Consider the following 120,969-nt stretch of genomic DNA (forward strand, 5'->3'; position numbering starts at 1 on the left):
CTTGTTCCAACCGTCTACTACTCTCTTTGCAAAGCTAAACTTTCTAAACTTTTATCGGCATCCTTGATTGCTTAGCTTGAATCTATGACCGCTTGTTCTTGAAGCTGTAGGTTTCAAGATTTTCTCTTTTTTTTCAAGTATGTTGAGTCCTATTACTATTTTGTACGTAGTGGCCATGTCACCTCTTTTCCTTCTATCTACCAGGTTTGGCACATTTAAAGTTTCTAGCCTCTCCTAGCTCCTATTTTTCAGTTCCGGAAGCCATTTTGTAGCACGCCGTTGTACCTTTTCCAGTCTATTTATGTGCTTCTTGAGATGTGGGCACCATACAACTGCTGCATATTCCAGCTTTGGTCTCACAAAAGTCATGAATAGTTTATTTAGTATTTCACCATCCATGTATATTTGTTACACAGTGTACTCACCTAGTTGTGCTTGTGGGGCTTGAGCTCTAGCTCTTTGGTCCCGTGTGTATTCACCTAGTTGTGTGGGTGAGAGTGAGCACCTGCATCCAGGTATTCCTAAGTTGTTGTTATAGATTCAGCTACTGGGAACAAGTTCTAGGTAGCACGGGCTATGGTGAGCCCGTAGTGGACTTACCTGGCACAGGAGCGGGGCTGGAACTGTGTATAAGCTAAACAAAGAATATAAACTTATAGCACCTGACACCATTCAACCGAACAACTGCACTTTATCTCAACAACAAATCACTCGCTCCCATCCAACAAACTCGTAAAACAAACCAATCAAGGCGCACTATTGTACCCGATTATTATGATAAGAATAAATAGAGAAGACAATTAGACAAAGGGGATTAAATACGGGAATATATCGCTAACTCGGGCCCCCGAGTGGGGACCCGTGTTAGTGGTTGTAAGTGGTGGGTGGGGGAGTGGCTAGGCTTCCGTCCTCTTAACTTGCTTCTCTCTTTCTCTCTCTCCCTCCCTCTCTCTGTCTCTCTCTCTCTCTGTCTGTCTCTCTCTCTCTCTCTCTCTCTCTGTCTGTCTGTCTCTCTCTCTCTCTCTCTCTCTCTCTCTCTCTCTCTCTCTCTCTCTCTCTCTCTCTCTCTCTCTCTCTCTCTCTCTCTCTCTCTGTGTGTCTCTCTCTCTGAGTGGACAGCGCTTCGGATTCGTAGTCGTGAGATTCCAGGTTCGATTCCCGGTGAAGGCGGACACAAATGGACAGTTTCTTTCACCCTGATGCACCTGTTACCTAGCAGTAAATAAGTACTTGGGAGTTAGACAGCTACTACGGGCTGCTTCCTGGGGGGGGGGGGGGGGGTAACAAAAAGGAGGTCTGGTCGAGGACCGGGCCGCCGGGACGCTAAGCCCTGAAATCATCTCAAGATAACCTCAAGACAGATAAGCCTCAGTAAGATTAACGCGTTACAATTATTTACGATATAATTTTGTTATAATTACCTGAGGAACTATAGACCACACAATAATAATTATAAAATATCCCACGGATATATTAAACGCGAATAAAATCAGCGCCCAGAATTATACAACAAAGAACAGCCCTTACAAAAAATCTGGTATCAGGAGGAGCAATGAAAGGAAGAGCCTCTGTGTTTTTGTAGTGCTCATTTGACCCTTCCCACGCCCCGGAAGTTTCTAATTTGATCACGTAAGGCGCCCAAGCTACCTCCTCTTCAATCTCCTAAAACATCTAATATACAAAACATGTAGATAAAATTTGGTAAAACCAAAATGGCAATGTATAAATATATAAACATGCCTGAAAAAATGTATACTGTATATTTAATTTATATATTGAATTTATATATTGAATTTATATATTAAGCACATGGCGTCCTCTCCAAACCGCACCCCGCGCCAGGAAGTTGCTAATTTGACCCTATAAGGACCAGTACTTTCAAATAAGATAAAATCGTAGTCATTTCTTCGGTTGGGATTCAGGTGGGAAAAGAGAGCAAAATACATTTACAACCGTTATAAAAGTAGATGTGAACACTACCAATAATAACAATGGCACTGTGGCTTGTAAATTAGGAAGTCTGCCGCCTACACTTCTCTTTGAATGCACAAATAAATCCCATAGCGTGATGTTTCCACGTATGCATGAAGGCTATGCGTGTGTGAAACATTGGATTAGGCTTCAATGTAAGCCTCAGAAACCACTAGCGGATTCAGCTGAATCCCAGGTTATATTACTTTTTTGACTATGTCGTGATACAGTGGTCTAAGGCGTTTCCTTGAGACTACCCCGCGCATAGATTCGAACCCTTATCATAGCTCTCCTGATTTTCTCGTTAATACAACACGTTAATGTGGTTTCTTTGTGCACTAATTATTGCCATTATTAAGTCAATGGCGGGAAAAGTAGGGCAAGAAACCAACCAAGTGCCTCTTAATTGGTGAAATTAATAAGCCAATGGTAATAATGAACCCATTTCCGAGGACATATCAACACCGTATTTAATAAAATAATGTCAACGTTTGGAAATGTTTTCCGACCAATAGGAGAGGCGGATACATGGCGACTTGGAGAAATTGGTGTCGTGCTCCTCCAGATTGGCTCAATTCAGCTCCTCTCGCCAACCAATGAGGAGCGCGCCACACCCGCCTTGTGTGTGATAGATTGTACCATTGTGCCAAGTTTTGTCCCATCGTGGCTCAAGTTTGTGTCGTTTTTTCTATGTTCCAGCGGAAGTACAGCCGCTAATTTCACCCGAGACGCCCGTAATCTCCTCCAGGCCAACTTTATACAAGAAATTTTTTTTATACTTTTGTGTCATATCCAAGAGTTAAGATCCTCTCCGGCCAAAAAAATAATACTAATATACCCTAAAAAATAATTGTATATATCGAGACTTATATAAACTAGAATTATGCTGAATTTCTTATATATGATATTTACCATTTCGTTTTCTGAGGGAGAGGAAGCCTAGCTGAGCATGAATATACTCAAGGCATATATCATATTTTTCCCCAAGGTGGAACTACTGACCCTTCCCAGGATGATATCTTCTTGAGGTTATCTTGAGATGATTTCAGGGCTTAGTGTCCCCGCGGCCCGGTCCTCGACCAGGCCTCCTTTTTGTTACCCCCACCCCAGGAAGCAGCTCGTAGCAGCTGTCTAACTCCTAGGTACCTATTTACTGCTAGGTAACAGGGGCATCAGGGTGAAAGAAACTTTTTTGCCCATTTGTCTTAGCCTCCACCGGGGATCGAACCCGGAACCTCAGGACTACGAATCCGAAGCGCTGTCCACTCAGTTGTCAGGCGCCCGTGTGCTATCCCACAACGGTTGCCTAGCTCCCGTTGTACCTATTTACTGTTAGGTACAATGTTAGGTGAAGACAGGCATTAGGTGAAAAGAAACGTGCCCAACCATTTCTGTCCCGCTCGAGAATCAAACCTGGGATTCTCGGCTGAGAGTCGAGAAGGAAGCTAAGTGTACCTCGCAACCCATTAAATAATGACATTAGGGAGCATAATGACCACTTAGGGAACATAATAATACTTCAGAAAAGATAATGAACAACCAAAGAGCATAATGACCACTAAAGGAGACAAAAAACCACTCATAACACATATATAATGACCGGTTAACATTGATCACGCTACATCAGAGAGCATATTAACCTGCCGGCAATGGGGGCCACTCAGACAGCACATTAATACCTAGACCATGGGGCCGCTCAGAGAGCATATTAACTCCCCCCCTAAAAAAATAGGGCCACTTAGAGAGCATGAACTTGTGATACCAATTATGGCTCTAGGACGATGTACAAACTAATCACATAAGCCAATAATAACACAAACCCATTGCACCTACTTGTCAATAAATAAATAAATTAGTACAAATATATACTAACCAAGAAACTCACCCCATGGCAACCAAGCCCCCGCAATCATTCCGAAAACTTTCATCCTTAAAAATGACGGGGATAATTAGACCATAAACACTGAAATTACACATTCTCGCTCATAGTATAATAACTTAATAAATATATAGAGCCACGCAGAAACTTAACTTGTTCACAGCGGCACTCAGAGTGCATAATAACTGTAATCCCGTAGCGGTACTCAGAGAGCATAATAAGTTTAATGTCACTGTAGCACTCAGAGAGGTTGATAACCTTAAGGCTCGCAGTGACACTCAGAGAGCATAATAATTTCAAGATAGCTCTCAGAGAGCATAATAACATTAAGATAGCACTCAGAGAGCATAATAACATCTAGATAGCACTCAGAGAGCATAATAACGTTAATATACCACTCAGAGAGCATAATAACTTCAAGATAGCACTCAGACAGCATAATAACTTCAAGATAGCACTCAGAGAGCATAATAACGCCAAGACAACACTCAGGGAGCATAATAACTACAGATCGAGAGGGGTAATTTTAAACTTGTTTAGAGAGAGAGAGAGAGAGAGAGAGAGAGAGAGAGAGAGAGAGAGAGAGAGAGAGAGAGAGAGAGAGAGAGAGAGAGAGAGAGAGAGAGAGAGAGAGAGAGAGAGAGAGAGAGAGAACTGCCATAACTGCAGCAATGAAGGTCATTAATCATCCACTTGAACTCCAACAAGATGAATCATGGCAGACTGCCTCTTGACACCAACTGACACATGTGACACGCCCCACAACACTAACTGATGCGTGGCAACACTCCTCCTGACACATATGACACACCCATGACTCGAGCTGACACTTGTCACACTTATGACACCAGCTGACTCGCAACATCAGGTGATGAATGACACACCATCTGACACATGACACTGACGCTGACACGTGGCATACTAACACTGACACATTTATGACACAGCGGCACATGACACATTCCAGCACTGACACATTTATGACACAGCGACACATGACACATTCCAGCACTGACGCACACATGCCACCATCTGACACATGACACACGTGTCAAGGAGCCACGAACAGCAACACCATCAACAATAACCCAATGAATCAATATATGAATTAACGATAATTCATAGCTGTAATATATTCAAGTATAGCGACGTGCTGAGCAGTTATGAGCAATGCTGCTGTGCTGAACAGCGGTGAACAGCACTGAGCAGCGGTGAACAGCACTGAGCAGCGGTGAACAGCACTGAACAGCGGTGAGCAGCACTAAACAGCGGTTACAACGACCACTGGGCGCCCACTCCTCCTCAACCACCGGGATTGTCACGCACGAATCACCGCCAGGCGTCACAGGCAAGTTAATATGTTTTAAGTCATATGTTTTAAGTTTTACCTGAATAAACATTTGAATTTGAATTAAGTCCGTTTTCCGGTTGGGTCTTGGGGCGGGGAGCCGGCGTGCGGCGCCGACGGTCTTGGCGGGCTGTGTCATGGGGCACTGGACGAGTCTAATTGGGCATGACACTCACACATGACACAGTCATGCCACCACACACACATGACACAGGCATGCCACCACACACACATGACACAGGCATGTCACCATATACACATGACACAGGCATGTCACCACACACACATGACACAGGCATGCCACCACATACACATGACACAGGCATGTCACCACATGACACAACACACAAGACACGCACAAGATGGTCCAGTATAATTGCCCCAAGACTTGGTTGTGGTGGCGGCCGTGTTTAGTGTGTGTCAGTCGTGTGCCGAGGCAACAGTGTCGTAGGCGCTTGTGGGAGCTTGTGGGAGGGAGGCAGCCTGCTTCCAACATCCAACTGATGTGGGGAGCCGGTGGCCGATCGGACAGCACGCTGGACACGTGATCCTGTGGTCCCGGGTTCGATCCCGGGCGCCGGAGAGAAACGATGGGCAGTTTCTTTCACCCTGTGCCCCTGTTACCTAGCAGTGAATAGGTACCTGGGAGTTAGTCAGCTGTCACGGGCTGCTTCCTGTGTGGTGTGGAAAAAAAGTAGTAGTAGAAACAGTTGATTGACAGTTGAGAGGCGGGCCGAAAGAGCAGAGCTCAACCCCCGCAAGCACAACTAGGTGAATGCATTTATTTGCACTTGCTGGGCTTAAACTCTATTGGCCACTTAAGGGATAAGCTACGATTCTTTGGAGAGAACACAGCTGATTTGTTTTTTTGTTTTTTAGGGGGTTAACTGATTCTTTGTGACTATTTTCCTTGCCATTTCTATAACAGAATGGAAACTTATACATTTGTACTACATACGAAATATTAAATATTTGTTTAGACAATCAATTAAATTACAGAAAACTCTATCTGAGTAAAAAAAAAAGGCAGAAAATGAAGATTCGAGAGAAACTTTAATGGGTAACTAAATTGTTTTTCATTACGCTTCAACGTATGACTCGAGTTAAATATTGAGTGAGACTTGTTGATAAAATATGACAAGTTCAAGCTCTGGTGGACTGGAGGAGGTGAGGCGGCGCCGTCGCAGCCAGACCTGGGCCCTCAGGGGCGTGCTCAGCTGGGTGAAGCCACAGGAAGAGAGCATTTATCACGTGAGTATATTTTTGTGTTGATATACACACATACACATACAGGGGGCCCCCACTCGCTGGCAAAACACTCACACAAACACACGCATATATATATATATATATACAGTCAGACGTAAACATATATCGAGAAAAGAAATGTTAGAGTATATATATGTAGTGGAATATATAATGGGAGACCACAAGGTGCAATCCTCGGTTCCCTGATGTTTCGGATTCGCGGAGATGGCGTAGAGACCGGCTGGAGAAGGTCAGCTCCTGCACTCCAAGGTCCACAGATGATGCAAAATTTGGCAAGAAAAGTAAAAACAAAATGCCTCTAGAACAGGAAACGAAGAAGTTGGTGGAGTGAGCAGACACACACACACCTTCACTTCTTGCAGGATTGACGTTCGATTCCCCGTGGCACCATCTTCCTCCCCCACCCTTCTAAGTGCTGTCAGACATACTGGCTGCGCTTTCTCATCATTTAATTTTCTGTTCCTTTCTTGACAATTTTAGTTAGTTTCTTTTATAGTTTCTTTTTGGCAGATCTGAGTTCTTCGGTGGAGCTGCAGTCAACTCCCTTTTGTATATCATGTAACCAAATCTATGTTTATTTATGTTGGATTGATACTACAGCCAGAGGATGAATTTAATAGATCAGCTTGTAATTATATTTTAGATATAAACCATAATTCTGTTGACCACGGATGTAAATGTCTTAGCTCAAAGATGACTATAGGATCCGGTACCTAAACCCATACAATGGGTCGCTCTATACTCATCCTACAACCACTCTCAGGATGAGTATATCCTGATATGATATATGGATGGGTATATGGCATATACCCCATTCATGGTAAGCCATGGAGTTTGTTGTTTATTTAAATTAGTACAATTGGCTTAGTTTCCACTCAAACTTGAGGAACCGATTCCCGGGCGGGACAGAAATAGTTGGGCACGTTTCACTTCACCTAATGCCTCTGTTCACCTAGCAGTAAATACGTACCTCTGGGAGTTAGACAACTGTTGTGGAGCATCCTGTGGAGGGTCAGTAGTTCCACCTTGTGGGACCTCAGTACGAGCCTAAAGTACATCATTCACACGCTTCCTGTCCACAACAATTAATTATAATTATATATACATTACATTTATAAGACAAACACTCTCAAAAACGTAGCCTGTGCGAATATATAATTACAGGACACATATATCAATATATATATAATTTATATCATACACTCTAGGACCTTTCATATAACTCTGTGACCCCTCCATAGGATGCATATTAATGCCACAGTAATCCTTCCACCACTGTCCACAGGAAGGATATTTACCTGAAGACCATTATCTCTAAAGTGGCCTCAACAGGGTATGGTAAGCTGGATTTTAAACTGAGGTAATATCGACGGGTAGGCGGTTCCATGGATTTTTTTTTCACCCTATGGGTGAAAAAGCATCTCCACTTTTCTGTCCTATATTGTGGCATGTTGAGCTTGAAGCAATTGACCCTCGTAAGAGTAAATGTGACCTTTTGAAAATTGGTCTGGATTAATATCCTCAAACTTGTTCATTATTTTGAAGAACTCGATGAGATCAGTCCTGTCATATGTGGTTTGTAGTGTTTAGTCCTGTGGCTCTCAACTCTTCCTGTAATGAAAGGTTTTGGGATGATTTTTGTCGCCCGGTGTTGAACTTTCTCCGGAGTAGATATGTCTTTCTGAAGGTCAGGTCTCCATGCTTGGATACAGAGGTCGAAATGGAGGCCCATTGGAGATTTGTATAGTTGTATGATCACTTTATTTTCCTTGACGTCCTCCATCAATGTGCAAAGGCTGGGTAGAGGGCCCATAGTAACCCCTTCCATCACTGCCCACAGCATGGGTAGAGGGCCCATAGTAACCCCTTCCATCACCGCCCACAGGATTGGTAGAGGGCCCATAGTAACCCCTTCCATCACTGCCCACAGGATGGGTAGAGGGCCCATAGTAACCCCTTCCATCACTGCCCACAGGATGGGTAGAGGGCCCATAGTAACCCCTTCCATCACTGCCCACAGGATGGGTAGAGGGTCCATAGCAACCCCCTTCTATCACTGCCCACAGGATGGGTAGAGGGCCCATAGCAACCCCTTCCATCACTGTATGGGTGGGTATGGAGTCCATAACAAACTATTAATCTAATTTCCCGAAACGTTATGCATATTAGTGGCTTTAGGTATTGTATGTACTAGCTCTATCCTTAAATCCAACATTATGTTTGTAACTCATCTTCAATGTATGTACCTTTACCTGAATTAAAAATCTAAATCTAAATCTAAAATCTATCTAAACTAACCACGCCCATTATAGTCCAATTCATTTCTTGTTTATCTTATAACTATTTTGTAGTGCTTGCGATACACAATTATACATTATTGAGTAGGCCCACATAACAGTTACTTAAGTAATTAGTTGTACTAATTGTAAAGATAGGTTTTAGGGATGAGTCATAATACTACGGGTGAAGAATTACTCTCGTAGCCCCCTCTAGGATACTATTTACCCCGATGTCCGAATGTCATGAAGAGACATCAAGTTGTCATATTCTTTATATATTATTCCATTCTCGTGATGACTACTGTAACACTGTTTTACAATAGCCACCATAGAAATATTATATAGTTCATTTAATTGTATCCATATGAAAGACTAAATGTAGCATCGGACAATTAAAATCTTAATTACTTTTCTTGAGTGAAGGCATACGAACAGTCAACAAAGATGGCGGACGTAGGAACGCCCCAACGACCTGCCAGAACAGGCAAACAGCCCCCTAAGGAGTCGGTAGGGCTCAAACACATATTATTTTTCACTTAATTATACGAAAAAAGAAGCGATGCTCACATCCCTTTGGAAGAACCCGGCTGGAAATATTGATAAAGCGTTGTACTGGCCTCTCGGTGGCCGGGCCTCGCTGCTCTTGACAGTGACGTTTGTGTTAATCCCCTTTGTCAGGGACAGGAAGCATTATCGAGCTCCCCTCCTAGGTCAACTACTAACTTTTCCCAGAATGCCACCCATAACAGCTGCCTAACTCGGCTACCTATGTACTTCTAGGTGAACAGAGGCATCAGGTCAAAAGAAACGTTCCCAGTTGTTTCTCCTGCCCGGAATCTTCGATTAAGAGTCGAGGACGTAGACCCATATTTAGCTGAATTTACCTGAGGGCTTCGACAAGGACAGGAGGCCGGCGGTTTGTCAAAGGTCCCCCCATTTGCCCTGATGATCTTTTCTAGCTGTATTATAAAACCCAGTAGAGTTTTAGCATTTACGGCTTCGGCGGGTAGGCGGTTCAACGGGTTTACAACCCTATGGGTTGTAAACCAATATACTACATATCCCTATATTGGCCCCTTAGTACTCTGATAATACTAGTTACTTCCATACGAGGATATCATTTCCAAATTATATGTTGACTTGTGCCACACAGTCTCCGTGGCACAGTGGTAAAACACTCTCCCCGGGTTTCGCAAGTGATTTGACCTGGGTTCGTATCCTAGCTGGAAAGGATTGACTAGATGCAATTCCTTTACTGTACGCCTCTCTTCACCCAGCAGTGAATGGGGACCTGGTTATTAAACGATTTAGCGGGTCGTATTCCAGGGAAAATTAAGATTAAGGACTTGCCCGAAACTATGCGTGCTAAACGAACATTTTAGACCTCATTTTACATTGATATTTAAAATATTTTTGGTTTTCAAGTTTTGTCAAATTTGATGGAATGCATACGGCCTGTTGCTGTAGCCACCCCTAACCCTACAACAACAACAAGTTTTGTAAACAGATTTCAAATTGTCATTTCAGTTCTTTGTTTTAATATTTTTGACCTTATGACTAGACAAAATTATTTAAGGATATTGAATAAATATTGGATTATTTTACTACCAAAGCCAGAGAAAACACCAATTACTAAAAGATAGACATGTAGACTTATAGCTTATTTCTTCTTTGATACTCAAGGCATCAGAAGGCTGTCTTGACGTGCGGTAACTGGTCAATTAAGTCAGTTTTCTATTGACAACGATCACTAAAGATGAGAATTATGGTTTGTAATATATTCCTTCTGGTTGTTGTTTGCTATTTGAGTAATTATAGAATCAGTGTAATTTGGGTTATGCATGCCTCTTACATGTACATGCATACTGGGTATATATACAATATACATGTGTTGTGAACTATTTATAAAGCACACTATATTGGAAAATGTTCATCTCTTTTTGTGAAGTAACTTTAAAAGAATCTTTATAATTGACAGACAAAAAAATTTTCACTGCCCAGCTGTACAATATCTTTTGATAACATTCTAATTTACATGGTTTTCAGGTTGTGCTGTGGCTCATGGGCCAGTGTTCAAATAACTAAGTGCCTCAGTGGCACGTTTCCAGCATATCCACAATCCTTAAGCTGAGTTAGGGATCATTAATCAAACAATTCTCAAGTTATACGTCTATAAATTGAATTTTTTTTTTTTTCAATATAGCCTGCAAGAAGGTAGAGATCAAATGCACCATACCTGTTTCTGACAAAGGAATACAAAAGTACCAGTTTACAATCTTTCATTATGTGTCTACTAGCTCTGTTACTCTCGTATATTTCCTCACTCCATACTTCGATTTCACCTCTTGACTTACTTCATCAGCAGGTACTACCTTACTTAAGTCAGCTCTATACTTGGAGTCATTCTCTTCATGTTCTTTTCTCTCTATCATGGCTATACAGTATATTCAGTACTGAATTTTCTTTTCTTCACATGCAGTTACTTCACATAATTATACATAAAGTAATTCTTTTCTCCATATATCCTGTTGATTTCTGTTTTTAAAATTGGTTAATGTATAGGTAAAAATTGCTCACCCAAATTACATTACAATACAGGATACAGTATATATTAAGGAAAAGAAAATATACTGTATAAATATTGAAAATCAATAAAACTTTTAATGCTAAACACTGTCTTAAGTATATTCAGTATATATATCTTAAGTATTTCAGTATATTTTACAAAGTATCCATTTCAAAATGAGTTTGCTATTAATCCAGTTAATTTCTGTATTTCCAGAGTGGGCTGTTAATGTCAGTGATTCGTACTTTGTCTGCCAGTGAGAGCAACGAGCAGAGAGACCGAGAAAAGGCACGATTAGAGAGAGAGTACCGTAAGAGCGACCTGCGCCTTGACCAGCTCATTACCAACCATGATCAGTCACTTAAAGATGTCATGCAGGTATGCTTAACACTTCATCATTACGGTATGTCATATTTTGCTTATTCACACTATTATTTCATGGTCTTAGTTTTATTCCATATTCCTAATATTATTGCATATTTCAGTACAGTACTTATTTTGTTTTATTCATTCATGCAATAATTTTGTGGTAATTGGCAAACAGTTATTGTAATTGCTGACTGCTCCTTCTAAATAGCTTAGTTGAACATAATAAATACCAAAGCTAATGTTTTGCATGCTAGCCACATTGCTCAAAATTAATGAAGATTTGTTAACTGTTAATAATGTAAATACTGTGGTCAGAAAGGTAGTGTTAAAAGATATTTTAATGTTATTCTGAATAAGTAATGGTAATGTCTTATAACAGACATAATAACATAGTATAAAAAAAACAATTATGTATATGTGTATTTTATGAAAAGATTTCAACTAAACCAAGTCTTCTGCACTCTCCAGAGTGCATTATCAAAGTCTGAGTATATAGTTAGGAGGAGATGTAAGCCTCATCCTAACCATATTCTCAGACGTTAATAATGAACTTAAGAGAGTGCTAAAGACTTGGTTTAATTCAAATCTTTACATAAAATATACATAAGTGAGGAGGTTTTATTCAACGTTCTGAATAGCGTTATGTTCTGTTTTTCTCTTAGATCTTTGGAGAAGTGTCTGGTCGTCTTGCAGAATCACGCAAGCGTATCCGCACCATCAAGGACAACTTAGCAGCATGCAAACGTCTTCTACACTGCAAACGTGATGAGTTGAAGGAGCGTTGGCTAGAGGGCGTGGAGCATAAGCATGTCATGCTTCTCTTGGAACAGATGTATGTGCAGTATATACAAATATTATCTTATTTGTTGGCTGGCAGTTGAAGTCATTTAATATTATGGTGCATTATGGACAATTCTGCAGAATTGGCTAATAGTTTCATTTGACATGATACAGAAAAAACTCTCAGAGATAATTTGTACTGTATATGGTATCTCCTATGTCCAGTAGAAAATAAAATGTAAATACTGTATACTGTACTGTAGTTACTATGTCTTCAGAAAGATTAATAAACAAATACTTATTTTCTTAGTTATATTTTTATGTGTTTTCCTTGCTATTTTCAAGTGATGAAGTGAGAGATGTTGGTGACCGAGTCGGGGGCTATATCAACAAGAAGCACTACCTGCATGCTACGCAGCTACTGGTCACCTCTCTCAATCGTCTTGGCACAGACCTTAAGATGGTTGAAGCTCTGAAGGATGTCAATTTGGACCTACATGCCAGAAGAGAGGTAGATATTTATTATACTGTACATGGTCCAGATGCTGGTCAGAGACTGGCATTTGAAATACTGTATGGAGAGAATTTACCCAGGTATATATGAATAACTCAACTCATAATGGGGAATTGGATCCTTATTGTAGGTAGATAATTCATACAGTTTATGAATGTTCTTTATTTGATGGCATATAAAATGCACCTAATTTACAAAAATATTTTTAAACAAAATAATTGCATGTATCATCATGCATGTATTGAATGATTTTTAAGGTTTTGTACTGAGGGAAACATGATTTTGAGCATGTAAATACAATATGTAGTACATTATATTGTGTTGGTGTTGGAACAAAAATGTGTGTCCAATTCACCAGCATATGTACAGTAATAAGTTTCTTGTGAATAGAATAATGCTGATAAAAATAGCTTTCTTTCTTAAATTTCATTAAGTATAATACAGTATATTTACTGGTGTTTTGTCTTCTGTGCTCAAGAAACTTCATGAAGGTCTTATAGATGAGCTTCACAAACACCTGTACCAGCGGTGGACGAAGGAAGTGCTAGCGTTGAGACGGCAGGGTTCAGGCCGAGACTCGACCAACACCCTCACACGGGCGGGGTCAGACCGAGCAAGTCTTGGAACAGGGAAGTCAGATAAGGCTCGCAAAAATCTCCTTGAAATGATGACTACACCAAACAAAAACAAGTTAGTAACTTGTCCCTTTTCTGCCTTATTGAGAAGAAAATGGAATACAGTACCTGTATGATTAAAAAGTAAAGAGATGAATATAAAACATAAATTATGTGGAGAAAATAAAATTCTTAATAATTTTATATTCTTTGTAAAAACCTTGTGTTCTCTCTGTCTACATCTTGACAGCCTCTTATCTTGTATACTATAGTATAACATTTTGTTTTGGCCCAAATGAAGCATTGTGGTAGTAGGATACTAAATTAAGGTGAATATTGTTCAGGTGTACAGTTATTTTTACTGCACGAGTGCAATAAAATTGTAAGTCTCATGAGAGAGCTTGGTCATCCTCAGGGGGGCGGTGGATGGAGAGGGGCTACAAGAAGACGTCACCGGTACAGACCCTGAGGCCAACTCGCAGCATTTCATGGCAATACTCGTGGAATGTCTTGCACTGCTTGGAAAGTTGCCAGATGCTGTTGAGGTGAGAGGCTTCTGAATTAAATTAAATTAAATTTTTTAAGATTTCTCATATGCTTAAAGTCCATGCATTCTTTAAACCTTTATTCAACTGGTGTTAACCCTCAAACCGCTAGGGGCCCAAATGGAATTCACACCCACAGGCGCAACAAAAAAAAAAAATCCAAAAAATTCTTTCGTCTTATAGAAGTGTTCATTTTTGTTCCCTGATCACGGAAAAAATAACAAAAAAATCGTAGGTGGCATATTTTAGCCGAAATAGGGTAGGAAAGTGTGGCAAAAAAGGGGCGTTGGCAGAGCCTTCGCCAGACGAGGTCTGCTCCGCCCGAGCTGTCAGACGGCAGTTGCCACAAATATATTATTACCTAATTATTTCAATGTCTCTGATTGATTTTTTCTTAATTTTTTTGCAGTAATATTATTCCATACAGTGAATTGTGGTATATTTATATTATAAAATGTGTGAACCATCGCTGTACTCAAAATTATGGTGTGCATATTAGTGATTCAATTATTATGTTCATAAAACAATAAACAAATAGTTTTGCTGTTGTTACACTATATACACAGGTTATATATAAGTATTTGCATGTTTTGTACACCATAACGAACTACTAAGTTGGTCTTGTGAGTCAAATAGCAACGAGGAGTGATCGCCAAACACCAGCGAGCCACTCACTGCCACTCCCTCCCTCAACACCACCTCACTCACCCTCATTCACCTCCCACAATACTCTTTCTGTATTTATTCACTATACACAGACGTTATATATACGTATTTACATGTTTTGTTCACCATAACTGTACATCTAAGCTTGTATGGTGAGTAAATGCCATAAGACGTAGCTACTCACACAGTCAGCTGATCGGCGGCCGCCCTCAAGGCCAGACGCACTAATATTTGTCCTCCAACAATATTGTTTGTGGTGTTATTATGCTATATACACACATTATATATAAGTATCTACCTGTTTTATTCACCATACCTGAACAAATAAGCTGGTATGGTGCCCAAAGACCATAGTGGCCATCAGTAAACACCATGCCAAGTCGTGCAGACGACGCTCCTCCCTCACCAAAATGGCGGCTCCCAACCTACTCCTCTCGCTGTTATCACACTATACACACGTTATATATAAGTATCTACATTTGTGTTCACCATAGCGAACCACTAAGCTGGTATGGTGAGTGCAGTCAATAAATGATGGCCACACACAGGCAGAAGATGACGCCACAACCCTCCCTCCACAGCCTTACTCCTCCCTCCATGGAGCACAGCGCTAAATATCACCACAATCCTGCTATTATCAGTATCCTGGTCAGTTTTATCACAGTCAGGGGGCTTCAGTAATACTATCACTGCTAAATAATAGCAGTATCATTTATATTATGGTATTTGTAGGTGATGCTGTGGTCACAAGCTGAACAGCGGTGCTGTGAGCTCATGCTGCGTGCGCCAGCCTTGGTGGCTTGCTCAATACTGACGCTATAACACCCAAGAATGTTGGCCTGGATTTTTTTTCTAGGTGGCATCTGGCAACTATTGGTCGTGGCTGTACTATAGCTGCCCCTATCCCAGGCGGGGCGTTTAAATTATAGCGCTAGACACGAAATCATATATAAATGATGTGCGAGGTTTCGGTTTTGTCACTGATATCATTTATATATGATATGCGCGGTTTGAGGGTTAAGGTTCCCAAGCCTTTTGGACTACGTTATGTTTACATTTAAAACTGTGTATGAAGTCTGCTTGCACCTCTTCACCATTTAGGTAGTACATTCTATTTGTTCTCTTCCCAATAATGACACTTTACAAAAATTTATAATGTCAATGTAGCTCATTTGAGTACAGTACTGGTTTTATCCTGTGAACCCTTGTTCATGTAACCCTATTCCACATAATGACCTTGTCTATTGTATCTATTCCTCTGAGAATATTATATGTAATAATCATATCTCCTCTGATTCTTTAATCTTCCAGTGACTTAAGAAATATTTCTTTTAGTTTTCCTTGTAACTCATAACTCCTCATAAGTTGAGGAAAACTCATTTTCCTTAACCTGAGGGTCCTGATAGTACAGTCGGGTTCGTTCTCGACTCACAGTCGAGTATTCCATGCATGCATGCTTTTACTTATACCTATATGTCTGTGTTGTGCTTATTATTGCGCGCGCGTGTGTGTGTGTGTGCGTGTGTGTGTAATTACCTAAGTGTAATTATAAAGTGTAGTTACAGGATGAGAGCTACGCTCGTGGTGTCCCGTCTTCCCAACACTTTGTCATATAACGCTTTGAAACTACTGACGGTCTTGGCCTCCACCACCTTCTCACCTAACTTGTTCCAACCGTCTACCACTCTGTTTGCAAAAGTGAATTTTCTTATATTTCTTCGGCATCTGTGTTTAGCTAGTTTATATCTATGACCTCTTGTTCTTGAAGTTCCAGGTCTCAGGAAAGCTTCCCTATCGATTTTATCAATTCCTGTTACTATTTTGTATGTAGTGATCATATCACCTCTTTTTCTTCTGTCTTCTAGTTTTGGCATATTTAATGCCTCTAACCTCTCCTTGTAGCTCTTGCCCTTCAGTTCTGGGAGCCACTTAGTAGCATGTCTTTGCACCTTTTCCAGTTTGTTGATGTGCTTCTTAACACTTTGGCGTACCCCGCGCGCCACCCCTCAACTGTGCGATATGGGTCCCAGGGTGTCACGGGAGCGCGCGTAAATTCTGAAAATTGTATACTCTCTTCAACTTTGTCACCTTAATTCTCGTTCTACGAGATTAAATTTTGTATCATTGTGTTGGCAATAGAATTCTCTACAACACTAAATGCATATAAACTCCAAAAGCCCGGCTAATTACCCGCAGCAAACAGAGAAAGTGCGAACGAGTTACCCAGGAGCGCGCAAACGCGATAAAATGTTTTCACTACAGGGTATTTTCACTCTGGTCACCTCGATTTTCGTCCTAGGTCTTTCATTTTGGTCTCAATGGGTTCGCAATAGAATTCTCTAGAGGAACATTAGCATATAAAATAAAAAAACCTGGTCACGCTCCAACCGCCGACGAGTTGAAGACGGGCCACGCGTTAGCCGCAAGTGAGCACTCAGACGCCTTCCAGCTACACTCCCAATTCCCGCCCTTTTCAAGCCTTTCTTTCGCAATTTTCTTCCTGGAAGGGCCTTGTTCATGATCACTATCCATCGTGGAGTAAGCGTAGATAGTTTCTAAAGCTGCAGTAAGAAATATAGCCACGGAAAATAGCCGAAATGTTCACATGTTTGAGATGCAAGGGGAGGCGACATTGGTCACAACAGTGGAGCGAAAACAATGGGCCCACGGCGTGTGCCAAGCTGCCTGAGGGCCACTAGGCTCAACAAAGAAAATGGGAAGACATCGGCGCGCATTTTAAAACCAGTCCCAAAAAAAAGGATAAAAACCTGATTTTTGGCGATTATTTAAAGTGGATGACGCAATGCTGCGTCATCCACGGCATTACCGACAGTAAACGGATGACGCAATGCTGCGTCATGCCTGGGCGAAAGTGTTAAGATATGGGCACCACACAACCGCTGCATATTCTAGCTTTGGCCTAACAAAAGTCATGAAGTATTTCTTTAGTATATCGCCATCCATGTATTTAAAAGTAATTCTGAAGTTAGAAAGCGAGGCATAGGCTCCTCGCACAACGTTCTTTATGTGGTCCTCAGGTGATAGTTTTCTATCTAGAACCACCCCTAGATCTCTTTCTTTATCAGAATTCTTTAAAAATTTCTCACATAATATATAGGTTGCGTGGGGTCTATGTTCTCCTAGTCCACATTCCATAACATGGCATTTATTAACATTAAATTCCATTTGCCAAGTGGTGCTCCATATACTTATTTTGTCCAGGTCATCTTGAAGGGCATGACAATCATCTAAGTTTCTTATCCTTCCTATTATCTTAGCATCATCAGCAAACATGTTCATATAATTCTGTATACCAACTGATAGATCATTTATGTAGACAATAAACATCACGGGTGCAAGAACTGAACCCTATGGTACTCCACTTGTGACATTTCTCCAGTCAGATACATTGCCTCTGATTACTGCCCTCATTTTTCTATCAGTCAAAAAAATTTTCATCCATGTTAGAACCTTACCTGTCATCCTTCCAATATTTTCCAGTTTCCAGAACAACCTCTTATGTGGAACTCTGTCGAAAGCTTTTTTTAGGTCCAGATAGATGCAGTCAACCCAACCATCTCTTTCCTGTAAAATCTCTATGGCTCGATCATAGAAACTCCTAAGTGTGTGTGTATGCCTTTGGGCATGTTTACTTTGCAATGGTTATGATGCATTTTAGTTCACCTTTTATATGTTTAGGCTATATGTAGATATATCCTAATATTACATATTGTATGCTAATGTGTACCTGTATTTTTAGTACCAGGCTGTTGTATATTTATCCAACACCACTCTTCTGACATACTGTACTTTCAAACCTTACAGTCCACGTTTCCACTTTTGCCTCAATTTGGTCCACCCAAATGTACAAAATGCTATTTTACTGAGGCACAGTATAAAGTAAGTGAATTAACTACGTGTAATATTCCAAGCAAAATTTAAAAAATATATAAATAATAATAATGGTATAATGTTACAGACAATTAAGCGCCGGATGCAGAAAGAACTTGGCATCATCATTCAGAGGACGACACAACAGATTGTCGAGTATCACCCTTCAGCGCCCCCCGACGACCCACCAGTGTCAGGGCCAGCTTACTTAAAAGCTGACTCGAGAGAGGCTAAACTATTACAGGAACTCCTGCAGGTTCGACCCAATGCTAAACAAGCAGATATTAGCACCTGCATAAATCTTGTGATCCAATCATGGTTTCTGACATAGTCGATATACTGTATGTCTATATTATCTAGTACTGTACTATTTGAGTTTACTTGAAAAATTTATTTGCACAGGTGGTATTTGATCAGTTCCGGCTAGTAGTTGCAGCTCATCAGTCTGTTCTTGTTAGTATGCGCGCCTCGTCTGATAAACATGGGATTGAAGTGCTTCTCTACACCATGCCTGATGTTTGGTCCAAAGTGCAAGCTTCTGTATGTATTCTAGAGTACACATTTGTTGTAACATTAGAAGCTAGTGAAGATTGCATTTATATATAAGAAATATGACATAGACCATTGATGTGTGGCAGTTACAAGTGCACAAAATTATAGCTATAAAATCACAATACTGTATGTATTGTAACACCAAATTTTGAAGTGCACAAGTGTTTATTCTAAGCTTAAGCACAGATAAGATAAAACATTAGTAAATCGTGATGATTAATTGCACCAGATATCATAGCCAACAGGCAGAGCTTGAGAGCTAGATCTGAACTCTAGTATATATAGGTAAGCAGAAAACACCCATTCATACCATCCACTCTTATTATAGAGCCTCCCCATACCACATCTTTACACACACACACCTCTCACCACACCCTTCGTACCAGACTCCTCTCACCACACCCTTCGTACCAGACTCCTCTCACCACACCCTTCGTACCGGACTCCTCTCACCACACCCTTCGTACCAGACTCCTCTCACCACACCCTTCGTACCAGACTCCTCTCACCACACCCTTCGTACCAGACTCCTCTCACCACACCCTTCGTACCAGACTCCTCTCACCACACCCTTCGTACCGGACTCCTCTCACCACACCCTTCGTACCAGACTCCTCTCACCACACCCTTCGTACCGGACTCCTCTCACCACACCCTTCGTACCAGACTCCTCTCACCACACCCTTCGTACCGGATTCCTCTCACCACACCCTTCGTACTCGACTCCTCTCACAACACCTTCCTTTCACATTCCTCTCACTGCACTCATCCCACCAGCTTGCTGATCCTTACATTGTACAGTACTTAACACACACACTGTCTTTCTATGTGCATCATCTTTTTACTTTGTAATGGGATTGTGAGTAATATTTGGTACCATCTGAATATCCCACGGTATTACAGTCAAAATTCTGGGTTTGAATCTCTGGTGGGACAGAATTACTTGGATTCGTTTTATGTCACCTAATGGACCTGTTCAGCTAACAGTAAATAGGTACCCAGGAGTTAGTCAGCTTGTTGTGGGATTGTGTCTTGGGAAGGGTCAGTAGTTTAACCTTGGGGTGAGTGGGGGTTACTTAGATATAAGTTTAAAGTACAGTATATATACACTGGTTGCCCGTCTTCTCGACACAATGAATTATTACTATTATTATTAAGTAGTCTTTCTGGCTTGGTATCTTCTTTTGGTAATTAGAATATTTACTTACCTATGTAAATCAGTCATTCACAAGCATGACCTGCTGAAGCTCATTCTTCCTACATTACTATGCAGTTCCACATTTTAAGGACACTGAATATCATAATATTTTTTGTACTGGGGACATGACTGGCATAGCATGTTGGGAATAGCCTCCTTATAAAAGGTGGTCATGTAAAAATACCGAGTTCTTTATAGAATACATAAAATATTTTCTGTGTGGATGACATATTTTATTGTAAAGATCTGATGATGTAAAGTGTATAGATACGATTCTTCCCGTTTAACAGCTTCAAGTGATGTTGAGTGAATACTTGGACTTGAGTCAACTAGGGACCAACCAGCAGCAAGCTCCGGCGGCAACATTCACAGAGACTGCCACAGATATTTCCTCGTTCTTCACCAAGAAACGCATTCCTAGGTTTGTTGTTTTCTATATTATTTTTTAATACTACCAACCCACAGAGCAGGTGGGTAGCCGGGTGGTCAGGAGACAGTGGGTGGGCAGGTGGGAGTAGCAGGATGGGTGGTTAGAGTGGGTGGGTGAGTAGCAGTGGGCGGGCAGGCAGGCGGTTGCGTGAGTGGGCGAGCTTTTGACTAGGACTAACACGGGAACCGGAACACATTTTCTTATGGAAAAACTCTTTTCGGTTTACGAATTTTCGGTTTACAAACCGTCTCTGGGAATGGAATAAATTTGAAAATGGAGGTACAGTACCACTATATCCGAATAAGTGAGCTCATTCATTATGGTGCAGTGAGAAGGCAGTGGTGCAAAAATATCAGCAGTTTCAAAGTGATTTATTACAATTATAGGAGAAATGGAATACCAGGAGCATAGCTCTCATCCTGTAACTACACCTAGATAATTACACTTATGTAATTACACAGATATCATGCTCCTTAATTCATGCATCATGCCTCTTAATTCATGCATCATGCCTCTTAATTCATGCATCATGCCCCTTAATTCATGCATCATGCTGCTTAATTCTGTGTGAAAATATTTTATACTTTTAAGAGTGTTTCCAGTATGGTATTTTCCTGTTGTAACCTTTGATTTTAGACTACACTTGTATTGTCTTGTAATATCCGATATTGAAATTGATGTTAGATATTACGAAAATGACTTACTGTACCTTTAATGTGTAGTATTATATTGTCACATGGTTACAATGCTGTCCTTCTTACTAGAGACTGCACATATTATATTTTGCCTCTGAACTTGATTTTTAAATATACTGCATTAATCTTTATATCATCTTAAAAATATTTGTCACTTTGTAGCAAAGATGTTTTTCACATAATAAATAAGTTTAGTCACTTTTAAACTTTAATAATAAATGTCTAAGTCAATAGCAGCTATCTTTAGCACTTTAATAACCATATTTTTTTTTTTTTAGGTCCAAAAATTACTCACTTTTCAAATTTGAGGCCTCGTATCATGCCATGACAATGAACTCTTACCTTATGGAGCAGGCAGCCGGGCAAGGCGGACTAGACGAGTTTGATTTTGGTTTATCTATCCCAGGTGCGTGCAGGTCACTTTGTGTAACTTTACTAGCTGTAGAAGGAAAAGAAGATGAGATAGCAAAAGGAAGATGGAAAGATAATAGAAGGGAGTATAGTATTTGAGTGAGATAGTGGTGGTTTGCTATGCACAGTACAGTATTCCTTAACTTGCATCTCTATGAAAGGGGCTGTGGTGGTTTGTAATTTAATGCAATTAAAGACTTAGGGTTTGGGGGCTGAAGGTAGTTTGGGGAGGGTAACCATAAACCCCACTGGCTTGTCGTAAATATCAGAGTGCTTTACAGATAACTGCATAGGAATGACAACTGCTGCATATTAACCTGGTTTGCGATATAATGCTCGTGAATGACTTTACTGTACTTGTAATGAACTGTTGAAGATCATACTTTTGGAAAAGGGTTGATAATATTTCTGTCTCTCTCATTTCCACATAAAAAATATTAACACTTTAATTACTGTACTCCCAAAAGAACACCAATTTTAATTTCCTAAATTTGATAAGATTATAGATGAAATTGTATTTAGAGATATAATGTAGTTCAAGAATGAATATTGTGTTGTCAAAGTGGTTTTTTGTTTTAATTGATTCCAAAAAAATGTACCTTAAAGCTGTTCTTTTCTTCTTTCCTAATATTGTATCCATCCTTTACAGATGCTAACACTGGTAGTAATGCTAAGAGCAGTAGTAAAAACATGAACGAGAAGCCACTAGTGTGTCCAGCGTCACCTCACAACATAACTGCGATCTTCAACCCTCTTCAATCTTTCGTCAGAGAAATTGAAGATGCCCTTGGATGTTCACCAGGGTACGAAAGGCAGCTGTGGTGGTTATCATTCATCTTCAGTTAAATTAGAAGTTGCTTTAGAATTGGATCTTGTTCATCCATCTGATCATCTTCATAAACTTCTGTTGTTGAAATGATTGATCAAATAATCCAACCAACACACTTGAAAAGAAATGACAGTGCCGACAATTTTATCTGTTCTGGACCGTCATCAGGTTGTGACATTTCTTTTCATGCATATGGGTTAGCTCATTTGTTTTCAGAGCTTCCGATTCATACACAAAGTTATTTCGTTGTTTGCCAAACGGGTTGTGTCTGATAAATGCACACCTTGTCTGTCTTATATTGATCCAGTTAGAAATGGTTCAAGATAATTCCATAGCATTCTCTGTCTCTGCATGTCATGTTTTTATTTGTCAAATATTTATTGTGATTTTATTTGTTTTATACTTTTCATGCATTCTCTTCACACTGATGTTCTAACTTCAGATTTTATTTGGACTACTCTCTCAGGTATGCATGCCTACCAAGGATTACCCTTTCACCTCATGTAGATCTACTGCACTTAATTCTTCATTTCCTCTTCTGTAGTTCCACTGAACTACATACTTCATTTCCTCTCCTATATATCTACTGTATTTGTAACTATTATTTTACATGGCATCTTAATGTTTTCAGTTGTATTTTGTGTTTAATTGTGCAAAAAACTGGCACATAAACTTGCATCGCTAATACTGTACTAGAATTGGTGACTTAGTACAGGATATGTGACATATTTCACATTATTCATTATTTGAGGTAACATACAATATTTAGCTACTTTTATTTTATTTATTGTGTTTTATGCTACAGTATTTTGTTATGGCCTCTTTTTTTCTATATCACTCATTAGTATAACTTAAGAGTTTAGTGACTATTAATATAAATGTTTGTACTAATCTGAATATACTAGAGTGGACCTCTTATGTGTTTGCAGGACACATTGTACATTGTATGTGTTCATCACCGACTACATTAAGGATGCGTTCCTGGCACAGTTGCATGTGGAGACTGCGGGACGGTTGGAGCAAGCCACTAAAGCATTGGATCAGTGGCGTACATGCAAGGACCCCAGCTTGCTCAAGACCATGAAAGTCAATAGGCCTTTGTTACAGGTATGTTTTCCTACTACAATATTTCTAAATGCACACACACATCAATTTATTTGTCGTGACCCTTCCTTCTAGGTATTGCTTGGATGGTGCATTTTTATCATAATACATAATACAACTGCCACATCCCTACTATTTGGAGTAGGGATGTGGCAGTTGTTTCAAGCAATACTCATTAGTGCAAAAAGTCTCATTTTCCTGCGATGCCAAGGGAAGGAAATTGGGCAGGAGGCACTAGTGCCCAAGTGCCCTCAATCTCATGAAAATGGCGAATGGGGAAGTGATGATTATTTAAAATGATATTGGTAAATAAATTGGAGTTGTATTATATAAACAGTTTACTTTGTATAGTAGTTCATATGACATGTTAATTAAGAGTACTTTGTTTACATCTAGGTGCACAAGCAAATACCGACTGGTAAAATTTTTGGATTTATGGTTTCTTCGGGATAGTGTTACTATTTTGTCCTGCCACCAGTAATGGTGTTTATATTCTCTCTACCAGAGCAGCATCAGCGTGTGGCAGAGTATCGAGGAACTAAGGTGGCTGCTTGGGGCGCTGCCACTCTATGCTGACCATTTTGTCTCTATGATGTGCAACACACTCATGAACTACCGCGAGACGTGCCAGGCGGCATACCGAGGCATCACCCAACCAGACTCCGAGGACAAGAGGATCATTTCTGCTACGTGGGCCAAGGATGAGGATATTAGTAGATTCTTAAGGTATGTGGGGTATTAGTTACAGTGTATTGAAGATACTGATATTCTTGCTAAAAAAAAATAGTCTTAAAAAAATGGCTAGGTATATGGATTAGCTGTTTTGACAAAAAGTACAGAAGTTTTTCTTTAACAGTAGGTTTCTTAGTGATGTATTTTTCTGTAAGTACCTGATTTGACTTTTACCTAAGGACCACCATCTCTGGTGGCCTGAGGATTTTTTTTACTGATGTTATATAAAGTAAATCTATACAACATGTGTTCTCACACTTATTCATCCCACATTTTACATATATAATTTTAACTTTTATCATAATTTAGCTACAAATGAAGAAGAATCACTGAAAAAGAAAAAGACAAGTTAGATAAACAATATGTGATTCAAACTATAAATGTCATTGTTGGGAGTCTTGGATAATTGGATAACTTAAGATGTGGCTAATTTGTACACGCTCTCTCTCTGACAGAGATTTGCCCAACTGGAGAGCCCTTCAGGCAGGAGTGTCTACTGAGTGTGCTGTTGAGGGAGAAGAAAACCCAGAGGAGGTGCGTACTGTCCCTAGGAAAGCAATTCTGCATGTAAATGGAAGAATGATTGAAGGTGAAAGTCTCGTTTATTCAGAGAATAGGTCACAGTAACTTGCTGAAAATAAATAACCAGATGCCGTACGGGAAACGAAATGAAAGTGACGATATTTTTGTCTGTCCTGGATCCTTATTAAGTTTTAATGACTTGAAAAGGGTCCACTGCAGACCAAAACGTTCTTACTTTCAATTCGTTTCATGTGTGGGTCGAGCTATTTATTTCTCATTGAAAAATCAACCTTAAGAAAATAAATACAGAACTTATGAAACATTCAAGCATTGTGGGAGTACTTATCTGCAAAGTTTTACTCCACATTATAATGTAAAGGAATTTATGTTGAATTTGTTTATATAATTTGGTGTACGAACTTGGCTTTGTGCATGTACATGGGTTGATGCATGACTATGTGGCTTGAGTTGGTAAATGTCCAAATATTTGCATATGTACATGGCTTGGTGTGCTTTTGGTGGTAAAGATAAAATGTGAGGAAATTCTGGCTAAGGAATCTTGTGGTGGAGTAATTGGTGTTACCTGGTAGCAAGCGAGAAGACAAAACGGGCCAGTCAGTAGATAATGTGAAAGCTGCCTGATGATCTCGCTTATGCTAAACAGCACTTGGAAGAACCAGAAGTATGCAGTACAGTATTGAGCCTTCTAGGGATTATTCTGACCTGCATCAAGTTTTCTTGAATTTTTTCCTAACACCCGGTAATTTACTTAAGTTTACCCGAGGGACATCATCTCTAGTGGCCTCAGCAGGGGGACAGGCACCTGCTGCACCAGTGCCCGAGTGACTGTCTGAGTGTCAGACTGTGAAAGAGCTTTTCATATACCAAGTACCGAGAGCCTGATTTTGTGTGTTTCTGGGATGGGGGGGTTTATGGTATGAAGATTTTCCATCCTGTAGCATTGTGCTTATGTAATATTAATATTTGGATTCTGTTACAATAGTTGTGTTATATGCCAAAATTTATGGGCAATAAGGGATATTTAATATTGCAAAAATAGACTTTCTAAACACTGTACATCACCCTTGACTTAATGAATCATATCTCAATTTTCTATTTGATTACAAATCAGCAATACCATTTAATAGACACTTGATGTTATTTTAGCTCTTTTTTTTTCACTAGAAATTGGGATGCATTGTTTGGTCTCATTGGTTGACTGCTGACTTATTGCAACTACTGTATATCTTGCACAATGAACTCGCAAGAACGTGATGAATCTATAAACAAATATTGACGATTGGATCAAACCCACATCTCTCAACTCCTCAGGCATATACATGCAGTTAGTAGTGTATATATATCCTCATGCTCTATCAAGTTACATCAATTGTCAAATGATTTTCCTGATTTCAACAGGTTGGTGAACGTAATCGGAAGGAAGCGGAAATCCTTACTGGTAACCTTGGAGATCAGCTGATACCACAGCACGAGATTTTGGCTGATCCATCACAGCTACGGACTTTGGCTCATTTGCAAGAGAGTCTAGTAAGTTTATTAAGTTTGTTGAAAGTACTGTCTATGCTTGATAATTTGAGTCATATGATGGCCCACCCATATTCAAGTTAGACCACTTTTTTACTGAGAATGTCCAAAAATGAACAAATTAGAATTTATTTTGGTTTCTAGTTTGCCAGAAATTACAGTAACCTGTATCTCTAAGATTCTTAAAGTTAAAAATTAAGGGTTAATGGTAGGGTTGTATACATCACATATTTATAAATATATTTGCTTCAGGTAAGAATTTGAGCTCAGTTGTATACGAAGATGGTGTGTGCTTGATAAAGCATCACACACTTGATTTTCCTTTTACACGATAGAGTACTTAAAAATATCCAGTGAAGTAAAATCAAACTACAGTATCTTCATCCTTCACTCAGTAAAGTATTTTATGGCTGTGATTGTTCAGTGTAGGGTATCATACATCCTCGGTTTAATCAAACATTTTGTATGTAAGTGATTATTCTTTTTTTCTGAAATGATTCTGAAGGTACACGACAAGTATTTTATGTCGATGATCGTTTCTTGCTGGGAAGGATTTAGAAGCTGCATCATCATGTATTTTATGTCGGTGATTGATCACTTCAGGAATGGTTCGGAAGCTGCATCGTTAAATTTGCAACGTCCCTCCCCAAAAAATCCACGTCTTCTGGCATTATGGTGTCGGGTGAAGTGCCTCCAGTCTCAGATGCCTCTGTGCAGACGCTTACATCTCTCGCAAAAGATTTTGAAGAGCTTGCACATACATGTTTGTTGGTGCTACATTTAGAGGTTGGTGTAATACAGTGTATGTGCACTTGTAGGCTGTGAATGTAGTACAGTACTGTATATATACATAGAGATAAGTGTAGTATACTGCATAGTGAGTGTGCAGTTTGAAAAGTTCCCTCTGGTGCCATTGTAGTACAGTATGTTTTTACCTGACTGCATAATCATGTCCAATAGACACAGTGGATTTTACATAAGTGATCAACCAAATGATCCACTCAGAATGAAACTGTTCATATAGCTCAGATCCTGATTTATTTAATGAATTAGATATTAATAGAATTTAAATGGCACAGACAAATCTTCCACAAGTACAATGTCACATGCAAATTCTATGCTAAGAGAACATTAAGATATGGGCATAATGGAAACTGCAACTCCTACAGGTCTAATGTTTCAGTACCAATATTTATGTTTCAGGTTCGTCTTCACTGCTTTTTCTACCTGCTCCCTGTGGCCAGGGGAGGAGGGTTTGCTTCCGGTCTGGACTCCCAGGAGCCTGACACTGATGTCCTCAAACTAATCAAGGATCTTGCCACCATTGATGAAGCACTCAGTAACACGTTACATCCACGGAAATGCAAGGTACAATACAGTACTTGTATGAGTAAATACATGTACAATATTTGAATTTAGTTATAAGCTGTGTATGTGCACATAAGGTATTTCAGTTCTGTATTTTCAGTGTTTAGTTGAGGTGGTGGGTATAGCACCAACTAGCAGCTCTCTTTTCTTGGTCTTCGAAGAATGAACTAAGATGCAAGCAGGTTATTGATAATTATAGTACAGTTTGGTTTATTCTCAGTTCACAATCGAGAATTCCGAGTTTGAATCCCGGGTGGGGCAGAAATTGTTGGGTGCATTTCCTATCACCTAATGTCCCCAATCACCTAGCAGTAAATACATACCCAGGAACTAGTCGGCTTGTAGTGGGGTTGCATCCTAGGTGGGTTCAGTAATTCAACCCTGGGAGGGGGGGTTGTAACACAGGGGGGGGTTATGGCTCTCCGTCCTTTACCCCTTACTGTACATCTACCCGAATTCTGATTTATTTCTCTTCAATCCAAGGGACCCCAGAGCTACTAATCTAAGCCGAATCCCACGCCACGTGGTCTTAAGCCGTTTGACCGGCTAAGATTCTACAGCCTTTACGACGTGGAACTAGACCCCTAGCAAACTCTAGAATATCCTTACGCCGCCACCACCTGACCATTAACACTGGTAGCAATAACTGAGGTCTGGACCGATTATGTTCTCAATAAACCTTGGGGCTTGATCCCCAGTTATTTGGAATAGGAGGGAAGAATCTACGTTATGTGTGGGTAATTCTCACAAACACAAGGGATAGCTGAACTCTTAATGGTTGTTGGGCTGGCGGCCCAACCAAAACTCGGACTCGTGGAAACCAGGTGTCAAGGACAATGAACAATATAAAAACATAAAAATGGAAATAATAAAAATGCAAATTACTAACTAAATAATTTATTCAAAATCTAAAACAAAATCTAAATCAAAGCACTCCTTATCATTAACACTCCCTGACTTAAGGCATGAGATGAACTAATTTCCTATACCAAACTATAGCAACTATACCTCTTTACGTGACCAGCTGATGCAATGCTGATCTTGGGGAGAGGTGGAGATGGGGTACCTCTCCCAGTTGATGACCGGTCCACACTGATCCTACCTCGCTCTGCTCAACACAGAAGCCGGTGGAGGGTATTCGTACACTAGGCTTACCAAGTTTACTAGCAGGGTTTAAGTTAAACAACTAATCTCTGTTGTACGGAACGACCCAGATGGTTGAACTCTTATAAACTGAAGGTAATTGCACAGGCATCTTAGGGAAGAGCTATTTCCGATTACAAAATGGCTATTTGACTTTTGAGAATTACTAAATGTGGAAAAATCTGATGACCCGTGACCGCCAGGTTGTCAAGGTCACTCCGCGCCAAGGGCTAGTCCCGGCTCGTGACGTCACTGATGGTGACTTACTAAAGTATTATGTCAATTTAGGATACTCTTGATACTTTAAACAGGAATACTATTGAATACAATTTGAAAATTTGAATGAAGACTAATTTCTCTAAATTACTGAATTCTGTAAAATAATTCATTATACGTTGCTTTAAGACAAAGGTGGTGGCCATTTTGTATCTCAACCGCTAATCCTCAGGAGATATGACCTTGTGCTTGGGTCAGGTCAAACTACAACTTTACTCTAACTTTTGTACAAAGGCATATCCCACTGCCTCCATACAATTACTTATTTTAAAACAGCTTTAGTTGTTACAGGGGGTTGAAAGAGTATTGAGGCCATCTTTTGTGAGCGATCCCACATCTTTGGATTCCTTAGGCGCACACACTACAGACAGAACCATGTCTGGGGAGTCCAGGGATGTGGGGTTCAGTCCCATTGTACGGCCTCTATATGTTCCCAAAAATTCAGCACATTCATATGGATGTTTCAGGTTTTATCTCTTAATTATTTTCGAGTTGTTGGTCAAGATCTATCTGGTGATAGATCTTGACCATCTAAGTGAGTACCTAGTTGTGTTTGCTGGGATTGAGCTTCGACTCTTTGGTCCTGCCTCCCAACAGTTAATCAACTGGTGTACAGGTTCCAGAGCCTGTTAGTCTCTGTCATATCATCATATGTACATTTGAAACTGTCTATGGAGTCTGTCTCCGCCACATCACTGCTAACTACCCTGACACTGAAAAAATTCCTTATAAAGTCTCTGTTGCTCATTTCAGTTCAAAGTTTCCACCTGTGTCCCCTTGTTTGTGTTCTGCCCATGCTAAATAATTTGTCTTTGTCCACCTTGTCAAATTCTTCTGAGAATTTTTTAGGGAATGATCATGTCTTCCCTAACTCTTCTGTCATCCAGGGACATGGGGTTTAATTCCCATAGCCTTTCCTCGTAACTCATACCTCTCAACTGTGGGACTAGTCAGGTGGCATACCTCTGCAACTTCTCTATGCCATCAGAATCTTCTCTGAAGTTGTGGTTGGGATAAGTTACTATGAAAGTAAGTGCTTTATTGTTTGCAGAAGCATCTTATTGATTTAATGGACTCCCAATTTTGCTTTCACAAATTCCTCTTTTTGTAAATCACATATCTTAGATATGCAAAATTATCAGCAAATTCCTATCGTTGACCACTTTCACTGATTTCTTTCAATTAAATTTACTTTTCGTTTTCTCTTCTAATTTGATTCAACATATTTTACAAGGTATGAAACACCGTATCTCTAGGTCACTGCACATATCTTTTCAGTATATCTTTGAAGGCTTGGGACCTTTGATAGCCAACATATTAATGACATCTGTAGTGCACATTCGCCGCATCAATGAAAATGGAATCAAGAAAATGTGTAGGAACATCTTTAGCATTCAGCAGCAGCTTACCAACATCACCATGACAAGAGAGCTGGCGCTGGACCAAGCGCGGCAGTATTATGAGATGATGTATCATTCTCCAGACGTGAGTACTATGTACATGTGGTCATGCATAATTAGATGAATTGGTAATTCACAGTAACCTATTATTATTATTATTTGTTTTTGCTACCTATTTGTAAGTTTGAACATACATAGTTGGAGTGTTCAAAACCAGAATGAATTCAAAATCCAAATGTCAATAATATATCTTCTTCAAAATCCAAATGTTGATAATATTTCTTCTCTACCGAGGAGTTCAAGGTTGAATTCCATCCTATGCCTTCACTATTTTCTTAATATATCTCCTATATACTGTACTGTAATGCCATAATGAAGAATACAAAAAACACAAATAATAAATATACAGTATACAGTAATACTAAAACTTCTTTTTAATCTGCAGGAAATTCTCAATGCAATAATGAACCGAGGGAAGCAGTTCTCAGAGCTGGAGTACATCAATGCATTGCAACTTTTACACAGGTCATCTCCCGGCCACTCTCAGGAACTATTACTCACGAGCCTTCAACGACTCTCGGAGATATTAGGCGATATCGGCGTCACGGTCTAAAACTTTTGTGGATCTAGACATTCCAAAGACCTTTTCATACAAACATAAAATTACCATAGTTATATAGTCTAATGTATATCTAATTGTGTATATAAATGCTGTATTTATAAATTGTATTGTTCAGAGAATGATTATAATATAGATATATTGATTTTATATTTCTTGTTAACAAGTTAGAGTAGGACAAATTAGGGTCATTGTTGTAGAAACATGGATACCATGATATGAACATGCTGTGATACCAATAAAATGTAGCTATTTAATTCAGTGTTTTTATAAGTAATCTTCTTTAACTGGTATGTAATTAAAGTTTCCAAAGTATTGAGGCATTTGATCTGGTGGTCATATATAAGTTATGTTTTCCTCATTAACAGGTTTGGTTTGAATGTAAAAGAGCATCGAAGCTCTGTGTTTACTAGTTGTGTTTTTACGGGGGTTGAGCTTTGCTCTTTCGGCCCGCCTCTCAACTGTCAATCAACTGTTTACTAACTACTTTTTTTTTTTTTTCTCCACACCACACACACACACACCCCAGGAAGCAGCCCGTGACAGCTGACTAACTCCCAGGTACCTATTTACTGCTAGGTAACAGGGGCATTCAGGGTGAAAGAAACTTTGCCCATTTGTTTCTGCCTCGTGCGGGAATCGAACCCGCGCCACAGAATTACGAATGCTGCGCGCTATCCACCAGGCTACGAGGCCCCCCCCCCCATGTGGTGTTTACATGATTGATATACGGTGCATCTGAGCTGTACGGTGTCTCCATGAATGTTCTTTGTACATATAGTATATGTGGATGGAGTTACGAGAGATCAAGATGATATTAGAGAAGGCTATCACCTGTAGTTTACCTATAGCTAGTTTCAAGAGTTGTAATACACCTGCAGCCAGGCTTTTCTGGTAATACCTTTATCAGTAAGGCTGTAGCTGACACTGTAGCATACCTGGAGAGAGGTTCTGGGAGTTCTTCTACTCCCCGAGCCTGCCCTGAGGCCAGGCTCAACTTGTGACAACTTGATCCAACAGGCTGTTGCTTGGAATGACCCGTAGGCTGGTCCACAGGCTTGCGTATCCATGATAACCCAGCTGCTCCATTATGAATGAAGCATGTTAAGAGTGTACAATACAGTGATGTAACAAGTAAATGGAACAGAGCAGAGAAAGCAATGCAGATAATATAGTTCAGAGAATTACCAGTGATGCATAAAGTTGCATTAGAATGAAAACTTAGAATAAGAGCAGGAGAAATAAATAATCGACATAGCTTGTGTGGCTTTTGGTGGACTTAGAAGAAGAAATAATGCTGGTATGAAAAGGGGTAGATTATAAAAGCACGTGGCTTGTTAGATGAGCAAAACCATCCAGTGATGTAATTAGTTTCCTATTGTCAAGGACAGGAAACCTGTTGGTTCTATTGATGTCCCTGTAGGCCAACTACTTTCCCAAGATGTAACTCGCAAGTCGCCTAACTACCAGGTATCTATTTACTGCTAGGTGAACAGATCTGTTAGGTGAAAGGAAACATGCCTAGATGTGTATGTTTTGCCTCAAAATTGAATTTGAAAATTTTCAGTCATGACCCGACTGCATTAAAGAAGTATAATTAGTTGAACCTGAAGAAAGGAAGGGCAAGAAAATAGGTGCACAAATGAACGAGAATGGGACATGCATGTACACAATGCTTGAGAAGTAGCAAGAGAAAACTATTATAATAACCAGAAGAGTTCGCTGTGTCCAAGTCAGTGCAATATTTAGAAACAGAATCTAGAATGTGCTACAGCACCATAGCTGAATCATACAAATGCTGACTCCACTTACTGGAGATGGAAAGTGGGACAATATTTCTAGGGCAAGCCAGATGTGATGCAGTGCCAGACTACCAAAAACCCATAGCATGTACAGCATTGTTATATGGCTGTATTGTTAAAAGCAAAAGTAAATTGACTGAAGATCTTGCAGACATGAGAAACATCCAAGTAGCTTACCAAAATAAACAGCTAGACGAAGAAAAAACAAATGAATACATTTCAATAATTATGTGATGAGTAAAGTCAGGGAATGGCAGCAAATGATGAAAGGTTTTCCTAATGTTGCCATCATTTTCAGAGTTTACTCAAGAATGTCATGTTAAGCAGTCCCTGCAGACGCAGAAGCAGTTCCCGTGGTGTAGTTGGTAAGACACTTGCCTGGCGTTTCACAAGTGCTTTGTCCTGGGTTCTTATCCAGGCTAGGGAGGATTTATTGGGCGTCAATCCTTAACTGTAGCCTCTGTTTAGCTAGCAGTAAAATGGGTACCTAGTTGTTAAACGATTTGGCGGGGTTGTATTCTGGGGAACATAGGATTAAGGACTTGCCCGAAACACTATGCATGCTAGTGGCTGTACAAGAATTTAAGAACTCGTATATATATATAAAAAAAAAATAAACAAATAAAATGTTCTATGGAGGAGAAAGGAGAGGAAATTTTTTTTTTTCAAAACTTTCTTATAAAAATATTTTGTTTGTTTACTTACACGAAGGTACAATGGGTTTGTGAGATTACTTAATGTTATTTTTACATTCTTGCAAACCACTAACAGCATAGTGTTTTGGGCAGATAATTTAAATAAATAAACATTTTAAGTAAAATGCCTTTCAGTATTTCATAGTTTTCTTAATAATGTCATTCAAACTATGAGAGAGATTATGCCTTAAAGGGCTCTCTGTGTCTTAGTCCCAGGACACAGAGAGGCTCTGTTTTGAGAAGGCTCTGCCCTAGGAGAGAGGTGGCTCTGTCTCGGGACCACTGCAGTTTCTAATCTGCGAACGACCTACCCGAGAGAGAGAGCTTGTACATGTCAATGCTTGCAGATGACAAAGCTGATGATGAATGTAAAAAGGATGGCTGCATGAAGTTACAGGAGGATCTAAACAAACTCATGAGTAGTCAAACAAATGGTTGCTGGAATTCAATGCCAACAAAGTGTAAGGTAATGAAAATGGGGAGTGGGAGAGGAGACCAAGAAGCATCTACACCATAATGGGAAGGCAACTACAGGAATCTGAAAAAGAGAGAGATTTGAGAGTGAATATAGTTCCAACACTAACACCAGAGGCACAAGCAAACACAAAGACATCAGCAGCAAATGAGACACTGTTAAATATAAGAAAGAACATCATCTAGAAACCTAAATCAGGACTCCTTCAAGGCACTTTACATATTTGTCAGACCAATACTGGAATATGTAGTATAGGCATTGCATCTGCATCTTGTGAAGCATAAAGTAAAAATTGAAAAGTACAAAGATTTGCAATAAGATTGATGCCAGAGCTAAGAGGATCAAGCTATGTGAATAGGCTAAAGGAACAATGTTATAACCTCTAGAGGATAGAAGGAACAGAAGGGGGAGGGATAGGATCACAACATGCAATATATTGAGAGGATTAATAGATAAGGTACAAGAGCTCTTATATACAAGAGTTCTTAGATTCTTGTACAGCCAATAGCACGCATAGCCATCGGTATGCCACCAGGCTCGTCCCGGAACTGAGAGGAATGAGCTACGAGGAAAGGCTAAAGGAGCTGAACCTCACATCCCTGAAAGACAGAAGAGTAAGGGGAGACATGATAACCACCTACAAAATTCTCAGGGGAATTGACAGGGTGGACAAAGACAAACTCTTCAGCACGGGTGGAACACGAACAAGGGGACACAGGTGGAAACTTAGTACCCAGATGAGCCACAGAGACGTTAGAAAGAATTTGTTCAGTGTCAGAGTAGTTAACAGATGGAATGCACTAGGCAGTGATGTGGTGGAGGCTGACTCCATACACAGTTTCAAGTGTAGATATGATAGAGCCCAGTAGGCTCAGGAACCTGTACACCAGTTGATTGACAGTTGAGAGGCGGGACCAAAGAGCCAAAGCTCAACCCCCGCAAACACAACTAGGTGAGTACAACATTTCGGGCAAGTCAAGCCGCCCTGTGCTCTAGCTGCCCCTAACCAGGCGACAACAACAACAACCTGCAGGCGCCGGTTGGGCACTTTCTTTTTAGATGGTTTGTGCCCTTTGGAGGCTATTTTTAAGCTTAATTATCTTTACACCTTTACAAAATGAGTGACTCGAGCAGTTCCGAGAGTGAGGATAATTCTCGGTACAGAGAAGCTTGTGACCCGAGCTTCATGGTCCCGCGAGGCGGGGAGCCGCCTGCGGGAGGGACCAGCGGCCTCCTGCAGGAGGACGGGCCGCACCTCAGTCATGGCGGGGAGACAAGGGCATCATTCCTTCTTGCTGGCAAGATACAACAGTTGCTGTCTAGGAGAGGTAATTACCCATTGTGTCTGGGGACAGGCAGCCAGTGTATATGTGTTAGGCTTATATGGAGGTCCCCCTAAGGTGGAACTATAAATCAATCAGAATGTTTGTAACTCTGCATCTATGTATGTATGATCGTCAAATTATCACAAGCTACCACAAGCTACACAAGCTTCACAAAACTTCCTGGCAATACGTTAGTAATGAATAAATATGATATTTTAGGTTAAATTGACCTAACCTAACCCAACCTAACCGACGCTTGGATCGTCGACTTGATTTGGCGTCACCAGCTCTTTATTTTCGTCTAATTTCTCTATAAAAAGATATTTTTTAGATTAAAATTATGTTTTTTCGTGTTGTACATTCAGCACCAACATTATAATGAGTAAATATATCATATTTATTCATTACTAACGTATTGCTAGGAAGCTTAGTGAAGCTTGTGTAGCTTGTGGTAGCTTGCGGTAATTAGACGGACTGTATGTATGTACTTTTCCTAAATAAAATATTATTATTATTATTATTACTGACCCCCCCCCCCTCCCTCCTCCCCTAGATGCAGCCCCACAACAAGCTGACTAACTCCTAGGAACATTGTTACTGTACTTCTAGGTGAACAGAAGAAACATTCGGTGATAGGAAACATGGACAACCAATCCCGTCCCGTTTGGAATTCAAACCCGGAAATCCCAATTGTGAATTGAGAATGAACCTGACTGTACTACTGAGTACCCTTCAAAATAGCTGGTTACAAGCTACTTCGTACATAAGACAGTTTGCCGGCATATCTTAATACCTTTCAAAACTAACCCAATCCATCCTAGCTCTGCCCACCCCAGTGTAACCTACATTAATGGCATGGACAGTTATAAGAATTAGAAAGTGAGTTTTGTTGAAGCGTCTGTGTATGATTTAACCCATGAACCATGATAACCTGCGTCATGTCACCAGAGTAATCGTCAAGATGGTGTTCTCAGAGGTCTGGTCTGCCTCAGATGGATACAAGTCTCATCATACACAAGATGGTTCACTAACAGATTTTAAACCCAACAGAACTTTACCCAAGTTAACCCATTCTAACCTAAACCAGCCAAACCTAAGCTAATACATCCTAACCTAACAATATGTGCTGTTTTAACAAACGGAAAATGAGCTTAACCAACTCATCTTGTGAATGATTGGATCATACTCCCCTCAGATGCAGTGTAGTGCTTTGTTAGCAGTCGGTGCCAAAATCTCTTAAATAAATCCTCCTGCTAACCTAAGAATTGGGGATTAAAATAAATCCTTCTACTAACCTAAGAATTGGGGATTCATTGGATGCAGGCTTATACAATGTTCAAAATCCCATCACAAAGTGGACAGTGTGTGATACAACAGCATTGTTGAATGTGCAAAATCATGTACAGTACAGTATATAAATTACAGTGCTATTTAACATTAGGCTTGATTATGTTTCTTATTTATTTTGGTAATACAGATTTGTTAAATTTTTTGCCATAGTGTTAGCTAACTTTAAAACATCGACAGTTAAAATGTTATTCATGTTGAATGGCTTGCAACACATTATTCCTAAAATATAATTCTAATTTTATTTTCCCATAATTAGTTTTTATATATTTTTGTAGCTACAGTATACAGTATAGTATTTTATTGTATAAAATTATAAATCTTAGCGGTAAGCAGTTGCGTGCTGCATATATAACAAAATACTTTAATATACAGTACAGTACTGTATTTTATTTATTTATTTATTTATACAAGAGTTCTTACATTCTTGTACATCCACTAGCACGCATAACATTTCGGGCAAGTCCTTAAATTAATAAAAAAAATTCCCCCGGACTACAACCCGCTAAATTATTTAACAACCAGGTATCCATTCACTGCTGGGTTAACAGAGGCTATAGTTAACGATTGGTGCCCAGTCAATCCTCCTCGGCCAGGATATGAACCCAGGCCAAAGCGCTTGCAAAGCACCTTGGCCTTGGATGATGTTTATAGATGTTTAATTAGTTTGAGGGTTTTAGGGAAAATTAATGTTTGTATTCCATTTTTAACAGGGCATTATCCGATTGGTTTGAAGGTAAATGACAGGTCATCGCCTCCAGGCATGGAAGTACATCACAGGAAGGCCAGCATACCTTGCACTTTGATGCCGCCTTCATCACTCTCTTCCTACTTAGCCAAGCGGCTCACTGCATTATTAGATACGTAAGTCCTAGAAAATTTACTTACAGTAGGCATTTTGAATGTTAGATATGCAGTAATTTAGATGTCAGAATAGTTTTAACATTGGGAGTATATATAAAACTTTTTGAGAATACAGATGCATATCATGCATCTAAGCCTTCAGGCCATGGCCATATAAGAATAATAATTTATTGTGTCAGGAGGACAGGTAGACAATGTAGATATACATGTTAGACTTATACCAAGGTCCCGTGCCAAGGTGGAACCACTGACCCTCCCCAGGATACAACCCCACAAGAAGCTGACTCACTCATCAGTACCTATTTACTACTCGGTTAACGGGGGCATTAAATGATAGATATTTTTTATAAATGAATTTATTTATATTTTCATTTATAAAAAGTAATGAATTACATAATATTAATATAAGTCCAGGATTATGTAAATTAGATAGCTTTATAATTGGTAACATTTGTGATTGGTATAACATTTTGTAAACGATGTGCTACACACAAAATGTGTAGCACATTCGAAGAATTAGGGAATACCCAAATAATCATCCCACCTTTATGTCACTTCCATTATTTGATATTTTGTTTATGGATCTTTATCTACTCTGTGTAGTGGAGTGATAATCCCCAACCTGTGTCTTCTCTGTCTGTATTCCTTGATAATGTGTTGAAATATTAAAATGTTCAAAAGTTTTATTTCATTTTCCTAGTATAAGTGTTTACTTTATAAAAAAATTGCTTTTACAAATATACATGCTTTCAATAATTAAAATTATTTTTTGTGCAAAGTTTTGGGAACATTCTTGCAAATGTTCACAAAATTCTTACAAGTCACAAAAATATGACTTGCATTTTCTTTCTTGGATCATAATTGAAGTTCACATAATTCCAGCAAAGGCTTTGGTGACTTGCATCAGCTGTAATTTCCATGGAGTTGTTTGACAGCTAAAGATTTAGCAGTCAGGTTCCATGGTAGGTTAGGTTAGGTGTGCAATTTGAACAGATTGCATTCTGTAATGAAAAATTTATGTTCGAGACAATTTATAAGTCACTGATTCTTTGTCTTTGGAATGATTTCTGATTTTAACTGATTTATGAGTCTTTGGAATGCAAATGTTGAATCAAAAGATGGTCTAAATTTTACCCTGTGAAGAAGCTGACCACATTAAATGTGAGTTGTCTATTGTAGCTTATATGCCTCATGATCATATTTCAATACATTTGTGCACTTGCTCAATCCAGCAAAAACAATTTGTAATAGAAAATATAGCTTCTGATACTGGTAGATGTGACAAAGTAAAGAGGCAGAGTCAAAATTTAGATTTTTAATTGGGTCAAAAATCAACACGAACTTGAGTGAAAGATTCGTTTGTGAACCAATTATATGTTAACATTATAGTCCAGTTTCAGGATATGGTGAATAAAACTTTTTTCCATAAATAGTTTTCTGTTGAAAATATCAAGGAAAAAATAATTTATATACTGTAAAAACATTTTGTGAAATATGTAGAAATGATCAACATTGTTCTCTTACAGTAATTTGAAATTTGCTATAACTCATGACGAGGGTTGTGACGTTCCTGCTAAAGAATCTAAAGACGGTTGTGGAAATCGGCAATCGATCCAACTCTTAAAAAACCTCGTTATTGGGATCTCCACCGTAAAAGACGATGTTCCAAAGAAGAGAAAGAAAGTCAAGAATAAAATGTGCTACTTTGACAGCTCAGATGAGGTAATTTACAGTAATGAAAACAAAGTCCAGATGTGCTAAACTTTGACATTTTAGGATAAAATACTTGCACGAGGACCACCATCTCTAGCAGTTGTCATAGGTCCCCCATTATTCATGAGGGATTTTTGCAGGTGAATTTGGAACTAGAGTACCTTCTAGGCATTTATAGCATTTGCGGATGGGCAGTTCCATGGGCTTCTTATCCTGTGGGCGATTAAGCATTTCTTATTTTAAATCCTAGTGTGGTGTATTGAGCTTGAAGCTGTTGCCCCCATTTAGTTACATTACACCTTTAAAATCTTAGTGATCTGGATTAATATATTCCAATTTGTTCAGTATTTTAGTCTTGATGAGATCAGCACTCTTGTGTCTAATTTAGTGTGTTAGTCCTGCAGTTCTCAACTGTTCCTGGTATGGAAATAGACTTATCTGGGATGATTGGCATTCCTTTGCATAATACTGTACTTCTCTTTTTAAACAGATAGATTTTTGAAGGTGAGGTCTCCATAGGGAATTTTGTATTAAAATTTAATCCATTTGCAACTTCTCTAGATTTCTTAAATTATTCACCATAGAAATATCTAGAATTATAAATAAAACCAATCAGTAATGACATAGGGTATGAGCACTTAACTTGTAGGTAGACTTGCAGTATAGAAGGACAATAAAGGATTAAATCCATTATTGTGAGAATTTGAAGGATTTGACACTAGCTTGCAGGTAAGGAGCTGCTACCCCCTTATTCTCACAAGAATTATCCACATTACTAAATTGAATGAATGACTGCAACATTAGGCCACTAGTAAGTGTAGCAGTTTATTGTATGGCTGTGCACATTGAATATTAGATTGCTATAGAAAACAAAACATTTGTGCCACGATGCTTACCTACAGCAGTGGTTTTGCCATGCATTGTAACCATGACCCTTGATTATAGTTTGTAAATTAATCCTAACCAAATTGAGCCCAGTTGGCAAACAGATTAGAAACAAACTTAGCTGGATAATTGTTAGAAAGTCACGGAGGTGCATGTCTTGAGTGGCGTTAGTCAAAATTATAACATGACAATGATCGTTTATAATCCAAGGTAGATTGGTCACTTGACTGTACTGTACTTGTACAAGGTGCCTGACAGCTGAGTGGACAGTGAGGTGGAGGCGACAGTGAGGAAATCATCTCAGGATTCGTAGTCCTGAGGTTCTGGGTTCAATCCCCGGTGGAGGTGGAAACACATGGGCAGTTTCTTTCACCCTGATGCTCCTGTTCACCTAGCAGTAAATAGGTACAGTACCTGGGAGTTAGATAGCTGCTACGGGCTTCTTCCTGGAGGTAAGCCCCAAAATCATCTCAAGATAATCCACCAGTTGCCTAATACTGGTGGTTTCTTGGGGGAGGGGGGGGCCAAGTTTTGGCTCTTTGGTCCTGCCTCATGATTAGAGTACAAGTTCCTCAGCCTATTGGACTCATCATCTCCTCTACTTATGAAAATGAATAGTAAGAGCCTCCACCTCACTTCTTAGTGCATTCCATTTGTTCCCTACCAACACTAACATAATTCTTTGTAATGTCTGCAGCTCATTTGGGTACATGGTTTCCACCTGTGCTAATAGTTATCAGGGTTAGCTTATTCTAATGCTCTTGCTCATTTCAACAAAATATTTACAGGAAGAAATAGCATCCAGATGCTCATCTTTGGCAGTATCTCCAGAGTGGATTCTTAACAAGCAGGATGTCTACCCATGGCTTCATCCAAAAAATATTAGGTAATAAACCAAAAGGAAGATGCAAAATATTTAGTCATTAATGACTTAACACTTTTTTATTTTTTTTTAAATAGGTTTAATTTATATTTGCGAGTTTCCACCTAACAAAAATCACTGTATAGTACAGAAAAATGAAGTGTTAATGCTAAACTAAGTTGTCATTGATGGTATGAATACAGTTCTGAATATAAATTGTATTTAACTCCCAGTATTATTTCAGGTATTTAGAAAATTATAAGGTTATGAAGAAGAGAGACCATGGAGCCATCTTGGCAACTTCTTGTGAAAAGCCGACTACTATGTTCAAAACATCCCCCAACTGTGCAGGCCAGAAAATAAATGGGGAACTGAATTGTGCATTGAAGACAGAGGAGGTGGCCGAGGTCGAATGCAAATGTGTGAATAAAGCAAATAGTTGCAGCCACTGTGTAACAATGCCAGAAAAATATGAGAGCAAGAAAAAAGTTAAGAGAAAACATGACTCGAGATCAAAAACGGGCGATGCAACTTGTGAAATTCCACATAAAACACAGAAACTGTGTCTAGAGAGACCCAACAGTGTAAAGAAATTAAGAAAACAGTCAAGAAAGAGAGGCAAAAAGAAGAAGATTGAACCTGGAGACAGCAGTGTAACTACAGATTAGGGTCAGTAGTGTATTAAAACTTATCCTTAATAAAATTGTATATTTAACTTACCAGTTTTTTAATATAGCTTTAATAAATGTAAGTACTGTGATACATACCTTATTTTTCCAGCACATAAGATGCATATTTTTGATTCATCATAAATGGAATATATACTGTTTGTGTGTATAAAAAAATGTTTTCCCCCTACAAATCACGTGAACATAAAATATTAAAATTATCATACATGTATTGAAAGTTTCTTCAAGACATCTTTGTAAAATGTCTCTTATGCCAGCGAACACGGTAAATCGACCATCAATATAACTTACGACAATGTTTTCGTTACTGTAAGTGCCAAACATACTGCCATCACATTCTACTAAAAGCCATAAAAATAAGTACTTGCTTGAAGGAAAGGTTAAGTAAAACACTGTTCAAAATTGCTAAATATTTGCTCCATATTAAGTGGTTACAGGCAAATAACTAGATCATTAAACAAGCCATAGGCCCCTTGTGGATATAAAAATGCATAACAGTTGATCATACAAAATCGCATCCCTAAACATTTTTGACCTCAACAGAAATAAAAACAAAAAAAAAAGACATCAAATTTTTATAATAATCATGCAACAAAGGTAAGATATAATAAATACATATGCAATGGTTTCTACCTTTTCACTCACTAAAATTGTATAAAAGGCATTTTCTGTAGGAATAGTGATTGTAAAAATATTACTAGGTAAACTAGTGTAAATTTACATATGCAATAAAACATACTTTCAATTACAAATCATGAAAGTCAAATACAGTACACAATTTTTAGATAAAGCAAACACATTCTACTCTTCACTTAGGCATAAAATATAACACTTTCAATCACTTGTGGAAACATGCATATTCAGAAAACTTAAAAAAACAAAACACATGGTTAACAATACAAATAAACAAGCTACAGATACTAATGAGATACCCAGTACAACATCAGAAACCTTGCATGAAAATGTGACTTAGAATTACTGTATATCTAGACGATATGGTTTAGTTCCCCGACTTAATCAACATAAATTTCAAGACAAGGAGTACCAATTATTTAACTTACTGGTACTGTTCAAATATCAAAACTTGAACTTTTAATTGGCTGGTATTCACAGAGTTCTTATGTGCCTACTTGAGAGTGGTACCGTTTACCTCGTGGCTCCTTAATCTGCAATGTATTAAGCTGCGTACAAGCTCCGAGGTCATTCTCAACCCAAGGGATGGCCATGAGTTTTGGAGCTCATAAACCGTTTGATAAATACCGTACCACAAAGAAGTCATAACCATGATATGACGTACAAATCCCATAGGCTGACACGTAAGTACTCTATAAACCACAGCCAAGGGTACCCATACAGTACCAGAAATACCTTACCACAGTATCCAACCATGCTGTGTGCTTGAGACTTCTAGCAAAAACTCAACAATATAAATACTTTCTTCATTAAATGAATACACTAAAAGGCATGACAATGCCACCAGTCCAAGTAACAGATTGGTTGTAAAACATGAATTAAAAGTTATTACACAAACACACAACAGAAAAACTTAACTTCAACTATTATGACCCTACACAATCAGGTTTGCCCAATACATGCAAAAACATTACTTCTTCCTGGAGAATATTTATTAGCAAGGTATTTATAAGCAATGCAACATTTCACACACCTCCTGTGTATCTCATACTGCTCATGCAGATAGTAATTCTGAGCCATCAAAACTACAGAAAAATTAAAATATATAAATAATTTTCACAAAATTTAAGATGTAATTATCAAAGTAAAGCACTAAGCCAGTACGATTATATAGCACTTTAATGACCAATTGACTCAAAGAAATTAAATACCATTTAAGATGCCAATACAAGGGCGGAAAGAGATTATTAGGTCATCTATATACTAAGTCTCGAGTCACTGAACAATATATTATGTGACAACTTTTTAAAATTTAAGACTTTGATACTCAAATAATTTAAATAAGTACTGTATAACTAAACTGGTTAGCATAATTAATACTGATAAGCACTAAATGAAGGAAATAAACAATATGAACGATGTAGACTAAACCACACACCAGAAGATCAGGAGACGACAACGTTTCGAACCGTCCCGGACCATCAAGTCAATTGTGGCGGGAGCCAGGTGGTGGTGGTTGTTTTAGATTCAGCTACTCGAAGCAAAAGTTCCAAGTAGCATGGGCTACTGTAGTGGTGAGCCTGTAGTGGACTTACCTGGCACAGGAACGGGGCTGTAACTGGGAGCCAGGGGCATTAAGCAAGGCAAGAGAATTAGGCTCAGCTACCTGGCCAGAAGACAGCTGTACCGTATGAAGAACATGTATGTCCCAGACCCAGAAGATCCCTTCGTAGCAGAAAACACCACCAGCGACTACGAGATCCACGAACCACCACACAGAACCAGAAGAATCACTCTCCAACAAAAAGTGATCAGACATATCCATGATGAGGCCTTCCCAAGCCCTCAGATACTAAGCGGTCTGCCAGACGATCCAGATGAGTGGCCCATCCCGGACCCAATCTACACCAAATGAAGAATAAAGAAAGAAAGAAAAAAAAATAATAAAATAAAAAAATAAAAATAAAAAAAATAATAAAAAAAAAAATAAATAAATAAATAAATAAAAAAAAAAAAAAAATAATAATAAAAAAAAAAAAAAAAAAAAAAAAAAAAAAAAAAAAATATATAAATAAATAAAACACCTACAAAAAAATATAAAACCAAAAAACCATTTGTCGTGGCGGCAGAAGTGTAACTACCCTGATGTTTCTAAGATTAGCCTCCTTCAGCCAACTCCATCGGCTCTAGTGCTTTAGGACACCAACAAGGTCACAAACACTAGCCCCCCCAGCCAATGTACTGACAACCCAACATAACACATACGCAAACAAACAACACATACAAAAATGTCAACCCATGGTGGACAGGCCACCGAACTTTCAAACCTCCTCTCTCTCTACACCCGCATCCTCTTCCTGAATTTCATCTCCCCATCCCTCTACCTCCCCCATCCTTTCCATTCCCTATGGACATCAAACCAAAACCAAGGCAAGAGAGGTGAGGAGGAATTTCCTCCTCCGCACCTCTCTCAATTGCCTTACTTAATGGTCGTGTTTCCCTCGCTCCCATTTACAGGCTGTTCATGCCCATGCCACCTCTTGGGTGGCTTAATCTTAATCTTCATCAATCTCGCTCCCATCACAATTGACTTGATAATGGTCCAGGGCAGACCGAAACGTCGTCATCTCATCTCATGGTGTGCTTTAGTTTTCATATCTTCAGCCCCATTATTGTGATTCATTGTCTGCAATATGAATGATATAAAGGTGAATTTTCAATAATGAATAATAGCTGAGCTTTTTATGTGAAAAGATGACAATGGAGAAAAAAGAATTAAAAATGTAAACATCTCCCAAGTTTTATTGCCATCACAATTTAAAAGACAAAAACATTCCTTCGGTATCTGATTCTAGAAGCACAAAATCTGCCAACATCACATTTACTAAGACTTTCATTTAACCAACACATGACAACGTTCTATGCCAAACAGCATCTTTTGATTCCTAAAACCTGCAAACAGGAGCACTTAAAGCAATTCAAAACTGGCATATAACATTACTAAAATAAACAATCTTTTATTGCCTGACCAGAAGAGACAAAACTATATGATAAAGGAAGGCAAGGACTAGGCCACGCCACAACTATTCTAAACAACACTTAGATCAAATTATATACTTGTGTGACTTCATGGTGATCGGATTTTTGGGGGAAGAAGGCAAAATAACACATCACAAATATTGGGGGTTATTTAGGCAAATATTCAATGGTTTGTTTACAAAGTGACTCAGATACAGAACAAATTGATGCAAACACTGAAGCTTTAACAGAGAAAACTGGCAAACCTTTCAGCCGAAAGATGAAAACTACAATTATCTTATTATGAAGATAAAGACCTAACACAACTGCATATTAAGATAGTTTGTATGTAGGTATATATACTGTGTATGCATATATGCATATATATATATATATATATATATATATATATATATATATATATATAATATATATATATATATATATATATATATATATATATATATATAAATAAAATGTACCCAATAGTGAGAATGCACTACTCGGCCTACTATACAAGGCCCAATTTGCCTAATAGGCAGAGTGATTTTTGTTATTTTCAAAACAAAATTCCCATTGGGTTTATTTGAAATACTTTTATTATATTATATTAGGAACATGAATTACTGACCTAATTATGTTAGTTTAGCTTTGGTTAAGATAGGTTGGGTTAGGGTAGGTTAGGTTGGGTCAGATTTCTACGTTTTAACTCAAATTACAAAAAATTAACTCATACATAATGTAATGGATAGTTTTATCATTTCTTAAGAACAAATTAGAAAAATATCTAAATTCAGGAAAACTTGGCTTATTAGGCAAATTGGGCCCCTGCATAGAAGGCTTAGTAATGCATTCTGGTTACTAGGTACAACATATATTATTTTTAGACACACACACACTATATATAAGCACAGTACTATTTACCATGGGGAAATTAGATTCAAGTAATATTAAAAAATCTGCCTGGCCATGTGATGTGAGACCAGGGATATACAATATGTGACCAAATACAGTATACAAAATTAGTCGACCTTTCACAGATCAACAAGACATAAATCCTTCACACAAAAAGAGAGAGAGTACAAGATGTCTCTAACAAGAGCCTCTCGGAGGGGATTTGATTTTTATCTACATACTGCATTGGAATTCAATTTACTGTACCTTTCTCTAATTACGAGAGGGATTTAGACATTTATGATGTGGAACATTCTCGAAGAGGAAAAGCAGCAAGAATGAAAGAAACTGCTCTCAATTTTGGGAAGGAACCAAATCTGCACTCGCCATTATCTGTTTTAATGCCTACATAAACTTGCCTTGCCAGCAGTGACGGGTTTCCTAATTGTACCCACCGAGGACATTAATTATCATGTCTGATGCCCTTTAGTTCGGTTCACAGCACTCAAGTAGTTGTCCTTACACGAACACCAAGAAACAGAAATTGTATAGCAACAATAAGGACTGGTGTAGTTAGATTGTTAGTGCCTTGAACGAGTTGCAAACAAGGCATCATGCAATAGGCACCAAAAAATAATGTTGATTTAGAACGTGATAACGACACGTGGGTCACATACACCCCGGCCACCAGGAAGTGTGTGTGTGTGCATCAAAAGGCTATGTTTTCTCAAGGCAAAGCTCTTGCATTATACAGCTGCGTGAGTAAGGAATTAGCAAAAAAGCACTAAGCCCGCATAGCTCTGTAGCAATATCCATGTCACAGAGCAGTATCGCTATTTAAAAATATTCATGTCAAAGAGATACCTAGAGTGGCTAGATATCACTCATGATGCCAATACCAGAGCAGAAATAGCTGCTCAAGAAAGCCAAGCTTGCTTAATGGGAGTTGAAGGCTTTGGGTTTTGTCACGACGGTGTGCAATGTGATACCATAGAGATCCAGCTAGCTTATAAAGACTTGACTGAATCTTAAAGGAGTGGTGTGTGTAGGCCTCTCTTGGCTGGTCAGTCAGTGAATTCAGGCAGGAATAGTTTGTTAAAAGGCTTTAATCATTTTGAGGAGTGTAAAAATAGACAAGAATTCCCATGAGGCTAACATTACTACAACAAAACATGCCTCACATCTATCTAAATAACAATGGGGGGAAAAAAGAACTATCTTGCACTATCTAGACTAACCACTTATAGAATTACATTTGATACTTACAGGAAGTTTCACCATCCCCCCCCCCCTCACTGCAATGCACCAGAGCACTGATGGCGTAGACATGCACACGACGACTGCTAGCCTCGTGCTATTATCACAATATTAACTTAGTCTCAAACTGCACACTCTCCTGCAATTAGTTGGTGAACTTATGGCATCCAACAGCCTGGTTGACCAGACCACCAATCAGGAGGCCTGGTCAGAGACTGGGCCATGGGGATGTTGATCCTCGCAACCATCACAAGGTAGCCAAAGTAGTTGCCAAGATTGGGTCGGCAGAACGACAACATTATCCTATTTATCTGTACATTAACACCATTACAGAAAACTATACCTCATACACTTCATATGATGGACAAATTATATATAAGCAGATTAGAAAAAATGTGCTTGATGATATGCAATGCATTTTCTACTTATGCAATTCTTTATGCAGTATTTTAGTGTATGTGTATAATAATATATATATATATATATATATACACTAATATATATATATATATATATATTAGTGTATTTATATATGTATATAAATATATATGCGCTTATACATACCAGCAACTGACACTGCTACGAACTACACCACACAGTTCACTTCTCAATCCAGTACAAGGGGCCAATCCAAGAACTGATCATCTAATGATTATCCCACCTGCATCTAAAAAGACTGATACCCTGATTATGATAGGCTATATATATTGTCTTTTAACACACCTGTCAACCAGATTCCAGGAAACAATTCAACGAAGCTCCGCTGGTCACCAATAACAGAATCAGTTTAATTAAAGGCTTCAGTCATGCATGGTGGTGGTGTTTTATGTGATTAGACTAAACAAATCTATTTGTGTGTGTGTGTGTACTCGTGTAGTTGCTGTGCTTGTGGGGGTTGAGCTGTGGCACTCTGATTTGTGTGTGTGTATGTATATTTGTATGTATGTACAGTAAGTTCCAGTTAGAGGGTTAATAGTTATTTCATTAATTATATTTCTTCTAATTTATTTTACAAAGTCATTATGATAAACAAATGGTTTTGATACTTCCATTAGCACAGAAATATTTATCATCTTACATACTGTAATCTTAACATTGTAGTTTTGAAAGACTGAAACAGGCATTGCTGATTTATCGTAATTAGCCAAAGCATGAGTAGAGGATTGGTTGGGTGAAAAGCAAGGCTAACTGGGAGGTGGAACCACACATTTTTTCCTATTTGGCTGTACATCAACACTACTCTATTACAGAATGATATACCTTACACATTTTACATGATGAACAAATCCATTGTCCACAGAAGTTATTCTACATCACAGGTTCTTCAAACTGATTCTATCACCTGCTATTGCCTTCTTTTTTATCATCATATTTTGCCTGTAAAAATCACAATCATGCTTTAATCAATTAAATTTGACTAACATTTACAATAAATTCACCTTAATGATAATCGTTTTTGCCGTAAACGCATACAGTACATGCGCTATAACCGGCACAGACACAAGTGTACAGATCAACAAATAACATTTAATACAAGTGATGGAAGATGTCCTGTATACTTCAACTGTCCACACAAAAAAAGAAAAAGACAAAAAAAATGTACTTAGCTCTAATTCGTATATCTTGACAGCTTGAAATATATTTTTTAGTAGGCCTACTCACATTTGGACAATTTTAAAATAGGCTCCTGTACCTTACATTAAAATCTTGCCAAAGTTAAAAAGGCTTCATAAGTGATGGGAACTATTTTACAAATTAAAAAAAAAAAATCATCTTCAAAACACAATAGACGGAGGTAAGCAGTGTGATGATTGACGCACGAGATATTGCCATTATACTCTGTGTTGTTGGTAAACATTATCCAAGACACTTTGGATTGTTTATTTTCCAGCATATGTTTGGAATGATTAATTTGATTTGTAAACCTAATTACAATGACAAGGGTGCAAAAGCATGGCCACAGATTTCAACAATACTCACATGGAACAGTATTATGCATACCGATGTTAATAATGTCTACGTGGTACAATATCATGTGCACATGTTAACACCTTCCATGTGGAACACTATTCTGTGTACATGTTAACAATATTCATATGGAACAATATTATGTACACAGATGTTAATAATGTCTACAGTTACAGTATCATGTGCACAGATATGGGCAGTGTACACTCTCTGAAGAAACAGGAGTAGCAGCCTCCATTCCATGAACAAAACAGGTGTTAATGATACCATCGTTCCATGAAATGACTGGCTACTTGGAACACAATACCTGCACTTTTAAAATTAAACCAGCACTGTACATTGTCTGCACTGCATCAAAAGATTGCCTGCAAACAAGATGCACTCCATTTCAGATACACATTTGTCTTTCCAGTTAGCAAACACAAAAAAACAGTGTAAACCCTACTTTATCATCCCTATGACCTGGCAATTTAAATTTTTTTTTACACAAATTCCAAATTAATTCAACCCCCCCCCCCCCACTACGTTTTGCACATTAACAACTGTCTTAAGTATAAGATATACTCAGAATATCAGTCAATACTTATGACAAATGAAAATACCCAAGGTGATCCCCCCCTCCTTCCTCTTCCACCTCTAAACACCATGAGGGGGTCTAGCTTTTAGTGTCATCATTAACCATTTGTGATGTAGGCCTTGAGGACCCAAACAGCTGCTCGTGCTAAATGTACAAAGACAGAGGTGCTATGGCCAACATACATTTTCACTGGCTTTCAGTTTTTACGACAATATTGGTGTGTTGGCAGTACTCTCCACATGACTGACGGATATAACAAACCGATGAAACTTATAAATTATTAATCTACCTTAAGGCTTGGGTACAGAACTCTTTTTATTACACATCTGCAAACAAAACTTTATATTGCTTAAATTTAAATTAATAAATAAAACTTTCCAATGTACGTTTTTTCTTATTTGTAATTCATTAAGTGTCAGAGCTGTTTCTGTGAGTTATTCAAGGCAAACTAAGCCCCGCATTATACAATATATACCTTATGCATGTACAGGTAATAAAAAAACCTGTATCATTATAAATAGGAAACACAGTACAACAAAGCTTAAGAATTTAGATCACAAATGTACCTTCCTCAATAACTAATGTAAAAGCAATTTCTTACCATGTATAACATAAGGATAGCCAACCCTTGTGGTATTTTATGATTTAAGAACTATTCCTTTGCTAATTCCAACCACTTGGGCTGGACGGTAGAGCGACGGTCTCGCTTCATGCAGGTCGGCATTCAATCCCCGACCGTCCAAGTGGTTGAGCACCATTCCTCCCCCCCCCCCGGTCCCATCCCAAATCCTGATCCTGACCCTTTCCAAGTGCTATATAGTCGTAATGGCTTAGCACTTTCCCCCTGATAATTCCCTCCCTCCTAATTTTCTTGATCTCAAAAACATATTTCTGGACGGCAGTGCATTAAACCCAAGAACTGAATTTCTTTCCCCTATGGTGAGATAGATAATACATACTAACTGAGCACAAAGATCTAATGTTGGATGCAAGATTGCTGGTTAAATGCATCAGTATTTAATTCGACACTTCCATTCTACTAAAACTGATTTGGACCTACCTTAATAATAACATCCCTATGACCTGGCAATTTAAAGTTTTCTACTCAAATTCCAAATTGGGCACCCCCGGCATTATGAAAACTTAAAACACACAAGTTCCAATGGCTTCTGATCAAATGTACTTACAAAGTGTAGCAATAATGTTAGGAATTATTAAAAGCATCTGATAGCATTCAGCATATAAAATTCGACGACCCTCGACTCTGCTGCCATATTTGTATCGCTAGAAATCCAATCATCGGCTCTGACATCACAATCAATAGTGTTAGGGAAACACCTAGGACTGTAAAAACATACCCCCAGCACATATACTCAAACTAGAATAAGCTTTTTTTTCTGTCAAATCTGGCAATTCGCCACTCGTGCGTCCCGGCCCTCACATAGTTGGGGAGACACTGGGACTGCAAGAAGACACTCATCACACATGCTCAAGTTGGAAAGAGCTCTTCTTCTCAGCCTATCTGGCAATTTGCCAATGTGTACACCAGCCCTCACCTGCCCACAACACCTATTACAAGACGGGCTTTATCTCAGCAAGGCCTTGATCTCATCTTTCTCGGCAGCATCCAAGTAACTCGTGCCATCTGGTGCAGTTCCATTTTTGTCAGCTCCCTGGGAGATGGAAGCAACATTTTACATATTAACAAATGATTACAAATGCCTATCTGATTATGGAAAAAATTTCTAGCATCATTTATTTCATGTCAATGACAACACATAAGTCAGCCTTAATGAATATATTGCCTGCTTAACTATGTTTATTGAAGCCACTCAATGTGCAAAAAATATTATAACGCACTTTGTGCAAAACCTACTTTTATAAAATACGACAAGTACTGTATTGTAATTGCAAAAGACTAAAATTGGTCACACAAAACTTACAAATGATGTACAAATCCACAAGGGCCATGATGAGGGTTCGAACCTACACACGGGATGTTCCCAGATGCGCCTTAGTCAACTGTACCACGACATGGTCTATTAGTGGCACGACCATGTTGTGGCACAGTTGACTAATGCGCATCTCGGAACATCCTGTGTGTAGGTTCGAACCCTCATCATGGCCCTTGTGGATTTGTTCATTTGATATACTGTATCACGTTATTGTGATTTCTGTGTGTACAAATGATGTAATTACCCAAGTGTACTGTAGTTACAAGATGAGAGCTATGTTCATGGTGTTTCGTTTTCCCAATACTGTTATATGACACTTTGAAACTACTGATGTTTTTGGCCTCCACCACCTTATTCAGTTAAGCTCGTTCCACCTGTTTATCACCGTTTGCAAAAGTGACCTTTTTAATTTTTTGGCATCTATGTTTTTTTTTGTTTGAATCTGTGACCTCTTGATCTTGAAGGGGCAGGTTTCAAGAATTCTTATTTGTCAGTTTTGTAGCTTCCTGTTACTATTTTGTATGTAGTGATCATGTCACCTCTTTTTCTATCTGAGGTGAGGCTCTTCTTGAGCCTCACCTCACAGTTCTTGTTTTTTAGTTCCAGAAGCCACTTAGTTGCATGTCTTTGCACCTTTCCCAGTTTACTGATGTACTTCTAGAGACATGGGTACCATACAACGGCTGCATACTCCAAGTGAGGTGGTGGTGGAAGCCAAAGTCATAAATATTTTAAAGCCTCATATGATAAAGAGTACTGGGAAGACAGTACACCAAGAGCATAGCTCTTATCCTGTAACTACACTTAGGTAATTACAAATAGGGTTAACATCAGCAGAAAATTGGAAGCTGGCAAATAATAATAATAATGATGATGATGATGATGATGATGAGAAAATCCACTAGGACTATAGGTGGGAGCGAACCTACGACCCCGGCATTGGCCAGTAGGTTCGCATCCACCTATAGTCCTAGTGGATTTTCTCATTGATATATATCACGGTAATGATATTTCTGTTAATAATAATAATAATAGTAATACACAGTAATCACACTAACGTGACTGCATCAATGAGAAAATCCGTAGGCGCCATGATAAGGGTTCGAACCCATGCAGTGGATGTTCCCATGTACACTAGCAACTAGACCACAACATCGTACAAGGACTGCAACCTGGAGTTCAACTGAACACACACAAGGGTTTCCCAAGGCTTCTACTGAAGCAGGACCGGAGAGCCGGTCGGCCGAGCGGACAGCACGCTGGACTTGTGATCCTGTGGTCCTGGGTTCGATCCCAGGTGCCGGCGAGAAACAATGGGCAGAGTTTCTTTCACCCTATGCCCCTGTTACCTAGCAGTAAAATAGGTACCTGGGAGTTAGTCAGCTGTCACGGGCTGCTTCCTGGGGGTGGAGGCCTGGTCGAGGACCGGGCCGCGGGGACACTAAAAAGCCCCGAAATCATCTCAAGATAACCTCAAGATAACCAAGGACCAGAAAGAGGAGCATCAGAGGTAGAACATTCCAACATGACAGAGCTAGAGTGCATGGGGGAGGGGGAAGATTGTTTGAAAATCTTAGTCTGGCTTCAGTAGAAGCCTCAGGAAACCTGTGTGTAATTCAGTAGAACTCCAGGTTGCAATCCTTATACCATGTCGTGGTCTAGTTGCTAGAGCGTGTGTGTGGGGGAACACCCACAGCATAGGTTCGAACCCTCATCACGGCTCCTACGGATTTTCTCATAATAAAGTTTTATATTTTATTTATAAGATATACAAAGGACCAATTACAGTGGTTACTTAGTACAGTATTTGTATATGTTACAAAGCCACTAATTACACACACAGCATTTTGGGGCATACAAGAATGGTACTACTGTACTGTACATTTTAAAACTTAAAAGAATAATTCTTTCAAGGCAATTTATACAGCCTCTGTCAGGCATAAAACTGAATCTAGACTGAAAAGTGTGTGTTAATTGATGTTTGAATTTTTTATAACACTTAACCCTGGTAAGAGCACAATTAAATAATATTTTACAGCATCATCCTTTTCATATACAAAATATTTACAGAAATATACTTGGTTCTTCCTTCCTCATATTTTCTTTTCCGTGTCATGTGGTCATGCAGCATATCACAAGTACAGTATTTGAACCCAGTGATTAATTAACACCCTATGGTTAATATCACAACAGGTAATTGTCAAGTTACCATGCTGTTCAAGGTTCATGGCTCAATTTGAACTGATATTATTATGCAGAGAATAAGACATGAAAACATGGCTGAAACAAATACCCCAACCCACGCACGTGAAAATACATAAGCGACTGCATTTCAGTTCATCTTGGACCTTCATCACGTGACATTCTCTCACTTATTTCTTTTCACACGCGTGGGTTGGACATTATTATATTACTGTATTATAATTGAAATGGTTACAAAAACCAGGTACCATATGTAATACATGTTGTCCCCATACATTCTAATGATGACATTTACTTTCACACCCTCATCATAAACATATTTTTTAGGAAAAATCTTCATGAAAACTAGATGTAGATGTGAATTAGTTTGACTAAATGTACTGAAAAGGGAGGACGCTACTGTAAAGCGAGCGAAATGTTGCGGGGCCGTTGATCCTCGGAACCTCCACAAGGTTAGGTAGCGAGTTGTGTGCTACCCCTTTAAGAAAAATTACATGCCTTACCACAAGACCATATTTGACACATAAATGTTTGTACCAGTCAAATTAACCTAAGGCAATGAGATGATCCGATGAACCCTACACAGAAAATTGACCTAAAGATATCGAGAGAAAAAATGATAAAATCCTACAAGGTTGCCAAACATCACTAAATATAAAACATATCCCTGGAATATGATGCAGTACTGCATGCAGAATTGTGAATTACCCGAACAATCTCTCTCAAAGAGAATGTTAATCAAACATTGCTAATGGGAGCAAACAGCGTCCACTGATCTAGAAAATCCAAACTTCGAGAACAAAGTGAATACATGGGAAGGTATGAGCAGCCCAGAGGCTTCGATTCGCCTTCTTTCACACAACTTCAATTAAAGAAAAACCTTTTCTTAATGCATTGTGAAGCACGGTGCACCATTTCAACACATTTTAGAGCAAGAAGAAAAAATGATAAAAGGGATAGACACAGACTTACATACAGATAGACACTGTAAATAAATAAATAGTGACTGAAAGTGAAAGTTAATACGTTTACCTGATTATGTACCATACAATATATATGGTATATATTGTATGGTATATACAAGCCCAAGTTCTAAGACTTACTGAATAACAAAGATGATTAAATTAATGCAATGCATCACGTTGCATCATGCACTGGAAAGCCATTTAAGACTTGAAAATAATGGTTTGCAATAAAACTTCCAAGAATTTGGGTTAAAAATAGCCATTAGCAGTGATGTGAAAATTAAGAACTATGAAGATCAAGTCACTGAAAAGTGAAAAGAACTTTAAAATCTGAATGTAGAAAATGATACCCAAGCCCTTAACAATAAAACCCTTATTCTTAATAAAGTAGGACCCACCCCCCTTTAAGTGCCCAAGTCTTTAAAAACTAAATAAAAAAGATGAGGAAGATCATGAACTTGCTCTTGATAAAGCACGAAAGCATTGATGGTTATTCTGAATGTTGACTGACATTTCAGCCCACTGGATTAACACACATGTTGTACTTCCTTTGAGACCAAGCAGAAGGAAGTGATAATTATTAATTATTATTATAATAATTATTATTGTATTTAATAATTATCACTCTTCCTTCTCCTTGGTCTTGAAGGAAGCCAGCCTTGGGTGAAAGGGGGTTGCGACGATCTTTGTCTGGAACCCGTAGGTGCGGGACTGGGACGTCCACTTTCTGGGGCTCGTGCGGCCCAGGCTCTGCTTCAGGAGGCTGGGGTCGTTCTTGCCCTTGCTAGGGTAGTTCTTCTCCGGCCCAGACCACGGCGGTCTCTGGGTTTGGAGTCCCTGTGCCTTCTTTCACTAACTTCAAGGTCACCTCCTGAGCTCACAGTTCCTGCGACAGCACTGGATCCAATCGAATTGGCGTTTGCCTTTCCATTGGAGACTTTCGGCACCATGGAGAGGGAGGGAGGGGACCTGCTGCATGGGTAACAGCTTCTCCTACGTATCAACCAACCCTGGCTTTGGGCTCTGGAGATGTCACTCCAGACCGACAGCCAGAGCACAACTCCATAGCCTCCTGAGACTGATGGATGCCTACTACTGTACTTGGCAACATGCTAGAACAACACGTTCTTTCTAGGTTGAGCAATTCCACTCAATAACCAAAGCTGATGCTATACACCATATAAAGAAAAAACACCTCAGTGGATAACTGTCTAGTATGTGATATTGTCCTTTTCCAGTGAACAAGGTGAGGCACATGAGCTCAGTGAAATAGTCAAGTGAGATCTTCAAAACAGTCAAATGAGCTCTGTTAAGAGATTGGTAAATCAGTTAAGTGAGCTCAGTGAACCAGTCAAGTGAGCTTGATGAAAGTCAAGTGAGCTCAGTGAAACAGCAAAGAGAGCTTTGTTAAAGTCAAGTGAGCTGGGTGAAATGGTTGGGCATGCTCGATGAAACAGTGCAGGAAACCTAAGTACAGTATTGTACTGTAATTACAAGTCAACCCATTCATGGGACTGGATTCACACCTGTGGCCCGAGTGAGACAGGAAGGTAAATCTCCATTATATGGGTGACTGGTGTGAACCAGTTGGGTATAATGTTATCAAGAAATACTGTTACCCCTTCAGTGGACATTGAATGCAGCCTCTTCATCAGAAACTAAACTTCGCTGGGACAGTACGATAACACTATTGTCGGAAACCACTGGTGAAAAATCAATTTACTCACTGCCTCAAGGAGCACTTTAACGCATTGCGTGTGGCCTTCCCAGATGGCTGCTAATAGGGCTGTGATTCCATGCTTGTCTGTCGACTAAAATAAAAAAATATGTTAGCATGTATGTATGTATATGTGTATATATTATATAAGGTATAGGGTATATACAGTACTGTATACATAAACAAAAATACCCAAATACTACACACAAGTACTGTAATAATTTAACTAATATTGCATGATTTTAATGCAGTACAACAAAAATACTACTGTAACACTTTTCAAACCCAAATTCCTCTAAAAATGTATCACTTCATCTTGCCAAGTTCTACATACAGCCTGTGAAGTGTTTTATGGTTCCATTGAAAATGTACCTGCACGTTGTTACACCTTTGTTGCCTGCACTCAGGTATGTTACATTAAGGCATTTAATTTAACATTTTAAAACTCGATTAACTTTTCTAAGTCATTCTGTATAATTAGGGTATTATGTTTACATGCAGGGAGAGAGGGAGGGGGGAGAGCTAGCAAAACCAAACTATTTACCTCTCTGTACTGTACTTCACCCTTCATCAAGCCCTCACAATTATCAAATTGTTCCATGGGATTAACGTAACATTACAGTGCATGCCCCACACAACAGGGTTCACATAATGCACCGCTCTCCTCACACCAAGGTCATCCTACAGAGTACTCCACACACACCCGAGAATTTTTTTGCCGTGATGAAAGTGCCTAACAACATTCTCCAATCTAGTATTACCAGTATCACATTACCTTGAAAAACCACAATCTGCTACAAATGTATTTCAATCTATCATTCTCATCAACAATCAATTGATATTAACATACTTGTATCATGGCTCACCTCTACATTTGCTCCTTTCTCAAGTAGATATTTAATGATGTCTAACTGGCCATAGTCAGAGGCTAGACACAGTGGTGGGCGACCCTCTATTGCAAGATTGACATCGGTTCCTTTCTGCAGTGAGAAAAGTTAACCCCATTCAGAATTACCAATAATTTTGATATACAGTTCTGTAAACTGAAAAAGTTGCTTTCTGATAGAGAGATTATGTGTAATAGATATTATATATAGATATTTTATTAAATACAGTATGTGATTATTTATATATATATATATATATATATATATATATATATATATATATATATATATATATATATATATATATATATATATATATATATATATATATATATATATATATATATATACATACATACATACATTACATACATTACATACATACATACATACATACATACACACACACACACACACACACACACACACACACACACACACACACACACACACACACACACACACACTTATAACACTTTAGACACTCACACCCACCAGGGGACTCGAACACTGGCCATCAAGATGGCAGGTATGCACTTGTATCCACTACACCATACTTCCAGAGCCCTAAAAGAGGTGGGAATTCTGGGGTATTTAACCAACCAGATATCCCATTCTCTCCAGGCAATGAGACAGTGAGGGATCTCTCGTGTTTTTCATCAAGCCCTGTTAAGTGGAAGAACTCGGTGCTCATGCTTAATGCACAGACTAGTCGGTGCACATATATACTTATATATTATACAGGGGTATTTATATTGTATGTTATGTACTGTGAAAAGAAAAGGCACATTGATAAAATACATTTTAAACCAACACAAAAAGCAAGTTAGGTAAAAAAAATAAAAAAATAAAAAACTTGAAGGTGTAAAGACTCAAATGATACTCAAACCCATGTAAAGCTCAGCCAAGACCAACATAACCTAAGCTCGCTTTCTGCTGGACAGAAAGAGTTGGAGAGAAGCAGAGAATATATACAGTAGTGCGAAAAAACTTGCATTAGCACAATAATCGGTAAAGGCAATACACTGCAAATTATTCTGGTTTAAGTGTACCTGTATCTCTAAACCACTATACTGTACAGTACTTATTAGCCTACTACGTACTATGGATAATCATGCTGAAAGTAGCTAATGCGTTACTGTACTGTATTTCACTCGGTAATTAATATATATGGGGGAAAATAAATTCCTGCAGTTATTTTCATAATACTGTTTATACAGTAGTTAGCATGCATGATGAATGCTCATCAAAATATTTTCAATACAAGGAAAGGCAATTTAAAGGCAACCTTTGTTAGTCAGAAACGAAATGAATACAGTATTGCTTTTTGCCTAACTGGTCATGAAAAATTTAATCTTGGATACATGCAGGTTTATGATTATAATATAATTACAATTATACAATTATATCCCCACAATTATACAACACAGGAGCCTATACCCTAGCAAAATGTAGTGGAAAGATGAAACAAGCACATTCAATAGAAAGGAAAGGAATCCCCCTATATTGATTTTATCAAGATGTGACTCATATCAGAGGCTGGCAAATTGAGGCAATAGTGCCAGTATAATTTCCCAATATCTTAATAAACCATGACCTTGCCACACATCCATCTTGGGGCAGCCAATTTTGTGATTATTTATCAATACACAACTGACTTTTCCTGCTCCCAAAAAAGTCCTACACAAGGGAATGGAGAAATGTGGGCTTTGAGGTAGCCTCATCAACAGAAACCTCCCTCCCTCCCTAGCCTGTTCCATTCCCCTTAAAATTCCCATGAGAGTTTTACCCTCCACACCCTCCAGTTTCTCCCCCACCAGATGCGTTTCTTTCATGTACTACAGTCTATTTTATCAGGGTTCTGTCAACTAGCTTCCAAATGTATTTGGACGATACAATACAATAAAATACAATACAATACAGTACACCTCTTTCAATGATATGCCATTTATAATGACAAGACAAATTTGGGAATGGCTACTAAAGGAAAATGGAACTAGAGATTCCATAGTTAAAACATATTGGTAAAAATAGGAGTGAAATACGAAGAAAGGGAGGGAGGGAATTATCAGGGGAAAGTGCCAAGCCATTGCTACTATATAGCACTGGGAAAGGGTCAGGATAAGGAGTTGGGATCGGACGGAGGGAAAAAAAGGATTGGTGCTCAACCACTTCAACGGTCGGGGATTAAACGCCGACCTGCATGAAGCGAGACCGTCGCTCTACCGTCTAGCCTGTGGTTGGCAAAAAGTTTACTAGTGAAGCATCCTATTGCTTCCAGATGCTACTAAAAACTTAAATTGGATATTTTTTATGTCTAGTAAAAATAAAAATGTAAAACTGATATTTGCTAAAAACCACAAAAATATTTTTGTTCCAATTACACTGGAACCTTAACAATTCAGACTTCAATACAATAGATACTCTACAAATTCAGAAAGATATTGCTGCCAGAAGAATATCTGAATACTCAGAACAGGTACCTTAACTTTCACAAACAGTACTGTATATTGTGATACGTGGACTGACTGCAGTGTTATCCAGTGGGCAAAACACGCCCGAGTACATGCATGGTGAAATACTAAAGATATTGTTCTTGACATTTGCGAGACCAAAGTTAGAATATGCAGCGGTTGTATGGTGCCCATATTTTTTAGAAGCATATCAACAAACTGGAAAAGGTGCAGACGTGCTACCAAATTGCTTCCGGAACTGAAAGACGAGAGCTATGAGAAGAGGTTAGTCATTAAATATGTCAATGCTAGTAGATAAAAGAAAAAGAGGTGATATGAACACTGCATACAAAATAATAATAGAAATCAACAAAATTGATAGGGAAGAAATCTTGAGACCTGGAACTTCAAGAACAAAAGGTCAGAAATTTAAGCTTACTAAACAAAGCTGCCGAAGAAATGTAAGAAAATTCATTTTCAAAAAGTGGTAGACGATTGGAACAAGTTAAGTGAGAAGGTGCTGGAGGCCAAAACTGCCAATAGCTTAAAAGCGTTATGTGACAGTGCTGGGAAGACGGGACACTACAAGCGTACCTCTCATCATGCAACCACACTTTTTAATTGCTACAATAAGTGCCTGACCTACAGTACAATTATTATCTGTTGAATGCTTCGTGCAAGACATAATGAGGATGGTGCACATAATTACCCAAACTTGAGTATGGCAAAAGAATTTTACCAGAAGAAAAATAAGACATACAAATGTCAAGCCATTTGGTTAAATCTTGCATTTCTTGGAAAAGTGGCAGAAACTCAGAAACAAGACCTCTCATGTAGTTAGGAGTCAAGTTTTGAAGATAAATACTTCAAGCAGTGATAGTGGGATGTTAGGTCGGACTGCCAGTCAACATATGTACAGCATTTATGGTATTACAGTATACAATGTTTGAAAGTCAAGTATTATCTTGATAACTCTCAAAAATATATCAATTTAGTTTAACTTCTACTTACACCAGTAGGGTATAGAAATGTATTTTCACCAGATACACCTTCACACATATATATAACATGCAGAAAATCTAGAAGAATGAGAGCCTAATTGCCAATTTATTTGCATTTGTATCATGTGCAATAAACAGCTACATATGATAACCAAGAGCTTATCTGTATTTCCTACGGGTGCAACTTCCACAAGTGTGGCATGGTGTGCCTATTTCACATTACTAACACTGTAATGCATATATATATACTGCTTAATGCTCTGTATTAATGTCTATTTCAATGATGCTGTATTCATTTAATTAATTCAAGTGGTCATAACTTGCTTTTTATGATTTATCTTTAATCTATTTCATAATTCATACACTGGCATTCTTTGCACAATAAAATCACAATAGTATGATATTATCTATGGGGAAATCTTTTGAAGCAATGAAGTGGAATTGAACTTGTATCCTGCACCACCCCAGTGGGTAATGCGTGCAACTGGGGTTATCTTGAGGTTATCTTGAGATGATTTCGGGGCTTTAGTGTCCCCGCGGCCCGGTTCTCGACCAGGCCTCCACCCCCAGGAAGCAGCCCGTGACAGCTGACTAACACCCAGGTACCTATTTTACTGCTAGGTAACAGGGGCATAGGGTGAAAGAAACTCTGCCCATTGTTTCTCGCCGGCATCTGGGATCGAACCCAGGACCACAGGATCACAAGTCCAGTGTGCTGTCCGCTCGGCCGACCGGCTCGATTCGGAACGCGAATCGAATTCCACAACCTTGCTCCAAAAGATTTCTTCATTGACCTTATTCTTCTACACAATATTAGCACATCATCAGAGCCATACCGAGCCTAAGTAGAATCATGGGGACATTATTAACTCGCTTACTTGTTTTGCTTGGTCCACTCGTAGATGGTAATGTGCTCTTTGACTTTCATACATTAGTCAATACAAAGGCTTCATCATTCAACAGATATTCCATGTTATTTTATGAAACCACCATAAATGCAAATACAGTACAAATTTAAATCATGCATTTATGGTTGTCATAAATCATTAAACCTCATAATTTCAAAAGAAATTGTTAATGAAATTAAACCTTTACTTCACTGATGAAATTTAGAGGAAGAATTCTGTTAATGAAGATTTAACAATACATTGTAACTTTCCACACACTAATAGACTAATGGAAAATAGTAACTAATGTGTTATTAAAATAAAAATAATTGCGAGGAATAAATACCTTATACTGTCCACATAAGCCCATCTGTCCATTATACTGGACAGATTATTATTATTAGCCCCATCTGTCCATTATACTGTCCATTATAAGCCCATCTCATTAATATGGTAAACGTAGTTTGTCAAGGCACTGTAAAGAACCATTAAGAGGACAGTGGACAAAATGTATGAAAATATCATAGAGATGCAGGGTACAAAATACAATAGACCTCATGATTGCGGAGAGCATATTGAGATCGTTTTCACCAAGTTGAATGAATGAGATATAGTAGATTGGTGAGGAGAACATATCAGAGAGAATTTGAGGCAAGGAGAGGTAAACCAGGAAGATGGTGGGTGGACATGGTGAACTAGGACATGGCAAATGACTATGTGAAGAGCCAGCGAGTTGGTGTGATTAACACACATTAAATAACAAATCCACAGGAGTCGTGATGAGGGTTCGAACCTCGTGGGTGCAGTAGTACCCCACTCTGCAATTCTTTGACCATGTCGTGGCGCAGTCGACCGGAGCGTGCCTGGGAACTCCCAGCGCATAAGTTCGAACTCTCATTGTGGCTCCTGTGGTGCCATAATGAGCTATAGCACAGTTCATTGCTATATCACTTTAATGTGATTTCTCTGTATACACATAATATGCCAAGGTAATAAGAATGGGTAGAAATAATTTGTGTGAAGGAAGCAGATGTATTTGGATATGTAATATAATAATGTATGGCAAACCTACATAGATAGGATAGCCACAGCCATTGACCGCAGTATGGAAAATACCAGAGTTTGATTACTTCCTGCGAGGAAACTGTTAAACTCACCACACCTAAAGTAGAGGGTTATTCTTGGGTATGAGCATGGTACTTCTTTATGCTAGCCTAAGCCAAGGCCGTGTCTTTCGCTAAACATGATGATCAGTTAGGCAGTAGCATACGTCTTGCCTCTGGAATCAACATAACGATGTCCACCGATGGTGGATTCAGTCTCAATTTTTACAAACAAGGAGAGAATGAATTTATAGCAGAAAGCAATCAAGACATGGAAAATTAATTTGGGAGTTATATAAACTGCAGAATATTGCATACTCAGTAAGTTATTTATGCTACTAGTAGTTGTGTGTGTAAATCGCAAATAAATTAACATGTGGTATACAATATATATAAAGGGTGGTGATGTCACTCTGCAGAAGTGTTGAGGCAAAATTGTCTGTAACAAGTTCTCTCCCGAAGAACAGTTTAAACAGATGAACTTAATTGGTTCATGACAAGGCGGATCAGGAAGGATGACAAACAGGAATGACAGGGTGGATCTCATTGAAACTTAAAATACTGTACTGAACAATTTGGAGGATACCGAACCAGAAAATTTCTTCTACAGGTCAGATGCAACACAAACAAGGAGCAACGGTTTCACGCTCAACAAGCAACAATGTAGGACTGAGAACAGGAAATCCTTTTTCACCCATGGAACTGCCTACCTGCTGAAGCTGTTAATGCTAAAAAACTGTTTGGTTTTAAAGTACAGCTGGAAAAGATCATCACGGCAAATGGGTGGGGACCTTCGACAAGCTGCCAGTTTCCCGTCCTCGTCGAGGCCACTAGTGTTAGTAGCTCTAAGGTTAACTCAGGAAAAGCACCACTGTGTGGTTTGTGAGGGGTAACCACAGGTAATGATCACAATAAACACATGAACCTGGTACAGAGCCACACCATAATACCCTAACACCAGTGCTAGCTAGAATCTCATCAGTGCACACACAAGTGTTTACTAATGGCCTGCCAGCTTTGATAAGTCTTAATAATTTTTAACTTGATCAACCAGGCTGTGATCAACTAATCAATATTTCAGTCTGCAAGCAGTAGCATTAACAGCCTGGTTGATCAGACCACCAATCAGAAGGCCTGGTCAAAGACTGGCCAGTTGGGACATTGATTCATGAAACCATCACAGTGTAGACACAGGAAGGTTGGTTGACACTAAAGAGAGCTCTCTGTTGACATTAAATGTGCTGGCTTTGGCGGTCAATCTTCGATCAGGGGATTATAATAACTGCCTTGACAAGTCTTAATAATTTTAACACTAAGAAAATCTTCTAACTGATATGAATCAGGGCTGGTTTAAGAGATTAGTCATTGAATAAGGAACTGATTGTGCAATTAAATGTTTACATATGCTCTCCCAACGATAGATTTCAGTAAAAATTTTCATCCAATACGCTATACTGTATATGACAACTCAGAAGAAGCCATGGGCACCTTGTCTTAAGAAATGCAGGATTACTGTTGTGGATGACTGCTAGTGTGCGTGTGTGTGTGCGTGTGTGTGCGTGCGTGTGCGTGTGCGTGCGTGCGTGTGCGTGTGTGTGTGTGTTTTTGACTCTGAATCAAGAATTTCGGATTTGAATCCTGGGCGATACAGAAATGATTCGGCACACCTCCTAGCCTCGGACCGTGACGCTAGACTAGCCTCGGACCGTGACGCTAGTCTAGCCTCGGACCGTGACGCTAGTCTAGCCTCGGACCGTGACGCTAGTCTAGCCTCGGACCGTGACGCTAGTCTAGCCTCGGACCGTGACGCTAGTCTAGCCTCGGACCGTGACGCTAGTCTAGCCTCGGACCGTGACGCTAGTCTAGCCTCGGACCGTGACGCTAGTCTAGCCTCGGACCGTGACGCTAGTCTAGCCTCGGACCGTGACACTAGTCTAGCCTCGGACCGTGACGCTAGTCTAGCCTCGGACCGTGACGCTAGTCTAGCCTCGGACCGTGACCATCATTTTCAAAACTAGAGATTTGATCCATAAATGATCATACTATAGAGGACATATTCTGCACCAGGTTGCCATTTTGGACAACGATACTCGGATTTATTCCATACGACTCCTTCCATACATCACGGGTTGAGTGACAGATGTGAACATGTACACGTGGCCACTCCAGCGTCCAACGACACACGCGAGTGCCCAGTCATCGACCGTGACAGTCTACAGACACCACCCAAAATACACCAAACACGCGGCCAAAACCATCACCGAGTCACGAAACCCAACGATTGGGCCGTGGCCGATTAACCAAACAATACCAACAAAAATATTAATAATAAATCAAGTTTTCATCACAATTAAAACTATAAAAAAAGCTATTAAAATGTCAAGAGTCCGGTCATCGGACAACATTAGACCAACGGCCTGACGGACACCTCTTACACCTCATATGACCCTCAGTCGCGGCCACTCACACCACAATGGTGCTAAAAATGTGCATTTAGTAGTTTCTGAAAGGAACCACAATAGCCTTTTTTCTTAAAAGTCTTTGAGGAACCTGAAGTAGTAAAGACTAACAATACCGAATTACCTTAAAAAAATATAAATATATAGTGATAACACGAGAGAAAACAAGAGCAGGAACCACCCACATAAACTCGCCCATCTCCACAAAAAAAAACAATTAGTGACATATCAGATCAGAGGACCAAAAACATAAACACATAGACCAACCAAACAAAAACAAAAAACAAACACAGACTAGGTCTGCCCTCAGTGTTATTGTCCTGTAGTCTCCAGCGGCGGCACCTAAAAAATTACCTCCTCACCTTCTCCACAGCCTCCATCACCTGGTCGAGGTCGCCGTTCTTCAGCCCCCACACGAACTCGCTCATCACGGCTGCTCAAAAGGGGCCCCTCCCCCGAAAAAATGGTCCCAAATTAAAAAAATAAAACCCGGGACGTGGTCCAGCTCTGAGTCAGTCAGAGACCCCCAACACCTGATTGTCTCGCCCTCAGCCCCGCCCAACTAACTCTCCTAAAACACTCCTCAAACGCCCCAATTTCACCACAAATCTACTTATCCCCACTTTTATTTTTAATATTAGGGATCAGTAAATTGGGTTTGCGTCTAGTGGGGATATTTTTGAGGTGTAGTGTGCCTGGGGAATGGGGTTGGGAATTAGGTGAGGGATATTGCTGGAAAACGAGGGAATGACACTGGCATTTGAACCATTCCCTCCAATTGGTCCTTCATTAACTGCTGTCATCATCCTTATTTACACATATTTTGCTTGTAATTACATGGCAGGGGCGCAGGACAGCAGATAATCGGACTAAAATCAATCCTAAATCCAAACAAATACATAATATGGTATGTCATTAATTATTAGACAACGCCCTTAATTACCGCATTCAATTAATTGCTTTTAATAGAGGTAAACCAAAATATTTTGGATATATAGCTAATTCCCAACTCAAACATGATTTTGAGAAATAAGTTAGACCAACGAAATTCCCAAAATGTTCACCAAACAAACATATTGAGTCAAACTCAGAATTTTCCTGTGAATAATTCTTGTTGGTGATAAGAATTTCCGGTTGGCATTATTTCAAGATTCAACGGAACTGCAGAGAAAGTTTTATTATATTAAATTTAAACTATAATTTATAAAATCAAATCAAATCAAATCAAATCAAATGTTTATTTAGGTAAGGTACATACATACAAGAGATTTTACAAAGAGTGATAGATTTATAGATAGAGCTAGTACATACAATGCCTAAAGTCACTATTACGCAAAGCGTTTCGGGCATGAAAAACTTAAATGACTAAAGCTTAATACTAATTGAGCATAAAGAATAAAATGAGTTGAGAACAAATAAAAAAAAGAGATGAAAAATGGGGGGAACATGGCTGAAAAAGCAGAATACAATTATGTCGACAAACAGCGCTCTTTAAAAAAACAGACATGGGTTGACAACAGAGGGGTAAGGTAGGTTACAGGGAATTTATTAGGTATAGCTTCGTTTTTAACTTAAACTGGTTGAGAGAGGTACAGTCTTTAACATGGTTGGGAAGGTCATTCCACATTCTGGGTCCCTTGATTTGTAGAGCATTTCTAGTTTGATTAAGTCGTACTCTAGGAATATCAAAACTGTATTTATTTCTGGTGTAGTGCTCATGGGTTCTGTTACAACCTTCAATGAAGCTTTTGAGGTCAGGATTGGCATTACAGTTCAGCGTTTTATATATGTATAATACACATGAGAGAATGTGCAGTGACTTAATATCTAACATATTCAGAGATTTGAGTAAGGGTACATTAACTATGATATATATATAACATTAACTGGAAGTGTGGGCAATTAGCAAGATATATTTTTCTATCACTTAAACCAATCTACTACTCCTATTACTTAAACCAATATTTTTATATATATATACAAGAGTTCCTACATTTTTGTATATTATTACTTTACTAAATTATTCTCCTGAATTGACCTATATTGGCTTCGGCGGGGATAACAAGCCTACTGCTGTTGCCTATACTAGTTATAATAAATAAATAAATAAATATATGTTTATTCAGGTAAGGTACATATATACAAGAGATTTTTACAAAAGTTGCTAGGTTTATAGATAGAGCTAGTACATACAATGCCTAAAGCCACTATTACGCAAAGCGTTTCGGGCAGGAAAACATTAAAGACTAAAACTTAATACTAATCGAGTTTAAAGTATAAAATGTGTTGAGAACAAATAAAAATAAAAATAAGAAAGGGGGGAACATGGCTGAAAGAGCAGCACAAATATAATTAGGTCGACAAACAGCGGTGTTTAAACAAAAAAAATAGACATGGGTTGACAATACAGGGGTAAGGTAGGTTACAGGGAATTTATTAGGTAGTGCTTCGTTTTTATCTTAAATTGGTTGAGAGGTACAGTCTTTAACATGATTGGGAAGGTCATTCCACATTTTTCTATCACTTAAACCAATAAACCTGGAATTAGTAGTTTATACTTCTGTGGCTGAGCACCGATTCTTCCCTCCGTCCTCATATCCCAGCTCCTTGTCCTCATATCCAAGATCCTGGTTCTCATATCCCAGCTCCTTGTCCTCATATCCAAGATCCTGGTTCTCATATCCCAGCTCCTTGTCCTCATACCCCAGCTCCTTGTCCTCATATCCCAGCTCCTTGTTCTCATATCTCAGCTCCTTGTCCTCATATCCCAGCTCCTTGTTCTCATATCCCAGCTCCTTGTGTTATCCTAGCTCCTTGTCCTCATAGCCCAGCTCCTTGTTCTCATATCCCAGCTCCTTGTCCTCATATCCCAGCTCATTGTCCTCATATCCCAGCTCCTTGCAGTCCTCATATCCCAGCTCCTTGTCCTCATATCCCAGCTCATTGTCCTCATATCCCAGCTCCTTGCAGTCTTCATATCCCAGCTCCTTGTTTTCATATCCTATCCATGCCCCTATACTACAGCTCCTTGTCCTCATATATCTCAGCTCCTCATTAATTTAAAATGACGGTGCTGGAACCAAGCGTATTGTCGTTTGCCGTTACATTGGACAACTTCAGCATCGTGGAGAGGGGGTGGGGGGGACCTGCTGCAACGGTAACAGCTTCTTTTCCTTATCAACCTAGCCTTGGCTTTGCGCCCTGGAGAGAACACTCCAGCCTCGACAACCCGAGCGCAACTCCATAGTCTTGGGTGCCTACTATTACTACTACTACTACTATAACTACTACTACTACATCTCTAGTGCGTCCCCACTTGGATTACTGTATCTAGACATGGAGATCTCACCTTCAGAAGGACATAGCGGGTCTGGAGAAAGTGCAACACCGGGCTACAAAAATCATTCCAGAACCAAGTCAACTGTCGTACCAGGAACGGTTGAGGGCCACAGGGCTACCAACATTACAAACCAGCAGGCCATCCTGTTGTTTAGTTAGTACTTGTACTAACGGTGAGGACTATAGTATGTATATGACGTAATGGGCAATTAAAAAGTAGACATTGTATCTGTTGAATTTGGATAAAACGGAAAAAGTTTTGTATTTAAAATATATTTTATATATTTATGTTACAAAGACTGCACCGACGAGATCATGTTAGTGACTTACTGACAGGCTCCAGTATGTTTCTGTGAATAATTCAATTTCTCCGACCCTACCCATCAACATTGGTGTTCCCCAGGGCAGCATACTTGGCCCTCTCCTCTTTCTCTTCCCAGTTCTTTGGGATTATATCAATGCAATTATTACAGCATACAGGGTTACAAGTTACAGCAACCATTACAGTGTTACCATAGTTGTACAATAACAGCAGTACTTGTTGTGGCAAATGTTACAATGGTGACATTTCGGAATTGTTAGAAGACAAACTGAACTGTAATTGTTAGAAGGCAACCTAAACTGTTATTGTTAGAAGACAGCCTAAACTGTTATTGTTAGAAGACAACCTAAACTGTTACTGTTAGAAGACAGCCTAAACTGTTACTGTTAGAAGACAGCCTAAACTGTTATTGTTAGAAGACAGCCTAAACTGTTACTGTTAGAAGACAGCCTAAACTGTTACTGTTAGAAGACAGCCTAAACTGTTATTGTTAGAAGACAACCTAAACTGTTACTGTTAGAAGACAACCTAAACTGTTACTGTTAGAAGACAGCCTAAACTGTTATTGTTAGAAGACAGCCTAAACTGTTACTGTTAGAAGACAGCCTAAACTGTTATTGCTAGAAGACAACCTAAACTGTTATTGCTAGAAGACAACCTAAACTGTTATTGTTAGAAGACAACCTAAACTGTTATTGCTAGAAGACAACCTAAACTGTTATTGTTAGAAGACAACCTAAACTGTTATTGCTAGAAGACAACCTAAACTGTTACTGTTAGAAGACAGCCTAAACTGTTATTGCTAGAAGACAACCTAAACTGTTATTGCTAGAAGACAACCTAAACTGTTATTGTTAGAAGACAACCTAAACTGTTATTGCTAGAAGACAACCTAAACTGTTATTGTTAGAAGACAACCTAAACTGTTATTGCTAGAAGACAACCTAAACTGTTATTGTTAGAAGACAACCTAAACTGTTATTGCTAGAAGACAACCTAAACTGTTATTGTTAGAAGACAACCTAAACTGTTATTGCTAGAAGACAACCTAAACTGTTATTGTTAGAAGACAACCTAAACTGTTATTGCTAGAAGACAACCTAAACTGTTATTGTTAGAAGACAACCTAAACTGTTATTGTTAGAAGACAACCTAAACTGTTATTGCTAGAAGACAACCTAAACTGTTATTGTTAGAAGACAACCTAAACTGTTATTGTTAGAAGACAACCTAAACTGTTATTGCTAGAAGACAACCTAAACTGTTATTGCTAGAAGACAACCTAAACTGTTATTGCTAGAAGACAACCTAAATAATGTTATTTAACTTCCCTAGGCCTAATACACGCTCTCCAGAGCCTAATATAGTATATATATGTGCTATACTAGATCTCGGAATATTTAAGTTTGTTTTTAGTTGTTGTTTTTTGACTACAAAGTGAATAGTACAAAATTCTACTATCTTGCGTTTCACCTTAATGTTTGTACTATGGTGCACAGTGTTACAAAAAAATACTCTTTAAATAGTAGGATGGGTTGAAAGACTTCCTCTTTCTGCCTGAAACGCTATGCGTGCTAGTGGCTTTACAAGATTATATAACTTCAATGCTCTGTACTCTGCTTAGCTAAATGAATTGTGGGGTTCAGTGCCTGAGCCCATTATGTGCCTCTGTAACCCTTTCCACTACCGCCCACAAGATGGGTATGGGGTGCATAATATATGAACTAAACTAACTAACTCTGTACTCTCATAAACCCAATGTACCTTCTTGTATATAAATGAATAAATAAATAAATAAAATAACATGCCAGGGGGAGATCTCATCGAAATTTGTAACATACTGAACAGCTTGGAGGATGTTGGTTCAGACAACTTCTTCAAAAGGTCAAATGTAACACAAACAGGGAGCAACGGTGTCAAGCTCAACAAGCCACAATGGAGGACTGAGAACAGGAAATGCCTTTTCAACCCCCAGGGTTATTAACCCATGGAACCGCCTATCTGCCGAAGCCGTAAATGCCAAAAAAACTGTTGAATTTTAAAGTTCAACTTCAAAAAAGTACCAGGACAATTGGAGGGACCTCTGACAAACCGCCGGCTTCCCGTCCTAGTCGAGGTCACTAGAGTATTAGTGGCCCTCAGGTAAATTCAGGCAAAACACAAAACAGATCAGCTGATGGTGTCAGCTAATTTAAATAAATGAGTTTTACATAAATCGGCAAACTATTTAAAAATAATAATCAAAGCCTACTATGATCAAAACATTTAGGTGAATTGCATTACATTTTTAATGTTCAATATCAAAGTGATATAGAGGGAAAATTAATACTAAATAAATTGGATTAGTCTTGACTTGAACAGGAGAGAGAGAGAGAGAGAGAGAGAGAGAGAGAGAGAGAGAGAGAGAGAGAGAGAGAGAGAGAGAGAGAGAGAGAGAGAGAGAGAGAGAGAGAGAGAGAAGCAGCGACCCGGGCACCGCCGGAGTCCCCATATAATGCAGTGGTTTACATAGTTATATTAACTATAATTAATGTTATGTTTCCCTGTAAATATAATGCATATATAGCTAATTGATTATGATCAATAATGACATATGGATTAGCTGATTATAATAAAAATATGACGCGGAACAGCTGATACTGATAAACAATGTCACGTGGAACAGCTGATTATAATAAACAATGTCACGTGGAACAGCTGATTATAATAAACAATGTCACGTGGAACAGCAGATTATGATAAACAATGTCACGTGGAACAGCTGATTATAATAAACAATGTCACGTGGAACAGCAGATTATGATAAACAATGTCACGTGGAACAGCTGATTATAATAAACAATGTCACGTGGAACAGCAGATTATAATAAACAATGTCACGTGGAACAGCTGATTATAATAAACAATGTCGTGTGGAACAGCCCTCGCCGTCCACTAGACTCTAATGGACGGAAATTCCGTCTAGTGGACAGAACTTTGAGGAGTACTCTAGTGAGTAGAGTACTGTAGTAAGTGAGTACTCTAGTGAGTACTTTAGTGAGTAGAGTACTCATCAAAGCTCCGCTACGACTCTGCCCCCCCCCCCCCCACCTGTAAGCATGCACCATTCACCCACTAAAAATGTTATAGATATTAACGTGGCAACAACACGACCACTTCTTCAAAGCGAGAAATTTAATTTAGATGACGTGAACATCGGGAAAACTCATCCCAGCTGCGCTTATAACAGTCCATAATATAATATTAAAGTCCACCACCTCGTATTACCGTTTTCTTTCTCCCTGGAATACGACCCCCCGCGTTGAATTGTTGTTACAACCAAGTACCCATTTTACTGTTGAGTTAAACAGAGGCTACAGTTAAGGTTTTGCGCCCAGTAAATCCTCCCCCGGCCAGGATACGACCCCAGGATAAAGCGCTCGCGGAACGCCAGGCGAGTGTCTTACCACTACGCCACGGAGACTGCTAATAGACTAGACTACGCCATGGTTGTTGGCTGTAGAGCTCAATAGGTCATGTCGCGTGGATCAGCTGACGAAACTAAATTGCCAAGGAGATTAGCTGATGAAAACAAACTGACGTCATACGGATCTGTTGATTGGAGCTCGCGCTGATCAGCTGATTCATGTCAACATTAAAGCCTCACAGGGATCAGCTGATGGAGATACACGCAGAGGAAATTGTGACAGCTAATTGAGTTTTGGAAGCAAAGGGGGTGGCGATGATGAGGGAGAGATAAGAGAGAGAGAGAGAGAGAGAGAGAGAGAGAGAGAGAGAGAGAGAGAGAGAGAGAGAGAGAGAGAGAGAGAGAGAGAGAGAGAGAGAGAGAGAGGGGGGGGGGGAGAGCACAAGTGAAGTACAAGTTCGCTCTCATCTAGAGTATGCACCACTCTCCTGGATCGCCCCCCCCCATCCCCCCTCATCAATCATCAGACTGTTGGACACAGTGAGAGAGACGGGCCAGAAGGCTCATCTCTAGTCTTGACCAAGTCTGGTGGGAACGGTCTGAACATCAGAGCCTGCAACACCGTCGTGACGTTGGTGGTCTTACTGTTATGTACAAGGCCAACATCCTCAAAGTTCCGCACCTGGCCCAACTCCGTGGACAACCAGTAGTTGCCACCCATAGCACTAGACTCTCAACCTTCAACAGTCTCATGCTGGAAGTGGTCTTACTGTTATGTACAAGGCCAACATTCTCAAAGTTCCGCACCTGGCCCAACTCCGTGGACAACCAGTAGTTGCCACCCGTAGCACTAGGCTCTCAACCTTCAACAGTCTCATGCTGGAAGTGCCATTCTCATGAACATCACTCCATCAGCGACCATTCACTCCGAGGCTGACTGGCATCAGGAACTTGTTGGCCCAACAGGTTGATACACGGGAGATCAGGTCAACTGATCACCTGAAGGCTCTGACACACAGTTGGCTACACGCTCATCCTCTTCCTTATATCATTGTTACCTAATGTTGTTAATGAATAAAGGCTATTTTCCTACTGATGCATATAACAGGCTTATGACGTAAATGGGCCTCTAGGAGTTGGTTTCAACTGAGCTGAGGTAGGATAACAACTCAGGCTTGCACTTTCACTAGGTATGTGATTATTTATATTATATATATATATATATATATATATATATATATATATATATATATATATATATAAATATATATATATATATATATATATATATATATATATATATATATATATATATATATATATTTTATGATCAATGTTATTAATATTATTATTATATAGCTAGGACCCCCTAACAAGCAATACGAACCACCAAAACTCATGAAATACGGAGACGAAAATGGAGGAATTAGAGAGTCATATTTACAGAGACAATATGGAGTGTCGTCTGCGGGAACACGGTCAAATATATATTAAAACTTCTACCCCCTTAAATCCTAAATGTCTTATATCTAAACTTGCAGGGGAACGAATACTCTCTCTCTCTCTCTCTCTCTCTCTCTCTCTCTCTCTCTCTCTCTCTCTCTCTCTCTCTCTCTCTCTCTCTCTCTCTCTCTCTCTCTCTCTCTCTATATATATATATATATATATATATATATATGTCGTACCTAGTAGCCAGAACGCACTTCTCGGCCTACTATGCCCCGATTTGCCTAATAAGCCAAGTTTTCATGAAATAATTGTTTTTCGACTACCTAACCTACCTAACCTAACCTAACCTAACTTTTTCGGCTACCTAACCTAACCTAACCTATAGAGATAGGTTAGGTTAGGTTAGGTAGGGTTGGTTAGGTTCGGTCATATATCTACATTAATTTTATCTCCAATAAACAAAAATTTACCTCATACATAATGAAATGGGTAGCTTTATCATTTCATGAGAAAAAAATTATAGAAAATATATTAATTCAGGAAAACTTGGCTTATTAGGCAAATCAGGCCTTGCATAGTAGGCTGAGAAGTGCGTTCTGGCTACTAGGTACGACATATATATATATATATATATATATATATATATATATATATATATATATATATATATATATATATATGTATATATATATAATATAAAGACTAATTAAAAGAGTTATTATGCATCTTACATTATAAGTGAAATAATTTACTAAAATGAAATATGCAATTGAGACACCAGAAATTATTAATATAAATTTTATTAAATTTATATCCCCAAAAGAATTTAATACAAAATTAACACGAAGAAACTAGAATAAATTATTTTCCTGAATTTACCTGAGGGGACGAGGACAGGAAGCCGGTGACTTGTCGAAGGTTATAAATTGAATGTCTCCACATCCCTTCAAGACGACTCGTGTTTCAAAATGGCTATCACTGAATTCTATATCCTCGGCCCGAGCACTTCTTTTCCCCCAAAGAGAAGAGCATCTTCTATATCTCCCATAACACGCAGTCTGCGTATAGTTTTTTTCTTCAAAATTAAACAAAAAGAGGATCGAGGAAGGTCGGACAACACTCGGTCCTTCTAGAACTGCGGCCCGCTCTCCCTTATTCAAACATAAATACACACACTCACCTGACAAATTAGTTTGCCATTAGCACAGAGTGAGAGGCATCAGCCCGGGGGGAAGGGTGAATAATAATCCAGTTACACCGGTGCTCTTCATGGTTTACTACTAATTAAACAACTACAGCTGTTGATGACCAAACCATACGTCAGAAGATGGAGAAACTACGACGTTTCGCTCCGTCCCCTGGACCGTTATCAACTTGGTAATGGTCAGGACGATTACGTCGTAAAGAAAATAAATATTTGAAGCTACGACAGTTTCTCTACAATTTAGTGAGACAGTCTTAGAAAACGGGACCATGAAATTGTACTCATCTAGTTGTTCTCACCTAGTTGTGCTTGCGGGGGTTGAACTCTTTCTCTGTTCCCGCCTCTCAACTGTCAGTCAACTGGTGTACAGATTCCTGAGCCTATTGGGCTCTATCATATCTACACTTGAAACTGTGTATGGAGTCAGCCTCCACCACATCACTGCCTAATGCATTCTATTACTAACTACTCTGACATTGAAAAAGTTCTTTCTAATATCTCTGTGGCTCATTTGGGTACTCAGTTTCCACCTGTGTCCCCTTGTTCGCGTACCACCAGTGTTAAACAGTTTATCTTTATCTACCCCGTCAATTCCTCTGAGAATTTTGTAGGTATCGATCATGTTCCCCCTTACTCTTCTGTCTTCCAGTGTCGTGAGGTGCATTTCACACAACCTTTCCTCGCAACTCATGCCTCTTAGTTCTGGGAAGAACTAAGGTAAAAATCTAGGTAAACTGTGTGTACCTAGATGTGTGTGTGTCCAGGATATCCTTAATCATACACAGGTTATATAATGTTGTGAGTAACTGACTACTTTGTAATGGTTGTCATTCGCAAGAACTGCCGTGCATACGAGTCCTCTTTAATTACTATAGAGGCGTCTGTCCCACTTTGATTGCAATAGAACTTGGTTATCCCCCTCTCCTCTGATTTACGAGACAGTGACAATATATATATATATATATATATATATATATATATATATATATATATATATATATATATATATATATATATATATATATATATATATATCTACAGTGGCTGTAGATATATATATATATATATATATATATATATATATATATATATATATATATATATATATATATATATATATGTATATATATATATATATATATATATATATATATATATATATATATATATATATATATATATATATCTACAGTGGCTGTAGATATATCTATAGTGGCTACAGAGGAGGCAACGACCAGTCGACTCTGCGAGAGTCTCCCCTTCCACCATTCTCCCTCAGTAGGGGTCTTATAGAGCGGAGTTTTAGCGCCAACACCATTTTCTTCTTTACTGCTTCGATGGGGCAGGTAATATTCTGTATTACCCTATATCTTACATCTCATAAATAATTACTAAATAAGTATATATACAAAAAGTCTATATATATAATCAATTGATAAAATTGCTGTTTAAACACAGTGATAAAGTAATCATTTCTGTTTGCAATGCGTGAACATAGGCAGCTAGTTCGCACCATTACTTAAGAAAAATATAGGTTGAACAGCTGTTGTAAGAGAAAACGTGTAGCCACGTACCGGTTAACAAACTGTCCATCTGTCTCTATCCTGGACCATGTCCAGGGTTATTATATATTTGCCGTTTGGTCAGTAAACTATTATAGTGGCGTTATTATATTATAGTGGCTCCAGTGGTTAATAACCCTTAATCATAACCCCCAAAATCCAGCCAATTGGCGTCCCTGACAGGGAGATACACTTCTTGAGGAGAACTAAGCTTCTAGTGAATATAATTATAGTGTGTCGAGTGTATCTAAATTATACGCTTAGAGTCCCACACAATGTTAGTTCATTTATTCTGCACACCCGTCCTGTGGGCGGTGGTGGAGAGCGGCACGTAATGGGCTCCTGGACTCAACCCCCAAAATCAGTTTAGTTAAGCAAGTTATAGTCTTGATGAGCTAGTTACACACAAAATTAATGTACATTGATACATAAACAATAGGCTTCTTGGGAGAGGGATAGTTGCTGGCTGCAAAATTAGTTCATGTAGTGGCTATAATGCCTACCCCCAACCCCCAGAGGCTGATAAACCTCCACCCCCCCCCCCCCCGACTCCAAACTCATCCTCTGGGTGAATGACAGACAGGCTACGGACTCATACAGGTCAGCACACCATGTTTAACAATATATATATATATATATATATATATATATATATATATTATTCCTCTCACCTACTGCCCGTCTCTCTTCACCTAACAGTAATAAATAGGTACCCAGGAGTCAGGCAACTGTTGTGGGTAAATTCAGGTAAATTCAGGTAAGGTCAGTAGTCGGCCTATAGGAGGGGACCTCGATAGGCCTAAGTACAGGCTTCCTGTCCCCGATAACGGCAATATAAATAAAGTGAAAATTCAATGCTAAAATATACTCTCTGAATGTTTATTTCACCCCATTGACTCATCCTGTGAGTGATTGTTAACTCCATACTCATCCTGTGAGCGATTGTGAACTCCATACTCATCCTGTGAGCGATTGTGAACTCCATACTCATCCTGTGAGTGATTGTTAACTGCATACTCATCCTGTGAGTGATTGTTAACTGCATACTCATCCTGTGAGTGATTGTTAACTCCATACTCATCCTGTGAGTGATTGTGAACTTTATTCTCATCCTGTGAGTGATTGAGTGATTGTTTCTTGTTCCCACAATACTCATCCTGTGACTATTATTCATCATATACACATTCTGTGAATCAGATATTTGTGATAGTTTACGCTTCTTCGTTTTCTATGAACATGTTGGAGAGCGTGTTGCCATCAGAGAGAGCAAGCAGTTAGGGCGCCAAGAGCCGCATGTGTATGAGACCTTTTAGTAAGGTCAACACACTTCTAGACCTTACTAGTGTTAAGTTAAGGCTCGGCTATATGTACCTCGGGAGATATGTGTACATATGCCCTGTACCTAAGGGCATATCATGTTTTTTACATGGGTCACAATAACAGCCTAACACGCAGAGATTGTTATTATCACAATCACAAACCGAATTAGTAACACCCTGTAGGCATCATTACAATACTGGCTGGGCTAAACTGGTGTACAACAAATATAAGTACAAAAATTACATTTCAGGCGCAAAAGAAGGGAGATTTAGTTAGGAACTAGAAAGATGATATATTAAAAATGAGGCTACCGTGCACTTGGAACTTCATTTTGTTTGTTTATATTATATATTTGATATATATATATATATATATATATATATATATATATATATATATATATATATATATATATATATATATATATATATATATATATATATATATATATATAGTGTTTATAAGGGTAAGTGTCGGGCCTGGAGTGTGTGCTATAAGACTCGTAATAATATACTCATTACGGAAGCTCTGAAACGATTACAATGTCTCGTGACGACAATGAAAGAGCTCAGTGACTTTTGATACTTGTTTAATATAGTTTTGGTTACCGCAGTCGGATGTTGGAAATATAATGACGAGTCGTGATAGCTAAAACAGTCCACTACGGGCTCACCATAGCCCGTGCTACTTGGAACTTTCTGATCCAAGTAGCGAATCTTAAACAACAACAACAGTGATAGCTGAGACGAGGCGGGGGTTGCAGAGCTGGAGCCTGACTGCGGGGAGGTGTTTTTTTTTCTCTTTACTGGAGATTAAGCCACACAAGAGGTGGCACGGGCACGAATAGCCCGTAATTGGTAGATTTTTTTGGAGTGATTGTGATCTTTGGTGGTGTGGTGAGGCTACGGTCTTCATGGGGGTTCTGTCCTGGCTACACCTGCCCTCTGGTGGTCACGAGGCTGCTGGCAAGGTCGCAAATACACTGGTTACTTAAACAAATCCACAAGGGCCGTGACGAAGATTTGAACGTACATCCGAGAGCATCCCAGACGCTGCCTTAATCGATTGAGCTACGACATGGCTATTTTTTTTCTTTCTTAAGTGACTCCTGCAAACATGTTTTAGTTGTAATTAGTGTACATAGAATTATCGCATGTTGTTGTTGTTGTTGTTTAAGATGCAGCTACTGGTAACGATTGTTGCAAGTAGCACGGGCTATGGTGACCCCGTAGCGGACTACCTCCAAGTGATTATTGTAGACATTCTTGTACTATGGATATCATAAGGGGATAAGTTTTGTGAAATTAACAAAAACATTTAATTGCTTGCAATGAAACTTCTGAGAACCTGGAGCAACTGTATTACTTTTAATACAGTTGCAACAGATCTTGTTTGTGAACCAAGTCTTCATATTGTCATGAGTCAGAGTCTTAAGTCTTAACTTCCGCCGCCACCGCCAGGCCTCGAGTACAAGCCCGTGCTCCCCTCTGGTGGTCGAGGTCCTCCTTGCTGGAGGTGGAGGGATGTGATGGGGTCATTCTGGAGTTAGGTGACGCCACGGTGTGCCCACCAGCTGGTCTCTTTTAATTGCCTGTTATTGTGTGTCAACATTTTGGCAATGAATAGTCATTGTTGTTGACAGGTAAATGTTGTTTATGGTGATACAATGTTCACACGTGTGTGTGTGTGTGTGTGTGTGTGTGTGTGTGTGTGTGTGTGTGTGTGTGTGTGTGTGTGTGTGTGTGTGTGTGTGTGTGTGTGTGTGCTCACCTAATGGTACTCACCAAATTCCGCTTGCGTGGGTTGAGCTCTGGCTCTTTGGTCCCGCCTCTCAACTGTCAATCAACAGGTGTACAGGTTCCTGAGCCTACTGGGCTCTATCATATCTACACTTGAAACTGTGTATGGAGTCAGCCTCCACCACATCACTGCCTAATGCATTCCATTTGTCAACCACTCTGACACTAAAAAAGTTCTTTCTAATATCTCTGTGGCTCATTTGGGCACTCAGTTTCCACCTGTGTCCCCTTGTGCGTGTTCCCCTTGTATTAAATAGACTGTCTTTATCTACCCTATCAATTCCCTTGAGAATCTTGAATGTGGTGATCATGTCCCCCCTAACTCTTCTGTCTTCCAGCAAAGTGAGGTTTAATTCCCGAAGTCTCTCCTCGTAGCTCATACCTCTCAGCTCGGGTACTAGTCTGGTGGCAAACCTTTGAACCTTTTCCAGTTTGGTCTTATCCTTGACTAGATATGGACTCCGTGCTGGGGGCGCATACTCCAGGATTGGTCTTACATATGTGATATACAAAGTTCTGAATGATTCTTTACACAAATTTCTAAAGGCAGTTCTGATGTTAGCCAGCCTCGCATGCGCCGCTGATGATATCCTTTTGTTATGGGCTTCAGGAGGCAGGTTCAACGTGATATTAACTCCTAGATCTCTCTCTCTGTCTATTTCATGGAGGACTTCGTATCCCATTTAGTACTCTGCGCGCGCGCGCGTGTGTGTGTGTGTGTGTGTGTGCATTCACCTAGTTGTGCTTGCGGGGTTTGAACTCTGCTCTTTCGGCCCGCCTCTCTACTGTCAATTAACTGTTACTAACTACTAACTATTTTTTTTGTCCCCACACACCCAGGAAGCAGCCCGTAACAGCTGTCTAACTCCCAGGTACCTATTTACTGCTAGGTAACAGAGGGCATTAGGGTGAAAGAAACTGTCCATTAGTCTATGCCGGCGCCGGGAATCGAACCCGGGCGACAGGATTACGAGTCCCGGGCGCTGTCCACTCAGCTACCAGACCCTTAGTACCAGTTGTGTGTGTGTATGTGTGTGTGTGTGTGTGTGTGTGTGTGTGTGTGTGTGTGTGTGTGTGTGTGTGTGTGTGTGTGTGTGTGTGTGTGTGTGTGTGTGTGTGTGTAATTACCTAAGTGTAATTACCTAAGTGTAGTTACAGGATGAGAGCTACGCTCGTGGTGTCCCGTCCTCCCAGCATTCTTTGTCATATAACGCTTTGAAACTACTGACGGTCTTGGCCGTGTGTGTGTGTGTGTGTGTGTGTGTATGTGTGTGTGTGTGTGTGTGTGTGTGCGTGTGTGTGTGTGTGTGTGTGTGTGTGTGTGTGTGTGTGTGTGTGTGTGTGTGTGTGTGTGTATGTGTGTGTGTGTGTGTGTGTGTGTGCGTGTGTGTGTGTGTGTGTGTGTGCGTGTGTGTGTACTCACCTAGTTGTACTCACCTAGTTGTGTTTGCGGGGGTTGAGCTCTGGCTCTTTGGTCCCGCCTCTCAACCGTCAATCAACAGGTGTACAGATTCCTGAGCCTATCGGGCTCTGTCATATCTACACTTGAAACTGTGTATGGAGTGAGCCTCCACCACATCACCCCCTAATGCATTCCATTTGTCAACCACTCTGACACTAAAAAAGTTCCTTCTAATATCTCTGTGGCTCATTTGGGCACTCAGTTTCCACCTGTGTCCCCTTGTGCGTGTTCCCCTTGTGTTAAATAGACTGTCTTTATCTACCCTATCAATCCCCTTCAGAATCTTGAATGTGGTGATCATGTCCCCCCTAACTCTTCTGTCTTCCAGCGAAGTGAGGTTTAATTCCCGTAGTCTCTCTTCGTAGCTCATACCTCTCAGCTCGGGTACTAGTCTGGTGGCAAACCTTTGAACCTTTTCCAGTTTAGTCTTATCCTTGACTAGATATGGACTCCATGCTGGGGCTGCATACTCCAGGATTGGCCTGACATATGTGGTATACAAAGTTCTGAATGATTCTTTACACAAGTTTCTGAATGCCGTTCGTATGTTGGCCAGCCTGGCATATGCCGCTGATGTTATCCGCTTGATATGTGCTGCAGGAGACAGGTCTGGCGTGATATCAACCCCCAAGTCTTTTTCCTTCTCTGACTCCTGAAGAATTTCCTCTCCCAGATGATACCTTGTATCTGGCCTCCTGCTCCCTACACCTATCTTCATTACATTACATTTGGTTGGGTTAAACTCTAACAACCATTTGTTCGACCATTCCTTCAGCTTGTCTAGGTCTTCTTGAAGCCTCAAACAGTCCTCTTCTGTTTTAATCCTTCTCATAATTTTAGCATCGTCCGCAAACATTGAGAGAAATGAATCGATACCCTCCGGGAGATCATTTACATATATCAGAAACAAGATAGGACCGAGTACAGAGCCCTGTGGGACTCCACTGGTGACTTCACGCCAATCGGAGGTCTCACCCCTCACCGTAACTCTCTGCTTCCTATTGCTTAGATACTCCCTTATCCACTGGAGCACCTTACCAGCTACACCTGCCTGTCTCTCCAGCTTATGTACCAGCCTCTTATGCGGTACTGTGTCAAAGGCTTTCCGACAATCCAAGAAAATGCAGTCCGCCCAGCCCTCTCTTTCTTGCTTAATCTGTGTCACCTGATCGTAGAATTCTATCAAGCCTGTAAGGCAAGATTTACCCTTCCTGAATCCATGTTGGCGATTTGTCACGAAGTCCCTTCTCTCCAGATGTGTTACCAGGTTTTTTCTCACGATCTTCTCCATCACCTTGCATGGTATACAAGTCAAGGACACTGGCCTGTAGTTCAGTGCCTCTTGTCTGTCGCCCTTTTTGTATATTGGGACCACATTCGCCGTCTTCCATATTTCTGGTAGGTCTCCCGTCTCTAGTGATTTACTATACACTATGGAGAGTGGCAAGCAAAGTGCCTCTGCACACTCTTTCAGTACCCATGGTGAGATCCCATCTGGACCAACCGCCTTTCTAACATCCAGATCCAGCAGGTGTCTCTTGACCTCCTCTCTCGTAATTTCGAACTCCTCCAAGGCCGCCTGGTTTACCTCCCTTTCTCCTAGCACAGTGACCTCACCCTGTTCTATTGTGAAGACCTCCTGGAACCTCTTGTTGAGTTCCTCACACACCTCTCTGTCATTCTCTGTATACCTGTCCTCGCCTGTTCTAAGTTTCAATACCTGTTCTTTCACTGTTGTTTTCCTTCTGATGTGACTGTGGAGTAGCTTTGGTTCGGTCTTGGCTTTGTTTGCTATATCATTTTCAAAATTTTTCTCTGCTTCTCTTCTCACCCTGACGTACTCATTCCTGGTTCTCTGGTATCTCTCCCTGCTTTCTGGTGTTCTGTTATTCCGGAAGTTCCTCCACGCCTTTTTGTTCAGTTTCTTCGCTTCCATACATGCCCTATTATACCATGGATTCTTCTGTTGCTTCTCGGATTTTTCCCTTTGGGCCGGGATGAACCTGTTTACTGCCTCCTGACACTTTTGGGTAACATAGTCCATCATACCCTGTACAGACTTGTCTCTGAGGTCTGTGTCCCAAGGTATTTCACTTAGGAAACTTCTCATCTGTTCATAATTCCCCTTTCGGTATGCCAGCCTTTTGATTCCTAGTTCTTTTTGGGGGGAGATAAGTCCTAGCTCTACCAGGTACTCAAAGCTCAATACACTGTGGTCACTCATTCCCAAGGGCGCTTCCATCTTAACTTCCCTTATATCCCATTCATTTAGGGTAAATATCAAATCAAGCATTGCTGGTTCATCTTCTCCTCTCATTCTTGTTGGCTCTTTGGTATGCTGGCTTAGAAAGTTTCTTGTTGCCACGTCCAGCAGCTTAGCTCTCCATGTTTCTGGTCCTCCATGCGGGTCTCTGTTCTTCCAATCTATCTTCCCATGGTTGAAGTCTCCCATAATTAGTAGTCCAGATCCATTCCTGCTAGCAACAGAAGCTGCTCTTTCTATTATGTTAATGGTGGCCATGTTGTTTCTATCATATTCCTGTCTAGGTCTTCTGTCATTTGGTGGTGGATTATATATGACTGCGACTATAATTTTTTTCCCTCCATTTGTTACAGTACCTGCTATGTAGTCACTGAAACCTTCACAGCCCTGAATATCCATCTCCTCAAAATCCCAGCCTTTTCTTACCAGCAGTGTGTGTGTGTGTGTGTGTGTGTGTGTACTCACCTATTTGTACTCACCTATTTGTGCTTGCGGGGGTTGAGCTTTGGCTCTTTGGTCCCGCCTCTCAACTGTCAATCAACTGGTGTACAGATTCCTGAGCCTACTGGGCTCTATCATATCTACATTTAAAACTGTGTATGGAGTCAGCCTCTACCACATCACTTCCTAGTGCATTCCATCAGTTAACTACTCTGACACTGAAAAAGTTCCTTCTAACGTCTCTGTGGCTCATGTGAGTACTCAGTTTCCACCTGTGTCCCCTTGTTCGCGTCCCACCAGTGTTGAATAGTTTATCCTTGTTTACCCGGTCGATTCCTCTGAGGATTTTGTAGGTTGTGATCATGTCTCCCCTTACTCTTCTGTCTTCCAGTGTCGTAAGGTGCATTTCCCGCAGCCTTTCCTCGTAACTCATGCCTCTTAGTTCTGGGACTAGTCTAGTGGCATACCTTTGGACTTTTTCCAGCTTCGTCTTGTGCTTGACAAGGTACGGGCTCCATGCTGGGGCCGCATACTCCAGGATTGGTCTTACATATGTGGTGTACAAGATTCTGAATGATTCCTTACACAGGTTCCTGAACGCTGTTCTGATGTTAGCCAGCCTCGCATATGCCGCAGACGTTATTCTTTTTATGTGGGCTTCAGGAGACAGGTTTGGTGTGATATCAACTCCTAGATCTTTCTCTCTGTTCGTTTCATTAAGTACTTCATCTCCTATTCTGCATCCTGTGTTTGGCCTCCTATTTCCACCACCTAGTTTCATTACTTTGCATTTACTCGGGTTGAACTTCAACAGCCATTTGTTGGACCATTCACTCAGTCTGTCTAGGTCATCTTGTAGCCTCCTACTATCATCCTCTGTTTCAATCCTCCTCATAATTTTTGCATCATCGGCAAACATTGAGAGAAACGATTCTATACCCTCTGGAAGATCATTTACATATATCAGAAACAGTATAGGTCCAAGGACTGACCCCTGCGGTACTCCACTCGTAACGTCTCGCCAATCTGAGACCTCACCCCTCACACTGACTCGTTGTCTCCTGTTACTTAGGTACTCCTGTATCCAACGGAGTACCTTCCCTTTCACTCCAGTCTGCATCTCCAGTTTTTTCACTAGCCTCTTGTGTGGCACTGTGTCAAAGGCTTTATGACAATCCAAAAATATGCAGTCTGCCCACCCTTCTCTTTCTTGCCTTATTTTTGTTGCCTGGTCGTAGAATTCAAGTAACCCTGTGAGGCAGGACCTGACATCCCTGAATCCATGTTGATGCTGTGTTACAAAGTTCTTTCGCTCCAGATGCTCCACTAGCTTTCTTCGCACAATCTAATGGAATAGTTCTAATAGTATTCCAATCTTGGAATATGTGTGTGTGTGTGTGTGTGTGTGTGTGTGTGTGTGTGTGTGTGTGTGTGTGTGTGTGTGTGTGTGTGTGTATATATGTGTGTGTGTGTGTGTGTGTGTGTGTGTGTGTGTGTGTGTGTGTGTGTGTGTGTATGTCGTGTGTGTGTGTGTATATGTGTGTGTGTGTGTGTGTGTGTGTGTGTGTGTGTGTGTGTGTGTGTGTGTGTGTGTGTGTGTGTGTGTGTGTGTGTGTGTGTGTGTGTGTGTGTGTACTTCGTGTTTGGTTTTTGTATCATAAATAGGTCATTAGTGTTCAAATGTTTTCAGCGGTCAAAAGTCATCAGGAGTCAAAGGCCATGATGACCAGACCACACACCAGAAAATGGAGAAACGACGACGTTTCGGTCCGTCCTGGACCATTAGATGACGTATCGGTCCGCTCTGGACCATGATCAAGACCACACGACGTTACTAGTGGTCCAGGACGGACCGAAACGTCGTCGTCTCCTCATCTTCTGGTGTGTAGTGTGGTCAACATATCTTCAGCCACGTTACTGAGACTCCTCGTCTACTCAAAGGTTATCAGAGGTCAAAGGTTATCATACTTTCAGTGGTCAAAGGTCATATACGCTATCAGCTGGCAAAGATGTCAAATATGAACAGAGGTTAAAGACTTTGCAGTATTTAAAGATCATACCATGTACAAGAGGCCAGGCTCACCTCAGGTCAAAGGTCAAGCCAAGAGGTCGTTCAACACCAAACGTCAATAAATGTACGGGGGGGGGGGGGGGTGAAGCCAAAGCTATTTGTGTAGGTGACAAGATAGTTCCCTCCCTCTCTGTCTCTCCCTCAATCTCTTCTCCACTCTCTCTCTCTCCCACATTCCCTACCTTTCTCCCTACCTCCCTCCTTCCTTGCCTCACTCCCTCTCACTCAATATTTCAGGTCAACAGCGACACCCGTCATATTAGCGAAGAGGACTCATGACACTCATGACTTTCTGACTCATCAGAGTTGATGGAGAAACTCAGCGTAGAGCGAGTGCTTCCCAGCTCGTAAACGGGTACAGCACAGTAATAACAAATTAACAATATACATTATTATTATTAGAGAGAGCCGCCATTGGTTGAATTAAGAGGCAGAGATCTCCTAAGTGCTTCCTGAATCCCGACCCTCGTCTTCTAAATACTAAAAAATATATAGAAAACGAAAGACGGTACAGAAACGGGAGATCAAACTATAATAATAATCATTAATAATGATAATTCTTTATTTAGGTAAAAGTATATATATACAAAATGAGTCACAAGTCATCAAGTAATTAAACCTACAGTATAATATTAGAATCAAAGAACAAACTAGATTTTTTTCAGGTGATATCAGATAAATTCCATATCAATTCCCAAGACCTAATTAATCCACAGAGTAAGAAGACCGAGAGAAAACATTTCCCGAAATCTATATGACCGAAGTTTTCGAGAAACTCATCTCGTGCCGTTCTCTCTTTTTTCCCAAAACCGAATGGTCCATTTCCTTTATTTCAGAAATCGAGTGGCGTCCGTTTTCTAAATAGTGGATATTTTCAGAGTCGAGCAGAAGTTCTAATGGTAAGTTTGGTGATAACAGAAACCTGGGGTTTTTCCCCTTACTCTTTTGAAAGGAAAAAGTTATGATGTTGTCAAACATGTTTTAACTTTCTCTCTCACTCTGTCTCACCCTCTCTCTCTCTCACTCTTTCTGTCTCTCTCTCACTCTCTCTCTCTCTCTCTCTCTCTCTCTCTCTCTCTCTCTCTCTCTCTCTCTCTCTCTCTCTCTCTCTCTCTCTCTCTCTCTCTCTCTCTCTTTCTCTCTCTCTGTCTCTCTCTCTCTCTCTCTCTCTCTCTCTCTCTCTCTCTCTCTCTCTCTCTCTCTCTCTCTCTCTCTCTCTCTCTCTCTCTCTCTCTCTCCCCCGTACCGTGACGTATGCTATTAAAGTGTTGCCAGCTTCATGACGCCACAACCTCTAATGTCTCTCCATAACCTGCTTGCCTTCACAACATTCCTCTGCCTCACACAGCACTAAACCCACTACTTATTGCCTCCACGTCTACCGGGGTACATAAAAATATTTTACTTCTCCATTACTGTATCCCGCACGAATAAAATTTTAACATATTACGAACAACCTAACTTGGCACCGCTGCGCTGAGCACCGGAGCGTCGTCGGGAACAACAAAGTTATCGTTGCTCGTATTTGTTTATGTTCGCTCTCGATCGATTAGACCCGGGTTCGACTACCGGGCACGGCGAGGCGTTCGGGGGAAACTGCCTTTTCACCTGATGCCTCTATTCACCCCTGTAGTAAATAGGAGTACCCGGGAGTTATTCGACTGTTGTGGTTTAGAGTTAAGCAGCGGTGGCCGAGGCGTGGCAGTGGATGGGTGAGATAATCACCACCTGTCGTGTCAAGAGTGACTTACTACATTCAATATTGATGTTCTAAAATTACACCGACATTTAAAGAACATTTCGAGTTGCATAATTACATTTTTATGATAATTTTGCAATACTTTGGTTCTATTTGCAAATTACACTCCGCTCATTGCACGGAATGCAACGAACTATTGCCCTTTTAAAGCTGGACAACCACCCGGGATCAGCAAGGGAGCTTTAATTAATCAGCAACTTTTATATAAATATATATAACAGTAAATGTTATAAAAATGTAAATGAGTGAATCCTGATCAATGAGGGATTGTTTTCGTCTTGAAACTTTTGTATTTACATAAAACTGTCTTGGTGAATTTTAGTTCTGTTAATATGATTTTAGTTGTATTAATTTTGTATAAATAAAAGTTTTATTTATTTATTTATTTATTTATTTATTTATTTATTTATTTATTTATTTATTTATTTATTTATATGCAGGAAGGTACATTGGGTTTATTAGAGTACAGAGACTCGAAGTTTTACATTCATGTAAAGCGACTAAATTATTATAAAGTTTCTAACGATATTCATGTTGTAAGGAAGGACTCGATTTGCGTGCACTCACCTAGATGTGGTTGCAGGGCTTGAGCTTTGGCTCTTTGGTCCCGCCTCTCAACCGTCAATCAACTGGTGTACAGATTCCTGAGCCTACTGGGCTCTATCATATCTATATATGAAACTGTGTATGGAGTCAGCCTCCACCACATCACTGCCTGACGCATACCATCTGTTAACTACTCTGACACTGAACAAATTCTTTCTAATGTCTCTGTGGCTCATCTGGGTACTAAGTTTCTACCTGTGTCCCCCTGTTCGTGTTCCACCCGTGCTGAAGAGTTTGTCTTTTTCCACCCTGTCAATTCCTCTGAGAATTTTGTAGGTGGTTATCATGTCTCCCCTTACTCTTCTGTCTTCCAGGGACGTGAGGTTCAACTCCCGTAGCCTTTCCTCGTTACTTATACCTCTCAGTTCCGGGACAAGTCTGGTGGCATTCCGCTGAATCTTCTCTAACTTTGTCTTGTGTTTAACTAGGTATGGACTCCAGGCTAGAACTGAATACTCCAGGATTGGTCTGACATAGGTGTTATACATAGGTCCTGAACGATTCCTTATACAAGTTTCTAAAGGCAGTTCTTATGTTGGCCAACCTAGCATATGCCGCTGATGATATCCTTTTGATGTGGGCCTCTGGGGACAGGTTCGGTGTGATATTCCCCAGATCTTTCTCTCTATTTGACTCATGCAGGATTTCACCTCCCAGATGGAATCTTGTGATCAACCTCCTATTCCCTTCGTTAATTTCATTACATTATACTTTCCTGAGTTAAACTTTAGTAGCCATTTTCTGGACCATTTCTCCAGTTTGTCCAGGTCATCCTGTAGTCTCTGTCTATCTTCATCTGTCTTGATTCTTCTCATAATTTTTGCATCATCAGCAAACATTGAGAGGAATGAGTCTATACCCTCTGGAAGATCGTTTACAAATATGAGAAACAGGATGGGTCCAAGTACTGAGTCCTGTGGGACTCCGCTGGTGACATCTCGCCACTCTTATGCCTTCCCGCTCACCGTTACTCGCTGTTTCCTGTTGCTTAGATACTTCCTTATCCACTGGAGCACCTTACCTTTCCCTCCTGTCTGTTTCTACAACTTTAGTAACAGCGTTTTATGGGGAGCTGTGTCAAAGGTTTTCTGACAGTCTAAGAAAATGCAGTCTGCCCACCCTTCACTTTCTTGCCTAATTTTTGTCGCCTGGTCATATAATTCTCTTAAGCCTGTGATGCACGATTTACCATCCTGAACCCATGTTGGTGGTGTGTTACAAAGCTCTTACTATCCAGATGTTCTACGAGCCTTTTCCTCACGATCTTCTCCATCACCTTGCATGGTATACAAGTTAGGGAAACTGGCCTGTAGTCCAGTGCCTTCTACCTGTCACCCTTCTTGTATATTGGGACTACATTAGCTGTCTTCCAACTTTCCGGAAGGTCTCCTGTTTCCAGTGACCTGTTATACACCATAGAGAGTGGCACACTTAGGCACACATATAATCTTTTAGTAGGTGAGATTCTTTCAAGCCCAACAGCCTTTGTCACATTCAGCTCCAAAAGATTCCTTTTGACCTCATCACTGGTGAGGTCAAATGCCTCCAAGGTTGCTTGGTTTGCCTCCTCCTCTCTTAGTGCAGGGGCTTCTTCTTGCTCTATTCTGAAGACCTGGAATATCTTGTTGAGTTCCTCACACATCTCCTTGTCATTCTCTGTGTATCTGTTCTCCCCTTTTCTCAGTTTCATCATTTGTTCCTTCACTGCTGTTTTCTTCCCAATGTGGCTGTGGAGCAGTTTTGGTTGGGTCTTGGCTTTACTCGCGATGTCATTTTCATACCGTCTCTCTGCTTCTCTCCTCACTCTGAGGTACTCATTTTTTGCCCTCTGGTATCTCTCCCTGCTCTCTGGTGTTCTGTTATTCCTGTTGTTTCTCCAAATTCTTGTACTCAATTGTTTTGCTACCTTATATTCCTGGTTGAACCATGGATTCTTCTGTTGCTTTTCCTTTTTTCCTTTTAGGCCGGGATAAACCTGTCTGCAGCTTCCTCGCAGTTCTGGGTGACGGAGTCCATCATATCCTGTACAGTCTTTACTCTGAGTTCTGTTTCCCATGGTATTCCCATTAGGAAGTTCCTCATCTCGTCATATTTTCGTCTTCTGTAATTTAGCCATTTCCTTTCCGATCCCATCCTTGGATAGGTTATCCCTACCTCCACCAGATACTCAAATGTCAATACACTGTCGTCACTCATTCACATTGGGCTTCAAATTTGACTTCTCTTATTTCTGATTTATTCAGTAGGGTGAATATCAGGTCGAGTTTAGCTGGTTCATCATTGCCACTCATTCTTGTGTGTCCCTTGACGCGAGTGTGTGTGTGTGTATGTGTGTGTCAGAGAGAGATCTCACAGCATCACCATAAGAAGCCTGACCAATGATCAGAGTAGGTTACGGGCTATTCATGCCCGTGCCACCTCTTGAGTGGCTTAATCTTTATCAATCAATCATCAGAGTCGGGACGCTGGAGTCAGCTGGGTCTGCCCACCAGCTGGGGGAGACCCAGTCCCTGGTGGCCAGGCCGGGCCCAGCGTGGCCAAACATGGAACTAACAGTGAGGTCAGTCAGACTTACAGGTTCCTAATGTCTCTTTCTTACTGTCTCGCGAGTGATTTCGGCCGGGCTCAGGCCCTGGGTAGGGAGGGAGGATTGACTTGGCAACAACTCTTAACTGTTCGCTCCTGTTTACCCAGCAGTAACTGTGATCTGGTTGTAGGCCGACTGGCGGGTCGTGTTACAGGGAAAATGAGTAGAGTAATGCATAAGATGATCTACGATGAAGGGAACGCTCTAGTGCATCCACCTATGTACAAAAAATTGAAATCAATGCTCTTTGGAGTAGGATGATGGGATCGAACACGCGTTCTGGGGTTACCCCACACGCGCGCGCTTCCCATGGCCCACGATATGCATAAAATTGACTGTGACTTCCTTGTGTATCAACCGTAATTTGCTTAGATCTTAAACGTTTCTGTTCGAGCGAATCACCAGGCCCATCTGACTTTGATATAGTGTGTGGCAGAACCATCTCGGCTTAGGTTAGGCTGCCCTCAGCCTGTTGTTAGGTGTTCATGAAGCTATTCTCACAAACTATCCCAAGACTAGCACAAACTCTTCTAGTGCCGGTTAGCAGAGCTAGGTATGAGTACTAGGCATGAATCGTAGTTATGAGTAATAGGCAAGAGATATGAGTCCTAGCTATGAATCCTAGATACGAATCTTAGCTATAAGTCTCAGGTGTGAATCTTTGGAATCTTAGCAATATGAACGCTTCTATATATCTGAACATGTACGTGCGCTTGAAAGAGTCTTTACACCTGAACACTCGTGTACACCTGAATGTTTCTGCACACCTGAACACATATGTACACCAATATTTGCCGAATGGAATTAATTTCAGATTTAGCATAAATAATCTGCCGTTCCCACATCTCCATTTTTTTTGTATGTATACATACGTGTTGCTGGTCTGTATGTATACAAGAGAGATAATGGTATACATGTAAACGTGTGTGAGAGCTGCTGGTAACCTATGTGTATATCTTATATTGGTTTACATATTATCATGTATTTCTCCATTAATTTGAATATTACATATATTGTCTAATTATCTTTATGTTTAAAATTGAATTCAAGATAAAAATCAACATAATATTTGGAAATATAATTTGAATTCAGTATTACATGCTAATGTTTTTTTTTCATAATTTCCAATTCACACGACCCAGTAATTCCATCGGCATTTTCATATTTATAATTTACTAAAAAAATCTGTCTCTCCCTCAGAACGATTTCCAGTTTTTATTGCAGAACTTCAATATATATTTTTTAAGACTTAGATTGCGCTAAATTATTTGCTAACAAATAACTCAAGTTTTCAAGTGATGATTTTCGTTTTGTATAAAAAAAAAAAAAAAATGAATTTTAAATACAACGTTGTATGCGTATATTGTATGTATGCAACGATTACTGTTGCATACAATAAGAGCAGTAGGCAACCTGTCCTCAGGGAGGAGACCCGCTCAAAGGAATGGATTGGAAACGTCTTCATAGTGCTATTATTTACTCTATATCCATGGCTAGGTTAGGTTAAGGTTACATTATGTTAAGGCTAGGTTAGGTTAAGGTTACATTATGTTAAGGTTTGGTTAGTTTAGGTTTCATTATGTTTGGTTAAGGTAATATGGTGTATTACTGACGATAATATGAAATACTGAATTCGAAAACTATTTCAGTGTGCCCGAGAATTCCGTTTACAGAAAACCAAATCCTTAAAAAAAAAGTTTTTAAAATATACTTTTTATATTTTAAACCAACGATTAATAATACAACAGCTTTAAAACTTGAGAATAATCTCTGTTTACGACAAAGGTTCACTTCCCAGTTTATATGTAGACTATTACGGGAACCGTAATATGCTCTTCAGACCCACCACAAATATCTAGATAACTATTGAGGTGATTTGAGAGAGGGGTATGGGGGGGGGAGGTGTGGTTTTTGGTTGGTTTTTCATATGGATGTGCCTTGAGGATGGGCTCGCCTTCGATATATATATATATATATATATATATATATATATATATATATATATATATATATATATATATATATATATATAAAAGAAAATGATTCTTGCACAGCTGGAAAGGTTGAACAACGAGACACAGATACACCATTTTCTGGAACAATATTGAAATTATTAACAAAGGCAAAAAGCCGCTTTTCTACGAGGAAAACAAACATGGCAGCACTCACGTCTGAAAACAAAAAACAAATAAAATAGCATCGTTAGAGGAGCATAAAAACGAACAATAAAATATTCTGATAAATTCAGGAAACAATGAGAGAGAGAGAGAGAGAGAGAGAGAGAGAGAGAGAGAGAGAGAGAGAGAGAGAGAGAGAGAGAGAGAGAGAGAGAGAGAGAGAGAGAGAGAGAGAGAGGAATTATCACAATTGTAAATAAGATGAAAATTATGTGAATTTAACATTAATAATAAAGTCTTGTATTATCTAAGCATAATGTATAATGTAAATTATTTCTCAAATTACAATACAAGGATAAATCTGTTTTTTTCCCCCAAACACCATCTTTAATCAAAAACATTCCAGACTAAAAGCTCTCTCATAAAAAAACCCACAAAAAACACACACAGAAAAACACCTTCAAGCCGACAATTCCTGGAGGAAAAAACACATGTAGGAAAACAGATACAAAAGACACAGCCGAGGAAGCTTAATGCCTGGGACTAGGCTTGAAAGCCTTAGCGTGTAGGCTGATTGACCTGAGGAATCTCTCACGCTCTCCGGTATCGTAAAGCCAATAAAAGGGTTTCGAACCTGGGTTCCTGGAGACCCCCCGTGGGGTTAGCCAGAGAGGAAGCCTCTTATCTGTGTATACATTGAGTTTTTTTTGTTTTGGAAATTTCAGTGATATATTTTAGGTTACAAATTTTGAGGTTTGATTTATAGGATGTATTCTTACCCGGCGGTGCACGGGTCTCTCTCTCTCTCTTTTTTTCCCTCTCCTACGCCCACTTTCCGTCCTAATTTTCCCCCTCTCTGATGTCCCGTTTCCCCCTCCCTCTCTCTCTTCCCATGTTCTCTCTCTCCTACTTTCTGCCATCTCACACCCCCTTGTCTCATCTCCTCTCTCTAATTCCTTCCCTCTCTCCTACTTTTCTTCCTCTCCTCCCCTCTTTCCTCTTCGCCACTTGCCCTCCCCTCTCTTCAAACATCTCCCCCTCTTTCCCTTATTCTTCCTTCTCTCCCTATCGTTGTCTATGTGTCTACCACTGTCTCTGTGTTGCTGTTGTCTCTGTTATTAAATGTCTATCTTTGTATATTTGCTTCCTTTTCTCTTCTTGTCTGTCTCATTCTATGTCTCTGTCTCAGTGTCTCGCGTGAAAAAATAACACAATAGTGTACCATTGTGTTGTGGGTGGACTGCTGATGGTGAGGAGCCTTCCAGTGTGAAATGCTCAACATTATATAATAGTTACCCGTCTACCTAGAGAAAAGAGATGATGCTCGAGAGAACCTTAAAACTGTAGGATCCTCTGTTTTATGCTACTGCGGCAAAAGTATGAACAGCAGAACATCTATGTTATTTTTCGCAAGACCACTGGATAATAGTGCATATTAACCAGAAGAAAATGTATATTTTATTTTTTCTCAAAATATTTAAGGAGGTATAACACCCCAAGGTAGTGCCAAAACGCGTCGTGTGGGTCAAAAGGTGACCTCCTGGTATGCTGTTCTCGCTTGAATTCTAGCAACCCTGACTAGCCTATGTCAGTCCTACACGCCAGACCACTCCCCTGGAAAGTTAGACGAGGCTACGCCCAAGCATCTGGCCGCCAACCATGGATATGTAGATATTCTCTTTAACACGTACAGATAGGGTAACTGTTATGCGTATGATGTTGAACTGTCTTTGTTGTGTTTGTGGTGTGTTTGGCGGGTGTTTGGTGTGTGTGTTTGTGGTGTGTTTGGCGGGTGTTTGTGGTGTGTTTGTGGTGTGTTTGTGGTGTGTTTGTGGTGTGTTTGTGGTGTGTTTGTGGTGTGTTTGTGGTGTGTTTGGCGGGTGTTTGTGGTGTGTTTGTGGTGTGTTTGTGGTGTGTTTGTGGTGTGTTTGGCGGGTGTTTGTGGTGTGTTTGTGGTGTGTTTGTGGTGTGTTTGTGGTGTGTTTGTGGTGTGTTTGTGGTGTGTTTGTGGTGTGTTTGGCGGGTGTTTGTGGTGTGTTTGTGGTGTGTTTGTGGTGTGTTTGTGGTGTGTTTGTGGTGTGTTTGTGGTGTGTTTGTGGTGTGTTTGGCGGGTGTTTGTGGTGTGTTTGTGGTGTGTTTGTGGTGTGTTTGTGGTGTGTTTGTGGCGTGTTTGGCGTGTGGCCTAACCTGTGCCTGGGCTTGCATCAAGAACCTCCTCCAACCTTCTAACCTAACTATGCAGACCTTTCCTAAAATGCAACCCACAACAGTTGCCTAACTCCAGGCTATCCATTTGCCTGCCGAGTGAGCAGCGCATCAGTTGAAAAGAAACGTGCCCGACCGTTTCTGTACTCACAACCCTCGATTGTGAGCCTAGCACGTAGTCTACTGCGCTATGAAAGATTAATACTCAAATGAGCCAACGGAAACTCATTAATAATTTATCATAGAAGGCACAGATTTCAGAGAGAGAGAGAGAGAGAGAGAGAGAGAGAGAGAGAGAGAGAGAGAGAGAGAGAGAGAGAGAGAGAGAGAGAGAGAGAGAGAGTATCTCAACTGTCATCAGTAAAAAGTAATTGGACCACAAAACAGAGACGTGGCAACACTGCACTATTCACATACAACAACATTCTGTTATCTGTGTGAAAATTCATTCCAGTCAGCAAATATTGGCGGACACATGTGATGAGTCGTACAGATGTACATTCATGTACAGGTGTAGGCCAGTGTACAGCTGTACCTAAACGACCAGAGCTTTTAAGGATATTAAAATTCCCGATGTTCTATCACCTAGTAAAGAGGAGAGAGAGAGAGAGAGAGAGAGAGAGAGAGAGAGAGAGAGAGAGAGAGAGAGAGAGAGAGAGAGAGAGAGAGAGAGAGAGAGAGAGAGAGAGAGAGTCCGCTCGCAATTTAAACCGATTTACCGTCCATCGCGACTATGGCACTCTTTCTGAGACAATCCTGATGCTTGTTGACTGTTCCTTTCGTGGTGATTAACTTGACAACTTTATAAACTTGTAAGAACGTCCCCCCAAAACATTAAGTTGCTTGTATGAAAGCCGCCCTAAAACTTTCTCAATGGGAATTTTCGATCATTGCTTTATAACATTCTCAGAACCATTGGCAGTAAAAAGAAAAATTGATTTATATTTTGATATATATATTGGTTCAAGTTGTTCAACGACTGTCATTGTTAATGACGTTGAACGAGTCACTCTGGTTGCCTCGTTAATTGCGAAGTTATGAAGTCATTCTCTGGCAGTAGCTTGGCTTGCCTCGTTCACTGAGTCCCAATTTGGTCTACAGTGAGGAGCAGGAGCAGAAGATCCGAGTTGATGAAAGGAGGAGAGTATTACTAGGTTTTGTTACGGGTTGACGTCTATGTTCACAACTGTAGAGGAGAGGGAGAGGGAAGAGATAGGCAGAAAGATAAATTACCAGACACAGATGATGGATAACACAGACAGATATACAGGCAGACAGATTGATACAGATATACGGAAAGACAGAAAACACATGCAGATAGACAGCCAGCCACAGACACACACACACACACACAGATACAGACAGCCAGAGACACAGACACATTCAAAGCAGCCAAATTAGACACCCCCCGTACTGTCACTCAGAGACAAGGGAACCAACACGAGCATCACTTTACGGGCTCACCATAGCCCGTGCTACATGGACACTTCGTTCTGAGGAGCTAAATCTGAAACAACAACAACAACCAGCATCAGTCTATGGCCTGACAGCCCACGTCTGCTGGCAGACAAATAAACAACTCAGCAGAGAAGAAATAAGCGCAGAACACACCAATAACTCACACAACACCAAGGAAACAAACAAAAAAAAATAATTGGAAAATTTTGATAAGCAGTTGGGAGATGACGTAGCAAGCAACGCCGAGGATCGTCCCCAAAAATGCCCCCATTGCCAAACAATGAAAAAGAGAACCTGATGCACAATTATATCACAATAGAATGCTATATCTACGAGAAAATCTTTAAGTAACTTAACAATCCTCAAAAGCAAAACTACTTTAAGTGTTTTTTTTTATATAAAAGAACTTGATTTTGCACTAAAACTAAGACTATCTGAAAAGATACCAAGACTATCTGAAAAGATACCAAGACTATCTGAAAAGAAATCTACCTAAAGAGGGGGAGACTGAAGGAAAGGGGGCCGCAGCGAAGATATCCCCTTGGCTACTAATGGAAGCAGCGGAGGCACTCTGCATACCTCTTGCTATGATATTCAACGCCTCACTACAACAGTTGCAGCTATACCACAATGTTGCAAAATGGGAAATGTGGAGCCACACATTTTTTTTATTATGCAACCGAGATATGGAACAATCTAAAAGAACATAGGAAAATACGGAACAAATAAGGAAACAAAATAAGCAACAAGAATAACGCTTCTCACACACACACACACACACACACACACACACACACACACACACACACACACACACACACACACACACACACACACACACACACCCACACACACACACCCACACACACACCCACACCCACACACACACACACGCACACACCCACACACACACACACACACACACACACACCCACCCACACACCCAGAGCACCCCAGAAAAGGGCCAGGTTCACGCTCCGGAAACACGGAACAGAGCTCCGGCCCCAGAGAATACTCTTAATTATAACACGGGTAAATTGCGGCACAAGTCTGATGTTGGGGTGAAGAGGGGGAGGGGGATGGAAAAGTGGGGGGGATAGGAGAGGTTAAGGGGAGGGGGAAGGGATGGGGAGAGGGGTGAGAAGGTATAGAGAGGGGTAATGGGGTTAAAGGAATGGGGAGACCAATGAGTGAAAGAATAGGAAGGATGGGAAAGTTTGAGAGATGGGTAAGAATAGGAAGAATGAGAGAGTGAGGAAGTAAAGACGAAGGGAGAATGGGATAGAGAAATGTGAATAAAGGAAGAGGAGATGGATTGGGAAAGAAAAGGAGAGAAAGAGAAGGGGTGCAATAAACTAGGGGACACAAGGAACAGAATGAGAATTGGTGAAGAAAAAGAATATTTGAGAAAAGGGGTGAAATGTGAGAAGGGAAGAGGAAAGGAGGGAGAGAAGAGGTGGGAAAGGGAAGCAAAAAGGGTGGTTAGGGAGGGAGGAAGAGAGATAAAGAGAGGAAAGGGGGGAGGGGGGGGAGGAGAGAAAGAGAGAAGGAAGGATTTAATAAATAATTAATATTCTCTGTAGGAAGTTAACGATGAATTGACGCCACAACCACTACCACACACCACAACCACTACCACCACCACAATCACTACCACACACCACAACCACTACCACCACCACCACAACCACTACCACCACCACCACCACCACCACCGCCTTATCTCAACCACCACCACCACCGCCTTATCTCAACCACCATTACTCCCATGACTTACATTACAACAACAATTATAACAACCTGTAGAGTACCTCACCGACGTGAACGCTCACCAGCGTATGAATACAAGAGCAACAATTAGCAAGGCTCTCTAATGCTCTTTAGTAACCTGTGCTCTATATACAGAGCAACTCTTGGCTTCAAGCTGGCTCTTAAGAGTTTTAAATGTTATACAATATGGGTAGTGGTGGTGGTGGAGGTTGTGGTGTGTGGTGGTGGTGATGGCGGTGATGGGACATAGTCATAGTGATGATAAAATTACTGTGATAAAGATACTGAACAAAGAAGGTAAACAAGAATATAAGGATTAATAAAGAAGCAAAGAAGGATACTTCTTTAAAGCCCCAAACTTAAAGAAGCAATAAAGATGTTTGGCACTGGTCGTAAAAGAAGCATTACTGCCTCTATCACACCAATTAAGTGGCACCTAACGACTCAACTACTTAGCACACTCTCTAACGAGGGTAAGACTCATGGATTATGTCTCCCAGCATTTAATACTAACTTGAGAGAGAGAGAGAGAGAGAGAGAGAGAGAGAGAGAGAGAGAGAGAGAGAGAGAGAGAGAGAGAGAGAGAGAGAGAGAGAGAGAGAGAGAGAGAGAGAGAGAGTCTTAGGAGCAGGCTTCAGGTGAGCTGAGGCAGGATAACAGCTCTTGCTTGCAGTTTCACTTGGTACGTCATTTGACAGCCTTTATGAACCCGTGTCTTAAATAATAAAAAAAGAAGATATACACACAAACACGCTCACAAATAAATACTCACATACGAATATTACACGTACACATACATATATAAACACTCATCCACACACTTGAAAACAAACACACACTCACACACACACACACACACACACACACACACACACACACACACACACACACACACACACACACACACACACACACACATATATACACACACACACACACACACACACACATACACACACACACACTAGATTGGGTAAAGAATTACCTAACAGGAAGGAGCCAGAGAGTAACAGTCAGGGGCGAGAAGTCGGACTGGCGAACAGTAACGAGTAGAGTACCTCAAGGATCGGTGCTGGGACCAGTTCTATTTCTAATATATGTTAACGACATGTTTACAGGCGTAGAGTCCTACATGTCGATGTTCGCGGATGACGCAAAGTTGATGAGAAGAGTTGTGACAGATGAGGATTGTAGGATCCTCTAAGAGGACTTGAACAGGTTGCAGAGATGGTCAGAGAAATGGCTACTGGAGTTCAACACGAGCAAATGTACAGTTATGGAAATGGGACTGGGTGATAGGAGAACAAAGGGACAGTACACAATGAAGGGGAACTGCCTACCTGTGACGACGCGAGAAAGAGACCTGGGAGTGGACGTAACACCTAATCTAACTCCTGAGGCACATATAAATAGGATAACGACAGCAGCGCACTCTACACTGGCAAAAGTTAGAACATCATTCAGAAACCTAAGTGAGGAGGCTTTTAGGGCGCTTTACACTGCCTACGTGAGACCCGTCTTAGAGTATGCCGCCTCATCATGGAGTCCCCATCTGAAGAAGCATATAATGAAACTGGAAAAGGTTCAGAAGTTTGCGACGAGGCTCGTCCCAGAGTTACGAGGGATGGAATATGAAGAGCGCCTGTAGGAACTGAACCTGACAACACTAGAAAAAAAAGGGAGGGGGATATGATAGGAACGTACAAAATACTCAGGGGAATTGACAAAATGGAAATATATGAAATGTTCATACATAATATTAACAGAACGAGGGGACATGGGTGGAAACTGAAAACTGAGTCACAGAGATGTTAGGAAGTTTTCTTGTAGCATGAGAGTAGTGGAAAAATGGAATGCACTTAAGGAACAGGTTGTGGAAGCAAACTCTTTTCATAATTTTAAAACTAGGTATGATAGGGAAATAGGACCGGAGTCATTGCTGTAAACAACCGATGACTCGAAAGGCGGGATCCAGGAGTCAATGCTCGATCCTGCAGACAGAAATAGGTGAGTACACAGATACATACCTATGCTGTAATATGGAGCTCATGCATGGAGTCCGTAACTCGTTAAACACAGGACTAAACTGTAGAAAGTTCAGAGGTATGCCACCAGACTTGTACCCGAGCTGAGGGGTAAAAGCTACGAGGAATGGCTACGTGAACTAAAACTCACGTCGTTGGAAGAAAGAAAATTTAGGGGGGACGTGATCACTACATACAAGTTTCTCAGAGGAATTGATAGGGTAGATAAAGATAATATATCTAACACAAGGGGGCACACGCACAAGGGGACACAGGTGGAAACTGAGTAACCAGATGAGCCACAGAGATAATAGAAAGAACTTTTTTAGTGTCAGAGTGGTTGACAAATGGAATGCATTAGGAAGTAATGTGGTGGAGGCTGACTCCATACACAGTTTCAAGTTTAGATATGATAGAGACCAATAGGCTCAGGAACCTGTACACCTGTTGATTGACAGTTGAGAGCGCGGACCTGAATCACTATCACCTGATGACCACATGAAGAACATTGTAAGAGGAACCTATGCTGCTTTTACAACCTTCAGAATTACTTATAAATACATACATGGCTAAACATTAAAGAAATTGTTAAGTGGGTGAATCTAAAATTGAAATATGCAGTGGTTGTGCAGTGTTTCAGAAGCACATTCCTAAACAAGAAGTGCAAAGAGAGAGCAACATGCAACTTGCATGTTGTCATTTAGTTGCACATGCAACTAAATGACTCCCAGAACAGAGAAACAAGAGCTACGAGGAGAGGCAACAGGCCTTAAATATACAAAAACCAGAATCCAAAAAGAGGTGACATGATCACTACGTACAAACTAGTAACAAGAATTGACCAAATTGACAAAAGAAGATATAGATTCAAGCTAAGGAAACAACGTTGCAGAAAAAACATTAGAAAGTTCACCTTTGCAAAGAGAACGGTAGACGATTGGAACAAGTTAAGTGAGAAGGTGGTGGAGGCCAAGACCGTCAGTAGTGTCAAAGCGTTATATTTTTTTTTTTTTTCAGGGATATTCCAGCGCGGGCCCTAAGCCTCTGGCTGGCCCACTAAGTGTTGCTTGTTTCTGTTTTACTTGAGCGGAGTATGAGTATTTATGACTCGTATGGTCGCTTCAGTAAGATTTTGCCATATGTGTTTAACAACTTCTTCTGCTCTGTTGAATCTAAGTTGAAATCTTAATGGGTTTGTAACTGTGCAAAAAAAAAAAAAAAAAAAAAAAAAAAAGCGTTATATGACAAAGAGTGCTGGGAAGACGGGACACCACGAGCGTAGCTCTCATCTTGTAACTATACTTTGGGTATTTATACAAACACACACAAACATGCAAACACATATAAACACTCACACACATATACAAATACACACACATACAAACACTCACACACACATACAAACACACGCATACACAAAACACACACACACACACACACTTACAAACACATGCAAACACACCACACACATATACACACAAACACACACACATACAACCACATACATACAAACACACGCATACAATCACATACAAACAAACACACACATATACAAACACTCACACATACACAAACTTACATCCCTTCCACTTGAGACATAAATAAAACACAAAAAGCCTCGTATTTCCCGCCATATCTCTGTTTTTCCCCAACAAACCTTCAGAAAACAGACATAAATACGGCAAGTGGCAACTCCTCTTAGGACGATAGACCCTCGCTTGATTACTCCATTCCAAAGTCCGTTGAAAAATGTATTTCAATTTCTTTTAATCTCTCGTTTGATCCTCTGGGTTTAATACCTGGCAAAAATATAGTTTTTCAATCTATATGCGATTTTTTGTGGGGTCGGCCATTAGCTCCTAGACCCCGCCTTTCTCTTATTTTTAAATTTAACCTTCACTTGAACCTTTTTTTTTTTTTAGATAAATATACGATATCGATATATTTGAATTATTAATTATTAATCATTAAATTTTGAATTTTGCTTAATATAGGTAGTACTAAGGTGTAATTAGGCTACTTAACGTAGTTAAGTTTGTTTTGGTTTATAATATACAAATTATATATCAAAGTGTTGATTCAAATGTATCAATGCGTAAGAAAAGATATGAGAAAAATTGTTATTTCGAGAATTTTGCTTATTCTGCTGCTTTGGCTAAATGGCAGAGAGAGATAGAGAGAGAGAGAGAGATAAACGGAGAGACAAAAAGAGTGAGAGAAAGAGAGTGAGAAAGGTAAGAGTGTGAAAGGTAAGGAGCCTCTATGTATATATATGTGTTTACTAGTTGTGTTTTTACGGGGGTTGAGCTTTTGCTCTTTCGGCCCGCCTCTCAACTGTCAATCAACTGTTTACTAACTACTTACTAACTACTTTACTAACTACTATTTTTTTTTCCCCACACCACACACACATACCCCCAGGAAGCAGCCCGTGACAGCTGACTAACTCCCAGGTACCTATTTACTGCTAGGTAACAGGGGCACTTAGGGTGAAAGAAACTTTTGCCCATTTGTTTCTGCCTCGTGCGGGAATCGAACCCGCGCCACAGAATTACGAGTCCTGCGCGCTATCCACCAGGCTACGAGGCCCCTAAATGTGTGTGTGTGTGTATGTGCGTGTGTATATGTGTGTATTTGTATTTAGGTGTTTATGTATTCTTGAATAAATTCTTAATTTTACTTTGTTCAGACTAGTTTAAGATAGCATTCTCTCTCTCTCTCTCTCTCTCTCTCTCTCTCTCTCTCTCTCTCTCTCTCTCTCTCTCTCTCTCTCTCTCTCTCTCTCTCTCTCTCTCTCTCTCTCTCTCGTTAGTTCAAAAACATTACACACAAACTCTCCATGTCCTCCATCGACTCATTAATCACCTACACCCACTTCCCCAACACACACACACACACACACAACACCCCCCCCCACACACACAACACCCACTCCCCCCCCACACACACAACACCCCCCACACACACACAACACCCACTCCCCCCCCCACACACACAACACCCCCCCCACACACACAACACCTACTCCCCCCCCCCCCCCACACACAACACCCACTCCCACCATGGTTACAATAGACCCAATGTTCACAGTCAACTAGCGGACTCAATCTAACTTGGGCACTTCCCCCGGTCAGATTCCATTACAAGAGGAGATAAAGTACCCAATCTCACCTCTTGGGACCCGCCAACTCTCCAGCAAGTTTAGTAAACAAAAAGCACGTGCTTATGAAATTCTGTATTTGCGCGCGAAACATTCTGGGATGGCGGGAGATGCAGCGTTTCATTAGAGGCGGGTTAATGGTGATTAAACTTGCTATTTTCGGCTCTTATGAAAGGTTTGGACCTTTAGGTGAGAAAGAGCTATGCTGCGGAGAAGAGGCTCCCTCAGAGGTCAGGAATTGTGTGTGTGTGTGTGTGTGTGTGTGTGTGTGTGTGTGTGTGTGTGTGTGCGCGAGTATTTTGGTATTTGTGTTTACTATTTGTGCCTGCAGGAATGAGCTGTTAGCTCTTGGACCCCACCTTTGTCTCTCTTGAGAGACAAATATAATAGTTATTATATATATATACATGTTATATTATACATACTTGTATATATTATATATATATTCTTGTATATATTATATATATAAACTTGTATATATTATATATATATACTTGTATATATATAATATAACTTGTATATATATACATAACTTGTATATATATAATAACTTGTATACTTCTTATATGTAAAGTTATATAATATATATAAATATATTTATATATATATATATATATATATATATATATATATATATATAGATATATATATATATATATATATTTATATATATATATATATATATATATATATATATTTCTCTCATACACATAACCCCTTGAAGGCAGCCTGTAGCAGATGTCTAACTCCCAGGTACGTAATTAATGCTAGGTGAACAGGTGCATCATGTGAACGAAACTCGGCACATTTGTTTCTGCCTCGATCGGGAATCGAACCCGAGCTCTGAGGACCACGACCTCCGAACCCGAGAGGACAGCGCGTGTCAGCGTGTATCCTCACCTATTTGTAATGACTTACTAGTGCCTGCAGGATCGAACTCTAGCTCTTGGACCCCGCCTCTCTAGTTGTTGGTTGTCTAATGCGCTGACTCCTGGCCCGTGTCCCTATCACACCTGCTTTTAAAGTTATGAATGGAGTAAACCTCTATAACCTGCTCCTTTAGGCCATTCCATTTATTCATTATTTATTTTATTTATTTATGCATATACAAGAAGGTACATTGGGATTGTGAGGATACATAATATGGTAATTACAATCCTGTAAAGCCACTAGTACGCGCAGCGTTTCGGGCAGTTTCTTTAGTTTCTTTCTAGTTTCGGGCATTACTTTATAAAGGAAAGGGAAATGAATAAAAGATTAATTTTTAAAGGATAAACTTTCTAACATCCGTGTGACACATGTGAGTGTCAAGCTTCCAGCCAGTGATGCTCTCTGTAGGCTTACTGCCTCTCCTGGTACCTCAGTATTTACAAGTTTCTCTTTAATTAAGGGGGGCTGCTTCCTCATCTAGCTCCGGGAGCTGTTCCAGCTCAGTAGTGTGTGTGTGTGTGTGTGTGTGTGTGTGTGTGTGTGTGTGTGTGTGTGTGTGTGTGTGTATGTGTGTGTGTGTGTGTGTGTGTGTGTGTGTGTGTGTGTGTGTGTGTGTGTGGTGTGTGTGTGTGTGTGTGTGTGTGTGTGTGTGTGTGTGGTGTGTGTGTGTGTGTGTGTGTGTGTGTGTGTGTGTGTGTGTGTGTGTGTTTGTGTGTGTTTGTGTGTGTGTGTGTGTGTGTGTGTGTGTGTGTGTGTGTGTGTGTGTGTGTGTGTGTGTGTGTGTGTGTGTGTGTGTGTGTGTGTGTGTACTCACCTAGTTGTACTCACCTAGTTGTGCTTGCGGGGGTTGAGCTCTGGCTCTTTAGTCCCGCCTCTCAACCGTCAATCAACAGGTGTACAGGTTCCTGAGCCTATTGGGCTCTGTCATATCTACACTTGAAACTGTGTATGGAGTCAGCCTCCACCACATCACCCCCTAATGCATTCCATTTGTCAACCACTCTGACACTAAAAAAGTTCTTTCTAATATCTCTGTGGTTCATTTGGGCACTCAGTTTCCACCTGTGTCCCCTAGTGCGTGTTCCCCTTGTGTTAAACAGCCTGTCTTTATGAACCCAAATGTGTGTGTGTGTATGTACTAGCCTATTTGTACTCACCTATTTGTGCTTGCAGGATCGAGCATTGGCTGTTGGATCCCGCCTTTCCAGCCATCGGTTGTTTACAACAATGACTCCTGTCCCATTTCCCTATCATACCTAATTTTTGTACTTAAGCCACAATCGTGCAAAAGGAACCCCAAATGAGCTCCAGTGATGCAACAAACGACCTAAACAGGATACAATTGATTCAAACTCCACACACACACTCAAGAAGATTCATGAAACTAAACAAAAAGATTTAGGAGCTATGGCAATAGCCGACCAGCAACTGAGAGGCGAAACCCAAGAGCTAAACTCCGCCCTCCAGGCTATCTTGAGGTTATCTTGAGATGATTTCGGGGCTTTAGTATCCCCGCGGCCTGGTCCTCGACCAGGCCTCCACCCCCAGGAAGCAGCCCGTGACAGCTGACTATTCCCAGGTACCTATTTACTGCTAGGTAACAGGGGCATAAGGTGAAAGAAACTCTGTCCATTGTTTCTCGCCGGCGCCTGGGATCGAACCCGGGACCACAGGGTCACGTGTCCAGCGTGCTGTCCGCTCGGCCGACCGGCTCATACATACAATCATGCACACAGACTCCAGCAATCATGCACAGGTAATTACCATGCAGAGGAACTGAAAGGAACGAGTATCCTGCGTGATGCTGAGGTTAGGAGAAGCACGGCTGGAGATGAATCCAAGATGAGATTAGTAGCGGATGCTGAGGCTGTGGGAGCCAGGGGCGATCACACACACACACACACACACACACACACACACACACACACACACACACACACACACACACACACACACACACACACACTCACACACACACGCGCACACACACACACACACACACACACACACACACACACACACACACACACACACACACACACACACACACACACACACACACACACACGTCTGTGACAGAATCTGAGAAATACACAAGAGGAACATCTTAAACTTGAACAGCCGGCAAGTAAAGTGTTGAGGGGGACCCCAGAGCTGAAGCTCACCCCTGCTCAAGCACGACCAGGTGAGAATACACAGGTGTTCCACAGGTGTCAAGCCCCCGGGTGGGGGGGGGGGAGGGGCAGCCATCAGGGGTAATGACTTGACGAACGACCTACAGAAGGGTGCAAATGTTAGTCCATTGTACAGGGTGGTTAAAGTGGCTGACGTTTAAAAGATCTATGTAGAGTTATCCGTCCAGCGAGAGAGAGAGAGAGAGAGAGAGAGAGAGAGAGAGAGAGAGAGAGAGAGAGAGAGAGAGAGAGAGAGAGAGAGAGAGAGAGAGACAGAGAGAGAGAGAGAGACAGAGAGAGAGAGGGGGAGAGAGAGAGAGAGAGAGAGAGAGAGAGACAGAGAGGGAGAGAGAGACAGAGAGAGAGAGGGAGAGAGAGAGAGAGAGAGAGAGAGAGAGAGAGAGAGAGAGAGAGAGAGAGAGAGAGAGAGAGAGAGAGAGAGAGAGACAGAGAGGGAGAGAGAGACAGAGAGAGAGAGAGAGAGAGAGAGAGAGAGAGAGAGAGAGAGAGAGAGAGAGAGAGAGAGAGAGAGAGAGAGAGAGACAGAGAGAGAGAGAGAGAGAGAGAGAGAGAGAGAGAGAGAGAGAGAGAGAGAGAGAGAGAGAGAACACCTGCCCGTGTTCACTGTTCTACCGCCCCTTCGTGCCACACTTCAGGGGAGACTAATGTAATAATGTATCACCACAGCTCCAGGTAAACAAATACTTACCTCAATAGTGACAGGTGTGTGTGTGTCAGGCCTTTCACATGTGTCAGAGAGAGAGACAGGTGTCATCTTCTGTCTGGTGCCACGAGTCATTATCCATTTGCTTACGAAACATGTACATCTTTAATTATTCGAGGCGGCTTTGTTTACGTTTAGTAAACACTTTCTGAGCCGCGAAGGTTAACGAGGTTGTGTGTAACCTAAACAACCTTGGGACGTGAACGACCTCGCAGCATTTCCTAGCTCGTAAAGTGTTTAATAACTAGGAACTAAGCCATCATGACTGAGGACAGATCTACAGGTTTCGTAAGCGGACATAAATCCAGATGCGTGTGTGTGTGTTGCTGTGAAGGAGGAACACATGTAGCCAGGGGCCGGACAGCTGGGCGACGTGTTCTAGGAGGCTGCGGGCGCGGCAGCTGCTCGATACATTGTTCAAACGTCTCAAATTAAAGCCAGCAAACTCATTCGAGCGAAGCGCATCAGAACGAACTGCTTCATTCGCTCGCCTCAACCGCTTCGGAGTGCGATTCACGCGAGCGATTGTGCCCGTCGAGGCTGGTGTCCTCTTCGCTAAGTACAAGGGGCAGCGAGGGAGACAAAGCCCCCCCCCTCCCTCCCCCCCCCCGGTACAAGTGGGCTTTGCTACATGATTCAATACGGCGTTTCGGAACAATACGAAGCAAAGTGGTTCGTTCAAGGATCTCTCACAGAGTTGAATTGATTTATTCAAGCAGCTCGGAGGGAGGATAGTGTTCGCCTCGCTCCACTGGCTCCAACACCAGCCTCCTAAACCCTACTGGAACCAGCTAATTCATCACTGATCATGCTGATGATCACACGTCTTGTTATATATATATTATTAGTTGCTGTTTTGTGGACGTGTTCGTTTTGTATTGCTGAATGAGAAATATTACTTTTAAAAAATATTAAATTATATTATTAATTTAATTTAATTTTTTAATTATATTAATATTAAATATTAATTTAAATTTTTTTATGGTTGTTGAAGTCAATCAATTCTCAGTCGTCTAAGCTCTGGACTTCACCAATCGGTATTTTTTCCAAATAGAAATTAATATTGTTATATATATTACAATTTGGTGTATAGTTAGGCCTAGATTAGATTAGGTTAGGTGTTTAGACTCCTGTGAGCAATTATTTTGCCCATAGAGCACGAGCGTGAAGCAACCTGCCCTCATGCTCGGCTCGTTAAAGCTGCGGCCGTCCCTCCCAGATGCATATACACACACACACGACGTTGATAATGGTCCAGGACGGACCGAAACGTCGTCGTCGTCTCCTCATCTTCTGGTGTGTGGTCTGCTCATCATGTGATCAATCCCGTTATTGTGACTCATCGTCTGCATATATTAAAGTTCTATGTGTATATGTGTAGTTAGTCGAAGGTTTGGTTAAGTGTTTAGGTTCTGTTGACGATTATTTGTATTTGTAGTGCGTGAGTGAAGCATTTACAGCGTTGTGGTTCAAACAGAGGCCGTCAGTGAAGCACTTGTTCCGGAAGTGTTCGAACGTCATCAGTTGTGAGTCGTGTGTAAGCCGTTTTTCAAATTAATAAACAGAGGGGGTTCGGCGGGTGCATGGAATGGACTTTAGCCTTTATGAGAACGGGCTGAAACAAGACACTAAGACCCGGATTTCGAGCGGGAGATTTGTGACGTTCTGGAGCACTCGAGCTGTGAAGAGTCGACAAGTCGGATAACCCTTTCACGTTCTCATAAGTGAGGCATCCGGATTCACCCGGATCCATAACCGTATTCAAGCGAAGACCCGCGAACCAAGGAACAGAAGCAAGTAGAGAGATAAACATCGGAAGAATAGCTTGAGGGGACGAGTGAATAGAGGTTAATGAAAAGATGATGAATGCCATGAGAGTGGAAATAAAGACCAAGAAATGAGGAGACAACGTACAAGAATGCCGATCGGGTTAATAAATAAGGGATAATCAGGGGAGATACCAAGGAATCGGGAAGAAAGAGATGTATAGACGGATAAAATATGCTTAATGAAAGGGGAATTAGCGTAAAAATGATGGGAAGCAGAGAGAGAGAGAGAGAGAGAGAGAGAGAGAGAGAGAGAGAGAGAGAGAGAGAGAGAGAGAGAGAGAGAGAGAGAGAGAGAGAGAGAGAGAGAGAGAGACAGACAGAGAGAGAATATTAAAAAACAAACTAAGCACCAGCCAAGAAGGAAACGAAAGGAAAACATAAACAAACAAATTACCAAATAAAACAAGTGAATAAACCTCAAATAACTGGCAATAAAGAACAATAAATGACTAAAGATTTTCATAGGATGGAAGCTTGAGTTTATAGGATGAAAGAATAGGCTAACAGGAAGGAATAATAAACTCACAGGATGGGTGAATGAGTTGAACCTCTCTCTCTCTCTCTCTCTCTCTCTCTCTCTCTCTCTCTCTCTCTCTCTCTCTCTCTCTCTCTCTCTCCCTCTCTCTCTCTCTCCCCCCTGAGGACAACTTCGATATATACGTTCCTAAGATAATTGCTTTTAGTTGAACTAGGACTCTGTTGTGTGTTCCAGGAGCCGGGCCGTGTGTTTTGTTATGGTTGGGAGGTGAGTGGTGACACACACACACTCGGACACACTCGGACACACTCGGGCACACTCGGACACACTCGGACACACTCGGACACACAAGTCTGTGTCCTGGGCCGTGTTTTACAGTTATAAATGAATTGAAGAGATGAGATTGCAGCAACGCTGACAGTATGCCACGTACTCATCCATTCATCCACCCACTCATTCATCCACTCATCCATTCATCCACCCACTCATTCATCCACTCATCCATTCATCCACCCACTCATTCATCCACTCATCCACCCATCCACCCACTCATTCATCCACTCAGCCACCCACCAACCCAACCATTCACCCATCCCCCAACCAACCAATCATACACTCAACGAACTAAATCCCCAACCACTTGGGCTGGACGGTAGAGCGACCGTCTAGCGTCATGCAGGTCGGCGTTCAATCCCCCGACCGTCTAACAAGTGCTTGGGTACCATTCCTCCCCCCCCCCTCCCTCCGTCCCATCCCAAATCCTTATCCCGACCCGTTCCTAGTGCTATATATTCGTAATGACTTAGCACTCTCTCTCCGGAGGGTTCCCTACCCTTGAAACAACCAAACAACCATCTAACCAAACAACCATCTAACCAAACAACCAGCCACTCAACCAGGTCGACGCGACACACGCAACGAAACTATTTACCCCCGTGACAGGAAATGACTGACAGATGACAGTTTTTTTCCCCCTCATCAAACTAGGCTAACGACGCCTCCTGTGTCCCGGGCACCGCAGGGTAATTATACCCAGCGTCAAACATATCGTCCCCCCCCCTCCCCCCCTCCCTCCTCCCCCCCGCTCTATTGCCAACTCTCGGATAAAACTCATTGGTGTTTTTTTTGGAGTTGAAGTTTACTAGTTATGCTGTTTTTTGGATTTACTGGTACCGGTTTTTTGGGGGGAATATGTGACGTATGTGTGTACTCACCTAGTTGTGTTTGCAGGGGTTGAGCTCTGGCTGTTTGGTCCCGCCTCCCAACCGTCAATCAACTGGTGTACAGATCCTGCTGGGCTCTATCATATCTACATTTGAAACTGTGTATGGAGTCAGCCTCCACCACATCACTGCCTAATGCATTTCATTTACTAACTACTCTGACACTGAAAAGGTTCTTTCTAAAATCTCTGTGGCTCATTTTGGTACTCATTCTCCACCTGTGTCTCCTTGTTCGCGTACCACCCGTGTTAAACAGTTTATCTACCCTGTCAATTCCTCTGATAATTGTATTGGTAGTGATCATGTCTCCCCTAACTGTTCTGTCTTCCAATGTGGTGAGGTTTAGTTAAAATAATCTTGTCCTCGTAGCTCATACCTCTCAGCTCGGGGTATGCCTGGTGGCATACCTCTGAACCTTTTCTAACTTCGTTTTGTGTTAGACTAGATGTGAACTTCACGCTGGAGCCGCATATTCCAGTATTGGTCTGACATATGAGTTATACAAGGTTCTGAATGATTCCTTACTCAATTTTCTGAAGGCAGTTCTTATGTTTACCAACCTTGCATACGCCGTTGATGTTATCCTTTTGATGTGGGCTTCAGGAGACAGGTCTGATGTGATATCAACCCCCAGATCTTTCTCTCGTCCTAACTCCTGCAATATTTCCTCTCCCAGCTGGTACCTTGTGTTTGGCCTCCTGCTTCCTACGCCTATCTTCATCATTTGCATTTGCTAGAGTTAAACTCTAGTAGCCATTTGTTGGACCATCCCTTCAGTCTGTCCAGGTAATCTTGTAACCTCTTGCTGTCTTCCTCTGTATTAATACTTCTCATAATTTTATCATCGTCTGCAAACATTGAGAGGCACGAGTCTCTACCTTCTGGAAGATCATACATGTATATCAGAAACAGGATAGGTCCGAGTACAGAGCCCTGTGGGACCCCACTGGTGACATCACGCCAGTCGGAGGTCTCACCCCTCACAATAACTCTCTGCTTCATATTGCTTAGGTACTCTCTTACCCACTGGAGCACCTTACCAGTTACTCCTGCCAGTTTCTCCAACTTATGCATCAGTCTCTTATGGAGAACTTTATCAAAAACTTTCTGACAACTCCAAAAAAATTCAGTCTGCCCAGCCTTCTCTTTCTTGCTTAATACTTGTTGCTGTGCGAGTGCTCTCAGCGCGGGTTGACTCAGTCACCGGACTCTTCCGACGCCATCCTATGGACTCCAGCTCCAGCTTAAGACACACACAGAAAAAGATCCTAAGAACCATTGAGAATTTCTGAAGAGTAAAGGCACTCCGCTAATGAACGGTTGCAGACTCTCAACCCCCTTGCTTCTCTCTCTCTCTCTATTCCTCTCTCTTCTCTCCACTCTTTTACTCTCTCTCTACTTCTTTTTACTCTCTCTCTACTTCTTTTTACTCTTCTCTCCTCTTCTTTTTTTACTTCCCCTTTCTTCCTCTCACCCCATTTTAATATCTGTTCCACTTTTCTCTCAAATCTCCCCTCTCTCTCCTCTCCGTTCTCTCTCGCTCTCCATTCATCTCTTTCCCTCAATTCTAATTCCACTCTCTCCTCTTCCCCCCTTTTGCTTATCCTAACACGAGAGACACACATGAACAGTGTAACATCAGCGACATATGCAACACTCGCCGACGTAAGGATGGCTTCTCTGAACATAATAACGGAGGCCTTCAGAGCCAACAACGTATGTCAGACCCAATATTTAGAATGCAGCAGAGCTAAGTAACGAGGTCCGCACCAGAACTGGAAGAATCGAGCTATGATAAAAAGAACAGTCGACTCTTACATAAGAGGGAATCGAGGAGATATGATTGCGACATATAAGACTGCCAAGTTGATTGATAGGGTTGATCAAGAGATAATGGGATACGGACGGAAGTTTAAGACACAGATGAGTTACAGGATTGTCAGAAATAACATTTTAATATATATATATATATATATATATATATATATATATATATATATATATATATATATATATATATATATATATATATATATATATATATATATAAAGAATGTTAGATATAATATATAAAACGAAATACCTTTTTTATGTGGAAAAAGCTTGGAAAAGATATTTGTAAAGATATTTACATAAATATCTGCAAAATAAATAAAATAGCAAATTAAAGTAAAAATAAAGTCCAGAAGTCGTCCTTCACCTAGGCATTATTGTAGAAGTGTTTACATTACGTGTGTACAGCCACACGTGGACACTCGTCCACAGGAATTAAGTTCCAAATGACAAAAATTACAAAAACTGAACTCAATCAAGAAAACTAAAATCTAGATGAGGGAGAGGGTAGGGGCTACATGGGAAGGTAAACGTAGATAGGGTAGGAGCGAATGGTGAAAGGTAGAGCAGGGGAGGGTTGGCGCAAGGGAAGGGAAGGTAGACGTAGAGAGGGGAGCATGGAGGCGACAGAGGAAGGGTATACTGGTGATTAAAGCCGAACGGGGGAAGGATTAGGGGTGGACGAGAGAGGGCAGGGGATGTAAGGGGAAGTGAAGAGCTGGGGGAAGGGCAGCAGGAAATGGGCAGAGAGAGAGAGAGACCCAGTGCCTGGCACACGACTGTTTACAACCTGCCATCCACCTAAGTCTCCCCCTCACCATCTCAACACCCAAATCTCTTTCGTTCCCGTTTTCTGTTCTAGAACCCAGTTCCCCCTTTTATTTTAGTGTAGACCAATCGGTGTTTTTATATTATTTTATTCTATAAGAATACAGTGTCAACTGTCCCCCCCCTCCCAGGCCAAAGGTCCATTGGAATTAAATTTATTTTTATATTTACATTTTTATAGAAATATTTATTTGATGTGAATGTCTGCCATTTACCTGTACATGCAGTGTTAATTGAGGGTAACAATGGCGGCCTTGTGATGGATGAATGGGCTTGTTTGTCCCTGCAACTGCTGCTGTCAGTGTTGCTGGCACGTGGTTGTTGGGGTCCACAGGTGAGCACGTGCTGGGGTCCACAGGTGAGCACGTGCTGGGGTCCACAGGTGAGCACGTGCTGGGGTCCACAGGTGAGCACGTGCTGGGGTCCACAGGTGAGCACGTGCTGGGGTCCACAGGTGAGCACCTGCTGGGGTCCACAGGTGAGCACGTGCTGGGGTCCACAGACTTAGGCCCAACTGCTGACCTTGGCCTGAAAGCAGCCCACAACAGTCACCTGTCTCCCAGTTACTCAATCATTGCCAGGTCAAAAGAGGCATGAAATGTAAGCAAACGCGCCTTACCCTGCCCAGGCATCGAACCCTGACCCACTCATGTGCGTCTCAACTTCATGAACCCTAAAGCTCACTAATCCGTTTATATAAAATGCTTCACTTGCTCCATTAAGCCTAAGCTGTCTTTAAGTTCCTCTAATACTGCCATTTTTAAGCTTAATTTATCTAGAATTAAATTAATTTTAACGTTCAAATCGCTTAAATTCGCGTAAAAAGCCACACAAGTCACTGTTGGCGTTCCTGAAGTATTTGTTGTGTTTTTAGTTTGACTTTTTGGTACACGTCGCCATCTTGAAGAGCCACGCCGCCATCTTGAAGAGCCACGCCGCCATCTTGAAGAGCCACGCCGCCATCTTAAAGAGCCACGCCGCCATCTTGAAGAGCCACGCCGCCATCTTGAAGAGCCACGCCGCCATCTTGAAGAGCCACGCCGCCATTTTGAAGAGCCACGCCGCCATCTTGAAGAGCCACGCCGCCATCTTGAAGAGCCACGCCGCCATCTTGAAAAGCCACGTCGCCATCTTGAAGAGCCACGCCGCCATCTTGAAGAGCCACGCCGCCATCTTGAAGAGCCACGCCGCCATCTTGAAGAGCCACGCCGCCATTTTGAAGAGCCACGCCGCCATCTTGAAGAGCCACGCCGCCATTTTGAAGAGCTACGTCGCCATCTTGAAGAGCCACAAGACGCTGTCACACGCCGCCATCTTGAAGAACCACAAGACTCAAACACACGCCGCCATCTTGAAGAGCCACAAGACCCTAACACACGCCGCCATCTTGAAGAGCCACAAGACCCTGACACACGTCGCCATCTTGAAGAGCCACAATACTCAAACACACGTCGCCATCTTGAAGAGCCACAAGACTCAAACACACGTCGCCATCTTGAAGTGCCACAAGACTCAAACACACGTCGCCATCTTGAAGAGCCACAAGACTCAAACACGTCGCCATCTTGAAGAGCCACAAGACTCAAACACGTCGCCATCTTGAAGAGCCACAAGACTCAAACACACGCCGCCATCTTGAAGAGCCACAAGACTCAAACACACGCCGCCATCTTGAAGAGCCACAAGACCCTAACACACGCCGCCATCTTGAAGAGCCACAAGACCCTAACACACGCCGCCATCTTGAAGAGCCACAAGACCCTGACACACGTCGCCATCTTGAAGAGCCACAAGACTCAAACACACGTCGCCATCTTGAAGAGCCACAAGACTCAAACACACGTCGCCATCTTGAAGAGCCACAAGACTCAAACACGTCGCCATCTTGAAGAGCCACAAGACTCAAACACGCCGCCATCTTGAAGAGCCACAACCACCGTTGGTCTTCAAGAGGCCGTAAGACAGGAAATCAGAGGCATCAGGGACTTGACCATCAGATCTGACTCATTGCTTCACTCTCAAGATATTCAGTTCTTACTCCAACAGAGACGACCAAGAACCTATCATGACTGGAACAACGGCTGGGGCAACAGTAAGCCAATCAGAAAGCGGACAACGGTGAGCCAATCAGAAAGCGGACAACGGTGAGCCAATCAGAAAGCGGACAACGGTGAGCCAACAATATCATAACACAGATATATAACAGAATAACAGTAAAAAATAACGGAAGTGATAACAATAGCAAACATGGCTGGCACGGGAGACTGTTTATGACAGGTGTTGTAGCAGGTGTTGTGACAGGTGTTGTGACAGGTGTTGTTGCAGGTGTTGTTGCAGGTGTTGTGGCAGGTGTTGTGGCAGGTGTTGTAGTAGGTGTTGTGACAGGTGTTGTGGCAGGTGTTGTGGCAGGTGTTGTGGCAGGTGTTGTGGCAGGTGTTGTGGCAGGTGTTGTGACAGGTGTTGTTGCAGGTGTTGTTGCAGGTGTTGTGGCAGGTGTTGTGGCAGGTGTTGTAGTAGGTGTTGTGACAGGTGTTGTGGCAGGTGTTGTGGCAGGTGTTGTGGCAGGTGTTGTGGCAGGTGTTGTGGCAGGTGTTGTGACAGGTGTTGTGGCAGGTGTTGTGACAGGTGTTGTGGCAGGTGTTGTGGCAGGTCATGTGGCAGGTGTTGTGGCAGGTATTGTGACAGGTGTTGTGGCAGGTCATGTGGCAGGTGTTGTGACAGGTGCAGCCACCAGGAAGGGAAATACCGGAGGGTTAGAAAATTCCTGGGAGAAAATAGCACGAGGGAAGGTAATTCAAGACAAAGACATAATGGACTCACTACATAACGTCCAAACTCTAAGACACACACACACACACACACACACACACACACACACACACACACACACACACACACACACACACACATACACACACACACACACACACACACACACACACACACACACACACACACACACACACACACACATACGAGGGACTGAAGCTATACAAACACCACCAAACAACCACAGAGGAACGAGGCAATTCGAGTCATCTGTGAGGGCCAAACAAGCCTGCCCCCCGCCACTGTGGTAGCCCTGATCTACACACACACATGACAGAGGCGTCTCAACCTCCTCATAACTCTATAACACTGACCTCTCCTAAGTGGATTGCCTCTTCAGTGACCTCCTCTTGCCTTTTCCCCTCATGCACCTCCCCTCTCCCTCTCCCTCTCCCCCTTTTTTATCCCCCTTTCCTTAACCCCTTTCATCACACTCTTTCCTGCCTCTCCTTACGAAAACACAATTCCTATTTATTGTTATCATGTGAGGGAGTTGAGGTGATAGCAGGCGGTTTATTGAGCTGCTGGGGGTGTGGGGCGGGGGGTGGATAGCGAGATGATAGCATCCTGAGCCTCTCTTCTCCCTACCATCTCTCTCTCTCTCCCCCCCCCCACCAGCCTCCTTCAGTAGACAAGCGTCGTGTTCATCGGGGCTAACAACCTCGCCGGTAGTTAGTGTTGAGGGCCGGGCCGGGGCCAGTCCTGGCACGGTCAGGGAGGGCCAACAACGCTGGCCAAACAACCTTAATTGGTGATAATTGGTCGTTTGAGATGTTAGCGCTTAGTGACAGGATCGCTCGTAGCGGGAGATGGCAGAGAGAGAGAGAGAGAGAGAGAGAGAGAGAGAGAGAGAGAGAGAGAGAGAGAGAGAGAGAGAGAGAGAGAGAGAGAGAGAGAGAGAGAGAGAGAGAGAGAGAAACCTTCCCAACACCGTTCCCTTACTGAAAAAGAATCCTCCATACCTCATCTCCAAGTTCCTGGTTCTCATATCCCTGCTCCTGGTCCTCATATCCCCAGCTCCTCGTCCTCATATCCCAGCTCCTGGTCCTCATATCCCAGCTCCTGGTCCTCATATACCAGCTCCTGGTCCTCATATCCCAGCTCCTGGTCCTCATATCCCAGCTCCTGGTCCTCATATACCAGCTCCTGGTCCTCATATCCCAGCTCCTGGTCCTCATATCCCAGCTCCTGGCCCTCATATCCCCAGCTCCTGGTCCTCATATCCCAGCTCCTGGTCCTCATATCCCAGCTCCTGGTCCTCATATCCCAGCTCCTGGTCCTCATATCCCAGCTCCTGGTCCTCATATCCCAGCTCCTGGTCCTCATATCCCAGCTCCTGGTCCTCATATCCCAGATCCTGGTCCTCATATCCCAGCTCCTGGTCCTCATATCCCAGCTCCTGGTCCTCAGGGTCCGCCCATGTGCTGTATGGTCGTGGAAGGGAAAGGGGGCGAGTGAGGGGAAGGGGGCGTGTGAGGGGAAGGGGGCGAGTGAGGGGGAAGGGGGCGAACCCTCTATGTCAACGACGCAGTAAAAATGGCACTATCGGCCTCGAGGGGGCGCTTGGTCTTGGCGGGAAATGGACACGTTGATTGTCGGTTTGATCGTTGCGGTGAGCGCCCTTCACTGCGTCGGGAGAGGGGAGGGACAGAGGGGATTGACAGAGGGGACAGGAAGATGGGAGAGAGAGAGATAAGGGAGAGGGAGAGGGGAGGGAGAGAGAAAAATGAAGAAAAGGGTTGAGAGAAGGAGCTATAGAGAGGAGACAAAACGTGGGGAGTTGGATAGTTAGAGGAGAGAGGGGTAGAGGAGACGGGAGAGAGAGAGAGAGAAGGGGGACAGGAAGGGGACAGGAAGAGGGAAGCAGATGACGATAACTGGAAAGCTTTAGTTCAAAGTCTCATCTCCCCTCTCCCCTTGCTCTCAGAGATGGACGACTGTGGCACTGGTTACTCTCCCTCTCCCTCTCCCTCTCTCTCTCTCTCTCTCTCTCTCTCTCTCTCTCTCTCTCTCTCTCTCTCTCTCTCTCTCTCTCGCTCTCTCTCTTTCTCCTGTTGCTCTCTCCGTTTATTTTCTACCACATTCTCTGCGTTTCTCCCCTCATTCTCTCTATTCCTTCCCTCATTCACACACAAACACCCGTTTCAAAAGGGGTAAGAGTAGGCTTCACCAGAACATGAAACATGCCATTGGTTCCCATCAGAGAATCGGTAGAAAACCCCTTCTTTTTTAAATGGTCATAGCGGTGAAGACCCTCTTTGGAACCATGTCCTTTGTGTCTACACAGACTGAGACCTACGATTGCTAGGGGTCTACGATTGCTGGGGTCTATGATTGCTGGGGTCTACGATTGCTGGGGGTCTACGATTGCTGGGGTCTACCATTGCTGGGGTCTACGATTGCTGGGGTTACGATTGCTGGGGTCAACGATTGCTGGGGGTCTACCATTGTTGGGATCTACGACTGCTGAGACCTACGATTGCTGGGGTCTACGATTGCTGAGATCTACGACAGCTGAGACCTACGATTGCTGGGGTCTGCGATTGCTGAGATCTACGACAGCTGAGACCTACGATTGCTGGGGTCTACGACTGCTGAGACCTACGATTGCTGGGGTCTACGACTGCTGAGACCTACGATTGCTGGGGTCTACGATTGCTAATATCTACAATGTTGTAGGCCTACAGTTTTTTAGGCCTACGATTACTTAGCTGAAGCATTAAGCACGGAACAAGCCGTGGCGAGGCAAGCAAGTCTAATTGACGGCTAAAACGTCTTTTATTGGGATTTCTGTAAAGAACTTGTCTGGCTGAGTAAGTTCGGCCGAGGCGAGAGGCTTATAGGAGGGAGGGATAGAGGTATTGGAAGAGAGAGAGAGAGAGAGAGAGAGAGAGAGAGAGAGAGAGAGAGAGAGAGAGAGAGAGAGAGAGAGAGAGAGAGAGAGAGAGAGAGAGAGAGAGAGAGAGGAAGCGAGGGAGGGGAGGACAGTTGTACGGATCCTATTTTGCCTTGAAATTGATCCTATTTTGCCTCGAAAGTGAAGACCTTTTCAACATTATATTTCCACGGTCTGGGCCCAGATCCATCTAAGTATTTAAGTAACCACTAACGAAAAGGAATGAAAGAAGGGTGTGCCGTGGAGAGAGACTGAGAATAAAGAGAGAGGGAGGAAGGGAGAGGTGGAAGAGAGAAAGAGAAGGAAGGAATGAGAGAGGGAGAGGTAGACAGGACAGGGAGAATCTGGAACATAGATTAAAATCATCAGCGAATGAGAAACTTTTCTTCTCCTTATTTCATAAACGGATTAACTACCTCTCGTTATAACTATCAATCCATCAATCTATTTAGTTATGTTATAATTCCAGTCGCCCGCCAAAATTCCTCGATCGACAGTCCGCAAAACTTTCAAATTAAATTCCAAGTTTCACTTGCGGACTTTCTTTGGCAGACAGTAAGTAACTTTGGCAGAGTTCCTCCTCCAGAGCCTTCGCTCAGTACTTTATACTCACTCGCCTTTATTATACTTTATATATATAAATTATTGTTATTTTTCATGTTTTTGTAGTGTTTTATAGTTTATTTGTGTGTGTGTGTGTGTGTGTGTGTGTGTGTGTGTGTGTGTGTGTGTGTGTGTGTGTGTGTGTGTGTG

At 40.9% G+C, this 120,969-nt stretch overlaps 3 protein-coding genes and 1 long non-coding RNA gene across 6 annotated transcripts; 3 read left to right on the top strand and 1 right to left on the bottom strand.

Annotated features, from left to right (window-relative positions):
- Window positions 1-5,960: 5,960 nt before the first annotated feature.
- On the top strand, window positions 5,961-31,772 carry Sec8 (Secretory 8). Of its 3 annotated transcripts, none has more exons than XM_045738671.2 (19): window positions 5,961-6,449; window positions 11,529-11,690; window positions 12,344-12,513; window positions 12,807-12,972; window positions 13,454-13,665; window positions 14,005-14,134; window positions 18,780-18,947; window positions 19,094-19,231; window positions 20,732-20,862; window positions 21,845-21,972; window positions 22,627-22,780; window positions 23,736-23,913; window positions 24,416-24,636; window positions 25,098-25,176; window positions 26,584-26,712; window positions 27,313-27,495; window positions 27,913-28,077; window positions 30,775-30,981; window positions 31,342-31,772. In XM_045738671.2, exons 1-19 carry the CDS (start codon window positions 6,333-6,335, stop codon window positions 31,507-31,509), a joined length of 3,006 nt encoding a protein of 1,001 aa, XP_045594627.2. In that variant the 5' UTR covers window positions 5,961-6,332; the 3' UTR covers window positions 31,510-31,772. The 3 variants fall into 3 exon arrangements, with proteins under 3 accessions (XP_045594627.2, XP_045594628.1, XP_045594629.1); XM_045738672.2 differs by lacking the exon at window positions 5,961-6,449 and adding an exon at window positions 9,133-9,253; XM_045738673.2 differs by lacking the exon at window positions 5,961-6,449 and adding an exon at window positions 10,488-10,514.
- Window positions 31,773-35,468: 3,696 nt separating this feature from the next.
- Window positions 35,469-42,198, top strand: LOC123755823 (uncharacterized). Its single transcript, XM_045738670.2, has 5 exons — window positions 35,469-35,815; window positions 37,873-38,023; window positions 39,550-39,745; window positions 41,410-41,507; window positions 41,728-42,198. The coding sequence occupies exons 1-5, from the start codon at window positions 35,605-35,607 to the stop codon at window positions 42,149-42,151; spliced, it is 1,080 nt and encodes a 359-aa protein (XP_045594626.2). The 5' UTR covers window positions 35,469-35,604; the 3' UTR covers window positions 42,152-42,198.
- Window positions 42,199-44,314: 2,116 nt separating this feature from the next.
- On the top strand, window positions 44,315-45,587 carry LOC138350015 (uncharacterized). Its single transcript, XR_011221989.1, has 2 exons — window positions 44,315-44,448; window positions 45,236-45,587. It is a non-coding gene; the product is annotated as an uncharacterized lncRNA (long non-coding RNA).
- Window positions 45,588-48,962: 3,375 nt separating this feature from the next.
- LOC123755822 (myotrophin) lies at window positions 48,963-66,780 on the bottom strand. The gene is made up of 5 exons (XM_069300164.1): window positions 66,511-66,780; window positions 58,225-58,338; window positions 57,369-57,452; window positions 52,076-52,192; window positions 48,963-49,351 (listed from the first exon to the last, which is right to left on the bottom strand). Exons 1-4 carry the CDS (start codon window positions 66,574-66,576, stop codon window positions 52,106-52,108), a joined length of 351 nt encoding a protein of 116 aa, XP_069156265.1. The 5' UTR covers window positions 66,577-66,780; the 3' UTR covers window positions 48,963-49,351; window positions 52,076-52,105.
- Window positions 66,781-120,969: the final 54,189 nt, after the last annotated feature.

The sequence above is a fragment of the Procambarus clarkii genome, chromosome 43, assembly GCF_040958095.1.
Source record: "Procambarus clarkii isolate CNS0578487 chromosome 43, FALCON_Pclarkii_2.0, whole genome shotgun sequence".
NCBI classification, from domain to species: Eukaryota; Metazoa; Arthropoda; class Malacostraca; order Decapoda; family Cambaridae; genus Procambarus; species Procambarus clarkii.

Excerpts from the sequence above, each read along its gene's own strand:
- Sec8 (XM_045738671.2), top strand. The coding sequence starts at position 6,333 with ATGACAAGTTCAAGCTCTGGTGGACTGGAGGAGGTGAGGCGGCGCCGT. Across the intron at positions 12,514-12,806 it reads ATGCTTCTCTTGGAACAGAT|TGATGAAGTGAGAGATGTTG; the intron begins GTATGTGCAGTA and ends GCTATTTTCAAG. Across the intron at positions 21,973-22,626 it reads TTTTGGTTTATCTATCCCAG|ATGCTAACACTGGTAGTAAT; the intron begins GTGCGTGCAGGT and ends CATCCTTTACAG.
- LOC123755822 (XM_069300164.1), bottom strand. The coding sequence starts at position 66,576 with ATGAGCGAGTTCGTGTGGGGGCTGAAGAACGGCGACCTCGACCAGGTG. Across the intron at positions 58,339-66,510 it reads TGATGGAGGCTGTGGAGAAG|AAAGGAACCGATGTCAATCT; the intron begins GTGAGGAGGTAA and ends TTCTCACTGCAG. Across the intron at positions 57,453-58,224 it reads AGAAAGGAGCAAATGTAGAG|TCGACAGACAAGCATGGAAT; the intron begins GTGAGCCATGAT and ends TTTTTATTTTAG.
- LOC123755823 (XM_045738670.2), top strand. The coding sequence starts at position 35,605 with ATGAGTGACTCGAGCAGTTCCGAGAGTGAGGATAATTCTCGGTACAGA. Across the intron at positions 38,024-39,549 it reads CTCACTGCATTATTAGATAC|TAATTTGAAATTTGCTATAA; the intron begins GTAAGTCCTAGA and ends GTTCTCTTACAG. Across the intron at positions 41,508-41,727 it reads CTTCATCCAAAAAATATTAG|GTATTTAGAAAATTATAAGG; the intron begins GTAATAAACCAA and ends GTATTATTTCAG.